This window comes from Gopherus flavomarginatus, chromosome 3 (genome assembly GCF_025201925.1).
Source record: "Gopherus flavomarginatus isolate rGopFla2 chromosome 3, rGopFla2.mat.asm, whole genome shotgun sequence".
NCBI classification, from domain to species: Eukaryota; Metazoa; Chordata; order Testudines; family Testudinidae; genus Gopherus; species Gopherus flavomarginatus.
In genome coordinates, this window is record NC_066619.1 from 263653517 (window position 1) to 263797695 (window position 144179).

Sequence of the window (144179 nt, forward strand, 5' to 3'; positions counted from 1 at the left end):
GGAAAAGAGATTCTGTCTGCTTCTTTTCACACTGAACTAGTTCTACGCAGCCTGCTGTGATCACAGCTGACCTCACTCACTCTGTCTGTCTCAGATTATGCTCAGTCACACACACATCTCATGCTCTGATGCTGAACTCCCTCATAAGCTCCATATGCTCCTTAAGCCAGTGAACCAATCTCCTACTAATGAGATAAGGACAACTGAAACTGCAGTGGAGTCCATGAAGTGACACATGTATGAGGAGAAACAGGCTGCTGGGTTTATATTTTGTTGTATCAAAGAGAAGGATGCTCATCTTGATAAATGTACAAGAAGTGCTTTAATATTAAATCACCGCCAAGGCTTGAAAGCACCCTGACCCAGATTACATCCTCCTGCAGAAAACCCCCTGGGTGGGGTCAAAGAACAGCAAACTTTGCGAGTGTCACCTGGCAGAATTTATTATGAGCATACCTGAAGAGGGAGGAGCAGAAGTGACATCAGGGGAATCAGTCCATCTATTCTTGGGGATGGAACCACCCATAATCCACAGAGATTGTAGCCCATTTTGCAGGGATGGTTGAATTTCCACTGGCTCGCTCATCCTTTCCCCTGGCAAATGGCAGCACAGCTCTTGTTGCCAAGTTCCCGCTCTCTTGCAGCAAGGCTGTTAACCTGCTTCAAACAGCACTAACTCCTGCTAGGAGAACCAAGTGTTGAATGGATGCTAGTGTCTCAGACCCCAGAAATCTCCCATATTCTCAAACAGGATCCCTACTGTGAGAGGGCATCACTAGAGAAGCCTCTGCATGGAGCACAGGTGGGGTAGGGACAGGTATATTTGTGTTCCAGGCAATAGTGTCTCACCCCTCTACTTGGGCAAAGGTATTGTCTGCATAGTAGGTCCCATCAGGCACATTAGTGAAGATGATCCTGCCCCCTGGGCAAATGGAATTTTACAGTTCTGGGAAAGGGATATAAAAGGGCTTTAATGGATGGTGCAGTCAGACCTGCAGAAACAGGTTGTCACAAAGGGAATAGTTTTAAAGTGCATTTGGTATTAGGTAGTTTTACAGACAAACACAGGAACAAGAAAATAGGAAGAGCTTGGAGATGTCATGGTTATGGGGTAGGTTGTGCTTTAGACCCCTTTATCCCCTCATGAGTGAACCTGTCAGTTGACAGCCTTAGCTTCCTCCATCTCTCTCAATGGGTGGAACCCCTTAGTTCCACGTCTCCAGGAACACTGGGTGGCAGCCCAGCTGTTACAGTGATAGTGAAACATAACTGGCCCATTTGGTACCTGTAAACTCTTTTTCCCCAGAGGCTTGTGATCAGCTGCTAATTAAGTGACTCAAGCAGCTTCTTCAAAACAAATCATGCTTTATTCATCAAAGGTACACAGCAAGCACTAAGAAAGAATAAGATGAGTTCTGGTTCTTATCTACTCTTAGGCTATGTTTATACTGACAATTGAATGACCAAACTTTTGTCTCTCGGAGGTTTTTAAAGACAAATGTTTTGCCGCGACAAATGCCAGTGTGAACAGTGAACAGTGTGTTGTTGGCAGGAGCACTCTCCTGCCGACAACGCAAATGCTGCTCATTGGGGGTGGAAGTTTTTTGTTGGCAGGAGAGCTGACAAACACCGGCTACACTGCACAACTTTTAGTGGCACAGCTGGAGTGACACAGCCAGGTTGCTAAAAGCTGTGTAGTGTAGACATAGCCTTACTGACACTTTATTCTTTCCTTCCTAGTGTTGGATAAGTTCCACTAAGCAGGGCCTGTCTTCCAGCCCCGCCATACTGCTGGTTCTCAGCCAGCGGAATGCATACCGCAGAGGGTACACAGAGGTCTTCCAGGGGATACCTCAACTCATGTAGATTTTTGCCTAGTTTTACAACAGGCTACATTAAAAAGCACTAGCAAAGTCAGTACAAACTAAAATTTCATAGACAGTGACTTGATTATACGGCTCTATATACTGTACACTGAAATGTAAGTACAATATTTATATTCCAATTGATTTATAATTATATGGTAAAATGAGAAAGGAAGCAATGCTTCAGTAAGAGGGTGCTGTGACACTTTTTTGTATTTTTATGTCTGATTTTGTAAACAAGCAGTTTGTAAGTGAGGTGAAACTTGGGGTATGCAAGACACATCAGACTCCTGAAAGGGGCACAGTAGTCTGGAAAGGTTGAAAGCCACTGCTCTGCAGCATCCTCTGTGCCAGGCTCTGTCAGATTTCCCTCCAGCTGCTGCTGCCCACTTTGCACCGTCCCCCATAGGCAGGGATCTTTAAGGTTTTAATATCACTTTTGATCCTAAATTCAAGCCTGGGAAGAATAAATCTTGCTAGCTTAGCTGGAGCCAGGCAGTTGCGTAGTCTCTCAGTTAATAGCTTCCCAACTGTTTCCTCAAAGACCATTAGTATCAGGGGTACCAGAACAGGGGGTGTCCATAGTCCCTCCATGGCTGCATGAAGGGGTGGCACGGGGCCACGGTGGGTGCCACTGGCCCCTCCCCCTTGAGGGAGTTTCTGCCATTCCTGCTTTGTAGTCGCTGTGATATTCTTATCTTTGCCATTGTTCCATTTCCTTTTGGCTTCTCTCTGCCAACAGCCTCCTTTGATTTAATGCTATGCACTCAGGGAGAATAATATAAGTGCCGCAGGGCTTGTCTACACTGCCACTTTACAGCGCTGCAACTTTCTCGCTCAGAGGTGTGAAAAAACACCCCCGAGTGCAGCAAGTTTCAGCGCTGTAACGCGCCAGTGTCGACAATGCACCAGCGCTGGGAGCTGCACCCCTCATGAAGGTGGGTTTTTTTTAGAGCACTGGGAGAGCGCTCTGTGGTGACTACACAAGCCATGTCAAAGCGCTGCCGTGGCAGTGCTTTAAAGTTGCCAGTGTAGACTAACCCTCAGTTAACTTGGCTGATATCTATAAAAAATACTAGAGAGATTTTCCTTGTTCTCCACTCAAACATTGCTTTGTTAGATGTGTTCAGCGTGAAAGTGGATAGATAGACTCCATTTCTACTGACACTTGAGGGTGGACTTTATTTTCATAAAATAAAACATGAAGACAAAGAAAGCCTTACAATGAGACATGTAGCCTGAGAACATAACAGATACAGTAGATTTTTGCAGACTTATCCACAGGTACCAAACCAAGGCAAACATGTACTATTTAATGTCTTGTAAAAGAAGCAGAATGCTTTTAGCAACATTAAATGCTGCAGTAGTAATTGAGTCTCTGCCATGTGATTTAGTACAGGATACCAAATTTCATTACATCTCTCCATGCTGCCTTTAACCTCTGTAAATTAATCTCTCACTTGACAGTTAGTTCCAGCTACTCCCAAATGTTCCCTCTAAAAGATCTCCTGAACCATTGAATATTTTTGAATCTATAAGAAGAGGACATTCCATTAATATGAAAATACAGCAACATTAAATCTAAAGAGATATCAGGCATTGCTCCATGTACTCCTACGTTAATAGTTATTAAAACACCTGCACAGAAACACTACGACCCAGATCCACAAAGGGACTTAGGCACCTGGACAATCACTGGAATCTTTAACTTTGGGTAAAGCACCTAGACTATAGGGATACAGTGCATGGGGAGAGGGAGGTGAGTGGGATTCACGAAGGCTTATGGGACATGCTGATGAAATGAGTCTTGCCTAAGTCTTGTCCCTCTTACAGAGTTGGGTCTCTATCTATGCTTGAAATCCACAGCCAGAAACCCTGCATTAGAGTCAGGGGCCTAAGCCAGTCTTGTTTGCCTAAAAGCAGCTTGTGGGGAAGAAGAGGATGAGGAGGAACCAGCTTCCCTTATAACCTCTGGCCTAGTAATAGGGAACTCCCACGAGATATGGCAGACCCAGTTCAACCCCCCCACTCCCCATCTGCCTGATGAGGAGCAGGGATTTGAACAGAGGTCTCCTGCCTCTCAGGGGAGAGCCCTAACTACGGAGCTAAAGAGTATAAGGGAACTTTTGCTGTCATTCTTGCTCCTGCTATTGTGTGTGACATTAGGTAAGTTCTGAGCATGCCTGCTGGATTGGGCCCGGAGGTGAGATATGCAGGATCATGCTGGGGCACAGGTATGAGCTAGGCATCCAGGTGCCTGCCCAAGGCAGCAGTATGCGTACCCAGCAAATAAGGCACCTAGGGGATTTTCACAGCAAAAATATAGGTGCCAAGTAAGTTTAGGTGCCTATAAGCAGAGGCTCCAGAGACAGGAGAAGGGTCATTGCCACTTCCTGCTTTAGAGAACCTGACTTGGCAGGGGCGTAAAATGCGGGAGAGGCAAGGAGCCCCTGACCAGAGTGAGGTGGTGTAAGGAACCCCTTCCCTGCTGGCATGACGGAGGGATGGTGGGGCCAAATTTGAGTGAGTGGCGTTGCAACTTGGTGCTGACCTTCCTCCTCTTTGGAGTCCTTCCGTTGCTTCTGCCTGCAGGGTTAGGCAGCAGCTGAGTGGGGTTTTGTGGATTGCAGTAGCACCTAAATCTGGGGTTTAGGCACTTTAGTATCTCTTGTGGATCTGGGACTAGGTGCCCTGATAATTAGGGCTTATCGTCATTATGGGGAAGATTGACGCCGCTGCAGTCGAGGCAGTGGGTGCTGATTTAGCAGGTCTAGTGAAGACTGGCTAAATGGATAGCAGAGCGCGCTCCGGTCGACCCCAGTACTCCACCTCTCCGAGAAGAGTAAGGGAAGTCAACCGGAGAGCGTCTCCTGTTGATACAGTGCAGTGAAGACACTGGGGTAAGTAGACCTAAACGATGTCGACTCCAGCTACGATATTCACATAGCTGGAGTAGTGTAACTTAGGTCGACTTAACCCAGTAGTGAAGACATGCCCTCACTTATGCCCAGGTCCTTAAAGATATTTAAGCACCTAACTTGCACTGAAATTAATGGGAGTTAGGTTCCTAAATACCATTGAGGATCTGGGTCTAAGCATCCACAGGCCTTTCTAACAAAATCTTATCTGTATAACACTCAGCACACCAGCGTGAGAAAACAGATCTTTTCCATCCTTTACTGTATTCAGGAACTTACCTTCAACGGTCTCCAAAAATCCCTATCAAATGAATGGCTTTTGCAACATGCTGAAAGTCATCAAATCTGGGTTATTTCAGTGCATGTTCCATAATCCCAGGGCCCTTACAAAGAGCCTCCTCTTAAGGAAGGTTCAGCTCAAATGCTTCTAATTACCCCCGCTGTGGCAGTATGTCATGGGAGGAGGGGGGAGGAGGAAGAGGTGATCACTCAAATAGGTAGATTCCACACTTCATTGGTCACATGCCCTCATGAAGGTGTTGGTTATTCCCACAGCATATGCATGTATACCTCTCGGATCACCTATCCCCAAGCACCTTTCATCTAAACCTGCTCTGCATGAATATGTGAACAAACCAAGGTTCCAGTAGATGCTCCAAACAGTGATTAGATGGGCTCTTTGTAATAACCTTAGTCCCAGATTTGGACCTTAGCGTCCAAAATATGGGGGTTAGCATGAAAACCTCCAAGCTTAGTTACCAGCTTGGACCTGGTACCTGCTGCCACCACCCAAAAAATTAGAGTGTTTTGGGGCACTCTGGTCCCTCTGAAAAACCTTCCCTGGGGACCCCAAGACCCAAATCCCTTGAGTCTCACAACAAAGGGAAATAATCCTTTTTCCCTTCCCCCCTCCAGGTGCTCCTGGAGAGATACACAGACACAAGCTCTGTGAATTCAAACAGAGTGAATCTCCCTCTCTGTTCCCAATCCTGGAAACAAAAGTACTTTCCTATTCCCCCAGAGGGAATGCAAAGTCAGGCTAGCAATCCAACACACAAATCTCCCCGATTCCTTCCTCCCACCAATTCCCTGGTGAGTACAGACTCAATTTCCCTGAAGTAAAGAAAAACTCCAACAGGTCTTAAAAGAAAGCTTTATATAAAAAGAAAGAAAAATAAGTACAAATGTTCTCTCTGTATTAGATGATACAACACAGGGTCAATTGCTTAAAAGAATATTGAATAAACAGCCTTATTCCAAAAGAATACAAATCAAAGCACTCCAGCACTTATATTCATGCAAATACCAAAGAAAAGAAAACCATAGAACTTACTATCTGATCTCTTTGTCCTTACACTTAGAAACAGAAGACTAGAAAGTAGAGCTACTTCTCCAAAGCTCAGAGAAGGCAGGCAGACGGAAAACAAAGACACAGAGACACAATTCCCTCCACCCAAAGTTGAAAAAATCCGGTTTCCTGATTGGTCCTCTGGTCAGGTGCTTCAGGTGAAAGAGACATTAACCCTTAGCTATCTGTTTATGACACGCCCCCCAAATTGCAGACAGTGGGGAAGCTCACTGGCGGCGATTTCCTTCTAGAACTTGAAAATAAACAGATTAATACAACACATACACCTTTACATATACTCCTAAGTATATAACTAACAGACTTCTACATTTTAAGAACACTTTTTAACTACTGAATTCTGGGAAACTCTCACGGGAGAGTGCATCAGCAACTTTATTAGAAGCTCCTGTGATGTGTTGAATTTCAAAATCAAAATCTTGGAGAGCTAAACTCCAACGAAGAAGTTTCTTGTTGTTCCCCTTGGCAGTATGAAGCCACTTTAGTGCAGCATGGTCAGTTTGTAGTTGGAACCGCCGTCCCCAAACATATGGGCGTAGCTTTTCCAGGGCGTACACAATGGCATAGCATTCCTTTTCACTGACTGACCAGTGACTTTCCCTCTCAGACAGTTTCTTGCTGAGAAACACGACAGGATGGAAGTTGTGATCTGTTGCTTCCTGCATGAGCACTGCTCCTATACCACGCTCAGATGCATCTGTGGTTACTAGGAATGGCTTGTCAAAATCCGGGGCCCTGAGCACAGGGTCAGACATGAGCGTTGCCTTAAGTTGGGTAAAGGCCTTTTGACACTCATCAGTCCACTTAACTGCATTTGGCTGGGTCTTTTTGGTCAGGTCGGTCAGTGGGGCAGCGATTTGGCTGTAGTGTGGTACAAATCGCCTGTAGTATCCGGCCAAGGCTAAGAAGGATTGGACCTGTTTCTTTGACCTTGGGACAGGCCACTTTTGGATAGCATCCACCTTGGCCTGTAGGGGGTTTATGGTTCCTCGACCCACCTGGTGCCCCAGGTAAGTCACTCTGTTTTGGCCTATTTGACACTTTTTGGCCTTAACAGTTAGTCCTGCCTGCCTTCTCTGAGCTTTGGAGAAGTAGCTCTACTTTCTAGTCTTCTGTTTCTAAGTGTAAGGACAATAACCTTAGTCCCAGATTTGGACCTTAGCGTCCAAAATATGGGGGTTAGCATGAAAACCTCCAAGCTTAGTTACTTGCTTGGACCTGGTACCTGCTGCCACCACCCAAAAAATTAGAGTGTTTTGGGGCACTCTGGTCCCCCTGAAAAACCTTTCCTGGGGACCCCAAGACCCAAATCCCTTGAGTCTCACAACAAAGGGAAATAATCCTTTTTCCCTTCCCCCCTCCAGGTGCTCCTGGAGAGATACACAGACACAAGCTCTGTGAATTCAAACAGAGTGAATCTCCCTCTCTGTTCCCAATCCTGGAAACAAAAGTACTTTCCTATTCCCCCAGAGGGAATGCAAAGTCAGGCTAGCAATCCAACACACAAATCTCCCCGATTCCTTCCTCCCACCAATTCCCTGGTGAGTACAGACTCAATTTCCCTGAAGTAAAGAAAAACTCCAACAGGTCTTAAAAGAAAGCTTTATATAAAAAGAAAGAAAAATAAGTACAAATGTTCTCTCTGTATTAGATGATACAACACAGGGTCAATTGCTTAAAAGAATATTGAATAAACAGCCTTATTCCAAAAGAATACAAATCAAAGCACTCCAGCACTTATATTCATGCAAATACCAAAGAAAAGAAAACCATAGAACTTACTATCTGATCTCTTTGTCCTTACACTTAGAAACAGAAGACTAGAAAGTAGAGCTACTTCTCCAAAGCTCAGAGAAGGCAGGCAGACGGAAAACAAAGACACAGAGACACAATTCCCTCCACCCAAAGTTGAAAAAATCCGGTTTCCTGATTGGTCCTCTGGTCAGGTGCTTCAGGTGAAAGAGACATTAACCCTTAGCTATCTGTTTATGACACTCTTTAAAAGCTTTTTACCTATTCTTATCCCCCTTTTATGAAATCTCTAAATGAGAGTTATTTCTCAAGCTCTTTTTGTACTATACCTTTTTCTTCCCATGAACATCAGTCTTTCAGTTTGCACACAGCCCTTCCACCCAGGTTTGAAATTTATTATTATTTTTGTCTTAGCAACATAGGTCTGGGAAGAGGGTTTGCTAGTTGACCGTGGCACCAGAGCTAGGTGGTGGAGGCCAGAATTACTGTCTGTCTCTTGCTCTTACAAAGATAGAACTATTATTTAATTAGTCTTTTTTAATTTTTTTGGCAGAATGGTGAATTTTAAAATAATAACTGTAATATGGCTAATGAAAATTTCCCCTAAGTCATATATGCACTGATGTGATATAGGAAATATTAGTTCCATGTATAAGTGTGTAAGTGTTTATAGGGTATACATCAGTGGTGCACATCTTTAGTGTTTTTTTTTTCAAAGTATTTAATGTTAAGAAGTCTGAATTTCAGAATATTTCATTTGGGGCGAGCTGATATTTAAAAGAAAAGCCAAATCTCTCAGATGACCCACAGCATCAAGTTAATGCATACACCGTAGTTAGTTTCTGTAGTTACAGATGAGTTACCCTATTTTTCCCCACTTCTTCCCTCCTGTTAGTTGTGGTTTCACATTTAATTGTAACCTCTTCAGAGCAACGACTATGTCTTCCTGTGAGTTTGTCCAGAACTTAGCATGATGGGGTCTCAGTTCTGATTGGGGTGCTACCACAATCCTAATAATAAATATATTAATAGGACCATGCACTGGGGTATTTGCGCTGTGTGCTAACTGGCCATACCTTTGACATGCCATTGTCTCCCTTTTTTCTCCTGTGGAGACCAATCACACAAGTCACATTGGAGAGAACTGATATGTACAGTTCCCTTGGTGGTCACTCAGATATTTGCTCATCAGTGTAGCAGGAACACACAGCATTGATGTAGGCTTTTGATACTAATAATGACTGGGCCTCTACTGTATATTTAAAGTTAATGTAACATTTATACCAGGGGTCCCCAACGTGGTGCCCGTGGGTGTCATGGCTCCCACGGGGGCATCTAAATGCACCCGTGTCCTGGCTGGCGGTCGAACATCTGCCAAAATGCTGCCGAATTTCTGCGGTGATGCCTCTCGATGACGCCGCTCGGCAAGCGGCGTCATCGAGAGGCGTCGCTGCCGAAATGCCGCAGAAATTCGGTGGTATTTCCGTGGATGCTCGACCGCTGCCACAAGCCTTCTTCCGGTGCCCGCCAGATGAAAAGCTTGGGGACCACTGATTTATACAAACAAAAATAGTACAATTGCAAGAGTCGCTGCCTTCTGTGTGTATGGATCGAGGCACAGTACTGCTACTTCTGCTTCCGTGGAACAGGGTTAAATTTTTGTCTATGGGATGATGCCACCTATTAGATAGTCTTAGAATTAATAAGATGAAGCAGCTCAAAGAATTCTGATATGCATGAGGAGTTTTAATAAATCTGGCCATGTTTACATCTATTTTATATAAACCAGTTGCTAGAAGAAAGTTTCTGTTCGGACATTCTGAATTTTGGTGTGAAAGGATGTTGCTAGAAAAAGCAGTTGGGAAAAGAGAGCTTGGATCCTCTGCCACACAACTGGAAAGAGAAAATGAAGAACAGAAAAAAAAGAAAAGAAAATGAGAACTCCAGGCAGAGCTTAAAATAAGAAGTTTTCACTTTGAGGGAATTTAAACTAATCTCTTGAATTGCCCTTAGCAACCTAAACTGAAACTTTAAAAGGTTTCTGCTTTGGAAAATGTACCTTGAGATTCTCAGAGAGCACACTGTTAAAAACTAAATGCCCTTTCAATGGCTTTTCCAGCAGTGAAACACCTCCTATGTTCGATCTGATTTTGGTGAAACTTTAGAAGGAGCAATATAACTACTTGATCATATGGCAAAATTTGAAAGTACCACTTTATTTTTTACTTTGATTAAATGTATTCTAGTAATATTTGAACACAAAAAACCAGCACAATAACAGTTATTTAATATTTGAGTCATAACACTATAAAGACTTACAAACGTTGGAATTCTGACATTGAAACACTTCATCAGAATCATAAGCGTAGAGCTGGAACAGAATGGTGACAATTAAAAAAAAATCCACTAAGGGCCAGAGGTTTGATTCTGCTCCCATTGAGAGTCAATTACAAAACTGCCATTGACTTTAATGGCACAAGATTAATCCTAGACACCTTCCTAACAAAAGTCCCCCTGGCCTGAACAGAACAGCTCATGTGAGTACGATGAGCAGGATTTGGTCCTAGATCAGTTCAGAGTAACAGGGAAATTATACAGTATAGAAAAGCAGGCAGTATCTTTCCAGATTTTATTTTAAAAATATAAAATATTCAGTACTTCAAAAACTTACTAGTGTCTCTTCATTTGCAAAGGAAACTACTCATTACTTGGGGAATATTTCCTAAACATATATAAACAAAGGTTCTCCTTCAGCTGCAGTAATTATCATTCTACTTTCTTGTCCTTGATTAAATGTCTGCAACATCTGGCAACAGAAATCATTTTGTTTATTTTTAACAACCCACTTCCAGATTACTGGACTAAATTTAGACCTGAAGGAAGCAGGTGCAGCTCCAACATGTGTTGACTTGCACCAATTGGTCTGTTGAGCTTAAACGCTAACACTATAGAAGGGAAAAAAACCAAACATTCTAACTACTAGTGAAGTTATACAATCATTTTACATTTGCGTTACCATAAATTAACATAACAATGACAAGTGAATGAGAAACTTTGAATTAGTTATATCTACAGTGATATAAAACTTGAGGATTAATCAAAACCTCAAACTGGAAGTCAGCTTATCACATCTCTTGCATTGAAAGAACAATCAACTATTTTAAACGTTGTGGAACAGATAGTGTAAAGCACAGTAGCTTCATGGACTTCAAAGATACTCACTTACTCAATTCCAGTGATGCTATCTTGTTTATGCCCACTGAAAATCCTACCATGTTCTAAAAACCCCTTTGCTTTGCTAAAACTTTCCCAGAAACTTGAAAAAGTAAAACTGGTCTGTCTGTTCACAGTTCAAGGCAGACTTTTTTGCATGTTTAACGTCTGTAGCATGCCAGCAATTACAAGCCTTTTAGACCCTATTTGCTGTCAGGACACTGATGAAAGTAATATTTAGTTTTATATGTACGGAAGCTGTGAAAAGCAATTAACTTTAATGAGACTTGTTTTCTTTTAATCGGCGACTGATTAACATTAGCATGATTATTTTGAACTACATGCAGATGTGTTGTACTGTTCTTGCCATTATGTCAACAGTCCTTAAGATTGGGTCATATCTGATTTCAAACTCATTCTATCTCTTGGCATCTTTTGTATGAAATCTTCTTCATTTGAAATATGTGCTCCTTCCTCTCAGTGTCTGAAATATGTTATCAATCGTTGCCCTACTGGGCCACTCTTACATTTTTAATCTACATCCTCGACCTCAGCTTTCCGACAACGGGTTTATTAACACAAAATTCTGCCCACCATGATGGTCTCTCCAGCACCTTGCTGCCTTGAAGGACTATTGTCCACAGATTTTTATACAGCTGCAAAAGAAGAAACATGTAGATTACCATAAGCAGAAAATCATTTAAATTTCACAAAAGTTTAAACAATTCAAATAAAACCAACTAAAATGGAATTGCAATTGCAACTGTATTTCTAGGAATACAGAACAAGCACAAAATAAAGTGCATAATTACATGAAAGCAAGAACAAAACAAATTTGGGATCAGATCTTCAGCTGGAGTAAACTGGACTAGCCGTGTTGACGTAGTTGAGTGAGGCTGATTTGTGCCACCTAAGGATCTGGCCTTTCAACTTTTTAACTGGTATAAAACAATCACAAAACAAAAGAAAAACAGTGAAAACTCTAAGGTTCTTGATTTCTACTTAATTTTCTTGGTGATTTTTTTTATTCCATCTTTATTTCAGTTTTCTCAACAAGCACAGTTCATAGAGGAAAAATGAAATGAAGCCGTGTTTCACTCTGTCCATGCCTCTGGAAGTTAAAGCTGAAAATACTCTGTTTTTACCCTTCTTTCTATATGTTTTTGGCAAGTTATAGAATTTTTCTCCCAGATGTGAACACTTCTGTTTGAGCATCAGAAATTCGTCTCCCATCAGCACATTGTTAATTCATCAGTCTTTCCCAAATTGTTATTTTATACAGCTCAGCTAAAAGCATTAAATGGGAAATAAATTCTGCAAAAGGCCACTTTAATAGTGTAGATCTGTTGAGCACTAGTCAGATTATGCCTTTTACTATCTGGAAATATTTGACAGTTTCACAATTAATTTAAACTTTTTAATACCATCCTAGAAAAATGGGAGGAGGTGAGGGAGATCAGATTCTCACCTGGTGTCAATCACAATAGCTTCAATGATGCTACACAAATTTACACCAGCTGAGGCTTTGGTGCTACACGTTTAAAATAAAAATTGCAAAAAATCTCCAAAATAGTAAATACATTTGAACTTTGATTTTCTGGACCATGGTTAACTGAGACACTTGGGTCCATACAAAAGTTGGTTTGACCTCAGCATGCAAAATGGTAGATTTAGTATTGAAAAGCTAATGAAAACTTTATACACTTAGGCTGAGATTTTCAAAGCTGCCTTGGATGGGAACTGGGCATCCAAGTCTTCCAGGCAGCTTAACTCTTGAATCATTCAGTCCTAAAGCTGCACAGTAAGTTCTAAAGCCTCTTTCCTGCACAGTTTAAGAACTGCAGATTCCTGACCCCACCAACTCTACCTTAATGGAACCTTGATTATCCAAATGAAATTCATTCCCCTGTTACATTCAGATGATCTGGCCTGTACAGTACTGCAATCTGTACTTTGTTTTTCCATTGCCTTTCTATTCTTCATTCTCTTTATTTTTACCTCCTGAAATACAAGCTGTCTGTAATTTATTAACCAGTGAAATCCACTATCTATTCAGAACACACGTGCTTACTTCCATCAATTTCTTCTGCTTCTTATTGGATAGTTTAACATTCACATTTACAGTCATTTGCATACTTTTCTTTCTAATTTTCTGCTTTCAGTTATTTTGTCTTTGGATTCAGACTCATAACTGTGGCCCTAATTTTACTTAAGAACCATAATTTCCCTTTCCCGCTATGTAGGTGGTTCATATTTTAGTCATTTTTTAAAATTATTCCCTCTAAACCACTTCCTCAAAAACATTAAATGGATGTTCAAAAATGCTGTTGGAAACTTAGCAGGCAATTGGTAGCCTAAGACTTATTGACAGCCCATGGGATTTAGGCTCCTAATTGCATAAGGGACAGATTTTTAAAGGTATTTAGGTGCCTAGAGATGCAGGTAGGCACTTAGTGGAATTTTCACAAAGGGATTTCGTTCCTATAAGAGTTAGGCACCAAGGTGCTTTTGAATATTCCATTTTGAATGTGGGACTTTGGCTCCTAAGTCTCAGAGACACTTGAAAATTTTATCCCTAAGCTTTAATAAAGGCAAGAATCTGTATAACTCCACCAAGTACCCTAACCTTATGGGCCACTGAAACAAGTGGCTTTACTTTAAGGATATGTATGAAAATCTAATCACCAATTTAGGTGCCCAGATAGGAATTTGAGTACATAAAAGCAGACATGCAAGTGTGAAATTTTGACCATGCAATTGCTGACACTTAGCGACAGGGTGAGTTTAGCCCTTTCCCCCCATGAATAACGCTCCCATTGATGGGGAGTCCCATCCTTCGGAGGCCATGCTCCAAAACTACCAGGTCTAGAAGAGTCTAACAAAGTCACAGGTAGACTGTTCAGTGCCATGAAAATGACCACCTCCCCCTAATTCTATGTGTCTGACTCTTTGGTAATGACTCCCCTGCAATCAAATAAGTGAATTAGAAGTTACTGCTTTTATTTTGGGTAGTTTGATTAGGAACAGGGTGGCTCTTTCATTTAGACTAGTTAATTTTTATGTTGTTGATAGTTCAAGCAGTAAACAAGGTAGTGGAACAAAAACGGTCTTCAGCATTTTAATGATGTGTCTAGAACAACATTTTAATTGGTGTCTGCACAAGATAAAGCTGAAAATGCCACTTAGGGTTCCTGGAATGCAGACATCTGTGGGACTAACAGGGCAGATGAGTCATCTTTAGTCTCTCTCGTAGAAGGAATGAAATACTTTTAAAATGAGCTTTGCTACCACATGACACAGGGCCAGATTTTGCCCGGCCCTCACCCAAGTACACAATATGGGTGACAAAGGGAAAGATGTCAATATAGTACAGCATGTTTTGGATCAGACCCAATGTTCAAAGAACATTCTTATACCTTAGCATGGCCTGCATACAGGCCAGGCAGAATTGCCATGTGTCTGCTTATGAGAGCAGAGATTGTTCCATTTGTGTTCCCAAGAAGGGGAACCAATAGTGCACTGGGGAAAGCAGCGCTTCATGAAGGGGTGGGTATTGTAGTAAGTGCTTTTTGCTAAGGGGGCATTCTGAATACTTTTCACTTTCCTTGAGGGAAAGTGCAGCTCTGCACCACCCTGTTCTGTGAGCTGTACCTATCCAGTGTATTCACTGTAGCTCTCAGAAAACAGCGCATATTGTTTTGTTCAGCCGCAGATGTAAGAGGCTAGTAAGATCCACTAAGAGAAGTTTTTAGAACAGAAATTTTACGAGAATCATCCAGCTGTACAGAAAGACACTTTCCAAAGCCTTTTACTCTTAACTGGACGGAGGAAGAAACTGACATGCACAAAGGGATATCTGCAAATGAGCAAGCACTTCCAGGACCCACGGCACAATGTATTGCTTAGATGGTGCTAGAACGGACTGAATGACACTATGATGAACGCAGACACTGAAACACTCTGGCCGAGATTTTCAAAAGTGATTTTGAGTGCCCAACATGAGACCCTTTGAAGAGGCCTGATTTCAGAAAGTGATGAGAATCTATCCCGTTCAAAATCAGGGCCTCTGAAAGGTGCCCCAAGTTGGGGACCCAAAACCACAGTCACTTTTGAAAATCTTCACCCATTTTTTTTTTAAACCAAATTCGTTTGAGGCTCAGTTAGTGTTTGTAAAATACTTTGAGATCCTCCCAATAATGGTGTAAAGCACAGTGGTGGTGGTGTTGTTATTTCTGGTCTGTCAGTGTATCTGTTACTTTGCAAGCTAAGGGCTGTCTCAATCCATCACAAGACACTTCCGGGTATCATGTTATATACTCTCATTGAATAAATGTGATTCTCTCATGACACGCTTTCTGTTAATATCATTCTTGTGGGGTATTGAAAACTGTAGAGATTACAAGCTGTCGCCTTCAAATCCTAAGGGGTTTCTTGGTCCTGTTTGCAGGCTAGGGAGCTCTGAGCATGGAGTCTGGATCCTCTGCTGTCAGTCTGCCAAGAGCCAGCCTAGAGAAAGGTGGGGTGAGTTGTGAATTTCTGCCATCTATACCACACACCAATTTCAGCATCATGTAGTGTATGTGTAGCTACATGCAGCAGTTTAAAGCAGGCTGCGGCCACACTTCAGTGTATAGCTACGTGTCAGTGAAAGGCTCTGGCAGGGAGGAGGCAGCAGGGAAAGGATGAGCGTTTTCCCTGCTGCATCCCCCACTGCCAGAGACGTTCCCTGCTGGCGTCTTTCCCTGTGGCAGGGAAGGGCTCCAGTGTCAGGGAGTTGCTGGGGCTTTTTCCTGCTGCAGAAGTCTTTGCCTACAGAGGGAAAAGGCTCCAGAAGTGGGATGCAACAAGACTCCATGCTGACAGAGGCATGGCATGAGTGAGCAGACAGCATGTAGTGTACGTACTCTGGATACATTCCTACACCTGTCCGCCATGCTTTTACTTGCTTACCTCATGTCTCACAGTCTACACTGCTATTTCTGTCTGTGCTAGGAGGGCTATGCATGTACGTACTATACGCTGCTGAAAGAATCCCCCTTAGGGAGCAGCATGCGTTGTGTGTCTGGTTTTGGTTCTTGTGTGTTAAGGTTCTGGGTTTTAAGAAATAAAGTAGTGCTAGATCTTTCTGGAAGGTTGCAATGTAATTTCTCTGTTTTTTAGGCCATGACCATAACAATTCTTAGTTGGAACACGTTTTAATTTCACTTTGCTCTCATATTAGACATTTTCATTAAAAATCGTGAAAAAAACATTCACAGATGACACTAAAATGAGGGTGTTGTGAGCACCAGTGAGGTCAGAGGAATCATTCCTAGAAAGGTTAGAAATATGGGCAAGGAATAAAAACACAAGATTCAGACTGGTAAAGTGAAAGCTATGACATCTGATGAGACAATAATTTGACATAGCAACAGAACTAAACAGAAACAACAACCTAGGATGAAAATCTAGCTCCATTACAATCAATGAGAGTTTTGCTATTGACTTCAAAGGGGCCAGAATTTTACCCTTAGGGTGATGATAGATGACAAATTAGACTATGCTGGACAAAATGACAGAGAAGTAAAAAAGACCAGTTCACTTTGGGGGTCTATGTACATAGGTACAGTATCATGGAACAAGAAGATAGTAACAGAGAACCAGACTCAGTGAGTTTGGGTATCAGAAGAGTTGGAAAAGTTAGAAGGATTTTGGAGGCCCTCCAAATATTAAAATATCTAGAAAAGAGATCTTATGGTATGAACAGTAGCTTCTTCAATCTAGAGTATGCACAGATTTCTACCAAAGCAACTGTGACTTCCCCATATACTGGAGCATATCCTCATCTTGTGCAAACTGTCATAGCTCCACTGAAGTCAAAGAAGCTATGATAATTTGTCCAGTTACAAAAATGCTGTTTTAATTATTAGCTTTGCAAACACAGGAAGGTTTCTCTTTACCTCTCCATCAGCTCTGCCAATGGGTGAGTTCAGAATGAAGTCAGGAGGTGCAATAACATCCACCAAGGCAACTGCATCATCTTTCAACTGATTAAAAACAAAAAGCATAAATTTGGCAGCTCTTCTAGATTTCTGTGGGTACCTACGAACAACAAGCAGTGCTGGAAGCCACCAGGCAATGGTACCTTAAGAAGTTACACTTTGAAAGATCCACTATCAACACACTGTCTATTCACACTATTTTTGTCTTTCTTCCAGAGCTTATTTAAAAAAAAAAAAAGACCCAACTCTGTATTTTAGAAGTTTTCCATGCTTTCCTTAAAAGCGTTAAATTTTATTTTCATCTAGGCAGTACTGTGTATGTCCATACAAACTGATTAACACACAGCTCATTCATTAACATACAATTTCCAGATTCTTCTTCTTTACAATTCATATTTTGCCTGGTCAAAATGTGTGCTAGCTTGAAAAGCTACGTGTTGAGAAAAAAATAATACACACAATATTTATGAGCAGAGATGATAATGAAATAAATAGAATGGCATTTCTGCTCTCAAATGTTATATTGGCCTCCTATTTCGTCCAATAAACACATTACTTCAAATGACAAATGAAATCCAAAGCATCTTCTTCCAAGAATTTTCCCTCAAAATATGAAATATGACTTTCTTTGAGCTCTTGTAGAATACTCAAGATTTGACCCAATGCTACTAGCCTTCCCTTTTTAAAACAGGCTATTCAACTGCAAATAGGACAGCATCCCGATAGTCTCCTGAAGTGCAAAGTAAGTGGTATGTCTTTCTTCCATTATTGGCATGGTGTGTTGCTGTCCACTCACACCAGAATGATGTTAGAGACTTACCTTGGAACAAAGCTCCAGAATAGCATGCTGTATGAATCTACCAGGCTGCTCTCCTGAAACATATCCACCTGCAAATAGATTTATAATTAAATTAAATGGTGAAGCTAGGATTATGTTGATGTATTTCTTTTATCAATGGCATGGTTTTATAAATCTCTTCAGTATTGATGACTTTCTCACTCAAGAGGCAGACTTTAATAACTCGCTGCCTTAGGCACTAGCAGCCTTTTACATGTGTAAGTAAGTCCCAAGGCTTGTCTATGGCCCCAGGGTGTGTGAATCAGAGCATGCACTAGTGTGCTGCACTGTAACTTTCATGGGTGGATGCTGTGGGGGTGAACTAAAAGGTATCTAGTTCACATTAACATAGTCCTATTTGAAAGAGAACTATGTTAATGTGAACTTTTAGTTTGCACCAGCAGTATCCACATGGGACAGTTACGGCATAGCATGCTAGTGTGCACTGCAGTTCACTCCCCCAGAGTCTGAACTGCAGGGCCATGTAGACAAAGCTGCACTTGCAGTATGGCCATAGATCACCCCTCCCCCAGGGGCTGGATCTCACAGAGGTGGATAAGTTCACTACAGCTCTTGGGATAACAGAGCTGAGGCTTTTAGGTTAGCTAATAGAGGCTGATTCTTTTAGATCCAGAGTTAAATCCCTGCTTCTGACAGCCTACCCAGTAATGTTGCATTACACAGGCAATAACTAAATGTTCTATCGTATACTCCAGTCAAGAGTGTCTCTCTCTCCTTGCCAAAGTGCAATGCACTGTACAGAAAAAATAAAGGCTACAATTAGGGCTTTTTAAAAAGTGATCCACGCTGAAGATAGATTTGATCTCACCTTGGTAGAGCACGGCCATGTGTTTACTTAAAGACCACAGTCCATACAGAGCACTAAGATGCTTTAGCACAGGCTGGAGCGTAGATGGTGTGTCGGGATCATGAGTGTATTCATGATACCTTTGTAAGACTGTTTGCTCGATGAAAGCGATGGCTAACGAACGACAATAGTATACCTTAAGAAATAGAAAAGGATTAAATAACATGTTGACAAACAAAACACAAAAGGGCCAGATCCTTAGCTGCTATATAATGGCACAGCAACATTGAAGTTAATGGAGTTATGCCGATTTACACCAGTTGACAATCCTGCTCAAGTTTTAACGAATAAACAAGACTCTCTGGGAAGTGTGCACCTAGGGAAGTGCTTTCAAATTGTGCATTTCAAATGTCTGTTTGGCTAGGGACAATTAGGTTTTTCGGAAAGGCAATGAACATATCTACCACAACTGGAAATAAGGTTCCTAATTCTCCACCATCTCCCAACTTGTACAGTCACTTCTACCTGTCCAAAGTTAGGGCAAAACTGATGTATAACATGCTACCATTCTGATCTGGCAGCATTTCACACCCACTTTGTACAGGTGTAAATGACTACAGAAGGTGGAAGACAGTTGAGAATCAGGTCCAAGGTCTTAATGCCCATTGAGCTCGAATAGAAAATGCTATAGGAATTAATATGAATGATACCAGTAGGGTTCTATAGAAATTATTCTAAAATCTATAGTACTGAATAGAGACTGCTCTCCTTTCTATAAATTGTTTTAAACCATCTTATGGAATTCTATAGCAGGGATAGAATTTTCTACTAAATTATAGGAAAAGGAAGGGTCTGATCCTATAAATATTATTGGACATAGTGCTTACTAGTCCCCATTGACTCTAATGTTGTTTGAAAGAATGACAAAACTAACCCTTTGCTCTTATCCTATTAGCAAGGTAAAAAAAAACACTACCTCTTACAATATTTTTAATACACGGGATAGAAATATAGGGACTGATTATTTGCATAGGAAGCTTTGGTAGCCTTTATATAGCCACTTGAACTGGAATACCATTTAAATTTGAAACAGGTTGTTATATGAATGAATATGTATTTGAAAGCTGAATAGGAAGATGTTTGTGTTATAACAGTTTGTTACACTGCTCTCAGTTTTTTCCTACAGGCATTAATTTCGTATTATTTCAACTTGTTGGGTTTGTTCTATGTTCAGTAAATCACGGTTGGTCAGTTTCTTTTAAATCACTGCAATAGACAGCCTATTTAAAAAAACAAAATCCTATTCCAAATAATTCCACTCTCTTTGTATAGTTCTTCAATAGCACCCTTGATCAGTGTCATTACCAGAGATAAGCTTGAAGAACAAAAACCACATCTGAGCACCCATAAAACTTTGGGAGGGGAAGAGAGATTTTTTCACCCTCAATGGTTGGACCTGAATTTAGATCAGAATTTTGTGATTAGACCAATTCTCTAGTCACAATCAAATGTCTCTCAATATCCCTGCCCTGTTCGAGCCCTGAGAATGAGTCCCCCTCTGCGACTTCTTTCTACTTTATAAACCCAGTCTTGTAGTCCTGCATTTTTCCCATTAACTTTGTGGCTGAGAATAAATGGACAGGACTCCCTTCCGAGCCTGTTAATCCTGTTCAGCCAGCATGAGACATCACAGATGAGTGATACAAAGCATTTCCTCCCCTGCTACCCTGGGCTGTCCAGTGAACTCTGAACTCACCATAGCCCAGGGATAGGCCAGGAATTTGTCCCAGGTCTCCTGCTGCATGACTGAACACTACATCATTTCTCTGCCAAGGGGTTGACAGAAAGCGCTTCTTCACGCCCTGATGTTTTAAAATCAAACCTACCAAGGTCTCCAAAGCTCCATGATGCTAATCATTTTCAGATGTATTTAATGAACATTATTTACAAGAAAAATCCTCCTCTGTGCTGCACAAGCATTGCAGGGAGGGAAGAGAGTCTAATGAATACAAGGAAGAAGTAGGGCAGGGTACCTCTATATTGCTCAGCTTCTTAACACACTTGGCTATGCACCACATTCCTAAAGGGGCGTAGTCATTGGGTAATGGGCCATACCAGATGGAATCATAGTTGTATTTATGCTGTCAGTAGTAAGTGCCAGCCAGGGGACACGTTGTTCACAATCTGATACTGACCCAGCAAAGTAGACATTTCTCTCTTATTCTAAGCTGTTGCTCGGATGAAGGCTCTGATGGTGGTTACTTCTACCATAGCTTTTGCGAAGTCCCAACCAGCAGAGCTATCCTGGGTGGTGGAAGCCTGGGTGAAGCCTGGTCTTCTCTACTTGGATACAGAGTTGAGTATTTCTTGTAAGTTTTCAATGTACTTTGCAGGTAAGGTTGGCTGCCTCCAGAGCAGCAGATCCCCCTCAGGAATAACAAATGCCAAGAATTCTGTGCTTTGGGTTCCGGCCAGTTTTGTTCACTGAGGAGAGAGATGGATGGGGAAGTGCTGCAAGCTGTGATTTGGAGCCATGCCCTCCTTGGCTGTTAAAATCTTGTTAGGGGACAGTGGATCCACTCGTCGTATGACTGTCAATGTTTTCTTGTCACTTTCCAATATTGTCAGTCTGGTATATGTCATGAGGGCTCTGCATTTGAATTATAGACATTAGAGATGGAAAAGACCTATTAGGTCATCTAGTCCATCTACCTGCCAGAACAGGATTCTTTCTTACAGTATGTATTTGGCCACAAGTGCAGAATAATAAGCAGATATAGATGTACTAATTAGGAGTGGTAGTGGATTTAATAGTAGTAGATATAATCTTCAAAAGAGGAGTTAAAAATTAAGATTAATTTGAATTTATTACACAACTATGTCTGCACGGTTCTGACGGAAACTATGTTTTGAAAGATTTTACTGATTGTAATTCTCCTCGTTTAATGCACATGGATGGGAATCATTTTTATTAGTTACTATGATTTGCTGCTTTATGAATGACAGAAGGATAAAGGAAACCAGAGCTGGCAAACTTGGAGGAAAACAGACAGTAAATAAGGTTGGACTTTGAATAAATTGTTACCTGACTGTTGTTTCTTGCTTCAAAATCACTATTCCCACTCTGTTTCTCATGGCTCAATTTCAGGGCACTTTCTCGGAGCAGGTAACAAACCAGCCATTTATATGCAGCTAATGGAACTGAAAGAGAGAAGAAATTTTCCACGTGGTAAAGAGAGGAAAACTGAAATATTGCATGTTGATGCTCCTATTGCTAGTAATCACAAACAGAACTGACTTTATTCTAAACTCATGTTATTTGGGACAGACACTGGATTCCTGTTAGAGGCTTACATAAATCAATTAAAAAAAAAGTTGTCAGGGAGCCAGTTGTGACCCTTTTCCTCTGCAACCTGACCCTAGCAATGAGGAGCTGGTCTAACTTATCCCACTGATGTAAGGTCCCTGAATGACTTATGCCAGTGGAAGGCAGGCATAGTAAAGCTCCGCTCTGCCATGACCCTTCCCTGCTTTCAGCCTTCACCACCCTTTCTCCAAGATCCTGAGGTGAGTGTGGGCAGCTTTCACAGGAGGAACTATGCCACCTCCACCAGCTTGTGACCACTGGAGAGTTGCCCTTTGCTAAGGGAATGCTCTGCTGGCAACCCACTGCCACAAAACAGCAACTTTGAAGTGCCTGACTGGGGCAAAGTTGCCAAGAGAATTCTGACCATAGTCTTTGAAATAAGAATAAACAAGGTCTTGCTCACATATATTAATTAAATATCCCATGACACTTTTCACAAGAATGGGTTGTTTCCTGTAACAGAGTCAAATTCTCAGTTTATTATTTATATTCTGCCTTCCTACTGGTTCAATCTCATAAAGTATTTTCTCTTCCTCTTCTAAAGCTCAATCCTGAAAGGTGCTGTGTATCTCCTTGCATTGAGGATAGCCAACACCTTGCGTGTTGAGCCTTTAAAAGTTGTGGCGTGACTGTATATGCCATTAAACTGTTGCCATGTTCCACCCATATGTGGCTGTATTTAAGTGGCAAGTGAAGTAACCACTGCACAGCAGCATGTTAAATTTTTTAAGCACTCTGGGATTATTAGGGAAGCAGGTATTACAGAGTACATATAGGCATGTTTAGTGTTGAGAAAAAGAAGACCGAGGGGGCACTTTATAACCATCTTCAAATATATTAAGGACTATTATAAAGAGGATGGTGATCAATTGTTCTCCATGTCCAGTGAAGATAGGACAAGAATTAATGAGCTTAATCTGTAGCAAGGGAGATTTAGATTAGGTATCGGGACACACTTTCTAACTATAAGGATAGTTAAGTACTGGAATAAGTTACCTAGGGAGGTAGTGGAATCCCTGTCATTGGAGGCTTTTAAGAACAGGTTAGAAATACACCTGTTAGGAATGGTGTAGGTACACTTGGTCCTACCTCAGTATAGGGGTGGGGGTGGAGGAGGCATGCCTAGATAACCTCTCAAGGTCCCTTCCAGTTCTACATCTCTATGATTCTTGGGCCTGGTCTACACTAGGCAGGGGGATCGACCTAAGATACACAACTTCAACTACGAGAACAGTTTAGCTGAAGTTGACATATCTTAGGACAACTTACCTCACAGCGCGGGGTTGACTGCCACTGCTCCCCCATCGACTCCGCTTCCACCTCTCACTGGGGTGGAGTACAGGAGTCGACAGAGCGATTGGGGATCGATTTATCGTGTCTACACTAGACACGATAAATCGATCCCCGATAGATGGATCACTACCCGCCAATCTGGCAGTGTAGACATACCCTTGGCTAAATCCTGGTGGCCTAAATCCTAGTCAGAGACTTAGTCCAATGCTATTAAATTACTTCTAATAGAAAATTAATACAGATGAACAGATTTAGTTTTTCTTCCAACTGTGATTTGGCTGCTTCGGTAGGTATTAACTGATGAGACAAAAATGTGCTTAGTTATTAGTTTGTGCTGTCCAGCATGTCACAAGCTTGAGTTTTACCACAAAGACAAAGCAAACAATCATTTCAGCAAGCCTTTCTTCTAAGCCTTTGCATTTTGAAGCTAGTCAGATGTTAAGTTTTTGTCATAACTATTGAGGCATTATCTCACTTGGAGCTCTGCATCATTACCGAGACTGCAGTAATCCCAGTATTTCTTCATTCAATTAGCTGAGCACTGAAGCAGTTATTTGGATTCCAGGAAACAAGCAGATTGCCTGTTAATGACATCTATAAATTAAGGTTAAATTTCTACCCACAATAAATTCTCAGTTTTATAGACTCACTTTTGTCTTAAATCCTCATATAGATCTGATTCCCTCTAATTTCCCCCTAGGGGCCAATTTGGGTAAATAGCAGCAATAAGATCGTGGGAATGGCATGTACTGTCTTTCTTAATTTGATTATAGCAGAGAAAACTAAGCCAACTGCTTAAGCTCTTTTCTCACTGTTTCTCCATTTTTTCCAACCAAACCAAAGACAATTATTACACAGTGACATACTTTGTGCATATTTTACTGTTCAAAATGTTGCCCTGCTCTACACTGTTCTAACTCACATGCACTTTCCTTATAAATCTATTTCAAGGCCCCAATCTAATTACATCAAACGGAGATCTGGCCCATATGAGAGTTCCTGGCCTTGTCTACACTACACAGTTTTGTCAACAAAAGTCAGGTTTTGTAGACAAAACAGTGGAGGTGTACACACAACAATGTTCCTCCCACTGATTTAACTCTCCTGCTACACCAACAGAATAAAACCACCTTGACAAGTGACATAGAGCTTTTTGGGACAAAGTTACAGCGACACGGTGTCAGTGTAACTTGTTTGTTACCCTAAGTGGCCTCTGGGAGGTGTCCCACAATGCCCATCATGACCACTCTGGTAAGCAGTCTCTAGTCTGCAAACGTACTCAGGCATGTGCTCCTCCCACTTTAAAGAATTTTTGAAGTTCCACTTCTTGTTTGCTCAAAGTGGACAGCTCATATCGCATCTTCCCAGTTGACCATGCTGGCTCTCCACAACAAACAGGCTCCTGCGTGGAGTAAAATGGAAGTTGCTGGATCTGTTGGGTCTGTTTGGAGAGGAGGATGTGTAGTTGTAGCTCCAATCCAGCCATAGGAACGTTGACACCTATGAGCAAATTACTCGTGGCATGGATGAAAAGGGACAAAAAAGGGACACGTAGCAGTGCCATGCTAAGATAAGGGAGCTAAGGCAGGTGTACCAGAAGGCACGGGAGGCCAACCATTGCTCTGGTGTGCTACCAAAAACATGCTGCTTCTACAAGGAGCTTCACACCATCCTCAGCAGTGACCCCCACCTCCCCTGCCAAGAGCCCTGTGGATACTTCGGGGGGGACTGGAGGCAGTAGCCAGCAGAGTCAGCCCTGAGGAGGTCGAGTTGGAGGAGGATGTGGGACAGGCGACAGGCTCGTCTGGTGGCGTGGCAAGCCAGGACCTCCTTGACTCCAGAGTGTTCTAGCCGGTCCAGCAGTCCTGCTCTGGTGTGCCTGAAGCAGGAGATGGGAGCTCTGATGAGTACTTATTTTACTTTGATACTGCATGGTTGCATAAAGTAGAGGTGTCTTTTATTTTGCTACATGGTGCATGTGGGAGAAGGGACTGAAATTAACAACACTAGGTATTGTTTGCATCTGCTTCACATTTCCCTGTGCTGCTATGCAGTGGGGGTCTTGCAAAACAGTTTGTTAATGCACACTAGGATCTCCTGGGAATCCTTCATAGAGATAAAACGGTTACTCATCTTCTTGTAACTGCTGTTCTTCGAGATGTGTTGTTCCCATCCATTCCAATCAGTTGTGTGCGCATGCCGTGTGCATGGTCATTAGAAATTTTTTCCCTTAGCAGCTCCCGTGGTTGGCTGGGGAGCTGGCTGCGGAGCCCCCTGGAGTGGCGACCCAACCCCCCTTCAGTTCTTTCTTACTGTTGGAACTCTCACTTGCCTTGCAAGTATTCCCTTAGCTTAGTTATCTAGTTCTCTTTTTTCAGAATAGTGTTACTTGGCGCTTGTAGTGAAAACCACCCAGATCCTTTGTCCCATCTTGCACGCACGCCCTTGGGTCAAACTCACCATGATTAGAGCTCTGGCTGTGCTTGCCAAGAAAAAGTGAGAAAGAGGCGTATGTAACTTTTATGCTTTTATGATTAAAGACTATGAGTGAAATCACAATACTGACTCTGTGTATTGTTTCTTTTGCTGATGCAGATGTGCCCTTGAGGGCCAGCTCCTACACACTGGCGGAGCGCCTCTGTCAGATAAGGAGGTGAATGAGGAAAAGTAAGGACAGTTCTCATTTTGTAGTCCTTGTGCTGTAGGGCGGGTATGAGCTCTGCACAGAGTTCAAGGAAGGTGGCTTTATGCATATGAAAGTTCTGCAGCCACTGCATATCATCCCATATCTGCATCACAATCTGATCCCACCACTCAGTGCTTGTTTCCCGAGTCTAGTAGCAACAATCCACCGTTTGCAGCTGTTCCGTGAATACCAACATCAATCTTGAATTGTTTCTTTCCACTTACCACTAGACTGGTGAGCAGTGCAGGATCCATGCTTTCAGGCAGAGATGGCAGGTGCAAAGTTTACAGGGGCAGTTGAAAAATGGCCTCAAATGCAGTTGGAAGACCTTGGAATTTTGGGATGGAGAAAACTCCTAGAACTCTTAGTAGGAGAAGGTGATGATTTGCACAGTGGGATAGCTATTCACAGTGCACTGCTCTCTCTGTCGGTGCAAGAAGCATTGTATAAACATGCACAAGCGATGTAATTACAGCAGTTTATGATAGACATAACTTAAGTCTACTTAACTCTGTAGTGTAGACATGGCCTTTTCTAAAAACAATACAATATTGGAGGACAACTACCAACAAATACAACTTTAGCGGAACAAGAATAACACTTTACTTGAAGAATACATGCAATCCAACATTGCATGAAACCATTTTGTCTAGCAATTTCATGCTAGAATTCAGTTTGCATGTTTTGTGCCAATGAGCCATATTAAGAAATGAAAATTTGGTCCCTAGTAAATTGCAATGTGCATCACACAACATAAATAAATAATAAAATGCAATTTGATGGAGAATATGTTATAAGAAAAGAAAAAAACACTGGATCAGGTGAGAATTCGAATGTTCAGCTGTCAGCTTATCAGATCCAGAGCTGGATGAATAATACAGAAAACTCTGTAAATTTTCGTATAGTATCTTTACATTTTTTAAAAATACCATCTCTATAATTTGGCTGAAAAACAGCAAATATTTTTGCCAAAAAAACCATCAAAAATTTGAAAATTTTAAACCAGCTCTGTCAGATTCCCTTTGCTGTCTAGAAAGGCGGCTGAAAGGACATAGCACTTCTCTCGGCCACCCAGGTCACAGGTAGCACAAGAACAGCACCTGTTTTTAGTGTGTCTGCTTTGGAATGAAACCAAAAAGTGAAGGGCTGTGCAAAAGTAGGAATAAAAACACCCAATCAATCAAGTTAATTCACATTTTAATCTGAATTAATTTACCCATCCTAGTTCTCTTGCAGTCAAGGCTCTACACATATCATAATAAATACCAGAGTAAAAACATTGCTTATTAGGGATCATAGAATCATAGGGTTAGAAAAACATAAGAATGGCCATACTGGGTAAGACCAAAGGTCCATCCAGCCCAGTATCCTGTCTACCGACCATGGCCAATGCCAGGTGCTCCAGAAGGAGTGAACCTAACGGGTAATGATCAAGTGATCTCTCTCCTGCCACCCATTTCCACCCTTTGACAAACAGAGGCTAGGGACACCAATTCCTTACCCATCCTGGCTAATAGCCATTAATGGACTTAACCTCCATGAATTTATCCAGTCCTCTTTTAAACCCTGCTATGGTCCTAGCCTTCACAACCTCCTCAGGCAAGGAGTTCCACGGGTTGACTGTGCTCTGTGTGAAAAAAAAACTTCCTTTTATTTGTTTTAAATTTGCTGCCCATTAGTTTCATTTGGTGGCCCTTAGTTCTTATATTATGGGAACAAGTAAATAACTTCCTTATTCACTTTCTCCACATCACTCATGATTTTATATACTTCTATCATATCCCCACTTAGTCTCCTCTTTTCCAAGCTGAAAAGTCCTAGTCCTAGAGCAACAAGAATGATTAAAGGTCTTGAGAACATGACCTATGAAGGAAGGCTGAAGGAATTGGGTTTGTTTAGTTTGGAAAAGAGGAGACTGAGAGGGGACATGATAGCAATTTCCAGGTATCTAAAAGGGTGTCATCAGGAGGAGGGAGAAAACTTGTTCACCTTAGCCTCCACTGATAGAACAAGCAATGGGCTTAAACTGCAGCAAGGGAGATTTAGGTTGGACATTAGGAAAAAGTTCCTAACTGTCAGGGTAGTTAAACACTGGAATAGATTGCCTAGGGAAGTTGTGGAATCTCCATCTCTGGAGATATTTAAGAGTAGGTTAGATAAATGTCTATCAGGGATGGTCTAGACAGTATTTGGTCCTGCCATGAGGGCAGGGGACTGGACTCGATGACCTCTCGAGGTCCCTTCCAGTCCTAGAGTCTATGAGTCTTTAATCTCTCCTCATATGGGACCCGTTCCAAACCCCTAATCATTTTAGTTGCCCTTCTCTGAATCTTTTCTAAGGCCAGTATATCTTTTTTGAGATGAGGAGACATCTTTACGCAGAATTCAAGATGTGGGTGTACCATGGATTTATATAAGGGCAATAAAATATTCTCCGGTTTATTCTCTATCCCTATTTTTAATCCTGTTTGCTTTTTTGACTGCTGCTGCAAACTGCGTGGATGTCCTCGGGGAACTATCCACAATGACTCCAAGATCTCTTTCTTGATTAGTTCTAGCTAAATTAGCCCCCATCATATTGTATGTATAGTTGGGGTTACTTTTTCCAATGTGCATTACTTTACATTTATCCATATTAAATTTCGTTTGCCATTTTGTTGCCCCATCACTTAGTTTCGTGAGATCTTTTTGTAGTTCTTCACAGTCTGCTTTGGTCATAACTATCTTGAGCAGTTTAGTATCATCTGCAAACTTTGCCAGCTCACTGTTTACCCCTTTCTCCAGATCATTTATGAATTAAGTTGAATAGGACTGGTCCTAAAACTGACCCTTGGGGAACACCACTAGTTACCCCTCTCCATTCTGAAAATTTACCTTTTATTCCTACTCTTTGTTCCCTTTTAACCAGTTCTCAATCCATGAAAGGATCTTCCCTCTTATCCCATGACAACTTAATTTACGTAAGAGCCTTTGGTGAGGGACCTTGTCAAAAGCTTTCTAGAAATCTAAATACACTATGTCCACTGGATCCCCCTTGTTCATGTTTGTTGACCCCTTCAAAGAACTCTAATAGATTAGTAAGACACGATTTCCCTTTACAGAAACCATGTTGACTTTTCCCAACAATTTATGTTCTTCTATGTGTCTGACAATTTTGTTCCTTACTATTGTTTCCACTAATTTGCCTGGTACTGACGTTAGACTTACCGGTCTGTAATTGCCGGGATCACCTCTAGAGCCCTTTTTAAATATTAGTATTACATTAGCTAACTTCCAGTCATTGGGTACAGAAGCTGATTTAAAGGACAGATTAGAAACCATAGTTAATAGTTCTGCAATATCACATTTGCGTTCTTTCAGAACTCTTGGGTGAATGCCATCTGGTCCTAGTGACTTGTTACTGTTAAGTTTATCAATTAATTCCAAAACCTCCTCTGGTGACACTTCAATCTGTGACAATTCCTCAGATTTGTCACCTGCAAAAGACAGCTCAGGTTTGGGAATCTCCCTACCATCCTCAGCCATGAAGACTGAAGCAAAAAATTTATTTAGTTTCTCCGCAATGACTTTATTGTCTTTGAGTGCTACTTTTGTATCTCAATCATACACGGGCCTCACTGGTTGTTTAGCAGGCTTCCTGCTTCTGATGTACTTAAAAAACATTTTGCTAATACCTTTTGAGTTTTTGGCTAGCTGTTCTTCAAACTCGTTTTTGGCTTTTCTTATTACATTTTTACACTTAATTTGGCAGTGTTTATGCCCCTTTCTATTTACTTCACTATGATTTGACTTTCACTTTTTAAAAGATGCCCTTTTATCTCTCGCGGCTTCTTTTACATGGTTGTTAAGCCATGGTGACTCTTTTTTAGTTCTTTTACTGTACATTTAAGTTGGGCCTCTAGTATGGTGTCTTTGAAAAGTGTCCATGTAGCTTACAGGGATTTCACTCTAGTCTCTGTGCCTTTTAATTTCTGTTTAACTAGCCTCCTCATTTTTGCTTAGTTCCCCTTTTGGAAATTAAATGCCACAGTGTTGGGCTGTTGAGGTGTTCTTCCACCACAGGCATGTTAAATGTTGTTATACTATGGTAACTATTTCCAAGAAGTCCTGTTATAGTTACCTCTTGGACCAGATCCTGCGCTCCACTCAGGACTAAATTGAGAGTTGCCTCTCCCCTTGTGGGTTCCTGTATCAGTTGCTCCAAGCAGCAGTCATTTAAAATATCAAGAAATTCTGTCTCTGCATTTCATCCTGAGGTGACATGTACCCAGTCAATATGGGAATAATTGAAATCCCCCAATATTACTGAGTTCTTAATTTTGATAGCCTCTCTAATCTCCCTTAGCATTTCATCGTTACTATCACTGTCCTGGTCAGGTGGTCGATAATTATAATTATAATAGATTCCTACTGTTATATTCTTATTAGAGCATGGAATTACTATCCATAGAGATTCTATGGAACAAGGGTCATCTAGTGTAACCCCCTGCCAAGATGCAGGACGTTGTGTCTAAAAGGATGTGCCATAGTCTGAGCTCTCTTGAATGCTGTGTGTTCGGAAGCATCACTCAATCTCTAATGCTTATAGGTAAGCTGTCTGCTTACAAAAGATGGTGGAAAAACACAGAATGGAGAAAGAGAGAGAAGAAAAATCAGTTGGCTGGGGGGGAAGGGACAGAGTGAAAATAACTATTTGTATTGAGAAAATAGAAAATGGCTACCTGAGGAGTCCATGCAATCTTCAACATTAGAGGCTGTGAATTTCTGGCCAAGAATATGATTGTAGTCTTCCAAAAAGTTTACTGATCCAAGAGGGGATGCAATAGAAGCTTTATCTGGAATACCAACGATGAATTGATGTGTTACAAAGTCGGTGTCAGAGTATTTTGAGGTAAAACACTATCCTAGGGCTAGGTTTACTCTTTCTTGATAGGTCAGGTGCTGAAATGCCAAAATATTTAGCTTATTACTGCCTAGTGGGGACTCAGCTGAATGAGGTGAGGTGAATAAGTGCTGAGGAGCTGACCTGGCTAGTTGCAAGCTCCCAGTGGAGCGGAGATTGTAGATTCAATACCCATAAATGTGTTTTCCGCACCTGGAAGATGTTGGCCAGAATCTGTGCCAGAAATTTGTCCCGTGATCTTTTATCCAGAAAACAACAAAATGCTATCGTTAAAATTATTCAGTTAGGCTAAACATTCTGCAACCTGTACTCTCAGTGCCTAGTACCATAGTTCCATCTGGAATGAGTGACACAGATGCAGATGCTATTTAACGCATATAAGGGTGGTAGGAGATAGATTGCCTTTATATTATTTTTCAAGGACCACAAAGCCCTGCCCTACTCGGTGCAGAAAGCTTCAAATGACTTCCAGTGGACTTGGGAGTTTGAATCCCTCGCAGATAGAGCATCAAGCCCTACATTACTTTTTATCATGTTAATTTTTCAAAACTACCTACTTACAACATGGAAAACAACTAGTTACGACGAGGTCCAGATACTGTGGAGACTGATGCAACAGAAATATAGAGAGAGGGAGATCAAGACATTTGTTTATGAAGGTACCTAGAACATTATTTATGATCTACAAATAATGATTACATAAATAAATTCTGTCAGTATGAATTATCTCCTAGTCTTGTTACCAAATCACCACTAAATCTAAAACAAGATATAGTACTGCATGCTAACCTTGGTGTTTAGCATTCACCCAGCTCAGTAAGTAGTTGCTGGTTTGCTGAAGCAGAACATTATTGTCTCCTTCATAGGTGCAGTTTGGGTCATTGTCATTTCGAATATCACCTAGACGATTCACTTTTAAAAGAAAAGTCACAAATTTTAATATGTAATGTTACTCAATCATTATACAAATATAAAAGAACTTGGAAACAATTATTATATGAGTTAAAAAGAATAAGAAATCTGAATCAGTTTTCAATACAATATAATTATTCTTATCAACAGATGATGCTGAAAAGTTACCCTTTGTTTACAAAACTAAATACATGGGGGCAAATTTTCAGAAGCAAAACATCCATTTGATGAGGGCAATCTGCATGTGCAACATCTGCATCTATATTTCTCCTCCAAATGAACTGCAATGGCACTTTGGATAGTTGTAACTGCCTCATGGCCAGTGCAAATATTACACTTTGCACCTGAAATTCATTTTGTGGGTGCAGATTTTGCATGTGCAAACTGGACCTGTGTGACACTCCGTTCCTCAAAATAGTACCCTGGAACCCCCATCTTCACCACCCTGACATGATTATGATATGTTTTGTACAGAGAATGCCTTGTGAGATATCATTTAAAAAGTTTTGACCTGTTGAACATTAACATCCTGTTGAATTATATGTGCTATCAGTGTATGTGAAGTTATGAAATACTGCTCCGTGTTACTGAAATATGTTGTGAAATGGGGAATGCCCACAGCTAGCCTTTCAGTAGCAACAAAGAAGCAACTATCTCTGGCCAGACAGGCGTTGATAGCCCATCAGGAAGAATCCACTCTTCCAGAGGCTTCTCAGAGAGGGCAGGTGTGCAATGAGGGCTACCTAACCCCCACCTCACAGCAAGTATCTTTCTGGCAGTTGGAAGGAAGTATAAAAGGGGGACAGTGACATCATCACTTGGCCTCTCTCCTTCCCCATCTCAACACCTGGGAGAGCATCTGGAAGACAAAGAGTTTGAACCGGGGAGACTGGTCTCAGGCTGGGAAGGGAATCTAGCCTGTGTATTAAGGACTGTGAGCTGCCTGTAACATGTATTAGGGTGAGAAGAGCTATTTGATTCAGATCTTACTTAGGCCATGTCTACACTTACAAACTAACAGTGACACAGTGGTACTGATATAGCTGTGCAGCTGAAAGAGCACACGTGTAGCTGCGTTATGCCGACATGAGAGAGCTCTCCTGTCGACATAATAAAACCAGCTCAATGGATGGCGGTAGCTATGTTGGTGGGAGGGGTGTCTCTCACTAATATAGCACTGTGCACACGAGCGCGTATGCCAGCAAAACGTACGTCGCTCAAGGGGATGGTTTTTTCACACCCCGACTGACAAAAATTTTGCCAACATAAGTGCTAGTGAAGACATGGCCGTAGTCTGTTAAAGTTAGAATTTAGGCTGCGTTTCTATTTTTATTTCTTATGTAACCAACTTTGATCTCTATGTCTGCTACTTATAATCATTTAAAATCTATCATTCTGTAGTTAATAAATCTGTTTTATATTTTACCTAAAACTGTGTGGTTTTGATTAAAGTGCCTGGGAAATTTCAGCTCAGGTTTAAAAGGACTGTTGCACGTCCCTTTGGTGGAGTGACAAACTAATTAATGAGCTTGCACTGTCCAAGAGAGGTTTGAGCAGTGAAAGATGGTATATTTCTGGGGTGACTGCTGGGTATGAGTCTCCACATGCTGATGGCTGAGTGATAATAGCACCAGGAGGGGTTGGTTGTTTGTCACCAGCATAGCACTGTGGGAGACAGCCCAGGCTGGAGGATTAAGGGGGCATAGCGGTCTGACAGATCCAGTTTGTACCCTGGGGACACCGTCACAATCTGTAAAAAGGAAGATTGGGCCAAAGCCCTTTTGAAAACTTACTGCCACTGATGCGTACATTTGTACACAACAAAAACTGTGATAGAAATGTGTGCAAACAATCTTTAACTGACTGTATCTGTTCAGGAGTTTGTAACTTACTGGCCAGGTAACCATGTCCTCCACAAGCTTCTCGACATTCCTGGGCTGCTTGCTGGGCAGTCCAGGAGGCCAGTGGTTTACCACCAGTAGACAAGGCATGAATCTCACGTCCAATTTCAGCCTTTGTAAAAAATAAGCTAACGGTAAATAATGTTTTTTAAACAAAATAAGTTCAAGAGTACACACAAAAAACTAAGGGTGAAATTCATCCCTGTGACTGCCACAGACTTTATCAAGACCAGGGATTGAACCAGGTATTAAAAGCCTGAATACCTCTTGAACAAAAAAGAGCCAGGCTCTCTAGCTGTGAGCTGTAAACAGACCCACATCCTCTATGGACTGGTCACAAAAGGAGGCATGCAATACACACTAACCAGAGTGCAAGGCGTATACACCATTTAACTTGACCTGCACAAAGCCCGAGGGTTTAAGTGAGACTGAAGTGATAAACAGTCACTGTGCAGACCTTGACACAGGGGTGAATTCCACCTTAAGTTATTACAAAAATAATTCTATTTACAAAAAGACAATAAAAAAACTATATAGTGCACTTATGCTGGTCAGAGTCAGGCCCTATACAGGTGCCGAGAGAGAAAAATATTTCCTTTACAGAGATTGCCAAGAAATTCATTGTACTGCTCATTTAACCCACATTTCAGAAATGTTAATATTTTACAGTTGAATTATTTTCAAATGTATTAACTTCAATTGGAAACTTGAGCCTGACTGAAAAGATACTGTTCTGGCTTATGACAGAAACTCTCTGTCGTGTATCTCATGCAGTGTCAATTTCAGTTGACCAAAACTGAATCTTCATTAAGGCAATGCAGAGAGACAAGGTGGATGAGGTAATATCTTTTATTGGACCAACTTCTGTTGGTGAAAGAGACAAGCTTTTGATCTTACACAGAGCTCTTCTTCAGGTCTGGGAAAGGTATTCTATGTGTCACAACTAAATACAAGGTGGAACAGATTGTTTAGTATAAGTAGTGCATATTGCAAGAGCCTATTGAAGGTGCAGTGAACAGTAATTACTTAGGCCCCTATTCAAGAAGAAACATCTCTGTTTTGGAAAGAACTTGCATGTATGCTTAAATCCCACTGAAGTCATCAGAACATAAACTCGTGATCAGTTAACTGCCTTCCTGGCCTTTAACACTAATGTTTCTCCCCTCTTCCCCTCATTTCTGAGCCACTTGTGTATACAGGTCCTTTGTTCAACAATTGGAAGTTTACTGCATTGAAAACCCGAGTTGCAATTAAAAGGATATGTATAAACATCTCACCTGTCTTGGACTCTTATCCTTCATCAGAAGACCTATGTGAAATTCTATGAAGTTCATGAACAAAGACTTGGCAAAATGGTCTAAGGCATATGTAGCTGCCAGATAGGGAAGCAGACGCCACTGCTGGAATGAAAATTAAATCTGTGTGAGGGAAGGTTGATATATACATATTATTAGGGGCTTTTCCAAGGATACTCAGAACCCCTATGGTATATTGTTTCAGTTTCTAAAAAACGACCATATTTCAACTTCAGTCTTTTAATTATTAAGCATCTGCTCTCCCGCCCCACAATACCCTATCCAAATACAGACTATGTTGTTTGTGGTTATGTTCAATTAGTAATTAGAGCTGGATGTGAAACAATTTGCCTGTCCCACAAAAATTAGAGATTTCCAAAAAAAAAAAAATCCCTCCGAAATCAAGACAAGTCAGCTTTTCATAAACCAAAATCCCCATCCCCTCAACAAAAATAATAATAATAATTTGGGTCAATTGAAACATTTCAATAATTTTGAAATGTTTTGATTCTGTTTTTGTTTTTTTCCTCCCACAATTAGTTTAAATGAAAAGTCATTTTCAACCAGAAGACTGGAGTTTTACATTTCAAACATAATTTTGACAATTTAAAAACTTCTTTGGATTGAGAAATTTGTTGTAATCAACCCTCTCCAGTGAACAATTATGGTTTTGACAAATTGGCATTTTTCAATGAAAAATGTTAAATTGAAAAATTCCCAACTAGCTATTTTTGTAATGGCTCTTTAAATCAGTAAAGTAAATGAACCTTCTTCACAGGGATGCTCAGGGTGATGCCATTCAAGTTCATGACAATAACACCGCGGGGCACAGACTATCCAATAAGTTCCTGGACTGCATTGCAGACAACTTTTTGTTTCAGAAAGTTGAAAAAGCTACTAGGGGGGAAGCTGTTCTAGACTTGATTTTAACAAATAGGGAGGAACTTGTTGAGAATTTGAAAGTAGAAGGAAGCTTGGGTGAAAGTGATCATGAAATCATAGAATTTGCAATTCTAAGGAAGGGTAGAAGGGAGTACAGCAGAATAGAGACAATGGATTTCAGGAAGGCGGATTTTGGTAAGCTCAGAGAGCTGATAGGCAAGGTCCCATGGGAATTAAGACTGAGCGGAAAAACAACTGAGGAAAGTTGGCAGTTTTTCAAAGGGACGCTATTAAGGGCCCAAAAGCAAGTTATTCCGATGGTTAGGAAAGATAGAAAATGTGGCAAAAGACCACCTTGGCTTACCCTTGAGATCTTGCGTGACCTACAAAATAAAAAGGCGTCATATAAAAAATGGAAACTAGGTCAGATCACGAAGGATGAATATAGGCAAATAACACAGGAATGCAGAGGCAAGATTAGAAAAGCAAAGGCACAAAATGAACTCAAACTAGCTATGGGAATAAAGGGAAACAAGAAGACTTTTTATCAATACATTAGAAGCAAGAAGAAGATTAAGGACAGGGTAGGCCCACTGCTCAATGAGGAGGGGGTAACAGTAACGGGAGACTTGGAAATGGCAGAGATGCTTAATGACTTCTTTGTTTCGGTCTTCACTGAGAAGTCTGAAGGAATGTCTAGTATAGTGAATGCTTACGGGAAGAGGGTAGCTTTAGAAGAGAAAATAAGGAAAGAGCAAGTTAAATATCACTTAGAAAAGTTAGATGCCTGCAAGTCACCAGGGCCTGATGAAATGCATCCTAGAATACTCAAGGAGTTAATAGAAGAGGTATCTGAGCCTCTAGCTATTATCTTTGGGAAATCATGGGAGACGGGGGAGATTCCAGAAGACTGGAAGGGGGCAAATATAGTGCCCATCTATAAAAAGGGAAATAAAAACAACCCAGGAAACTACAGACCAGTTAGTTTAACTTCTGTGCCAGGGAAGATAATGGAGCAGGTAATCAAAGAAATCATCTGCAAACACTTGGAAGGTGGTAAGGTGATAGGGAATAGCCAGCATGGATTTGTAAAGAACAAATCATGTCAAACTAATCTGATAACGTTCTTTGATAGGATAACGAGCCTTGTGGATAAGGGAGAAGCGGTGGATGTGATATATCTAGACTTCAGTAAGGCATTTGATACAGTCTCGCATGATATTCTTATAGATAAGCTAGGAAAGTACAATTTAGATGGGGCTACTATAAGGTGGGTGCATAACTGGCTGGATAACCGTACTCAGAGAGTAGTTGTTAATGGCTCCCAATCCTGCTGGAAAGGTATAACAAGTGGGGTTCCGCAGGGTTCTGTTTTGGGACCGGTTCTGTTCAATATCTTCATCAACGATTTAGATGTTGGCATAGAAAGTACGCTTATTAAGTTTGCGGACGATACCAAACTGGGAGGGATTGCAACTGCTTTGGAGGACAGGGTCAAAATTCAAAATGATCTGGACAAGTTGGAGAAATGGTCTGAGGTAAACAGGATGAAGTTCAATAAAGATAAATGCAAAGTGCTCCACTTAGGAAGGAACAATCAGTTTCACATATACAGAATGGGAAGAGACTGTCTAGGAAGGAGTATGGCAGAAAGAGATCTAGGGGTCGTAGTGGACCACAAGCTTAATATGAGTCAACAGTGTGATACTGTTGCAAAAAAAGCAAACGTGATTCTGGGATGCATTAACAGGTGTGTTGTAAACAAGACACGAGAAGTCATTCTTCCGCTTTACTCTGCGCTGGTTAGGCCTCAACTGGAGTATTGTGTCCAGTTCTGGGCACCGCATTTCAAGAAAGATGTGGAGAAATTGGAGAGGGTCCAGAGAAGAGCAACAAGAATGATTAAAGGTCTTGAGAACATGACCTATGAAGGAAGGCTGAAGGAATTGGGTTTGTTTAGTTTGGAAAAGAGAAGACTGAGAGGGGACATGATAGCAGTTTTCAGGTATCTAAAAGGGTGTCATCAGGAGGAGGGAGAAAACTTGTTCACCTTAGCCTCCAATGATAGAACAAGAAGCAATGGGCTTAAACTGCAGCAAGGGAGATTTAGGTTGGACATTAGGAAAAAGTTCCTAACTGTCAGGGTAGTTAAACACTGGAATAGATTGCCTAGGGAAGTTGTGGAATCTCCATCTCTGGAGATATTTAAGAGTAGGTTAGATAAATGTCTATCAGGGATGGTCTAGACAGTATTTGGTCCTGCCATGATGGCAGGGGACTGGACTCGATGACCTCTCGAGGTCCCTTCCAGTCCTAGAGTCTATGAGTCTATGATTCCTATTAATTTTTGATAACATCAGATTAAACCAGCACATTCATTCAATGAAATTCTTTGGGTGCAGAGACCATCTTTTTATCCTGTGTTTGTACAGCTTCTGACGTGGGCTACAGCAATACAAATAATTATTTCTATATTTTCAAAGGTTAATAAAGAAAAAATGCTAAAGTAATGCACACAAACATGCTAACGAACTGTGCATTGATAAAACCAATGGTAAGGTGGAGGGAATTCTTCTTATTGTTTTCTTTAATACCCACAATGTTGTAGACAATGTTTACATACAAAAACCCTACCCCAAAGAACTTTCAATTGAAGATGACAAGCCAAATCAAAAGGAGAGAAAGAGAAATATAATCAAGAGGCACAGGTGTTATATAAATTATGCACTTCTTGATTTGTTAAATAATTTACACTTCAATGGTATCTGACTGCTCCTAACTTATCTATGATTAGTTGTCTCTTGACAGCCTCAAGGAAGAAGTGGTTCTTGAGGATGATCTAGAGTACAGCCCTTATGGGTCAGATGAAGGAAGGTGCTCGATGGAGAGGGGACATCATGGAAGTAGGTGCAACACTGGCTGTAGGAGATGTGGAAAAGAGGGAGTCAGGGACTATGGAAGAAATGAAATGTGAGACCAAAGCAAATAAATAGAGAGAGGCAGAGCTGTGAGGACCTTGAAGGTCAGGATGAGAATCTTGAATTTGACGCAGTGGAGTAGTAAAAGCCAGGAGAAGGATTCAGCACATGGGGTGACACGATCAGAACAACAGGTGAGGAAGATGATCTTAGCAGCTGCATTGGGAATAGACTGGAAGATGATGTCAATGTAGGGCAGACCAACACAAAAGAAAGCATGATGAAAGTTGATATGGACCCAGAGTTTCTGAAAAGTAACAATAAGCTCCCTCAGAAATTTGCTTCTAAGAGCTCAACAATGTATTGGGGTTTCAGTATTCCAGGGTCTGATTCTTATTTACATAAAGCCAGTTTACACCTCTCTGGCAGTGAGCGGTGTGAGCTTTAAGGCCTCTTTACATTGCCAGAGTGATGTAAAGGGGCCTAAGGGCTTGTCTACATTTACAGTGCAGCAGCAGTTAGTGCTTAGTGAAGATTCAACCAGTGCTGCTGGGAGAGATTCTCCCATTGGCCTAGGTACTCCATCTCCCTGAGAGACAGTAGCTATCTCGGTGGGAGAAGCCCTCCCAATGACATAGCTCCGTCTACAGTGCGGGTTAGGTGAGTATAACTATGTGGTCAGGGGTGTGATTAGAGAAGTTGGTAGAGTAGACCATGTCTTACTGAGAATCAAACCTTCGGAAGTCTATAGGGCCAGACATTCAGCTGGTGTAAACTACTGTAACTTCATTGCTTTCAGTGCAGATGTGCATGTGCTGAGGATCTTGCTTTACATTTGAATACATTCCCTAGATTTGAATGAAATGTCACATTGTAGATTTAATTAGTACCTGCATTTGGTATTCCAGGACTGGTATTTCTTCTTCATCTGTTGGTCCAAACTGACGGCGTGTGGCTGAGAAGCGAATGGCTATTGATAGGGCAAGCTTTAAATTAACCACAGACATGCCTATGATCATAACTCTACCACTGGACAGAGCCCCAAGAGAAGCGCCAAAACGTTGCTTGAGATCCTGAGGGAATAAAAGACATGCTAAATGGGCAGGTTCAGCCATTCCATAACTTCATAATTGCACTACCTGCAACATCAGAATCCTGGTAGTTATGCCAAATGTTATACTTTCAAGGAGTTAGCACCCATTGACTTTAATGGCAAATGCATGGCTAAAACCCCATTCAGCCCCGAAAATATAAGGGAGCAGTTAATTGATTTGAAAAAAAAATACAAACAATTCTTTCGTAGTATATCTAATAGACTGGATTAATTGCGCATACAGTTAATTTCATACCTTAAATGAGCTAACGTATACTCCCTCCGCTGTGACATCTCCAGTTCTGTTCAATACGTTTTCTTTAGGTATCTTGACATTGTGAAACATAGCAAATCTGTTCAAGTACATAAATATATTAATAGTAAAACAGGCACATTCATCACAACATAGCTTGGGTATATGCCCCAACAGACTGCCATGATGAATTAATGGCTGCATGAAGATGTAATGCACATCAGTGAACTGAAAATAATATCACAACACAGGTATTTTTAGGATCAGATTCTGCCACAGAGAGGACGATGCCTGTGAGAATACAGGTCTCCACATAAAAAGGTTCTATGAAATGCAAGCTGGGTAAGTTTTCTGTTCTTTTTTTTTTTTCTTATGTTAAATTTGTTTTGGTTTTTGGAAATAAATATTATGCCTTCAGGAAAGACCCTCACCTGTATTTTCCTTGTGCTGAGTCATTCGACCTGCTCATATTTAAAATATAATGTCCTGTGATTATCTTTAAAAGAGATTTTGCAGAAAGAAAAGCAATGAGAGGAAGGACTGTCTTATGGTTAAGACACTAGAGATGGACTTATGCAAGCGATTTCACTCTGTGCCTCAGTTTCCCATCTATATACAAATGGGAACAATGAAACCTTTGTCTACCTTGTTGTACCTATTGGGTGTCTGGGAAGTGGGCGGGTGAAGCCCGCCCACTGCTAAAGGATCCTCCCCCAGCCTAAGGGGAGGAACCACAGGGCCACAGAACCCACTGAGTGCGGGGGACAACTAATAAAAGAACAGGGACAGGAGTGAGGTCAAAGGGTCAGAAGGAGAGAACCTAATGGGGACACCGAACAGAGAACCCCGGACAGCGCCCGCTGCTCCTCGAAGGCGTCAAGGGAGCCAGTGGACGCCGCCCAGAGGAACTCCGCCCGGATGCGTGATCGGACCATGGAGCGGAAGCAAGCCCCACAGTCACCGGAGTCTCCATCGGCCAACCTCTCCTCCCTGGTAGCGTGGATGGCCTTTTTCGCCAGGGCGAGGAGGAGGTTGATCAGGAGGTCCCGGGACTTCGTGGGGCCACGGATAGGGAGTGCATACAAAAGGAGGTGAGGGGAAAAGTGTAACCAGAAACGTAAGAGGATGGCTGTGAGGAGCCGGTGTAGGGGCTGCAACCTGGCGCACTCTAAGTAAACATGCGCCAGGGTCTCCCTCACGCCGCAGAAGGGGCAGGTGTCTGGGACAGGGGTAAACCGCGCCAAGTACACGCCCGTGCTCACGGCCCCATGGAGGAGCCGCCAACTGATATCCCCAGTGGGCCTTGGGACCAGGGTGGAGTAGAGGCTGGCCCACCGGGGCTCCTCACCCTCCAGAGGTGGCAAGAGGTCCTGCCACTTCGTATCAGGGCGGGACACGAGGGTGAGGAAGTGAAGGGTGTGGAGCACGAGCGTGTAGAGCTGTTTCCTCGGCGCGGTTTGGAAACGGACTGGCTGCAGGTCGTGCAGCCGGCTTGCGGAGAAGGGACGGGGGGGCCGGTCGGGCCTACGGGGCAGAGGCCCGATGAAAAGGTCCGGAGGGCTTGGGGTGGGGGGTGGGCGGGGCGTGCCCTCCTGCAGGACCCGGTCGAGGTAGGCCCGAGCAGCGGGCGGCAAAGCGGCCTCCAGCTCCTGGAGTACGCGCCGGGGAGTGCAAGGTCTGGAGAGCCCCATGCGGTGAGCGAGCGGCAGGGGATCCAGCCAGCCTCTTCGGTCGTAGTCCAGGAGGTCTCCGACCCTGGTGGCTTCCGCCAGGACCAGCCTCTGGCGCACCGCGGGGGACTCCGCCACCTGCACACGAAGCTGGGGATTGTGTAGCAGGGGCTCCGCGAGGAGGTCAGCCCCCTCGGTGGCCGCCACGGACCTGGTCGCAGAGAACAGCTTCCAGGTCCGGAGGAGGTCCTGGTAGAAGACCGGCAGCCCGGAGAGGTCTCGCGGAAGACCCCTCGGTTCGAGATAAAGGAGCTGCCGGTCGTATCGGAGCCCTCGGAAGCGGCGCAGGAAGGCGTGCGCCAGGGCTCTCCACGCCGGACTACCCGCACCATAAAGGAGCCTCTGCAGTGCCTGGAGGCGGAAGACGTGGACCTGAGTGCGCAGGCACTTCAGGCCCTGCCCTCCCTCCTCCAGGGGCAGGTGGAGTACCCCTGCAGGGACCCAGTGCAGTCCTGGCCAAAAGAACTCCAGAACCACCTTCCGGAGGTCGGCCAGGAGACCCGGGGCCGGGACCAGGGCGTTGAGCCGGTACCAGAGCATGGACAGGACCAGTTGGTTGAGCACCAGTGCCCTCCCTCGAAGGGAAAGGCACCGGAGGAGTCCTGTCCATTTCCGGAGCCGCTCTGTCACCCTGACCTGCAAACTGTGCCAGTTCTCCGGCGGAGACGGATGCGTGGCGGAAAGGTAAACGCCGAGAGAGAGCAGCGGACCCGCGCTCCACCGGATGGCCTGGAGCGCAGGTGGGAGGGAGCCTGCCTGCCACCCGTCCCCGACCACCAGGCCAGAGCTCTTGACCCAGTTGACCCGGGCGGAGGAGGCCGCCGAGTACACCGCCTGGCAAGCCTCCACCCGCGCCAAGTCGCCCGGGTCCTGGACCACGAGGAACACATCGTCGGCGTACGCCGACAGGACCAGCTGCAGCTCCGGCTCCCGAAGCACCAACCCCGTCAACCTCCTGCGGAGGAGACAGAGGAAGGGCTCGATGGCCAGAGCGTACAGCTGGCCCGAGAGGGGGCACCCCTGCCGCACTCCCCGCCCGAAGCCGACCGGTTCGGTCAGGGTCCAGCTGAGCCTGACCAGACACTCTGCGGAAGCGTACAGCACCTGGAGAAAACCCACAAACTGGGACCCGAAGCCCAACGCTCGCAGAGTGCCCAGGAGGCACCCGTGGTCCACCCTGTCGAACGCCTTCTCCTGATCCAGGGACAGGAAGGCGAACGACAGACCATCCCTGCACCCAAGCTCTAAGAGATCCCGGACCAGATAGAGGTTATTAAAGATGCTACGGCCCGGGACGGTGTCTACCTTGTTGTAGCAGGGTGGTTACCCCGCTCCTGCCCTGAAAGGGCTTAAAACAGCCCTGGGGCTAGGTTGTGGCTGGAAGCTGCTAAACTGGGATGATTCGGAAGTGGCTGCAGCTGGACCACGCCCCAATCAGGCCACAGCTGGCCTGCATAAAAAGGCTGTGAGCCAGGAGCCCAAATAGTTTCTTTCTGGTGGTAGAGGAAGCTGGGCCTGGCTGCAGGGTGTCAGAAAAAAGGTACCTGAGTGAAGCAGGGCTGGGGAAAGGCTGGAGAGCACTAGCTTGGAAAGGCCCAGGCTGTGGCCTAGCATTGGGCTAAAAGGTACTGGGGGTTGCAGAGGGCAGTCTAGGGGTAGGCAAAGGCAGCAGGTCCAAACCCAACCTTGCCAGTGATGAGTAGGCTGATACTGCAGTCTGCCCCAGGATGCAGGGGCTAGACAATGACTGGCAGTAGCTGTATACTGAGGTGAGGTGGGGATAGTGGGTGGGGTTCCCTGGGGAGGGGAGACCCTAAGAGTGGTGGTGGGGTTACTGCCGGGGGCAGCACCCTGGACAACAGGGCACTGGGTCTAGGAGGGACATGGGGGACAGAGGACAGGCAGATCACTGGCCTGCAGAGGGTGCTCAGGAGCTGGAATGAGCTACTTCCTGGAAGTCACCAGCAGAAGGCACCGCAGGGGTGAGTCTGCTCCTCTACACTTCAAATCATATGTTACTCCACAAATAATACCACTGAACGGAATGGCTCACTCATGATGTAAAATACTGCTCAATATAAATAAGGAAATCAGTCTGGTTCTAAGTTTGTACATTCTTTGGGGGCAGGGATGTCTATTACTATGTGTTTGTACAATCCCTAGCACAACAGGGCCCTGAATTTGATCAAATATCTAACATCAACAAGAACCATGTAGAATCAACCCAGTGAAAGGGAACTGGAAAAAGGCATTATTTGTACAGGAGCTCCAGCTATGATTTTTGCTTGCTGATGTGATGTAGCATCTTAAAAAGAAATGAGTAGGAGAATCTTTTCTTAAGTTCTGACACTCAATGTAATATTGATAGAAGCTGCATAAACAGGACACATTTTTCAGAGAATCCTGTACTAGTCATTTTCAGCCAAATAGAAAGTAAGGGCTGGCATGGTATCATAACACCAGCTACATTTCTGAATATCTCAGCATCTAATATTGCTTGAAAATCTGTATTAATAATCAAAGCAAATTCCTCATGCTTGCCAATACAGGCAAATATATTTAATAGCATGTGAGAGAGCCAGATCTTTCACATCAATAAATTATATAAGCTTTGCAATGCTACAGGTACTTTAAAAATATGAGTAATTTCTAAGGAAACGTATCTGCGTATTGTATTAATTCTGCTTCAGAGATACAAGGCATTTTTTGACTGAGCAATATATACACATACAAATGGTTGAAATGTGCGGTCTAACTGAGCATCAGATTCTTGAACCCTTACTCTGCATATAGTCCCACTGATTTTGGTGGGACTACTCACCGAGTAAGGTACTACTCGGTGAAGGTGGTGGAGCCTCATACAATATTTACAGAAATCCATCTTGGACAATGGTTTTGGATCCTCTATAAAAAATGTGGGTTTTGTTGTTGTGTGGTGTGTGTGTTTGTTTTTGTTTTTTTAAGATAAATCTTTTGGTTTATATGCGACCCTCTACTCTCCCCACTTCTGAAATAAAACCATCAAAGCAAAAAAACCTCCCCATCAGCCTGTCCCCACTTAATATTTGTTAGTGACAAAGTGTACAGGCTAGGTACAAGAGGAGACCCTGCTGTAGTTGTAAACACTTACTGGGGGCATGTAATGCTTATTATGACTGGGAGCTGTCCTACTGAAGTGAATAACAATACTTCCAGTAGTAATTTCAGTGGAGAAGATTGTAACCTACCTCACGCACCCACACTGGTTCTTAATACCCCTTGCTTCCCTATATGGGCTACCTGCATTCCTTGTGCGAGCACAAGAGGGAGGGCAAGTTCTAGAGGCCAACAGCTAGTTTCCACTCACAGAGGTGGGCAAGGAGTTGGCAAAGCATAAGTAAAACCATCTGAGATAGCTGAGCCAATGTCAGGGATGGACTCATCCAGTCCAGCTTCTCTTTCTCTAAAAAATATGGGGGACAGGGTGAGCAAAAGACCTATCACAGTCTGTTCTCTCTTTGTTGATTCTAGAAGAAAGCTCCATCCCTGATTAAGAGTGCTTCCGACATTACCTGTGGAGAGGTAGGAGCAGGACTAGAGGCAGCAGTTGCTACCTGGAGAGAGATGCCTCAGGCAGCAAGTGATTTAAAAAGTGATGGTCAATAAACTACTATCGCAAACCATGCTTTGAAATCAAGGATAATTTCATGTGCTTGCATCACCTCTCCATTCATAAATCTGATATACTCTGCTAAATGTCACTCTGTTAGTTCAATCTTAATTGGAAGCCTGATATGCATTCAGTCACACACACTTAAAATCCAGCCTCAATATTAAAAGTTTAGTAAACAGAGCCAATCTGATTTGTGTTAAATTAGCATATGGGTACAATTCTGCAAATACCTATGCATGCTAATAATTTTACTTATGTGAGTGGCTCCACTTATTTCAGTACGACTATACACTTGTACAAAGCTACTCATGTGAATATTCTGAGCCTTTAATACGCAACTTCAAGTCCAGTGAGTCTCTTCTGTAACACCATACTGATGATGTATAGCTATTTAATGAGAATAGAAGTTCCCCACATATTTTCACCTACTAATTCTAAGGAAGAAAAGAATTAACAAAGTAAGTTGCTTTTTGTTGTATTGAACGCTCTTAATGGCCAGCTATAAAAACAAAATGCCAGACATACAGAGTATTGTTTGATCATCTCTATACTGCATAAAAGATTATCCAGAATGACCTTGATGGAAAAAAAATCCATACTATCACATTTCTTATAACTAGTGAACCAGAAAATTAAATTACATTCGCTTAACAGTAACTAATCTTCTTGGTATTACACTTTATGGGTTACATATTTGCTGCTTTTTCCTCAGCTAATGTCTAAATAAATCCATATAGCAAATGGTAAAACCTTTAAAAAGCTTGAATAACTGGGCAGAAAGATAAGTTACAAATCCACTGACAACGACCATGAGTGAAGAAGTGAGATTTATTGTGTATGAAGATTAATGATGAAAATAAAAGCAGATGCATGTAGGACCTTGGATTTGGATGGGCTTATGAAACTATAGCCAGTTCTCCAAGAGCTTTTATGCTTTTTAAAATCTTTTTATTTTTTATAGTTAACCATACACACCAATTGGAAGGTGATGTTGGAACATACTAAAAATAAATAAGATTTCATAAAGTTATAGATCACATTTTGAATGCCTATTCTCTCAGAAAACATATTAAACAGAGACAGACCAGATCTGTCAACAAGTTTAGGGGAAAATCCATTTAAATGAATGGAAGAGCTGCTTGTGTAACTGTACAGCACACAAGAGTCTATGCAATGGGCAAGGTACATGTACCGGTGACACAGGAATCCACCTTTCCTATGGCCTCCATTGTAGAACAGTTAGTGTGATCAGGGTTTGACTCATTTTGTGTTCTGACAGATGGCTCTTATCTGTAAATATACATGGTTGGGATAATTCCATGGGGGTCTGCCTCCGGTTGTGTGTTCTTGGCCATGGATTAGTTGACAAGTTCATAGATTTTAAGACCAGAAGGGACCACTAGATTGAGTCTGACCTCCTGTATAACACAACAGGCCATCGAATGTTACCCCATTAACTGCTGTAGTGAGCTCAACTTGTTTGGCTAATGCAGATCTTCCATAAAGGCATCCCATCTTGATTTAGACTTCTGCCATTTCCCCTCGTAGTTTGTTCCTGTGGTTAATCACCCACACTGTTAAAAAATTGTGCCTTACTCCTTGCTGTATTAAACATTGGACTGCAGCCCAACAAAGTAATGAATATACTGCTCTCCAAACTTTTCACCCATCACCATTCAGCAGCCATTAACATTGCATTCTTGCATGCACAATCCTGCTTGAGAAGGGCAATCACATCCCCATAGTAGCCTCTGTGTCAGGGATCTAGGGTTAACAGTGTCCCACTGCTAATTAGTGCCCCACATACAATATTTTACAAATAATATACACAGGAAATGTTTTAAATCTAGTACTCTGAGGTTTTCTACCATCCACCTCCATTCATCACTGATGAATAACTGGGCTATGCGTATTCCTGCCTGGAACAGTGAGGCAGGGTGAAGTCACAATCCCACAGCAGCCTCTCCGTCAGGTCTCTTGCCAGTGGTGCAGAGAACATTTCAAGCAAAGTTAATCTCTTTTCCCTTAAATCATGCTATAATCATTAATCTAGAGCACAGTAACATGGATAAAAGTGAGCAGCTGGAAAAGCTGCACACTCCCTTTGCCCGTACTAAAGTAATAAGCTGTTACTTGCAGTGCAGATGGCAAGACTGTGCTTTTGGGGAATTTCAAACCCACTCAGATCTCTTTTGATGGCCTTCTGTTTTTAACTATCTTGAGAATGTTGAAGTGACAATCCCTTTAATCCTCCTACCCAGATGTAGCCAGTAGGGGGATGGGATTGGAAGCTTTGGGATCAAGTGATGGTGACAGGGCACAATGATCAAATCATGTTAGAGGCAGAGTAAAGGGATGGTGAAAAGCCTGCAGAAGACAGAAAGATCAGTCACACATTTGAGAATCTGGTAGCTCACAAAGGGATGAGGTTGAAGAGAAGGAAGGGTGCCAGGAAGCTGGGGAAAAGTTATTAAAGCAGCCTTTTAGGCCATATTGCAAGAGTCAAAAGTAGAAACTTGCATCGCTAACAGTAACAGACAGTAGCTATGTTAATATGCCCACCTCATTTTATACAGTTACAATTGTGCCGGCACTTCATGGAAGAGCCAGAAAGACAGAGACCCCCGCCTCACTATGCTTACAGTAAGGCCCAATCCTGCAGTGAGCTCTCTGTGGGTGGATGCTTGCATCTGCAGAGAGCCACACTCGTTCCGGTGAGACTCTGTGGCGAGGCTGCGGGGAGCTCACTGCAGGGCTGGGGCCTTAATTTTAGATGCGCCAAAATGAGCGGGAGTGAAAAATTGCAGAGAGGGGTGAGGAAGGATAAGGACTACGATCACAGCTTAGGCCGTGCACTCCAGGATGTTCTGTTTGAGATTTTCGTTTTTTTTTTTTTTTAATATAAAATAATTTAGAGAGAAGATGGAGAACATTAATTAGTTGCTGTGCAATGTGAATTATTAAACTTAAATGGAGACTTTACAATATACAGGACACTCACTGTGTGTGAGTCAGGGTTATTAGGAGAACTGCAGCTTTGACACTGCCTGACTTGGGCGTGTTCAAATTTGTAGAACTTCACATAGACTGTTTGTTTTTTAATTTGTTTAACATGTTAATATATTTCAATCTGTTTGCTTTATTACTGTGAGCAGCCAGTCAGAGTCAGTGCAAACTCATGATGTTTCACAAGACATCTTAGATTTAGATCCTAAGCTTTTTGGGATAGGGCCTGTCTTTTTGGTCTGTGTTTGTGCAGTGCCTAGGTCCATGATTGGGGCTCCCAAGAGCTACTGCAATACAACTAATTAATAATGTAGTTAAAAGGGGCCTATGAAAGATGTGAGCTTGTGTGACAGCTGCCATCTTGGCCGACACAGAGTTGAACGGGCGAACTCTGAAACAAAAAGCATGAGCTGCTGCAACTTAAATGGAAGAGCAAAGTCTTCCTAGCTGTGGGGGTGTAACAGATTCTCAGAGGGGAGCTATAACACACACTCACCAGGCAAAAAGCAAGACATGGTGATCCAATGTGCCAAACCCATGAAAAAAACACAGATATTGGGCTTGTTTGGGGCTTAATTGGCTTGTGAGTTGCTTGTTGGCTAGTTTTTGGCTTGTAGCTTGTTGCTTCTTTTTTTTTGATCGGCGCCCGGCAAGGGGGAGCAAGTAGAACAAGGGGGGGAAGAGAGTCAGGGATGCACAATGGGCCCACCACAGTCCCAGACTACACACTGGGCGATCTAGTCACATAGAATGTCGGGGTTCTCAGGGATTGGTTTGTTTTGGCTTTGTTTTGAAATGGGATTAGCTTGATTTTTGGCTTAGTGTGAAAGTCGGGGTGCTTATTTACCACATGAAAGTTGGCAACTGTGATGGTGACCCAACCTCCTTGGATTGTTTTGGTTTTTTTCAATTGGTAGTATCAGGAACATTGAGTCTGCCCTGCCATGATTTTTCTAGAGAACCTCCTGAATATCTCGGAGCAGGTTGTATATGAGAGTTCACACCTCAGTGAAGTGGATGTTGGCTTAGTGGATGTTGACTCATTAACATACTGTATTTTTCCGAAGTTTTAGTCTGTTATTGAAATGAAATAGGCGGTAATAACCCTCTCCTCCCCCCAAAAAAGCCAACTAAACCTATACGTTTCTGAAAGGGTACTAAACACAGTTTGCCTTGGTCACAGCTGGCCTTGGTCACAGCTGAACACAGTTGCAATCATTTGCTGATGTACATTTTCAGGAATCAGCAATTTTGCTACAGTAGAAAAAGCCAGAGCGCCTTCCAGGCAGACAAAATCTGAATTTCTAAGGTGAAAAAACAGCAGAGAAAAAAGAAATACATGTTGCCCTACTCACCACCAACTCCAAATTCTCTCCTCCCAAACCTCTCCTTTTACACCTTTTTATATATATTACAGAGAAGCAAAAAAGGTCACAAGCTATGACGATCTGGGAACCTGTCTGTACAATTTATGAATTCTGTGTGAGATTATGAACTCCATGTATCTTGACCTAACTGCAAACTCCATTTTGAAGCTTCAGCCTTTCGCCTTCTCTATGGTCTGTTTGCCTCCCTGCTGGGTTGAAATTCTAAAGGCTGGCAACAAAAGGTAACCGACTTTAAATGTTCGCCCACTGAAATGTAATAGCTTTGAACAATAGGCTCCCAACCCAACTGTAGAATTAGTCTAGCAGGAGAGAGGTTGCCTTGGCCCCAAAGTCACCTCGCAGAAGTTTTTGCTCAGGTGGAGAAGTTGGTAAGGACATCTCCTGACAGAGAGGGTTACAAGTTATAAATAGAGAGGCGTTGACCTATCTGGGGCGTTTGGCCATTTTGTCTCCGGTTGTGGAGAAAGAGAGAAGCAACCTAGCATGTAGGGGTGGCATGTAGCAGGGGACCCCCAAGGACAGGGTGAGCTAGCAAGGGGTTTAGGATGTTACGTTCTATATGCTTTGAGTTCTCCTGTGATTTATACAGGTAAGTAAACAAGAAATAATGTGTTATACTTGCAAAATGTATCTCTGTGTTAAATGCTCCACGACCAACACATTGTCCCCTGAGAGAATTAAACTGCAACCCAGGAGCTGCACATCTTTGTGGTGGAGTTCTGAGAGAGGTGTGTGTAAGTACGGGAAACTATGAAGGGTCACCATTGTCCCCACAGGCTAGGCAGCTGGACAGCAGGTTCCAGTTTTCAGAAGGGAATGCTAGATTCAAAGTCTGCAGCCTGACAGTGTACCCAGGGCCCCCAGGATGGTGGCAATTTCTGAACTTTGTTTGGGCCCTGGCAGCTTAAAGCATTCAGGGACCCAGAAGTTTGAATTCTCCCCATAGCAGTCTGGTGGGTGACCAGAAAGGAGGCACCTGACTGGATCTATATCACAAGCCCAGTTTCTTTTTTAAATTATCTCCATTTACAGAATGCAGCAAAGCAACACATCCCTACTGCTAGTAACAGACAGATACTTTATACGACTTCAAATATTAAGGCATGACTGAGGCTCTGATGCAGTTACACCCTCTGGTGGCTGCATTATGTTACTGAATGAAAAAGATGAATAACTTGAGAGGAAAGAATGTAAAGTCTGCAATGTGCAGAATGTTTTTTTAATACTACACTGTAATATGTATGCACTAAATGTTGTGTAAATGGTAGACAAGAAAAGAGATTTAAAAAAAATAGGCCTGGATTTTTTTTAATGGGTGCCTAAAGTTAGGCTCCTAGGGAGAGGTTTTCAAAAGCCATGTGCCCCTAGATTGCGAGATGTTCATATACTACAGGGATGGTGTCGATATGAGTTTGTTAGACAGAGTAGTCCATTCAATGACTTTCAATGGGACTTGTGCTCCTAGAGCCCTTAGGTGCTTTTGAAAACCCAACCCCTGACAAAAATATTAGGGTCTACATTACCAGGAAACCAAAGTTCAGCCAAGCAACCCAATCGATTTGTAGTTTTCAAAACTAGAAGGGACCATTATTTATCTAATCTGACCTCCTTAACACAGGCCATACAATTTCACCCCGTAATTTTTGCAATTTCTCCCCCCACACCAGTCCTTAATAGGTGCCTAAATATGTACAAGTATTTTGGAGCCTAAATTTAGGCATTCGTTTTTAAAAATCCTGGCATTAGCTCCTTCTATTTCAGTAGCAAAACTCAAGAGCAGAATGTAAAATTGCAACATCACTTTCCTTATGGGCCTTCTGATCTTGCTTCCGACAGTCTTACAGCAGTGTAACTCCACTGATTTCCGTGGAGGATTTACAGAAATAAGATCAGAATCAGGCCTTGTGCGGGCAGTCTTATAGCTGGCAACATCTATTAAACATACTAAAGTTTTAAGTAATTGCGTATTGGGGTGAAACGTGCCCCATTCTCATCTCCACACGCAATGGAAACTACAGCATACAAGAACTTAAGTAGTCTTTTGCTTTCTAGGGATCATATTGTGGCATATAACTATTGCCCTGAGTAGGAGGTGATGTACCACCCTAAGGGGAGTCAGGGAGGGTATATGCCTCAGGGAGGTCTTTCTCCTTATGAAGCCTGGTAAACAGGGACTGCACAGCATGCACCCGCATCACTGAGAATACTAAAGCCTGCCTGCTCTGCAAGCTAGTATAGGAAGGCCCCAGGTCACACCCTTCCCACTCCCTTTGGGGCTTCATGTGTTTCTGGGAAGCAGTTCATCCAGTCCCGACTACCCGGGCTGCATTTATGACAGACCTTTGTGCTAGCTCTGCAAGATGTGTGTGGGCAAGCAGTGGGATACTGGGGTTCTTGTGAACCCTCATGTCCCATCCCCACACATCCAAATAAAGACAGCCATTACTGATGTGACATGATTTATTCAATTTACAACATTTGGGAGCATTAGGAATACATTTACCCTTGTTGGTACCTGGGATGCACACTACAATCCCCTGCAGTAGTGGGGCAGCTTAATCTCCTGAGGAGTGTCAGCATTCACCCTTCTTTGTGGTTTCCACCTCTGGAAAGCAGTTTTAATTTATGGTTGAGACACCAAAAGAACCCATATACCAGAGGCTGCTGAGCAGATGCACTGAATCTGCTACCCTGGCCATACCTATTACCTCAGCTGAATTCTGTGTAGAGACAGCGGCTTCCAGGTTCTCCAGCAGAGTTTGATGTGCTGGTGCCTTACTCTACCATGACCTTCATCCCAGCAGCTTTTCTGTCACTGTGAGTTCACAGCTGTGGCTTATGCTGTCAGATGAATGAATGCAGGGCTGAGTATATCATCCCATTGTTTCCTTGTGCTCCTTGTCACAAGGTGGCTGGCCATTTTAGCAGGAGATGGGCCCAGCACCATCTGGGACATAGCCCGCTTTCCTACCCAGATGGAGAGAATGAGGAAGGTCTGGTGACCACCAGCCCTGGGATAGATAAGGCAGATGCTTGGAAAGAGACTGCGGGGAACTCTGAAACACTGGGAAGCTACTGCTTTGAGAGCAGGAAGACTGCTCCTCAAGGAGGAGGAGCTGTGCCCAGCTGCAGACTAGGTGAGGTTTTAAGTTTTGAGTTATTTTGTGTTTGAAGGATGTTGCTGCTTATCCAGAAAGAACTGAATTAGGGGAATATAAAGGAACCAGCTGGAAGAAGCCAGCCTGAATCTAATCACAGGCCCTGGGGAGAGGGTTGTGGGATTCCCTGAGCAGGGGAAAGGGTTTGGGCCTGAAGGGCCGACAGAAATGGTATTTAAAAACTTCATAAATCAGACGCTCCGGGAAGGGAATTGTATTTTATACCTCTGGACCGTGTGGGGTTTTTGAGGAGTCCTGAAAGAAGGGAAAACCAAGGCAGGGTCCTCAGAGCCACAAGGAGAAACTCGGGAGGCAGACAACCCCATTATACTCTCCCATTTGTCGTCTTGTATCTACCTGTTGTCTCGTTTTATATGCAAGCTCTTTGGGGCAGGGACTATCTGTTCTGTTTATACAGCACCTAGCACAATGGAGTCCTAGGCCATCACTCTGGCTCCTAGACACTGCCATTATACAAATGATACCTAATAAAAAATAACATATACCCATTAGCCTGAGAGAGGGGAAAGCAAACTGAAAGACTGGTTAGAATACCCATGACTACTTTAAATTAGCAGATATCCTAACCAACGTAGGGGACTTTCTCATGACATCTACACAGCATGTTGTGTGCTATTTCTTTTCTACAACGTACTGCATGGACTTCCAATCTAAATGTACTGTATGCATTTTATCTCAAAGTACTGGTTACTGCCCATACACTTGAAAATAAACTGTGTAATGAAAAGTCTTCTAAAATCCTGTGCCCCTACAGACAAATATCTATAACAGGGGTCAGCAACCTTTCAGGAGTGGTGTGCCGAGTCTTCATTTATTCACTATAATGTAAAGTTTCGTGTGCCAGTAATACATTAATGTTTTTAGAAGGTCTCTATCTATAAATCTGTAACATATAACTAAACTATTGTTGAATGTAAAGTAAATAAGGTTTATAAAATGTTTAAGAAGTTTTTAATTTAATTAAAACTCAGTCCCTGGACTATTGGCCAGGACCCTGGCAGTGTGAGTGCCACTGAAAATCAGCTCACGTGCCGCCTTCAGCATGCGTGCCATAGGCTGCCTACCCCTGATCTATAAAATAAACTATTGTTTCAGCAGTGATACACACACACGCCAGATTAAATCCTTTCTGTATTTGTGGATCTGTACTTAAACTATTCTGCAGTTCAAAAATAAATTTCAGTGTCACTACTCCATCTTTGCAAATGCAAAGCTCAATTACTCCATTCAGTTTTAGACCCATGCAACAATGCCACCTCCTGAATGGTAGTTTGTGGTGCATACACAGTAATACATTACATTTCAAAAATCAAGTGGAATCATTAGAAAAAAGTCTTGTGCAAAGAAAAAAGGAAAACAAAAAAGGGTTCAAAATAACTGTCTGACTTAATGCTGGTTTTGCTATTAGGGGGAAATCTACCTGAATTTCCCATTGTATTTCTTCTCCCTGTATCCACTCAAATGGTCAGCCTTATGGGACTTTCCTTGAGGGCAGTGATGCCTGGAAAGAGGTCTATTACTGAAACTGTGAGTACTGGCAAACAAGCTGGGAGAAAATGGAATCATTCATCCATAGCTGCTTAAAATTTCAGATTTTTTTGTCTGACAAGTTAGCTTGGTTGTCCAAATTTTGAGGCTGTGGCCTCATTCTCTCAAGTAACTTAAAATGAAATATTATTGGTGGTGGGATATCTGCCTGCTTCGTTTTGGACTGTTGTGCTAGTATTTCTCATCTTTATTCTCTTGTTTTTAATGAGTCTGACTCTCACTTCATTTTATATGGTTAGTTTTTTGCCCTTGCTTCAGGGCCAGATTAACTCTCCTTTGGGTCTGGAGCTATTAGATTTTGTGGGGCCCCTGTACACAAGTCTTTTTCCTAATTTTAACCAAAATTATCACAATTATGGCATTGAGGATATTAACACTATACTAAACTTGCCTTTTAATTAACCTAAAGCCGTTCTGTGGTTACATTTCAGTCTTCAAACATGTAGAATATAGTTAAGTTAATTCAAAACAGCCTACTTCTTAGAACAGTTGTTATATTCGTTTCTTTCTGGGAGGGATTTGGGTGTGGGGGGGGCTCCAGGTTGGGGCAGAGTGTTGGGTACAGGAGAGGGTAAGGGGTGCGGGCTCTGGGAGGGAGTTTGGTGCAGGAGGGGATTGTGATCTAAGGCAGGGGATTGGGGTGCAGGAGGCGGTGCGGGATGCAGGCTTCAGCCGGGAGGTGCTTACCACAGGTGACTCCTGGCTGGCAGCGCAGCAGGGCTCAGACAGGCTGCCTGCCTGCCATAGCTCCATACTGCTCCCAGAAGCGGCCGGCACGTCTCTGAGCACCCTGGAGGGAGGGGAACAGTGTGTCTCTGTGCGCTGCTCACAGCCACAAGCACTGTCCCTGCAGCTCCCATTGGCTGGTTCCTGCCTGTCGCCCCATCCCCAGGGGCTGCAGAGATGTGCCAGTAGCCAGCCGCTTCTGGGAGCAGCATGGGGCCACGGTATGCAGGCAGCCTGCCTGAGCCCTGCTGCGCTGCTGGACTTTTAGTGGCCCGGATATCATGATCGACTGACAGAGGCGCCAGGATTGACCAGTCGATCTGGTCTGAGACTATGTAGTCACTTATTTCACACCAAAATAAACATTTTCATCTCTAAATGTTGTTATGGATAGTCCCTGTAAGGTCTGAAATCTAGGTTTCAGCATTACTCTGGTCCTCCTCCACCAAAGCTGCCTGCTGTTGCTTCTGAGTGCTCAGTCAGTGTGACTGTGTCCACCAATGTGTGTGTTCCTAGTTCTCCTACCTCAACAGCCTGATGGGCTGAAAAGCATCTATCACTAGGCCACTAACTCATAACTGCTTCAAGCCCAGGAGCGTTCCTTACTGAATAGATATGCTTTGGCTTGTTTTGATTAAGTTTGCTGTGGAAAACCCACATTCTACTTCTGTAGAGCAAGCAGATAATGTCAGAAGAGCAAAGGAAGGTATCCAAAAAGGCAGGTGAGTAGGTGGCTAAAAGCTGTGTTAAAGACTATGTGCAACACTAACTGTGGGTTTTTGGTATTTAAATGTAATTTTAGGGGTTAATCATGCCTTTCCCTATTAATTCAATACCTATGTAAAGCGACACAGCAGATTGCCATAATGGGCCAATTGTTTTCTTTAATCACTAGGCCACTGAAGGAAGGAAAAGCACTAAAACAATGTGAATGGTGTTGTGCTGTAGCCTGGTGAATCTGGCTCAATGGAAGCTTCAGCATGGTGATCTGATTTTTCTCATCATCTTCTGTTCCAAATGATCTAGAAATGTTCATCCCTTCAGATTTGCCATCCCTAAGGATACGTTTTCTGATATACGGGCCATGACGGTCTTTCATTACTGCAAGTCTCTTTCTAGCTGTTATGAATAATGATTAAGTACTTCAAGAAATACAAGGAGCCCACAATTTTTCTGGTTGTCATCTGCACTTAACTCAGATCACATCAGCCCTGGCTCAGGTTTCTGCGATATGGTCTTTTTGTGGGACGTTGTGTGATAGGGTGTACTGACTCTCCGGACTATATGGAAGGATATCTATTTGGCCAACAGTCCCCTGAGTCAAGCTGATCTTTGGAAGAAAACCTTACCACCTTACCCTCTAATCAAGGGGAGTTTATCCAGGAATCTCAGAGGCTAAACAAGATGGTGAATTTGACTGGGGGGCTTGGTTAACCCTATATATTAGCTAACTATAGGCTTGCTCACCTTGCTTAGGTGTGCCCTGGGGGCTCAAACTAGCAAGACAGTTAACAAGTAAGGATTCCTCCCCAGAGAGCTGGAGAAGATAATTTGCCATTACATGTGACTGTTTTGTTTCGTTCATTATAACTGCTGCTGTGTAAGTACAGAGTATATTATTAGAACACCTGGATGTTAACAGAATATGAATGGTGCTATGTACAAAACAAATCTACTTCTATAGAAGCTAGAGAATGGAAAAGCAATGGGTATTAAAATAGAGAATACTAATATTGAAGGGTCTTCAGTTTATATTTTGTAAATAACAAAATATCTTTACAGTAAGTACTTGCCTCAACAGAAACATGGAACAGACTTAGCACTTTGGCACCATTTCTTTATAAGTAGCAATATAAGTACAGTGATTCTCTTTTTTCAAATGTTATTCACTTACCCATTATCCAAACCATTCTGCCCAAGTTTCTTTCCTATGTCACCTACCATCACCCCTGGCATAGGAAGCAGTGTTTTTGTATCTCGAATCTATGTGGAAATTAAATGAAACAAAATTTTAGTCATAAGAAAACTAAAGCTCTTTGTGGACTCCTTTCAAACATTGAAAAGTACTCCCAATCTATTTTGTTATTAGCATTTTAAAAAAAAAACTCACTATTTTTCCAAAAACATGTATAGTTTCTGTTTAACGCACTCTTCCATCCATGATACTATAAATTCAGTAATGAAAGCAACTTGGAAATCTTTCACTTTTTGATAACATGCTACTAATTACACTATCATGCTCCAAATGTGCATCTATATAGGAGAATCTTCTAATCACAATTAGCATGAAAACCTTCTCTTGGTCTATGTGGACAGAAACAGGAATCAACAAAACTGATTAACTTTATGTACTAATTGTGTTCTGCCTTTCTCAGGGATTTGACTTGTTCCATCTGGTCAGCAACCCAGTTCAGTTAAATACGTGTAGCTTTGCCATTGCTTCTGCAAGTTTTCTACTGAAAATGGCTCCAATCCTGCAAGCTGATCTCTGTGGTTGAAACCCTGCTTCCATGCAGATTGGCTTGAGGATTTAGGACAAATACTGATAACCAAAAGAGAGGGTTTGAAAAGTTGTCGCACCCATTTCAAGGAGGAAGCTTTCCCAGGAGACCGTGATCAATTTCTGCAGAGTCCATGCTTTCATTTAAAAATAAAATTTGGTAGCCCTTAAGACTACACGGGTAACTCTCCAAATGTGCCCAGTGTGTGAGCTAATGCAGTGCCCATAGGTTTAGGCCATTCATTTGTATTTATTTTGTTTTTCCAATCAACCTTCTTTACACATTAAAAAAACCCAGTAAACATATAAAAATCCTAATTTCTTCACGTTTTAATGCCCAGAAGTTCCTTTACATTGACTTTTCTATGACTAACCCCCAGAAGGTCCACCCCCACCCCTGAGTATCATCATTTCCTGGTTTAGGCTTGCTCATCTCTCTTCCCTCTGTGGTCACACAAGGACCAAAAGGCACTACCAGCTACAGTAGGCTTGCGCTACAAGATGACATTCATGGCTAGCCAACAGGAAACATCCCACGATGAATGTTAGAATCATAGAACTGGAAGGGACCTTGAGAGGTCATCTAATCCAGTCCTCTGCACTCAAGGCAGGACTAAGTGTTATCTAGACCATCCCTGACAGGTGTTTGTCCAACTTGCTCTTAAAAATCCCCAATAATGGATATTCCACAACCTCACGAGGCAATTTATTCCAGTGCTCACCACCCTGACAGTTAGAAAGTTTTTCCTAATGTCCAACCAAAACCGCCCTTGCTGCAATTTAAGCCCATTGCTTCTTGTCCTATCCTCAGAGGTTAATAACAATTTTTCTCCCTCCTCCTTGTAACAACCTTTTTTGTACTTGAAAACTGTTATCATGTCCCCTCTCTTCTCCAGACTAAACAAACCCAATTTTTTCAATCTTCCCTCAGAGGTCATGTTTTCTAGATCTTTAATCACTTTTGCTGCTCTTCTCTGGACTTTCTCCAATTTGTTCACATCTTTCCTGAAATATGGTGCCCAGAACTGGACACAACACTCCAGATGAGGCCTAATCAGCGTGGAGTAGAATGGAAGAATTACTTCTCGTGTCTTGCTTACAACACTCCTGCTAACACATCCCAGAAAGATGTTTGCTTTTTTTTGCAACAGCGTTACATTGACTTATATTTCGCTTGTGATCCACTATGACCCCCAGATCCCTTTCCGCAGTACTCCTTCGTAAGCAGTCATTTCCCATTTTGTATGTGTGCAACTGATTGTTCCTTCCTAAGTGGAATACTTTGCATTTGTTCTTATTGAATTTCATCATATTTACTTCAGACCATTTCTCCAGTTTGTCCAGATCATTCTGAATTTTAATCCTATCCTCCAAAGCATTTGCAACCCCTTCCAGTTTACTGTCGTCCACAAACTTTATAAGCTTACTCTCTCTGCCGTTATCCAAATTGATGACGATACTGAACAGAACCGGACCCAGAACCGATCCCTGCAGGACCCCACTCATTATGCCCTTCCGGCATGACTGTGAACCACTGATAAGTAGTCTGGGAACGATTTTCCAACCAGTTATGCACCCATCTTATAGTAGCTCCATCTATTGTTGCAAGACAATGTTTTCCAAAATATCATGTTTCACAAATAGGTGAAAGGACACATGACCTTTCTGTTTTCAATCATGTTTACTGTCACCCTTGCATTTGGAATGTAAGCACTAGGTAACTCACTGGTCAGTATGTGCTAGGCAACCCTTTCTGTGCCCAAATCACAGATAATGCGAGTTTGATACAGCCCCCAGTTACAGAGCCTGATTCTTTAGCGCAAGCTGTAGAAAACTCGCTCTCTGAGCTTTGTAGGTCCCTGATTCAATCCCACTGTCGTCCAAGATGACACAAGCAGCTGGGATTTCAGCAGTTTATGGCATCCTGCATGCACACTTCAGTTGGCATTATATGCTCAGGTTCTACCTTGCCATAAACTAGCAGGGGCCTGGCACCGTCTAGTAGTACGTCACAGTTGGAAAGCCAGTATTTGCCTTTCGTTTCACTTGCAATACATGCTGCCACTTGAAATGGCACAACTCCATCCATAAATTCTGTTTTTTGCTTCATACATGTAATATTCAAAAACTCTATACCCACTTCATTCATCCCAGAAATCTGACATTTCAAAAATTTAGAATTAACTACCATGTTTTTGGCCCTTTTGGGAGATCCACAAAGTCAATGCAGATGCAGTGTGCAAGTGATGAGGATCCTCATTAGAAAATAGGTCCTGATCTAATGTTCACTGAAAACAATGGGAATGTTTCCACTGTTTGGCTTTGGACATGCATTACATCCAACATATGCTCTCAGTTATTCTCATTGTATTTATTATTATTATTTTTTTTGTCCAGTTTGGGTTAGGCACTTTTCAAACACTTAAGGACACCTTTCTGCTCTGAGGAGCTCCTGATCTGAAGTATTTCATACTTTGTAGGCTATTTCAAACTGCACGTGTGATGCACTAATATGGAGGTTCATCTGTATTTTCTAGTTACAGCAATTTGCTACTATTAATTTGACTGTATTCTTGCCTCAAAAGCACAGTGATCAAATAAATACTGAAGTTTGGTACAAAATGTTAGACATTTTTACAGAAATTGCTTAGCAGACATAATACAGTGACATAAAAAAAACCAAAGCAGTACTTTTTTCCCACCTGCACAACAAAGGAATGTAATCCGTGACACTGCCCATCTGGAGTGTACAGCTGGGCGTAGACGACAGCATGAGTGGCATTTTTCCCCATGTTGCCAACCCAAAACTTGGCAGCTTCAAAATCAGGAGTGTTGATGATAAATTTCTACAGTCAAAAAGGGGAAAGTCTTAAATCATACGAATCAATGTACATCCATCACTTTTTTGTTTGCTGTCATTGTAACACTTTGAAAATTGCCAGCATTTCATACTGTACTTTGATCCAAATGCTCACAACAATGAAAGTGGATTTGACAGGAATCTATAGGGCTAAGCTTTATTCTAGAACATGTGTCTAGGGAAAAGTCAGGGCAGAACATGAGCATGATTCTCAACCTGAGGCCTAAAATTCAGCCTCTCAGCTTTCTTATAACATGATGAGGGGAGGGAGTGCCATGGAGACACACAATGGTCTCCGGGTTTTTGTAGTAAATGCAAAATGCTCCTGATTTTATCAGAGACTGAATAACTTGCTGGACAGCTTCTGAGCAACCTCCCTGGAGGCTGCCATAGAGCCAGCTACTTCAGGTGCTGGAAGCAGAAATTAAAAAACAAAACAAAACTGATTTTGGTTTTTCCAACAGAGGATTTTTTTGAAAATATCCCTCCTAGGGAAAATTTCACATATCTGACTTTTTGTTCCAATTCAGAATGAATTTTTTTTAAAAAGTAAAATTTTTTTTGTGAGATGGAAATTCCAGTTCCCGCTCAGCTTTATTTCTACTAAAAAGTGCTTGACACAAGCGAAGTATTAATTGTTGTTAATCACAGAATCATTTTGGCTTGATATCTTTATAACAGAACGTAAACAAAAATGTACCAAATGTCACTTCCATAGGTTACAGACTGACCTGTGTGCTGGGGTCGTATCTGGCAGTTGTCCGTATGCCCTTGGTATTGCTGCCATGGCTGACTTCAGTCAGAGCAAAGCATCCAAAAATCTAAACCATGAAGCAGCAGGTGCAAATCAACTCAATGTTATCATGGACTCAAACATTTTCAAATCAAGAATGTTACTCAATATCGTATAATAAAAATAAAAATCCAACTGCTTAGTAGGAGGTTGCATTGGGCCAAATTCATCCCTTGTGTAAGCTGGCACAACTCCTGCAATAGGGTGGCAGTGTGTTTCCACTGAGCCATCTTCCTGGCAGGTGTCATAACCCTGCAGGGAGCTGCTGACTCATAACGGCAGGTGCAGATTATTAATTACACCCAGCATATAGGAAAAGTGGGACTGGTTCTTTGAGTAGAAGGAACTGTTGCCTACACGAGAGAGGAATGGTGGGTTGGTCTCTCTGTAGGGAAGCCATAGGAACAGAGAGTGCTTAATTTATGCCAGGGCTGAGCACAGGCACCTTTAGGCTTGGCAGTTCATAGCCCTGGCACTTCTGAGCTTCCTGTGTCAGTTATGAATATAAAAAAATTGCTTGAACCTCAGCACCTTATTGCTTGAGCTCTGGGTATCTCTTTCATTACAAATTAAGCACTGGGAACAGCCTAGTTTGGAAAAAGAATAGGCTGTCTATGTTTTATTGAAAAATTGCAAACACTTGGACAGCGTAAACTCGGATTAAATCCAGAGTGCGTAAATTCTTTTCTTAGCAGGGTGCGAAGTCCACCTGCTCGCAGTTCTACTGCAGTCAATGAATTCCATTCCCTTACACTAGGGCTAAATTTGGCCTGTTATCTTTACTCTTGTACATCCTAAAAAGGCAGGGTAGTACGATTGGATTGGGGTGCGATTGGGAAGCAAGCTCACACCACACTCACTCCACAGTAGCAGCTCGGCTACTGTCCCATGAAGCTGGGCCCAGCTTCCCGCTCCAAGCATTGTGACCTACAGAACCTCTCAGGGTCACAGAACCTCTCAGGTTTGACCCAGCTGCTCTTCTATCATGATGGAGGGGCCACTGGACCAAATTTCAGTGAGTGACACTGCAACCCTGTGTGCCAGGTCATAACGCCACTCAGTTTGGGAGTCCTCTCAAAAAGGTGAAAAGATTAAACTGAAACCTAAGGTAAAACTATTGCAACACATACAGAATGCTACGCTCTTCCTGATGCTAAGGATCTTTAATTGTATCACTAACTGGATTCATATTGATTTTTACGGTGAGCTCATCTACATAATCAACTACTTGCTACATAACATGAGCTGATCAATAAATAAGCATTTTTTAAAAAAGGACTGAAAGAAAAAGATCACAAAGTAGTTCAAGTTAGCGGCAGTATAATTTTGCCAGTATCGCTTTCATTATGGTAGTTATCCTAAGGGGAAAAAAATTAAATAAAATGCCTCTGACAAACGGGGGGTGCTCTTTCACAATAATTAATACTATATCTAGATCTGGCACTAGTGTGATGTTTCTGGACTATGGAATGGAATGGATAATTCACCCTAGGGCTCTGACTGGGTGGCAGAGCCTGCTCATGTAGAGAAAGGTGAATATTAGAGAAGGCCTCCTCTCTCTAATAGCTTACACTTAAGTTTCAGGAACTGAAGTGAACCAACTCACATTCTGTGTCCTAGCGAACCCAGATCCGCCTTAGCGTCTGGTTCTGTTAATCTGTCTGACCCATCCTGTTCATGCTGTGGTGAACTGGCTTGGATGCTCCTCAAGGAGGGGCTGGAGCCATTAACGCTACTTGCTCTGGCATTGTCCCTTAAGGAGACTTAAGAGGAAAGCTTAACTTATAGTGAAGTGTAAGAATAGATGAGAGTAAATATACATGTTGGCTGTCTTAAAATCTTTTTCTCTAATGCTTTGTTCTATTAAGGGCCCAAAAGCAAGCTATTCCGCTAGGTAGGAAAGATAGAAAATGGTGGCAAAAGTCCACCTTGGCTTAACCATGAGATCTTGCATGATCTAAAAAATAAAAAGGAGTCATATAAAAAATGGAAACTAGGATAAATGACAAAGGATGAATATAGGCAAACAGCACAGGAATGCAGGGGCAAGATTAGAAAGGCAAAGGCACAAAATGAGCTCAAACTAGCTATGGGAATAAAGGGAAACAAGAAGACTTTTTATCAATACATTAGAAGCAAGAGGAAGACCAAAGACAGGGTAGGCCCACTGCTCAGTGAGGAGGGCGAAACAGTAACAGGAAACTTGGAAATGGCAGAGATGCTTAATGATGTCTTTGTATCAGTCTTCACCGAGAAGTCTGAAGGAATGCCTAACATAGCGAATGCTAATGGGAAGCGGGTAGGTTTGGAAGAGAAAATAAAAAAAGAACAAGTTAAAAATCTCTTAGAAAAGTTAGATGCCTGCAAGTCACCAGGCCCTGATGAAATGCATCCTAGAAAACTCAAGGAGCTAACAAAGGAGGTATCTGAGCCTCTAGCTAATTATCTTTGGAAAATCATGGGAAGCAGGAGAGATTTCAGAAGACTGGAAAAGGGCAAACATAGTGCCCATCTATGAAAAGGGAAATAAAAACAACCCAGGAAACTATAGACCAGTTAGTTTAACTTCTGTTCCAGGGAAGATAATGGAGCAAGTAATTAAGGAAATCTGCAAACACTTGGAAGGTGGTAAAGTGATAGGGAATGTATCCAGTATGGATTTGTAAAGAACAAATCATGTCAAACTAATCTGATAGCTTTCTTTGATAGGATAACGAGACTTGTGGATAAGGGAGAAGCAGTGGATGTGGCATACCTAGACTTTAGTAAGGCATTTGATATGGTCTCGCATGATATTCTTATTGAGAAACTAGGCAAATACAACTTAGATGGGGCTACTATAAGGTGGGTGCATAACTGGCTGGATAACCATAATCAGAGAGTAGTTATTAATGGTTCCCAATCCTGCTGGAAAGGTATAATGAGTGGGGATCTGCAGGGGGTCTGTTTTGGGACCGGCTCTGTTCAATATCTTCATCAATGACTTAGATATTGTCATAGAAAGTATGCTTATTAAGTTTGCAGATGATGCCAAACTGGGAGGGATTGCAACTGCTTTGGAGGATAGGGTCGAAATTCAAAATGATCTGGACGAATTAGAGAAATGGTCTGAGGTAAACAGGATGAAGTTTAATAAAGACAAATGCAAAGTGCTCCACTTAGGAAGGAACAATCAGTTTCACACATACAGAATGGGAAGAGACTGTCTAGGAAGTAGTACAGCAGAAAGGGATATAGAGGTTATAGTGGACCACAAGCTAAATATGAATCAACAGTGTGATGCTGTTGCAAAAAAAAAAAGCAAACGTGATTCGAGGATGCATTAACAGGTGTGTTGTGAGCAAGACACAAAGTCATTCTTCCGCTCTACTCTGTGCTGGTCAGGCCTCAGCTGGAGTACTGTGTCCAGTTCTGGGCACCGCATTTCAAAAAAGATGTGGAGAAATTGGAGAGGGTCCAGAGAAGAGCAACAAGAATGATTAAAGGTCTTGAGAACATGACCTATGAAGGAAGACTGAAAGAATTGGATTTGTTTAGTTTGGAAAAGAGAAGACAGAGGGGACATAGCAGCAGTTTTCAGGTATGTAAAAGGGTGCCATAGGGAAGTGGGAGAAAACTTGTTCACCTTAGCCTCTAAGGATAGAACAAGAAGCAATGGGCTTAAACTGCAGCAAGGGATGTTTAGGTTGGACATTAGGAAAAAGTTCCTAACTGTCATGGTGGTTAAACACTGGAATAAACTGCCTAGAGAGGTTTTGGAATCTCCATCTCTGGAGATATTTAAGAGTAGGTTAGATAAATGTCTATCAGGGATGGTCTAGACAGTATTTGATCCTGCTATAAGGGCAGGGGACTGGACTTGATGACCTCTCGAGGCCCCTTCCAGTCCTAGAGTCTACGAATCTACAATGCAGGGGTCTCAAACTCCTGGCCTGTGGGCCATCTGCGGCCCGAGAACCTCCCCGCTGCAGCCTGTGGAGGAGAGACGCAGGCAGATAGTTGCCGGCAATGTCCGCTGTAGGTGCCACTCCACGTAGCTCCCATTGGCTGGGGGAGAGGGACAGAGATATCATCATGAGTTGCCGGGCAGAGTCAGCCATAGAGGTAGCATCACTTTTTTCCACAATGAATATAAACAAGTCAAAATACTCAACAGAACTATCTGATGCACACCTTGCTGCAATCCTGAAGGTTTCAACTGCTCAGTCACAGAGGCCAAACATCAACAAACTGACAGAACTCAAGCATTGGCAGGTGTCTGGTAAACACTAAAAACTCTCTGGCAAGCAAAGAATTGTATAAAGTTGTATGACAGCTTTATTATTTCTAAGCAATTCAAACTAAAAAACCACAATATAAATGTTTTCTTTTCTGAACACCATCTTCAGTGACATTATTGGGAGGATTTGAGGACTGGCACTGGCCCTAAGGCAAACTGAGTTTGAGACCCCTGTTCTAATGGCTAAATAAAAATACTTTGCTTTAAGAAGGCTGTTGGTCAATAGCCCGAGTCACAGGTTCTGGCAGGGTGGAAATGCAGATGCCTGAGATCAAGTCAGACCTGCAGGGTAATAGGTGGTTTGTATACACAGAGTGGTGTAGCCGGGCCCCAGTTTAATAGTATGCCTAGACTCCAATCATGGCATTTGATTGCAGCTCAAGCAAATATATCTGACCTACTTTTAACCTCACCAGCTCAAGGCTAGCACCATGAGTAAATTACCCAGAGTTCTGGGTGGGATTGTGTCACACTACCGTAGTTTCACTGCTCTGGCACTCAAGCTAGGTGGCTACTCAAGCTGCAATCATACCCTGTTATTGCAGACTAGACAGACCCAACCGTGGAAGAACTACAAAATTCCACCCTGAGTCAGGTAATGGTGAAGGGCTGAATACCTGCACTCAGAGATCAGAAAGGGCCCAGAGGTGCAGCTAGCCCCTTAACCATGACAGTACCCAACCCTGAAGAGTTACCCCAAAATTACCTCCATGTTACTGGTTTGCTTCACAAATTCCTGATGCCTTTCAGAGCCAGTATTCTCAATTGCACCACCGAACACCTGAAAACACAAAATGAGAGAGATGACTGTGAAATCCCTGTCAAAATGCTTGGAAGAGTGCTTGAATAAACACAACAATCACTAAGCACAACAGTCATCCTTAGTAGGGGGCCAAAAGAGCTGTCCAACACTTACTTCTCACTTAAACACTCTTTTGAGGGCTTAAAGTTGTGATCTGGCTTTGTGCTAGCTCCTGTGCACTGGACTGAATGTCACACAAAGTCAGAACACACTTTGCATTATACAGAAGAGAGGCCAAGGATGGAATGGGTCATGGAGACGTTGCTCCTCACGACAAGCCCACCTTTTGGCAGCTGTAAGGGAACACTCAGTGGGTTCACTTTCCACTTGTGCCTGTAGTTACAAGTGCAAAACCACAGTTTAGGGATGCAAAACCTTTGAAAACGTACTAGCTCATTACACAGAGGTCTGTTTTAAATGACTTGGGGTTTGAATCTGAAGTTGGCCAGCAAATCCATCCCAGATCAGCAGTAACTGAAAGCTTTTACCATCTCATGCTGTTCTAATTACAAAACAGTTCGTGGTCTCAGTTTAGTTCCTGCTGGACAGCTATCTACGTCACAAAATCACAGCCACAGCTGGTACTAAGTAGTGGAGCTGGCCATATAGCAGAAGAAATCATTAATAAAAAAATCATTTAATGGAAATAGAAATAGTCATTAAATAATGCATTCAGCCAATGTGTTATTGGAAGATTCAACTGAAGGACAAAGGATTGAGGGACAGATCCAAGGCCCATTGAAATCAGTGGGAATCTTTCCACTAGCTGCAGTGATTTTGGGAACATGCCCTGAATGAACAAGGCCAATTTCTCCTCTGACACAAAAAAGGGGTGGCCCCTCCAAGATGGAGGTGAGGCTCATGTAGGAAAGTATGCAATACTAACACCTCTGATGCACCTGTTCTGTTATCCAAGAGTGAAGTCCTGGCACCACTAAAGTCAACGGCAAAGTGGGTCCCATTGATTTCAAACCAAGCCTAACCAATCCGGCACTTTTAAACAGATTAACTCACTTTTCTTATTTAAAAAGAGAAAAGTAGTTGTGGTGAGATACTGCTTTTAGAAAATGTTCCTCAAAGAGAAAAAAAAAAAACTATGAAAATACAGTGCAACAGGGTAACCAGACTTTTCTCTGAGTTGTACTTACCTGAGCATTTAACAAATATTTGGTACCCAGAGACCAATCATACATCCCTAGGCAGTTTATAAGAACCATAATTTTTAATGGCTTCTCCATGATATCTTCCAGTTTAAGAAACTCATATTCAAAGAGCCTTTTACAGCGCAGGAATGTCAGCTCACGATACTTCTCAAGGGTCACATCTTCTCCGGGGTAACGAGCAAAGACAGGATCATTTTCAAAAGCAGAGAAGATTCTATTCTTGAGGGGAGAAGTTGGCAACAGAAATTTAATACCAAAAAGTTGGAAGAAGTTAAGTATTAAAGAATCAAGTTAATTTTCCTCCCTGGCTGAATTGGGCTTTCTAGCACAGTAGCTGCTTGTTCAGCCAAAATAAAGAAATAAATATCCAAATAAAATTAAAAAACACAAAAGGCTGAATTAAAACTGATGTATGCAAGACAAAAATATATTAAAATGTGATTTTACAGATAATGTGAGTGCCAGATACATCTTTCAAAGTGAGGCAGCCACACATTTGAAACTGCATGAGTCAGAAGCTCCTGTAAACTGCCATTTCTTAAAATTAAATCTCCACGGCACTAGATGAGTCAACATCCTGGGAACAATGTTAGGCCATTGTTGACTCACATGGTTGCATTTTAGCTGCATTATTATTTGATTATTGGCAGGAGTCTAATATTGTTTTAGTGCTAGTCCCGCTCTGAGCATCAGTGTAGAGCTCTGAGGGTCATATTCAGGCTCTTCGTCAACTAGCAGTGGCTGTGTAATGCCATTTCAGCCATTATGTGGCCACCTATGATTGCTCTCTTCCCAGAAGGGAGCAGATGCATAGTCCATCTAGTCCAATTGCCAACTATTACCATTAGGGCTGAGTCCTAGGAGACAGGCTGTGCACCTTCAAATGGTCTAATTTGGAGCAGTTCCCTTCCTGTCTGACCGACTGTTATTCTGCCCAGGACAATTTTTAAAGGGAGTTTGTATTTGTGATGATGTCTCTGTATTCTTAGGCAAATAGCTTCATTCATATAATCTAAGGAGAAACACACGGAGCTTTGGGCTGAAAATGTGCCTTTCCTTGCTCTTTAGAAAGAAGGTGGCGGGGGCAGGGGGGCGGGAGGGGAGAGAGAGGGAATATCTATCTCTCCCCCGTGAAGACTGTTGTATTAATTTTGATGAAATAAATGGGCCCAAAGAGTTAAAGATGTTAACATAGCCCTCAAACTGTCCAACATTAAGCTGTTTAAACAAGGTTTGGGGGTCGGTATGCAGAGATCTTTTACTTTGTCAAAGATCTCTGTATACTGAACCCCAAACCTTGTTTAAACAACATAAAAGAGTGGACAGGAATGGACTTCATGGAGACTCAAGCACTGACACTCAATCGTCGGGGTGGAGACAATTGGTTGATTGCTCATCAATGATGGTGCCCCAATGACCAATGTGGTTATGGGAGTGGTGGAGATCTCAGCCTGAAGTAGCCTTTTCACCTTTTATCATAACCCAGCTCATAACAATATGCATTCTTGGCTGGCTAAGCCAGATTCTTATTAGACAGAAAGAGAAAGGAGAGAAATAGGAAAGAGAAGAAATGAAGAAGAGAAGGAAAAGGACTGAGCAAGAGATAGACAGTGTGTGAATCTGTCCGTCAAAGTGTCACTTCCTAAATGGGTGTTTGGAATTCAGCCAGAGCTAGTGGAGATGATGTCATCATCTCAGTCCCTCTCTTGGCCCGGTCTGGTCAGGACACCTCTCAGTAAATGGCAAAGGTGCAATGGTATTACAGCAAAGAATCCTGTGGCACCTTATAGACTAACAGACGTTTTGGAGCATGAGCTTTCGTGGGTGAATACCCACTTCCTCAGATGCATGTATTACAGGGCATCCAAGCAGATAGTGGGGGTGGCAGCCATGATGGTAAAGCTTGCTGCAGCAGTTGCTGGCAGACAGCTGCTTCTTGTGCGTAATTTTCCCACCCCCTAGTGTGTGTTTTTTTTTAAGACCCCAAAAGGGAGTGATGGGCTGAATAACCCATCCTCTCATTATTTTCTTTACTAATTAGACCAAATTTTTGACACATCAGTTTTGGTCAGAGTGGATAAAAATCAAAACTTTAAAATAAAATAAAAAAACCTGGATTTTTTTCATTTAAATTAAATATAGGTTATTTTTTAAAAAATAAACCTAGTTAAAATTACATTTGAAACTGACAATCTGTTAAGGCCTATACTTAATATCTATTAAAATAATTTAAATTAAATACAAAAAAATATAAATTAGTATGTAATTTTTGCCTAGTTTTAATGAAGGTCAAACCATTGAACTGGTGGAAGTCACTTACTAAGCACCTGGAACTAGATTTTGTTGAAGTGCTACACCAGCTTTTGACAACAGTAGTCTTTTCTGCAGGTGCAGAACGAATATTTTCTTCATTACAGTTTATTCAACTAGTTCAGTTCAATTACTAGATCATTCAAATTTAGGAAACCAAAGGGAAGTTGAAAAAGCAGAAAGCACTTGTTTTCTTCTTCCAATCTATGAATGGAAGTGTGTGTGAGAAGATGAGATCTACTAGTTCTAAAATATCGAAAGACATGGTGACCGGAAACAATCAGCTCAATTCACTAACTACAGATAATGCTTCCTCTGTTTCATAAATCAGCTACTTTTAAATACAAATCCTGTTTTGATTAACTTTTTATGTATTCAGCATATTAAAGCTAGTTTTATTTAATAAAAAAATTAAAGTACTATTGTGCATTTTTAATTGAATATTCCATCCAAATAGTTTCACAAATCAGATTTAAAAAAAACAACCTTTTTATAAATAAGAAATGCATCATTTAACATTTTCTAATAAAATATGTAAACACTAACCATCTGAATAAAGGTTAACTTAAGCTTCATAATTGCTTAAATGTACATAGATATTGTGTATCCTCCCGATTAGTGAAAAGGAGCACCAAATTTAGTGTAAAGATTATATTTAGTTGCAAATCAGCATGTTTTAATGGTTAATGGCCAATGAGAATAAACCTCTCTCTAGGAAAATAACTAAAGTACAAATGTAAAACATGATTAAAATCAATTATTTAAATCAAGATTTCCTGCATGCTTATTTAAAATCATGATTAAAATCAGTCATTTATGTCACTGATTTAAAATCAGTCCACCCTGATTTTGGTCCACTGATTTCTAGTTTCGTTTTTATGTTTTCCAGGCATGATCTTAACACACTTCTTTAATTTGGTAGTAGGTCTTTTTGTTTAGACTAATTTTGTTATGTTTTGTTTCCCCTTTGCAGTTCTCTCATTTATTGGGACATTTGATAAACTTTCAATTAATTTTTATAGTTGAGCTTACAATTAGGGTAAATTTATAGTCCCACTTATTACAACAACTGCCTATGCAACTCTGCTACTCTCTGGTACAAAAGGATATTTTTGTCCTTTAGCTTTTCAGTAGGTCAACCAGATGCAGAGCCAGGTATTTATGATCTCTCTGTTCTTTTAAGGTTCGTGTGTCTGGGGTCCAAAGATACTTTTGTGTGATGCTAGCAGACCAGGTGCCAGCTCAAGCCAAAGTCCCCACATCTCAAGTGAACACTGGCAAATACGTAGCTAGTATCAGTCTAGCTTGCCTGTATGTTAGTATTGTTAAAATAGATTCTAAGAAAGTGTTTAGTGTTTAGACTTCATTGAATTCTTGTGATTTGATTTGCTTCATGTATTAATCTCACTGTTCCCATATTGTATGGTAATATTTGAGTGGTTGTATTGTGAGCCTCTGTGACTGTGTAACTCACCAAACAGGAGAGAGACATTAACTAGGGTGAAGTGCTGATCTTCAACAGAAGATGTTACGGCCTGTCCAACAGGAAAGGTCTGTCAGTACCAGACAGACTACTGTGGGACATTAAAGAGAACAAAAGCCATTTGTTGTTCTGCCTTTCTCCATGTGAAGATGAGTCATGCAAGTGGATTCCTCCCATTGGGGCAACTTGCAGCTCCGGGCACACAGCAAGAGGGGATAAAAACTCCTAACCATCCCTGCTTGGACTCTGGGGATGTGGGGGAGGCAAGGGTTTTCTAGGCCCTAAGCAACAGACCTCCAGATGTTTAGTCTGAGTTAGCCCTAAAGGACGTATACAACTTTTTTATTGTAGCGGTTTCTATTATCTTTTGAAACTTAAAATTGTAAATCTTTTGTGTATATATGTTTACCTGTTTCAACCTCATAAATAGTCTTTTGTTTTCTTTTCCTATTTAATACATATTTATTAGAGTTTACTAGAGGATTGGCTACAAGCGCTGTCTTTGGTGTGAGATCTAAAGTGCAACTGACTTGCAGTAAGTGACATGGGTGTAACCTTAATATTGTTGTGATTCTTGGTGTAAGGGATAATCTATCTCAAAAATATGAACACCTGGGGGCAGAGGAAAGGGAGGTGAGATAGATCAGAGTACACAAAGGGACTGTCTGACTCTATGTTAAGGCTTTTTATAGTGTCTGAGGAGTATCCACTTGATAACAGGTTGGTGAAATCTAAGGGCAGGTCTACAGTTAAAATGCTGCATCAGCACAGCTGCACCAATGCAACTGCACTACTGTAGTGCTTAAGTAAAGATTCTCCTACACCGATGGGAGAAGTTCTCCTGTCGGCGTAGTTAATCTACCTCCCTGAGACGTGATAGCTGTGTTGACAGAAGAAGCTCCCCTGTCAATGCAGTACTGTCTACAGGGCAGGTTAGTCAGTATAACTATGTCAGTCAGGGGTGTATATAGTGTAGACCTAGCCAAAGTACAGAACTCACAATTTGGGATCTGTGCCCTGTCTCCTAACAGTCTGCCCTGAGGTTGGTACTCTTGCTTTTGAGTCACTGCAAGCAGCATTACAATGTATGCAAATATAGTAGGTCACTGCTTTGTTAATTGAAAATGGAGACTTTAATTTAGTGTCTGCTGTAATTTAGTATTGCTTCCCAATATTCATCATTAGTAGTGAAATAAAAATGTTATATTTGATCAGTGCAGTGAAAGAAGTATTGTTTAGAAGTCAGTTCTGCTCTAAAAAGTGACTACATAAAAATGGTAAACCACTTGAGTGCTGATAGTCCTCCAGTGCCTCCCTCCCCAACATTGGCCCATCATTTATTACTTCAGCTTATGCCCTTCCCTTCAAAAATACCCTCAATTTCCCCAGACAACATAGCAATCCTTGGGAAAAAAAACCCAACTTACCTTGAATTGGATGAGATCTTCTTCATCTATAAACACTGCCATCTCCTTCCAGCTGAAGGAAGCCCTCTTACGGTACTCACAAAGTGGCCCCTCAGGGAAATCTGGTAGCAAGATGTCCCAAGAATGTTGGTTGCAAGTGGCTTCTTTCAGATCACTAGTCGATGCCATCTTGAAGTTAAACACTTCTGCATCCAACAAGAACATATGTCCAATGAGCTAAAACACTGAAAATGTCTAATTTTTTTTCACAAGTACTTTTATCAGTGGATAAAAAAGGGAATTGAAGAGTGTGGCACAGTGTACTTCATCCTTTGAGGCCCCAGGGCCCTATTACACCCTGCCACAAAAGAAGAGCAGCAACGGTGGGTCCTCAGCTCTTCTTAGAGAGACCTCATCTGAAGTAGCCAATCAGACCCCAGTAGGCTCAGTTAAAAGGAGCTGCAGGGGCTTAGCACCTCAATTCCTGGCTGGGACCAGAGGGGCACAGAACAGTGCTCTGCTCTGGTCAAAGGGAGCTTGATAGGCTGCATTAGCTAAACCTGGGAGTGAAAGGATCTGAGAGCTCTAGCCCTAAAGTAATAGGCAAATGTTAAAAAGTTTTGGTGCAGGAGCAACTAAGTAAAGGAAGCAGCACATGGCTTTTATTTATAGGGTCTCTGGGTTGGGACCTGGTGTAGCGGGTAGGCTCAAATACCCCCATCAGCTGCAGAGGAAGTGGCACAAGCCCTGAGAAGGGGATAAGGCTCATTTAGAAGCCCAAACAAAGGGCTGGAATTTAAAGGCTCAGGGACAGGGCTGAAAGACTGTCTGTTTGGTGGACTCTTGGTTACTCCGCCCCCCCCAAAACAAAACAAAACCAACCCCCCCCCAAAAGACAAAAACCACCCTTGAGATGAGTTGGGGCAGAGATAACTGGTGAAGACAAAAAGCAACAAAGAGTCTTGTGGCATCTTTATAGACTAACAGACGTATTGGAGCATAAGTTTTCGTGGGTGAATACCCACTTCGTCAGAGGCTCCAGGGAGAAAGCCCTGCTCTCTAACAGGGCAGAGAAGGATTTACAGTTAGCCCAGAAGGGGCTGAGAACTGAGCCCAGAAACTGGGCTGAAGACACTAACAAGGGTGCAGCAATAGTTCTCGTTGGACCTTTGTTACCCTGGAAGGGGTTCATTCATGCCTATTGACTGTGTGTGACTTGGCTGGAGGGGCTGAGCCACTGAATATCTGCCTAGTGAGGTTGGCTGCCCACAGGGGGCATCTGAAAAAAAAGAAGATGGCAGCACCACACCCACCTCGCAGAAGTCACTCATGAGAGTTGAGTGCACCCCATCACAAACAGTTCTTCAATCAATCCATACATAACCATTCCAAAGGGACAGGGACTGCAGACTCAACTGTTAAGACTGGCCTTGTCTTTTTCTAACAACTGATTTAGTACAAGTTAAATAACTATCTCTGATCAGACATAAATAGCTTATACACTTTTATTAAAATGTGAACTGATCAATGTGAAAAAGAAATATATAATTTATGCATACTAATAAAACTAGATAAAAGAAAGATTTAGATAAAAGGACCAGAAGAAGAAAGTGCTGTAATTTAAACATCAGTAAAGAAGATTAGTCTCGCTCCCAAATGAAACACTGTGTAATAAAATATCAAAGCATCCACACATGCAGAAAAAACAAAGCATAAAATGCAGGAGATGAAAGCATTTATTTTCTTCCCTGTCTCGCCAGTTAATGTTCAAACGAACTATTCCAAATGGCATTTGTCGGTCAGTACACAAACAAACGTTTTGTTCTTTTCGTATCACCAAAGGGACCAATGAGTGCCAGGAAGCCAAGGATCACGCTGAAGCCGAACTAGACAGAAGTGATGTTGGCAGGAAGAGAGAACTTTGAGGAACTGGCAGGAGCTCTGACCTCCTGTTCCACTGAGGTCATCTGCCCTTGTGTAGCCCCATACACCTATGCAAAGTGCACGTAAAAATGACTGTAAAATGCTAATCCACATGGTATCACTCTATACCTGCAGTACACAGGTATAAATGGGAAGGGCGGAATCACTGAGGCAGTAGAGAATCCGGCCCCTTGCATCCACAGGATATTTAGGGTATGTTTTCACTGCAGAGTTAACTCATGCTCTTATTTGAGTGTTGCTCCTATGGTCCCTTGCATCCATACACAAAAAATCTCTCTCACAATCCAGACTAGCTGAATAGAACTTTCACTCCAGGTAGTAACCCACTCACTTTGCGGTGAAACCACAAGCTAAACCACTTGAGTGCTGATAGTCCTCCAATGCCTTCCTCCCACAATGCAACAGGAAAGTCATAGAGCGTCTCCTCTTACTGCATCACAAAGAAGCATCGGATATGCCCCTAGAAATCCTACCAACACATGCTGGAGAGTGCAGTACCAGTGAGGACACAGTAACTTGGATAGGGCTTTGTGGTGTGGATGTTTACACTGAAGGCAGGCTAACCTGGGTGCCGATCACCCAAGCTAACTCTGCAGTGAAGACATACCCTCTGTAAAAAAAAAACCCAACAAACCATCTGCAACCATTGTATCAAGACACAGTTGCTTTGAGAATAGACTAGATTAAGCCCTCCGTGGAAAGGTTACCCTTGTGACAGCAGGGATGGCCACTGCTTTCTAAACTTGTATTTTCAGCCACTTAAAACTTTCCCCAAAATACTGACTTTTTAGGCTGCAATGACTTTGAAGCCTAACTCCTTTTTGTAATTTCTGAAGACCACTCCCCACCCTAGGACTAAAATTAATGTGGTCTAACATTGCCCTGTATCCAGCAAACTGTGGGTAGAGGTCTCAATAAATAACTACAAATACAAATTGTTCATCTCATAGGATCCAGACAGTTGCATAAAAATGTTACTTTCTCACCTAAATCATTGTTTTCAGTATTTCCATGCAAAACCCTTCTTTTCCACCTGCTCGTAACTTTTCTCAAATATTTTCCTTTAGGCTGAATCATCACATGCATTAAACAAGCTACTTGGAAGAGGAGAAACCAGGAAAGCTCCCCCGTTCTCCTCTCTAAATTGTCTATTTCCTGGTTCTTATTACACACTGAATAACTTTCTAGACAAAGAACATACCTCTTCCCCTGCACACTTTTTTTTTTGGTAGTTTGTATTACCATTTTCTAGATATATTTCAACGTACTAATGTGTTCAGACTGGCAGTGTAACCTTTGGCTGAGCACAGAGGTTCTGTTACCACGTCTTTCATTTGACAGACTAATATACGTATTCATGTTATTTTAATTGCACCTAGATGTGGAGGCAACAGCTGGCGCTGTAAATCCTTAAATAAACAAATCTCTCTCTCCATGGTTTTCAGGTCTTTACTGACTTCTGTTCCCCAGCTAGGAATTTCACAAATATATCACTTCAAAGGTATTCAATATTTATCATTTTGTAAGCAAACATGGAATTCACCCTCCCTCTGACCTTAAGCTATGCCCAGTGTCCAGATATAAATTACTCACTGGAGACACTTATTGACAAAATAGAATTTAAACTCAGCTTTTGTTTAAAATAACACCGTCTGGTCAATGCGATTGAAAGAGTTTGTTTTAAAAGGAATAATATTTATACTGCGACATTTGGAACCCCTCCCAAATATTGTGGAATCCTGCTAATACAGGCCTCCATTCTACAGCTGGACCTGTACAGGCAGAGATCTGTGCCTGTACTGAGTACCACTGAATTTAACAGGACTGCATGGAGTGTGAAGATTTAATTGCAGGATCAGGGCCATACAGCGCAATTATGCCCTACAGATATACCATGGGCTGCACTGTAGAATCTCTGGAAGCACGCACAGGGAGCGCATCCATTGTTACATCTTTTCATAGGGTGCAGCAGGACACTCTCCCTGCAACCCACCAGCTGCATCTTATTGTCCACCCCTTTTGAGATAGCTTGTGCCACTAGACCTACACAGTCCTGCTGCTGCAGTTGTACCCAGTGGCATGCCTAACTGCACACACAATGGCTGGGGGGAGGAAAGGAGGCCACCTTCCTTATAAACTTTAGTCCAGTTGTTAGGATAGTTCCCTGGGATGGGGGAGATCCCAGTTCAGTTCCTCCTCTCTCTAATGAGAAGGGATTTGAACAGGTTTCCCCACCACTCAGATAAGTGCCCCAGCAGGGTCTGAGCTATTGCCTGGTGATGCAACACCTAAGTCTCTGCTGATTTAGGCCCAAGTGCGCTTTCATCCCACTGTATATCCACACAGAGAGGGGACAGATCCTCAGCTGGTGTAGACTGTCATAGCTTCATTGAAGGGAATAGAGCTAATTGTCACCAGCTAAGGATCTGCTTCAGGGACTCGACATAATCAGGTTTATATGAATTTGAATCCTCTGCCCTGATCTAAACAAACTCAGAGACCCATGGCCAATTTGTTTATTAACTTGATCTTGGATTAACTCCTTTTGGATTAACATAAAGCAATCTTAAATTACTGTTGCAATGAAAGTTTGAGTTAATCAAACTGCTGTTAGGTCAACTGTTTAAAAACAAAAGTTACGCCCCCACACGTCAATTTTGGTCTTTGTTCCCCATCTTATGATCTCACCTTTCCTCCTCATCCACCAGACTACAGGCTGCTGAGGATCTTGTTCTTGCAATCAGCTCTTTTATATTGTGTTTCAAACTTGAACAGGGAGGGAGGACTCTCCCAATGTAATCCCAGATATGAGTCGAAGGAGGGGGGAATTTGAGCCATGCTGACTGCAGGAAAGAGATCGATGGGAAAGGCATAAAGATGAGCTTGCAGTGGGTCATAAAAATGCCAGAAATTAATCCACATGCAAAAATTGGCAGAAACTATTGGGTGAAAATCTGAAAAGCCTGATTTCCACTAAAATCAGGCCCATGGAGTGCCCACTTGGTGATGTAGATGTAGGAAGTTCTCTGCTACCTACTCAGGACACAGATAGCAGCTTACCAGAGGGTTGCATCCAACTGGAGACCTGGAGGTGGGGGGACTGGTTGGAGTGGTGTCAGGGCCGGCGCTACCATTTAGGCGACCTAGGCAATGGCCTAGGGCACCAGAATTTTTTTTTTGGGGGGGCGCTATTTTGCTGGGAGGGGGCGGCACGTGGGTCCGGTGGACGTACCGTAGTCATGCTGGTGGACGGTCTGCTGCTGGAAAGGCTCCGGTGGAGCTGCCGCAGTGATGCCAGCGGACGGTGCGCTGGTCTAAAGGCTCTGGCAGACCTACCGCAGTCATGCCTGTGGCAGGTCCACTGGAGCCTTTAGACCAGCGGACTGCCCGCTGGCATCACTGTGGCAGCTCCACCGGAGCCTTTCCAGCAGCGGACTGTCCGCCGGCATGACTGCGGTAGGTCCACTGGACCCGCGGGGGGCAGCGAAATGGCCGTCCGCCTAGGGCGTCAGAAACCCTAGCGCCGCTCCTGAGTGGAGTGTGGGACCCAGCTGAGAGGGAAGGAGGCAAGGGGCCTGGCTGGGTGTATAGCCTGGCCTACGTAAACAATGAAGAAGCATGTGAACCTTTGATTTACCAATACTGGTTTCACTCTTCTCCTTTCCCACTTCTCTTTCTGCTCCATTTTTAACTCCTTAGCCTCTCTTTCTCCACAACTTGATCCTCTTAGAATAAGGTCACAGCTTTTCAGTTGTGGGTGATGAGAATGTTTTGGAAGAGGATTTGGCGGTAGAATTTCTGGGTGCCATCCTTCAGACACACAGGAGAGTTAGCGGCAGTGAAGGTGCTGAGTAGCTGGCTTTAGGAGAAACAGAAAGTAATAGACAATGGAAAAGGGCGTGAGCTGAAGCAGAAAAATAAAACTAATTTTCTGACAGGCAATAAAATAATGGCAAGTCATTCAGCTGGTAAACTGGACAGAAAGTCAGAGCCTCAAACCAAAGCATACAGGTTAGATTGATCGGAAGCAAGGAGGTAAACAAGATTAAAATCCTGCAATGAATGATGCAACTCTGTAACTTCATTACGTGGTAGCTCCATAGAGCTCAATGGGACTATGCATTTGAGTAAATTTATGCTCATATGTAAGCATTTGGAAAACTCAGGCTTTTTGTGTTTTTTAAAAATTCATGACTTTACATCTTGGGTTTTGTGTGTGGATGTGACTGTAAACAACTGGACCTGTTTCACTGACAGCTGCCAAGTTAAAAACTGGGTACATGGGGGAACCCTTGTTAATAGCAAAAATTCATAATTGCATAATAATAGCTGCTGATACATCCACACAGAACCATTTGCAATGTACTGCTGAGAAATAACAAGGCACAAATTATGCAGCCCAGACACTCATGAGCATCAGAGTTCAGGGAATGGCATAAAGTAAAAGACCTGTCACTTATCAATACCATACAGCAGCCCAGCACTCTCCTTGGGAAATTCCACTGCAGTATAATGCACAACCACCAGAGTGAACTAATTAAAAACGGGGTACAGAAATGACCCGCAGACCAGTCTACTGTCCGACCAGGAAGAAATGCAACAACAAAGAGGGAAGAGTAAACTACACATTTAACAACCTGTCAGGGTTTTATTCGAGAACCCTTTAGATATATGGATGACAACCCATGAGGGACCCTTTCAACAGGGAATGACTATCCCACTTCACAGCCTCGAGGCCACTATCTGGCCTATCTCCCTCCCCAGCTGTGGGTGAGGAGAAGGGTACCATGAACGGGACCCTGGCTGGTACAGCGGGGAGGGGAGAGCTCGCTATGGCTCTATACGGGATCAGTTGCTTCTGCTGTTGCCTTTGGCTTCTCCCCTTCGCTGGCTCTGGTGTGAACCCCCAGGACGCAGCCAGGGGGAAGGGAGCAGCCAGCGACACTCCCACCAGGGCGGAGAGTCACTCACTTACCTGCAGCTGCTGCCGCTGCTGCCCCAGCCTGCTCCGCTGCAGGAACTGACGGTACAACTGCGCCTCGCCCGCCTCCTCCTCGCCGCCGGAGACACGCTCACTCCGCGACTCCGGCCGGGCTGGGGCTGCAGCGGGGCGCATGGGGCTGGCGGGGGCGATCGCGCTGCGGGACGGCGCCTCGGTGCTGCCCCGGGGCTTCTGGGCCGCCGTCAGCGTGTGGCTGGAGAAACCGCAGGTGGTGAACAAGAGACTGAGCGGCTCCCGCATCGAGGCGGAGAGGAGAGTGTCTGCCCCGGCGGGGGCCGGGCACAGGGCCGAGCCGGGCAGGGGAGTGACCGGGGGCGCGGGCGAGGGGACAGGGGCAGCGGAGCGGAGGACTGGGGATGGGGAGAGGGGGACAGGGGCACAGGAGGGGAGGGGGAGGACTGGGGATGGGGAGAGGGGGACAGGGGCACAGGAGGGGAGGGGGAGGACTGGGGATGGGGAGAGGGGGACAGGGGCACAGGAGGGGAGGGGGAGGACTGGGGATGGGGAGAAGGGGACAGGGGCACAGGAGGGGAGGGGAAGGGATAGGGAGAGGGGGACAGGGGCACAGGAAGGGAGGGGGAGGACTGGGTCGGAGGAGAAGGGGATGACTGGGGATGGGGGGGAGGGAACAGGGGCAGAGGAGGGGAGGGAAATAGCTGGGGACTGGGGGCAGGGCAGGGAGGAGGAGAGGCAAGTGATTGCTGGGGATGGGGCTATCCCTCCCCTCACAATGCTGGAAGCTGTCTGGAGTGATTTCTCTGGCATGATTGCTCAGGAGGATTGTGAAATGCCAGCCTTCATTAAAGAACTTGGGAAAGAAAACCAGCCTGAGACACGTGCTCTCAGCCTCAATGCGGTCCTCAGAACTCTGTTCCCTAAAAGTCACCCTCACTGTTCCACTGCACCGAGAAAAGAAATGGTCATAAAAGGTAACTTAACAAAGGGGATGAATGACAGCACAGAGCCAGAGTTGTGGAAACTAGCTGGGCTTTCATATTTGCAAATTCCAGCTGCCTCTTGGACCCATAGCAAGAGGGGATGATAGCAAAGGAATTAAGTCAGCCTGTAAATTCCTGTGATTGTACCAAGGTCAACAGTGGCTGTTACTTTGTAGTGAAAGGTATTTCCCACTGGTGCTAGCGGATTGCGTCTGATTGTTTTGTCTTTAAAGATATGAGTAAAATACTCAGACACTTACCTTTTTGGGGGGAGGGCTTATACCCCAGTACGACTGTTAGTCTATAAGGTGCCACAGGACTCTGTGGCTTTTTAAAGCACTATGTAAGTGCTAAGGATCTGATTTTCAAAAACACTTAACAGAGGCAGGCACTCAATTCACATGGAAAATCAATTGGAGATTTTGAAAATTCCACCCTAAATATTTATGATTCAGTTTAGTATATCTGTTATCATGATATTGGATCGAAGTGCTCTTTTAAAGGACACTGACAGCCTCAAACTAGAATCCACCCTTTAAAATACTGTATATTTTCAGCTGCTCTTCTAATCTTGAAAAACCTATTATCACCCAAAATGAAGCACTGAGAAAATTCCAGGGTCTACTAGGTTCTTCACAGCGTCATGCTTTATACTGTTGCTAAATTTAGCTTGTCTGTTCCATTCTTGTGAACAAGGAGGATATTGAAACAATGCTTATCTATTTTAAGAAGAAAGTGGAAGTATAGTGGGGGGGACTGGTTGGAGCTCCTACAGAAATAGACCAAACAAAAACACAGCTGGCAGTGTAGGTGTAATTGTAGATTTACAAAGCTTGACAATAGCCTTTGAAAGTACAGAACTTAAAAGGACATCTGGAGCTGTAGAATGTGACGTGGCTTGTAAGATTTTTTTCAGAGCAACTTGGGTGTCTCTGTCTCTTTCACACTATCCTTGTTGCTTAATAATCCTGGCATTTAGGGTTGCCAATCATCCAGGCTTGTCCGGGAGTCTCCAGGAATTAAAGATTAATCTTTAAAGATTGTCATATGATGAAACCTCCAGAAATAGGTACAAACAAAATTGGCAACCCTACCTGGCATGGAATTTTAAGCTTTCCTGAACAGACGCATATAGTAATGTATTCTATTCACAGAGAATCTTACTTTTCATTACCCTAATCCCTCAGTGTATCCATTCAGAGTGGATCTTTACGCCAGTGTGGAATCCCATTGAAGAAATATACAAGGTATAGATTGAATTCTAATACAGGTCCTTGGGAAGGAACCTAAATCCAAAAGCGAGTAAAGTAACTGATCTAAGGCACCAGCACCGATAGCTGCTTTGAAATACTCAAATATCTTGAAATTCTTACTCAATACCTTTTCTGAAACATTTACAGTGTGTATTGTACTTCTGAATAATTTTTTGAGACTGGAAAAAAACCCACTTATTTCGTGTTTTTATTAGTCAACAGCCCTGTGTCTGGTAGTTTTAAAACTCCCCCCAGGGGATTCTACATATGGAATAGCTTGGTAGACATGTTACAAAAAAAAAAAAAAAAAAAAAAAAAAAAAAAGAGTTTGAAACATTCAGGTTAAAATGGGCTTATATAGCTTCACATCAGACAGGGAACTGGGTAAAGATGGATTAAGTTTATTAAGGTCATGCTTACCAAATCCAGTGCTGTACAAAAGTGCAATGCTATCTAAATGTGTCCACACTAGTCACATCCTTTTCTTAATCCTCCATTCCTTGCTGTTGAAATCAGTGGGAATTTTGATTGCCTAAGGAATGTAAGCGCAGGCCCTGACTGCCTGTTAGGTGCCCTGTGACTATGTTGTTGTGTTGGAATGCAGGCACCGATGAAAATAAATAGAAAAGGACAAACAAACATTGACTTATTTTGTATTTCTGCCATCTGAAGGGTATTGGAGAAATTAAACTGCAAAATGTTTGCTACAGGATACTCTTGTGGTTACTTTTATAAATTAATAATACCAATGTAGACCAATAACGGCAGTTATAATTCTTTTTTAGCAATGTCATATGGCACATATTAAGCAATTTAGGGTTATTTTATAGGAGGCCATATGGATATATTGAAGATGTGGGAGGGAAAATCAATAACATGTGAGGACTAGTTTATATCATGCTATTTATGGTTTGCTTCCCTCCTCTTTGTTTTTCCTTGATAGGAAGTTTAAATGAAATGCTGTTTTAAGTTATGTAGGAGTTAACCATGAGGTATGCACACGTTTCATTTTAGAGAATGAGACTTGATAGCTAGATGGTGCGGGCATTTCAGGGCCCGATCTGTAGCTAGTGTAAGTCAGCATAGCTCCATTGACTCTGTTTTGGGCCCATATTCTGACATCATATGGAGATTATAAATGTCATTGGACCAGTAAGTTGGTGTTTGGATTTTATTCAGTTTCCTTTTGATTCAGAAAATAACACTAAGGAACTTGCTTTCTGCTATCTGAAGTCATCCAGAAGTGTCGTCTGGCTATTTGTGTGCTGTCTGCTTGTACTCAGAAGGTTGTGTTAAGAGCAAGGAGTGAGGTTTAAGAATACTGGGACATACCATTTGACTACAAAAAAGGGAAGTTAATTAAAGCCAGACTTGTACAGTATATGTTAACAAGATTTCAATCAACAGCCAGATTATTTGACATCTCCCATTCTTGCATTAACAAGGAAAAATGATGTGTGAAAGTTTTGTCCAGCGTCACCCATAAAAAGTACAGTTTGAGAGCTGTGTGGTTATGCTTCCTCAGTGCTGTGTGTGTAATTAAGTGTCCAACTGCTGCATTGTGCCTTTCAGAGGTTTTCTTGGACACTGAGCTGAGTACTTATCTATCCCAAGTACAACTGCTGCCACTGATTCATTTTACTGGTGAGGTTTTGACTACCTACCTTGCAAAGAATCCCAAAGATAGGTGTTTGCAATTAAACACAAGGAGGCAGTTGTGATTGCTACAGATGCAGAATACGGCAGCCCATTATGCTGCACTTCGTCAGAAGGAAGTTATCTTTTGAGTGAAAGAAGAAATGCTAACTTACCAAAAACCAGACAAGACTCCTGCACCTGAAATGTATGGTGCTGTTTGGGATTGTATTGGAGGGGCAGATGGGAATAGCTGGCTATTACTTTCATATTTTATGATCACAAAATACAAACAACAAGTTACATATAAAATTATATGTGATATCTATCCTTCCCCTTCCATTTATATGGCACCTATCTTCTTAGACCCATATCCTTCAGACACTTGTCACATACATAAGCATACATAATACACATGGATACTCAATAAGAGCCAATAGGACTGGTCAGCTGTGTCAGTATTTGTAAGATCAGGGCATTAGGTCAGAGGCTAAAAAGTAGATTGAAATGAGAGGGGAGAGCTCTCACTGCACTAACTCAAGGGGAGCGGGAGTGTGGGGGACCATTGCTCACTGAAGCTGGAGAGAAGAGAGAGTGCTCCTCTCTGATTCTGGTCCCTGCCTCTTACTTTAACCCTTGCCTTGCTCCACAGTCCTGCAAACACAACATCGGCTGAAACCCTGCACAAGACCAGCTTGGAGATCCAGCGGGTTCCCTTTGGGGCAGGGCCTTGTCTTTATGTGTTTGTACAGCACCTAGCCCGGTTGGGGGATCTGGATATTACTACAGTTGAAATATAATAGTAGTATTTTTTCCAGTTTTGAACAGGTTAGTTCACAAAGTTGTTGATAGGTGTCTTCCTGCTCTTTTGCATTACAACAGCTATGTACTGCCCTGGGTAGTTGTATCTCCATTATTTTGGAATTTACTTTCCAGGCTTCCAGTTTTAAAGAGACAGTGAGTAGCAATGTTATGGTGGTAAATGACTTTCAGCAATAGATATCTGGCCACATATTTATTATAGCACATGGTCCCTTAGAAATCAACTAACATGTTTTATAGTTAAGCACACATGTAAATCTCTGCAGGGTCAGGGCCGACTTGCAATAATATGCACAGTATTGCAAACTGTATAAGGAATCAGCAGTTTTAGATGGCAGAGCTGTTCCTTACACTACACCTCTCCTGAGCATTAGGGAGCATTAGGCTCCTATCTCTGCATTTAAATACAGCTTCTCTAAATGGTGCTATGGTATAAATAGCAAAATACTGGCGTCTTATTTTGCGTGGCTTAGAATTACCCAAGTTTCTAAACAACGTAATAGTTTGAGCCAATAATATTCCACAGTTTACAAATCTTTTCAGATACCTTTAATGGGACTGTGACCTTTCTACCATTGGAGGAAAATGATGAAGGAAAATATCAGGTTAAGAAGTGCAACATTTATCAAATTCGACTTAGACACACTAAAGATGATGAATGGTGAGTGCTGGGGAGAGAAAGGAGAAGCAAACCTCTGCACTGGCCTAAGATGACATCATCCTCTTCTATAATGTGTCTGGATGGTTTGATTTGTGTTATATAGGGCCTGATTCATGTACTAGAGTCCCCTGCTCCTTATATAAGCTATGATCATCCTATGGCAGTATGTGCACAGCTGAGTCCATTCACTTGATCTAAAATTCTTCATTCACTGTTCTCAGTGACCTGAACTGAGTGCATTCTTCTTAGTTAGGCTTGATCCTGCTCCTTTGAAGGCAATGGGAATTTCACATTGACTTTAGTGGGGGAAGGATCAGTCCCTCAGATCCTTATTGAATGAATCATACTGTGGATCACAGTGTCATCCTGCCGTAATAGAAAAGTAACCTTTTCATTTAATCTAGTCTGCTTTCTTTTTATAATTGCTAGATATTAAATGTTTCTCAGTTAATTGAAAAATCCCAAATTTGTATCTGTACAACTAAGCCTGTTCCAATTTTGCATGATAGGATTATGAATCGTGCCATCTGACTTCCTTAAAAATGTTTATAATCTGGTCACAAAGTCGCTTCTGAAGTGTACTCAGCATAAAGTTAAGCATTTGTGTGTGTGCAGTATCAGGGTCAAAGTGTGAGATTTCTCCAAGCTGGGATATGGCACTCTAAAATCATGAAAATTAAAATTGCGGAATGCCTGATTGATCACCCAAGGCATAGTCCTGCAAGGTGCTGAGCGCTCTAGTCCTGATGCCACAAAGCCACTTTGCATTTAAACGTGTGAGTAGTCCCATTGACTACTCACATGCTTACAGTAAGCATGTGTTTAAGTGCTTTGCTGTATCAGGGCCAGAGAGCTGAGCTGTCTTGCAGTGTCATGTCCCTAGTATACTCCTCAGCCAATGCTGCAGTGTTACATAAAGTACACGCATGTGTAATGTCTGGTTTAGTTTTAAATGCCTTAAACCAGTGGTTCCGAAACTTTTCAGCATCCCACTCCCTTTTTAATTTTTGTCCCCCCACCTCTCCTTTACCATCATCCAACCTTCCCTGATTCTTGTCCCCCATCATCCCCTCCCAGGACCCCCTATCCCTAACTGCCTCCCCGGGACCTCACTTCCTATCCAACACCCCCTGCTCCTTGTCCCCTCACTGCCACCTCCTGGGACCCCACCCCCTATCCAGCACCTCTGCCCTTTGTCCCCTAATTGCCCCCTCCCAGGACTCCCTGAAACCTCACCCCCTATCTAACCTCCCCCTGCTCCTTGTCCCCTGACTGCCCCCTCCCCGACCCCACCTCCTATCCAATCTCCCCTGCACCCCTGTCTCCTGACTGCCCCAACCCCTATCCACACCCCTACCCCCTGACAGGCCCCCCAGGACTCCCATGGCTATCCAACCTCCCACTCCCTGTCTCCTGACCGCCCCCGCCCAAAACCACCGCCCCATCCAATCACTCCTGTCTCCTGACTGCCCCTCGGGACCTCCTGCCCCTTATCCAACCTGCCCACTCCCTTACCAAGCCACTCAAAGCGGCAGGACTGACTTATTGGAAAGCCTGGGAAGTGGGCAGGTGGGCTCAAGCTGCACTGTCTGCGCTGCAGTGTGGCTGTGGGGCAGGGGGGACAGGAGGGGAGGGGCAGGGGGCTAGCCTCCTCGGCCAGGAGCTCAAGGGCCAGGCAGCCTCCTGCCCCTCTTGGAATTTCTTCACTCCCCCCCCCACCAGGTGGGCACACACCCCCATTTTGGGAACCAATGCCTTAAACAATAGGAATTCTCCCACATCTTCTGGGAGACTCTTCTACTGCCAAACAGAATTCATTGCTAAGATGTTTTCTCTTTTACTCACTCTGTTTTCTGTTGTTTTCATGTAATACCTAGTTGTTTCTTGTTCTATCCCTTGGACCTTCCTGAATATCTCATTTTCCTCTTGGATCTTTATACCCTTCACATAATTTTATAATGTTATCAAATCTCCTGCATCGGCCCCAACCCCACAAACAGTTATGTGATTAACATGGTGCACATGAATAGTCCTGTTGAAGCCAATGGGGCAACTGAAGTGAGCAAAGTTTTGTGTGTGCTTAAGTGTTTGCAGGATTGGCGCCCTAGTCTCCAGATAGCCAAGCTATAAATACCAATTCTTCTGAGCTTTCCTGGTATGTCAATTCCTTTCTTCAATACACAGAGTGGAATTTTCAAAAGCACTCAGCATTGGGAGCCACTAACTACAATGGGAGCAGTTAGGCCAATGCTGAATGCTTTTGAAAATCCTTCCCTATGATGTATGCAAAAGATAAATGTAATAAAGCTTGTGTTTAAAGTGGCTTCTGCTGATTTTTTTTCTCTTGTATGAGCCTTTAGTTTAATCATTGACATACACTGTATTTATTCAGATTTCTTTTATTTTTAAAGGTCTGTGTCTATTTTAACTTCATCTCCAGAAAACTGGGTCACAGATGGAATAGTATACCCCAAAAGAACGTGGCTTGGAAAGGAACTATTGTCCAAACTGGCTAAATGGTCCACTGAGGAAAAGCAGAGTGAGTTTAAAAGTACACTCTCGCTCATTTCTGTGGCTAAATACAGCAGGGTTTATCAGGAGCTAAAAAAAAAATACAAAGAAATGGTAAAGGTAAGTGTGGCAATAAAATCTAGATTCCCATTCTCTCATAGAGTTTTCTGCTTCCTAGTGAGACTGTGGTCTTAGTTAAAAGAGGAGAAATCTATTTGAAAATCATTAAATTAAAATTGGTTCTTGATTTTAAAGTTCCCTGTGTATGTGAAGAGAGTTCAGTGTTATTTCTTAGTGTTGGTGGTGGTTATGAGTCAAATTGAAATCTGCACTTGTGATTCGTAACTAGGAGAAAATGACGAGCAAGGTAGCATCTGAGGTGCAGAGCCTTGATGTGCTTCTGATAACATTTTCAAAAGCAAGGCTGACTGACTTAGGAGCCTACGTCCAGATTTCCAAAAGTGAATTATGCACGTAGGAGTCTAAATCTCACTGAAAGTCATTGTTGCCTTAGGTGCTTAAATACCTCTGACAGCCTGGCTCTAAGTGACTTGGGAAAATGAGATTTAGGATCTTAAGTTACTTCGGCACTTTTGAAAGTTTTACCCTCTGTGGCTTGCTTTAGGCCTCTGCTGCTGATGTTTTACCATCAAATTTCCTAACAGTTTCCACCCTAGACTGTGATAAATCCTGTGTGCATTCACATGTGTGGGAGTGTTTGCTTTCCAAGCATTTGCTCTTCAAGAATTATTTTTTGAGCTTCAGGGAGCCTTCATCTGTATTGAGGGTGAATTTCACCAGAGCCAGGGAAACCATCTCAACTGTCCCTTCAATCTGGGGGTGGCATTTTAACAAGGCTTTCCTTTCTGACTCGGCCCATTGCTGTGGTGGGTGCATAGTATATATGTAGCCGCCCACTTTATGCTCCTTCCAAGGGAGCTTCAGCCAATCCAGTCATGCTAGATAGGTTGTCAAGAAGGCTTGACATTGTGTACTGCCATCTCAGTATCCTAGACCATCGGTTCCTCACTGATTCCCTTGAAGTCAATGTGGTGAGAATTAACAGGGGCTTGAAGGACACTGCCCCTGGGCGACAGCTCTGAAATGGACCTGTGACTGGGACCTGATGGGTCAGAGAGAGGCTCTTATGGCAATCCATTTCCCATCTCATTCTCTTGAATGATATGTTTTGTTCTATCCCAAATCCTTTGCTTCCAGAGCCTTTCTCTTCCTTCACATAGTTCTGCTCAGGTGTTAGTGCAGTCCTCGCAGTCAGGATACAGGTACAGTAGGGCTGTGATTCACTTTACTTCCTGGCTCCCCAAGTAGCTCTTCTTTGGTGATCGACAGGGCAGACCTATTTCCCTCTTCTCGTTCACTTAGGGTCTGATCCAAAGCCCGTTGAAGTCAATGAGAGTCTTTCCATTGACTTCAGTAGACTTTTAATCAGGCTTTAGGCACAGGAGTCTGATTCGTGATGTGCGGAATGCCAGGTTGGTCACTACACTGCCAGAGATTAAACAAATCCTTTTATGAGAAAGTAGTCTAAAATTTTTACTGGGATATTGTCTTCCTCATGGAAGAAATATCAGTATAAATAAGACAGAGACTGGTCTTGTGGCCAAGGCCTCTGACTCATGAGATCTGGGTTTAGTTCACAGCTTTGCAATAAGCAAATCACTTAGTCTTTCTGGGGCATAATACTTATTTTCTCCTCCCCTTTGTCTTTTTTATTTAGACTGTAAGCTCTTCAAGATTCCATTATGCTAGGTTCATCCCTTCTGTGACCTATAGGCACCTAAGATCCCTCTAAGCTGCGTGGCTGTACAGCAGGCTATCAAGGGCCATGCATCTCTCCCCCAGCCCCGGGCTGCTGTGGCAATAGAGGGTTGGGGAGGAGTCCTCTGCCCCTGCTGCAGCCCCAGGGCAGCCTGTACCCCAACCCCCTCATCCTGGCCCCACCCCAGAGCCCACACCTCCAGCTGGAGCCCTCACCCTCCTGCACCCCAATGCTCTGCTCCAGCTCTGATCCCCCTCCCTCACTCTAGAGCCCTCACCCCCAGCTGGAGCTCCCAACCCTCTGCCCCAGCCCCGAGCCTCCTCCTGGACCCCAAACCCCTCATACCTGGCCCCACCCCAGAGCCTGAACTCCCAGCCAGAGTTCTCACCCCACCACACCTCAACCCTCTCCCCTAGCCCTGAGCTCCCCTCCTGCACCCCAGACCCTTCATCCCCGGCCCCACAGCCAGTGCCCACACTTCCCCACACCCCAACCCTGAGCCACCTCCTACACTCTGAACCCCTTGGCCCCACCCCCACCACCAATCACCTCTATATTGGTGCACATAACAAAATTAATTCCGCACATGGATGTAAAATATTAGGGGGAACATTGATAGGCACTGCTGTAATACAAATAATAATCTTTCCAGTGTGAGACATAGCCATACCAATAGATGTGAATTTTCCTGAGTCACATAAAAAGCAGACCAGCGCACCTGCAGTGTACTAGAGAACATGTGGTGGGCTTTGTTCAGTGTGATTTGCACATATGGAACCATAACTGGTCCTGAAACTTACCTTGACTGAATGACTGCAGATGTTCTCTATCCTAGTGTGCATATACCAGTTAGTTTATTGCGTGACTCACCAAAATTTATGCAGTCTCATATTCCTTATCATGGAGTAAGATTTTTTTTTTTTTTTTCAATTAATGGAAAGGTTAGAATTTCATAATGTTCAGTGATAGGTTAAAGATGGGGTGACTATCAAGGCCAATCTAGTTGAGCATGTTCTTTAAAGAGAGATGTGGTTAAAATGACAAAGCAATTGGTAATTTTACTTCTGCTTATCTGAAGGTGTGGCCTGAAGTAACAGATCCTGAAAAATTTGTATATGAAGATGTTGCCATTGCTACTTATCTGCTGGTAAGTGACTGCTCAGCCTAAGGCCATTGCAGAGAAACTAAATGAATTCTTTGCATCGGTCTTCACGGCTGAGGATGTGAGGAGAGTTCCCAGACCTGAGCCATTCTTTTTAGGTGACAAATCTGAGGAACTGTCGCAGATTGAGGTGTCATTAGAGGAAGTTTTAGGAACAAATTGATAAACTAAATAGTAATAAATCACCTGGACTAAATGGTATTTACCCAAGACTTCTGAAGGAACTCAAATGTGAAATTGCAGAACTACTATCATTTAAATCAGCTTCTGTACCTGGAAGATAGCTAATGTGATGCCAATTTTTAAAAATGGCTCCAGAGGTGATCTCATCAATTACAGGCTGGTAAGTCTGATGTCAGTACCAAGCAAACTGGTTGAAACTATAGTAAAGAACAAAATTGTCAGACACCTACTTGAACATAATTTGTTGGGGAAGAGTCAAGATGGTTTTGTAAAGGGAAATCATGCTTCACCAATCTACTAGATTTTTTTTGAGGGGGTCGACAAGCATATGGACAAGGGGGATCCAGTGGATATAGTGTACTGAGATTTTTAAAAAACTCTTAACAAGGTCCCTCACCAAAGTCTCGTAAGCAAAGTAAGCTGTGAAGGGATAAGAGGGAAGGTACTCTCCTGGATTGGTAACTGGTTAAAAGATAGGAATCAAATGGTAGGAAGACATGGTCATTTTTCAGAATGGAGAGGTAAATAGTTGTCCCCCAGGGGTCTGTACCGGGATCATCCTATGCAACATATTCATAAATGATCTGGAAAGGGGGTAAACAGTGAGGTGGCAAAATGTGCAGATGATACGAAACTACTCAAAATAGTTAAGTCCCAGGCAGACTGCGAAGAGCTATCAAAGGATCTCTCAAAACTCGGCAACTGGGCAACAAAATGGCAGATGAAATTCAACATTGATAAATGCAAAGTAATGTACATTGGAAAACATAATCCTACCCATATATATAAAATGATGGGGTCTAAATTAGCTGTTAACACTCAAAAAAGAGATCTTGGAGTCATTGTGGATAGTTCTCTGAAAATATCCACTCAGTTTGCAGTGGCAGTCAAAAAAGCAAACGGAATGTTGGGAATTGTTAAGAAAGGGATAGATAACAAGACAGAAAATATCATATTGCCTCTATATAAATCCATGGTATGCCCACATCTTGAATACTGTGTGCAGATGTGGTTACCCCATCTCAAAGAAGATATATTGGAGTTGGAAAAAGTTCAGAAAAGGGCAACAAAAATTATTAGGGTACGAAACGGTTTCCATATCAAGAATGATAAATAAGACTAGGACTTTTCAGCCTGGAAAAGAGACGACTGAAGGGGGATACGATAGAGGTGTATAAAATCATGACTGGTGTGGAGAAAGTAAATTTGGAAGTGTTATTGTTTTTTCCTTGTCATAACACAAGAACTTGGGGTCATCATATGAAATGAATAGGCAGCAAGTTTAAAACAAAAGGAAGTATTTCTTCACACAACCTGTGGAACTCCTTCCCAGAGGATGTTGTGAAGGCCAAGACTATAACGGTTCAAAAAAGAGCTACAGTAACTTCTCACTTAAAGTCACATTTCTCAGGAACATAACTACAATGTTAAGTGAAACAATGTTAAGCGGGGAGTTGCTGTAGATAAGTTCATGGAGGATAGGTCCATTAATGGCTATTAGTCAGGATGTGCAGGGATGGTGTCCCTAGCCTCTGTTTGCCAGAAGCTGGGGATGGATGACGGGATGTATCACTTGAAGAGTACCTGTTCTCTTTATTCCTTCTGGGGCACCTGGCTTTGGCCACTGTCAGAAGACAGGATACTGGGCTAGATGAACCTTTGGTTTGACCCAATATGGCCGTTATGGTGTTCTTACGTTCTAATCAGAGGGGTAGCCGTGTTAGTCTGGATCTGTAAAAGCAGCAAAGAATCCTGTGGCACCTTATAGACTAACAGACGTTTTGGAGCATGAGCTTTCGTGGGTGAATACCCACTTCTTCAGATGCATGTGGTGGAAATATCCAGGGGCAGGTATATATATGCTAGCAAGCAAGCTAGAGATAACGAGGTCAGTTCAATCAGGGAGGATGAGGCCCTGTTCTAGCAGTTGAGGTGTGAAAACCAAGAGAGGAGAAACTGGTTCTGTAGTTGGCAAGCCATTCACAGTCTTTGTTCAATCCTGAGCTGATGGTGTCAAATTTGCAGATGAACTGAAGCTCAGCAGTTTCTCTTTGAAGTCTGGTCCTGAAGTTTTTTTGCTGCAGGATGGCCACCTTAAGGTCTGCTATAGTGTGGCCAGGGAGGTTGAAGTGCTCTCCTACAGGTTTTTGTATATTGCCATTCCTAATGTCTGATTTGTGTCCATTTATCCTTTTCCGTAGAGACTGTCCAGTTTGGCCGATGTACATAGCAGAGGGGCATATGATGGCGTATATTACATTGGTGGATGTGCAGGTGAATGAACCAGTGATATTGTGGCTGATCTGGTTAGGTCCTGTGATGGTGTCGCTGGTGTAGATATGTGGGCAGAGTTGGCATTGAGGTTTGTTGCATGGATTGGTTCCTGAGCTAGAGTTATTATGGTGCGGTGTGCGGTTACTGGTGAGAATATGTTTCAGGTTGGCAGGTTGTCTGTGGGCAAGGACTGGCCTGCCACCCAAGGCCTGTGAAAGTGTGGGATCATTGTCCAGGATGGGTTGTAGATCCTTGATGATGCATTGGAGGGGTTTTAGCTGGGGGCTGTATGTGATGGCCAATGGAGTCCTGTTGGTTTCTTTCTTGGGTTTGTCTTGCAGTAGGAGGCTTCTGGGTACACGTCTGGCTCTGTTGATCTGTTTCCTTATTTCCTCGTGCGGGTATTGTAGTTTTGAGAATGCTTGGTGGAGATTTTGTAGGTGTTGGTCTCTGTCTGAGGGGTTAGAGCAGATGCGGTTGTACCTCAGTGCTTGGCTGTAGACAATGGATCGTGTGATGTGCCCGGGATGGAAGCTGGAGGCATGAAGGTAGGCATAGCGGTCGGTAGGTTTTCGATATAGGGTGGTGTTAATGTGACCATCACTTATTTGCACCGTGGTGTCAAGAAAGTGGACCTCCCGTGTAGATTGGTGCAGGCTGAGGTTGATGGTGGGGTGGAAGCTGTTGAAATCATGGTGGAATTTTTCCAGAGTCTCCTTCCCATGGGTCCAGATGATGAAGATGTCATCAATGTAGCGTAGGTAGAGAAGGGGCGTGAGTGGACGAGAGCTGAGGAAGCGTTGTTCCAGGTCGGCCATAAAGATATTGGCATATTGTGGGGCCATGCGGGTGCCCATAGCAGTGCCACTGATCTGGAGATATATATTGTCATCAAATTTGAAATAGTTGTGTGTAAGTATAAAGGCACAGAGCTCAGCAGCCAGTTGTGCTGTGGCATCATCAGGGATAGTGTTCCTGACCGCTTGTATTCCATCTGTGTGTGGGATGTTTGTGTAGAGAGCCTCTACATCCATGGTGGCTAGGATGGTGTTTTCTGGGAGGTGACCAATGCATTGTAGTTTCCTCAGGAAATCAGTGGTGTCACGGAGATAGCTGGGAGTGCTGGTGGCATAGGGTCTGAGTAGAGAGTCCATATATCCAGACAGTCCTTCAGTGAGAGTGCCAATGCCCGAGATGATGGGGCGTCCAGGATTTCCGGGTTTGTGGATCTTGGGTAGTAGTGTGTGGTCAGCACTAGCTATTCCCTGTTACAGGAGATCATTGAATTAAATAGACTCGCAGGATTTTAGAAAAGACTAGATTAGAAGATCTGGGGTAGCAAAAATGGAATAGTAATTAGAGCAGTAGACTTGAGAGTAGAAATCTAGTGTATGTCTACACTACGGGATTATTCCGATTTTACAGAAACCGGTTTTTTAAAACAGATTGTATAAAGTCGAGTGCCCGCGGCCACGCTAAGCACATTAATTCGGCGGTATGCGTCCATGTATCGAGGCTAGCATCGATTTTCGGAGCGTTGCACTGTGGGTAGCTATCTCATAGTTCCCACCATCTCCCCCGCCCATTGGAATTCTGGGTTGAGATCCGAATGCATGATGGGGCCAAAACAGTGTCGTGTGTGATTCTGGGTAAATGTCGTCACTCAGTCCTTCCTCCATGAAAGCAATGGCAGAGGATCATTTCGCGCCCTTTTTCCCTGGATTGCCCTGGCAGACGCCATAGCACGGCAACCATGAAGCCTATTTTGCCTTTTGTCACTGTCACCATATGACAGTGACGTGGTACTGCAGCGCTACACAGCAGCATTCATTTGCCTTTGCAAGGTAGCAGAGACGGTTACCAGCCCTATATCATCATCTGCAATTTGAAATTGACAATGATGGTTCTCAATCTTTTTGTATCGTCTGCAATTGGAAATTGGCGATGACGGTTATCAATCCTTTTGTACCATCTGCTGCTGTCATGGGTGCTCCTGGCTGGCCTCGCTGAGGTCGACCGGGGGTGCATGGACAAAAATGGGAATGACTCCACGGGTCTTTCCCTTGTCTAAAAATAGTCAGTCCTGCCTAGAATATGGGGCTAGTCTACTAGAGGACCAGAGAGCACAGCCTCTCCAGGTCAGAGCCCCAGATATCCCGCAGAAATGATGAGCTGCATGCCATTCTAGGGAGTGCCCCTGCAGCAACCCCACCCATTGCTTCCCTCCTCCCACACCCCTCCTGGGCTACCGTGGCAGTGTCCCCCCATTTGTGTGATGAAGTAATAAAGAATGCAGGAATAAGAAACACTGACTTTTTAGTGAGATAAAATGAGGGGGAAGCAGCCTCCCGCTGCTATGATAGTCCAGGCAGTACAGAATCTTCATTAGACATGAGGGGAGGGGGGTGAGGAGCTCAGCCCCCAGTTGCTATGATGAGGATGGTTTTCAGTCCTTTTGCACTGTCTGCCGGGAATGACCAGGAGTCATTCCCACTGTTGCCCAGGTGCCCCCAGCCGACCTCACCGAGGCCAGCCAGGAGCACTCACGGGATGATGACGGTTTTCCACCATTTTGTACCGTCTGCCATCAGGAAAGGAAGGGGAGGGGATGCTGCTGTTTAGCGCTGCAGCACCGCGTCTACCAGCAGCGTGCGGTAGACGTACGGTGGCATTGAAAAAAGGCAAGAAATGATTTTTTTCCCTTTTCTTTCACGGGCGGAGGGAGAGGGAGTAAATTGACGACATATACCCTGAACCATCCAGGACAATGTTTTTGACCCTTCAGGCATTGGAAGCTCAGCCAAGAATGCAAATGCTTTTCGGGGACTGGGATAGCTGGAGTCCTCAGTCCCCCCTCCCTCCCTCCATGAGCGTCCATTTGATTCTTTGGCTTTCCGTTATGCTTGTCACACAGCACTGTGTTGAGTCCCTGCTGTGGCCTCTGTCTGGAGATTTTTTTCAAATGCTTTGACATTTCGTCTTCTGGAACGGAGCTCTGATAGAACAAATTTGTCTCTCCATGAAACAGTCAGATCCAGTATCTCCCGTATGGTCCGTGCTGATCAGCGCTCCACGCTGGGCAAACAGGAAATGAAATTCAAAAGTTCGCAGGACTTTTCCTGTCTACCTGGCCAGTGCATCCGACTCCAGATTGCTGTCCAGAGCGGTCACAATGGTGCACTATGGGATAGCTCCCAGAGGCCAATACCGTCGAATTGCAGCCACACTAACCCTATTCCAAATTGGCAATACCGATTTGAGCGCTACTCCCCTCGTCGGGGAGGAGTACAGATATCGATATTAAGAGCCCTTTATATAGATGTAAAGGGCTTCGTTGTGTGGACAGGTGCAAGGTTAATTCGGTTTAACGCTGCTCAATTCGGTATAAACCCGTAGTGTAGACCAGGCCTGGATTATATTCCCAGGTCTGACACTGACTTCCTATCTAATCTGATGTGAATTACTTCAGATGAGATTTCCAAAGTAGTCTAGGAGAAGATATAGGTGCTTTTGAAAATTTCACCCTTAAGTCCCATTTTCAAAAGAAATTCAGGGCCACATTTTCAAAGGTATTTAGGCATCTAAAAATGTAAATTTGGTGCCTACTTGGATTTATCTGGATCTTTAAGCACCTCAATACCTTTGAAAATCTAGCCTTAAATTATTTAGGCTCCTAAATCACTGAGGCATTTTAACATTTTCTGAGGAAGTCTAAATGCCCTAGACCGCTCTGAAAATCTCAGTCATAACCTCTGTGATTCGACTTCTTCATCTGTAAAATAAAATATTAGTGAAGATACTCCCGTATGGACAGTGCTTTATAATGCAATACTATTGCTTACAATTTTATTTTCAAAGATAACATTTGTAGATGGATACCAATATTAGGGGAATACAGTCACATTCTTTAGGGGTAAGATCATCACATCTTGCGGAATATTGTCTAAGAATTTTTTGTTTTTTGTTTTTAAAATACTTTGTGACAGTGACTGTAAGTTTAACCTATTGTGTTCCTTGAGATAATGTATGTCCTATGAAGTGACAGTAATTCTTTTAATATCAGTTGTTAAAATGATTCAGTTATTGGTTACAAAAGCTACTGTGACATTACCCAGGGTACAATTTGGACTGTGTACAGCTGTGTCCCCTCAATTCTCCAACCTGGGGTGCCTTTTACACTGGTTTGCTGTGAGAGCAACCACTCCTGGTCTGCTCACAGACAGCTTCCAGCATGCAAATTATTCCCAGCTGTATAGTGGTTATAGCCAGCCACTCCTAAATTATACTGCAGAGCAACACCAGCAAATTCCTAGTCCCAAACTTGTCCCCAGAAATGTGCATGTTTTACTGCCCAGATCTTTCCTTTTGGACAATATAAGCTCATAGAAAGTCCATCACTTTATTAATAGAAAATGATATTCACAAATCTTGTTATCTCAAATGGAGTCTCCCAAACATTTCAATTCAAATACACTGTTATGGATAAAACAATGAAACATGTTTATTAATTACAGAAAGAAAGATTTTAAATGATTACAAGTAATGAGGCATAAAAGTCAGAATTGGGGTTACAAAGAAGCAAGGTAAAATGCAATAATACCTAGCTTAACAAGCTAAGTGAATACAAAACAAAAGGTCTCTCTCAGCACAAGCTTTAGCAGTCTTGCTGGCTGGAATCCTTTCAGCCAGGATCCCTTCCCCAGTTCAGAGCTGTTTCTTTTCTTCAGGTATTGTGACTGCTGTGGACAGAGAGAGAGGGAGGAAAAATGTTGGGGCAGTTATTCCCCTTTCTTACAGTTCTCTTTTCCCTTTGAAAATCACTTCCAGCTGAGGGTCAGGACACAAAATCTAGGATGTCAGCAAATATTCCTTTGCCAACATGTAAATTTCTCACTCATGCCCTATTTCCTGCCAAAGAATGCCCACATAACCGGATGATTGATAGTCCATTTTGTTGTCATCTGGGCAAGTTGTCAGTTTGCCTTTTGTTTCCGAGAAATTGATTTGTGTCTGCTTTTCTAAACTTGGAACATATCTCAGTAATGTCATACAGTAGAATCTTATAACTTTACAGTGTTGCCACATATATTTTACTGGGACAATAATGATCAGCAAATTATGAGTTTTCAAATGATACCTTACAAAGCATACTTTGTACAAAATTTATCATAGTCTCGTAAAAGGGATGAACAAAAGGATGCAAAATGTCACTGCTACTCATTAACATATTATTAAGCAATATATCTATCCATCCTTCTTGCAGAATTTTAAAATATCAGAATTATGGTGTACACTACTGAGCCATTTGTAAATAGGCTAAAGAGATGTTATTAAAAGAATATTGTCAACCTTTATCTCTTTTCATGGACTTTGCCTTCCACTGGCAACCAAACTGAAGGGAAACCCATAGAACTTTTTGCTCTGGGGTCACATTGAGTTGACATGCTCTCTAGGCACATTTGGTACGTGTTGTGAAATGGATTGATGCACATGGGAGGGGTTAGATCTGTGTAGGAGATGATTGGCACCTCACAGGAACTGTGCTGCACTGCCAACATGCTTAATATCATGATCTGTAAAGTGGAAAATGTAAACACAAGCTGGTATTTTGATGGAAAGCACCAAAATCACAACTTGTGGGAGGGAATGAAGTGAATATCCATGAAACTAATAATTTAGCAACAATCAAAGGCACAGACATCAATTCTGTGTTCAAAGGGTTCCTGATATTTTTGTTTCTTCTAAGCAAAAACAGTCCTACTCAGTTGATTGTGCCTGTTGTAACATCTGAGGCCTGGTCTACACTACGCGTTTAAACCGATTTTAGCAGCGTTAAACTGATTTAACGCTGTACCTGTCCACACTATGAGGCCCTTTATATCGATATAAAGGGCTCTTTAAATCGGTTCCTGTACTCCTCCCCAATGAGAGGAGTAGCGCTAAAATCGGTATTACCATATCGGATTAGGGTTAGCGTGGCCGCAAATCGACGGTATTGGCCTCCGGGCGGTATCCCACAGTGCACCACTGTGACCGCTCTGGACAGCAATCTCAACTAGGATGCAGTGACCAGGTAAACAGGAAAAGCCCCGCGAAATTTTGATTTTCATTTCCTGTTTGGCCAGCGTGGAGCTCTGATCAGCACAGGTGGCAATGCAGTCCCAAATCCAAAAAGAGCTCCCGCTTGGACCGTACGGGAGATACTGGATCTGATCGCTGTATGGGGAAACAAATCTGTTCTATCAGAACTCCGTTACAGAAGATGAAATGCCAAAGCGTTTGAAAAAAAAAATCTCCAAGCTACACAGTGCTGCGTGACAAGCGTAACAGGAAGCCAGAGACTCAAATGGACTCTCATGGAGGGAGGGAGGGGGTACTGAGGACTCCAGCTATCCCACAGTCCCCAGCAGTCTCCGAAAAGTATTTGCATATTTGCATTCTTGGCTGAGCTCCCAATTCCTGTAGGTTCAAACACATTGTCCGGCGTGGTTCAGGGAATAGCTCGTCAATTTACTCTCCCCCCCCACCCAACGTGAAAGAAAAGGGAAAGATCGTTTCTTGACTTCTTTCAATGTCACCCTATGTCTACTGAATGCTGCTGGTAGACGCGATGCTGCAGCAGTGAAGAGCAGTGTCCGCTCCTCTCCCCTCCCTGGTGGCAGACGGTATATGCTTGATAACTGCTGAATATCCCTGGCTGACCTCAGGGGCGCCTGGGTAAAAACAGGAATGACTCCCGGTCATTCCCAGTAGATGGTACAGAACGGCTGGTAACCGTCTTCATCATAGCCACTGGGGGCTGAGCTCCATCAGCCCCCTCCCTTTCTAGTGCAAAGAAAAGATTCTGTACTGCCTGGACTATCATAGCAGCGAGTTGCTGGGCTCCTCTCCCCCGCACCGCTTAATGTCCTGCCTGGACTGTCATAGCATGGGGAGGCTGCCTCCCCCTCATTTTATCTCACTAACAAGTCACTGTTTCTTATTCCTGCATTCTTTATAACGTCATGACACAAATGGGGGGGACACTGCCACGGTAGCCCAGGAAGGTTGGGGGAGGAGAGAAGCAACGGGTGGGGTTGTTGCAGGGGCACCCCCCGTGAATGGCATGTAGCTCATCATTTCTGTGGGATCTGACATGGAACAGCTGTGCTCTGATACACTGCTTCTCTAGTACACTTGCCCCAAATTCTAGAAACCATAAAGGAGGGATTGACTCAGGGAGTCATTCCCAGTTTTGCTTTTGCGCCCCTGGCCGACCTCAGCCGGGGCACCCATGATAGCAGCAGACAGCACAGAAGGACAGATAACCGTCATTTCATTGCCAAATTACACTGGCAGTAGATGGTACAGAACGACTGATAACCGTCTCTGCTATCATGCAAAAGCAAATGAATGCTGCTGTGTAGCGCTGGAGTATCGCCTCTGTCCATGGCATCCAGTACACATATGGTGACTGTTTAAAAAAACAAACAAACAAAAAAAAACTGAATGGGCTCCATGGTTGCCATGCTATGGCGTCTGCCAGGACAATCCAGGGAAAAAAGGCGCGAAATGATTGTCTGCCGTTGCTTTCCCGGAGGAAGGAATGACTGACGACATTTACCCAGAACCACCCACGACAATGATTTTTGCCCCATCAGCCACTGGGCTCTCAACCCAGAATTCCAAGGGGCAGGAGAGACTGCGGGAACTATGGGATAGCTACGGAATAGCTACTCACAGTGCAATGCTCTGGAAATCGACTCTAGCCTCGGACCATGGACACAGCGCCAAATTAATGTGCTTAGTGTGGCTGTGTGCACTCGACTTTATACAATCTGTTTTATAAAACCGGTTCATGTAAAATCGGAATTATCCCATAGTGTAGACGTACCCTGATTAATAGAGACAGTTTGTCTGGTACTTAAAGTCATAGAATAGGCGCCTATAACAAAATCCATGTCCTGTATTCAACAAACAATTATCAGAAGAATTGCCTGTGCAGCTGGGACTAGAGTCGTGATCCTTTGACTCAGTCAACTCAGGCCTCTTACACTTGAGCTAAAAGAGTTATTTTGTAGCTGTCCATCAAGTAAAGAGCAGCATCACATGCAGATGCACAAAGCCAATGTATTATGCAGAGTCTAGGATCGTAGTTTCCAGCTCTGCCACTGGTTCTCTGTGACCACCTTTAAAACAGGTATTGATACTTACCTATTGCTTCTCTCCGGCTTTAACCACTCAGTTCCTACTTAAGCTTGCAAAGTATAGGCACATCTCATGTTAATGGTCCCTTGAGGTCCGATCCTGGGTGGTGCTGAGTACTCTCAACTTCTGTTGGCTTAGATGTGAATATGGAGGGTGCTCAGAACTTCATGGGAAGCGCTAGGTGCTTTGTAAGATCGTGACCTTTCTCTCTTTCTCCCATGAGAATCTTTATGCCTTTGTTCTGCTATTCTTCCCCTCCACCCCCACCCCCGTGACTGGAAGAGCCTCATTAACCTTGTTTGCCACATGACCTTGCTCTCCTCCTTCACCACTTGCTTCACTCTCCTGATCTGTCACTCTCCTTGTAACCCTTGTCCTCCTTGAGCCACTTTTATCATCCCTAGTCCTGTTATATCTCATTTAGGTAGTTAAGCGAATTGGGGCGGGACATGTCATTACTACATTGGCCCAAAAAGAAACATTTATTCTTAAGGCATTAGACAAGAAGTCATTTATGTTTATAAATTAATTGCTCTGAGATCATCCAATGAAAAGTGCTTTCTAAGTAAGATCCTGTGTGCTTTATGGCGAATAAAGACCTGTGTTATGGGACAAGGCCAGCCCTGACTTATGTAGCTGAGCTGCACCGAGTGCTGCAGCAAACTCAGTATCCTGCAGCAATGCTAGTAGACTAGGAACTCTTGACATTTTTCATTTGATGTTATCAAATAATCCTAGCAATGTCCCCACTGTATGAAAATATACAATCAGTGCATATGATCTATTTGCATTATGGCAGGATTCCACTTCTGTGAGGCTTAGGAGCTGCCCAGCAGACTGCACGATTGGCAGAGGTGTGCGGTTGCATGAGGGACAGAACAAGTCAAAGTGTGGTTTATGTTAAGGAAAGTAGGTAGAGCAGGGGTAGGCAACCTATGGCATGCGTGCCGAAGGTGGCACGCAAGCTGATTTTCAGTGGCACTCACGCTGCCCGGGTCCTGGCCACCAGTCCAGAGGGCTCTGCATTTTAATTTAATTTTAAGTGAAGCTTCTTAAACATTTTAAAAACCTTATTTATTTTACATACAACAACAGTTTAATTATGTACTATAGACTTATAGAAAGAGACCTTCTAAAAACATTAAAATGTATTACTGGCATGCGAAACCTTAAATCAGAGTGAATAATTAAAGACTTGGCACACCACTTCTGAAAGGTTGCCGAACCCTGAGGTAAAGACTTAGAGGGGAAGAGGTTTCCCATTCTCTCTCCTAAGCTGTGCGTCACTCCATTAGCATAGGGCTTGTGAGTGCCTCATTGTAGCCACTCTCCTCAACCACACAACTTAGAAGATGCACAGAATTCCCCTGTCAAGGTAGTCCTCCATTGAAGGCAGCATGGCCCAGTGGGTAAGGCACCGTTTGGGAATCACTGGATTTTACCCCTAGCACTGCCATTGGACTGCTGTGTGACTGTGACCAAGTTATTTTGCCTGCTTGTACCTTGGTCTCCACACTCATGAAAGGTAGCATCTTAGAAATCTATGGGGAAAAGCACTAAAGTAACGTCTAAGTAGTAATATTATCATTCAGACTTTTTTGCCTCGCATCTGTGGGGAAAATGGATCAGTAGGGCAGATTGCTTCTGAATCATAAATTATCTGCTTTCACTACTTCCCATCGCGTGCTTTGAAGGGCATCGGGAAAGACACACAAAAAATACCCTTGTGGAAAAGGGAGGCAAAATGGTAGATGGACTAGCTGAAGGGTTGGAAAATGGCCGTTTTTGTTGATTTATGTGGCACAAATCAAGATTCCTGATCACCTGTTGTGTGATCCTACAATTGTGTTATTTCTGTCTGAAGTATTTACATCAGCCCCCTGGCCATAGTATCTCAGCGCCTCACAGTCTTTAATGTATTTATGCTCGCAACAGCCCTGTGAGGTAGGCACGTGCTGTTATCCGCATTTTACAGATGAGGAAATGAAACACTAAGTGACTTGTCCAACGTTACACAGGAAGTCAGTGGATGAGCAGGGCATTAAACCCAGATCTAGTGCTAGTGCCTTAATCACTTAAAACCATTCTTCCTCTCCATCAGTGCACCTGGGCATTAACTTTTATTGTTAGCTTATGCAACCTCTCATTTAAACTTTTTTCTTGAAAATGTATTATGCGCTCCCACTTGCAAACCCTTATTTATGTGAGTAGTCCTTACTCACAGGAGAAGATCCGTTGAAGTCCATATCTCTACTCATGTGAATAAGAGTTGCAGGAATGGGCCACAAATATTTTAGTCATTGAGAAAGTGCTCTGAGAGATTAAAACTTGTTTTAATTTTTGTCTTTGCTTAGATCCTTTGGGAAGAAGAGAGAGCAGAAAAAGGGTTGTCTAAGAAACAGTCTTTTGTAGACCTAGGATGCGGAAACGGTCTGCTGGTTCATATTCTGAGCAACGAAGGGGTAAAAATAATCATTTTTTAAAAAAAAAAGTGGAGGTGTTTATTATTCTCATTCTCTCTTTTCCTTTATCTGGCATGTTTGATAGCTGGAATGCACTTCATTAATGTCACTAAAGCATGGTTTTGAATCTCTGCAATTATCAGGGGGAAAAAAGAACTAATTAAAAGCTTTTTGTTAGTATAAGTGGTTCTCCATTAAATGAACTTGTTTCCTTCTCAAGTCTAATATATAGGAAAAGGAACAAAATGTTATTATGCGGCCTAACCATGCTATGGGTATAGAAAGATGAGAAATCAGCAAGAACTTCAGGGTCCTGAAATGAAATCTTTTTTGTAATCTGTTAATTATCAAAGCCACAGTGGGCTGGGGCTTTAAAATGGAGTTTGTTTGATTGCATCAAAAAAGGAAACTAGGTAATATAGCTTGTACTAAATGTATCGGAAACTGTACTTTATGGCACAGTCTGTGGGTTTAGTTGTTGCCTGTACTGCCTTTTTGGATTCAGGGGGAACACTTCTGGACTGACAGCTCTCCACACCAACTTGATCCTTGGAAAGAAAACTAACTAGTTCACTGCAGGATTTATTCCTTAACAGTAGTGATTAAGCTGATTTCCTTGGCAGCTGGCCTTGTTACCCTGCCATTTAACCCAGCAGGAAGTATATAACAGCTGACATTTACTGGTAGTCAGAAGATTAAATGAGCCAGGGAACCCATGCTCTGGATTTAATTTTGCTACGGTAATTTGTATCTCAGAAGAAGGGAAGTTAGTATTGAAGTCAAAGTCTAACAATTCCGCAAAACTACAAGATATTTTTCCGTATCACTACAAATGGTCCTGTAATTAATTGTGAAAAAGACTGGCAGTACATGGTGCTTGTGTGCATGGAGCATAACAAAGTGTAGGTCCTTGAGGCTGATTTTTATCAAATGTTTGATGCAGACAAAAATTTGAAAGAAGAGTTCTGTGTGATACAACAAAATCCCATGAATTTCAGTGTCTAGCTGTTTCATCTCAGCACATTTTCTTCATCGTTTTTAAGAAATATTCAAAAAGGAACTTAATGCTTATTAAAAAATATTTATAGGACTTTAGGCATTTCATGAAAAACATTTTTAAATTTCATGAAAATGTTTATTTCATTGATCAGGTGTAACATGAGACTCTCAAACTGAAAGTCAAATTGATAATTTATTCCTTGTTTCTTAGCTTAGCATGCAGCCATAGCACCTCGTGGGGAGATCCTGTCAGATACATGCTAAACAAGTTTGGTCAGAGTCAGTACTTGGATGGCAAAGGAACAGTTTTGTGCTGTAGGAAGTGGTGTTTGGGAATGATTCAATGGATGAGTCAGAGATGAAATGGCTATCCAAGAGTCTGACTATTTATGCTCAGACAGAGAACAAGGACATTTCCCAAACAGGCGTCAACCATCATGTCCAGGTCCAGTTCCAAATTGGGTAATTATATTCAGACTACCTACGTTTCCCCTGCTCTTTCCATTTGATATCATATTCTGGTTCTAACCCCACCTGTTGCGCAGTCCTGCTGTGTTTCACAGAGGTGGCTGCATGACAGTGTGGATCAAGTTATCCCTGTATTTAGTTTATCTTGATTTGGGGCAAGTTTGTATGAAGTTTTGGGATGAAAGACGTGCTTATAAATACAAGATGATATGTTTTATTTCTTAACCAATTATTAATCCAAATATTTCAGTACCCAGGTAGGGGAATTGATGTCAGAAGAAGAAAAATATGGAACATGTATGGACCACAAACACATTTAGAGGTATTGTAAAAATCAGACCTGCAGTAACTTTTTATTTTTATTTATTCATCATTCATTGCTTCAAATTATTTAATTTAGCATGAATATACGAGTATTGTTCTGTCAGCTGCAGTGTGATGGTTCAACATAGTTAGGTTTGGAGGTTGTTGGCAAGGAAGTTTGGGGTTAGGATGGCTGTTTCATATTGTATCCATGCATATGCTCTATTTCCCTCCAGTGGTCAGTTATAAGAACCAGCATAGGTAACTTCCCCACCACACACACAAAATAAATACAATCTTTGATCTTGAAAGATCAGAGCTTATATAGTGGTGGCGCAGCAACACCACATAGAGCTGTCCTCAAGGAAATTGGAATTCAAAAGCTTTTGGCTTGTTCTTGAGACATTCATAATAGAATCACTGTGGAAATGTTTCCAGCCACAATCCTCTTGCAGTGCTGTGTGCCATTTTGGAGCAGCATTATTGTTCAGTCTTAAAAGGAACAATCATCTCCTATACTTATTTTATAATAAGCCATCACAGTAATAGCCTGCAGCAAACTGGACAGGAAAATGGGTCTGAAAGGGATTATCTTTCAAATTCCACATTAGCATTTTTATGAGAACAGAAACAACTAGAACACAGGAACATTCACTTTCAATCCAACTGTGCATAGTCTTCTATGTGTCAGATCTTCATGTTGATAGATAGTTGCCTTGTTCCTAAGTTTCCTTGTTTTCTTTTCACTAAACTCCTGAAATTGACTTTCCCTGTTTCCACTCTCTTAAAAGTACTTTAAGGTTTCCCTAGATTCAGCTGCTTAAAAAACCCAAACTCTCTATACAGTTGTGTTCTAGTTGAGGCTGTTGATTAACATATGTCAATAGTTCAGTATAACTTTTCCCCACACAGTTTAAAAAAACAGGAGTTTCAGTGTCAAGGGTTGATATTAGCTTCAGTCAGGCCAGCAGAGTTTATACAAGTCATTGAAGATCAAGGTGCTAATTTTTTACACGCAACTCTGCTAATTCACTTCAGTGCTGGCATGCATCATCCCTGCTTTTCCAGTCCCCATCCTTGAGTACAGAGACCGCCAGTTGTATCAAACTGTTTAGTGGCTCTCAAGTGTGGACAAATAGAGACTGAATGTGACTCTCACAGGTGTTTTTCTATGCAATCCGGAGCCAGAATTTAAGCCAAGGGTTTGGGAAGTAAAAGTCTAGAGCGCAAGACAATGTACTATTTCAACTCCCATATATTACATCTAGTCACTTCTGAACTAATTAGTCATGTTCTGTTCTCTCCTGTTACATATTAATTCATTTAGGCCCTGCCCCATGGAAGTCATTGGAAGTTTTTTCCCATTCACTTTTTTGGGCTCAGGATCAGTCCATAAGGGCACCATCTTGTGCAGTGCAGAGCATCCTGAACTCTCATGAGCTTTTTTAGGAGCTGAGAGAACTCAACACAGTGCTTTGCAGCATTGGACCCTTAATTGTATAGTGAGGGGACAAGAAGGAAAAGTACCTTTTCCTTTTGTCCTTTCATTTTTATTAATCTTGTACATTTTTTTTTTAAATGTGCAAGTAATTATGTTACAGTCTTGGTTAAATGAACATGAAACGGTTACAAATATGAACATAAGCTATGGCAAGTATATATAAACATTTGAAATAAATGCCTTATTAAAATTGTTTGGTGGAGGAGAAGATTGCAAAACCTTATTTCATCACATGCATTTGTGGCTAAGGGAATTTTAAATTACAGGGTTTGTAAAAGAAACCACCTGTTCATAGCATCTTTGTATTACCCTCAGAGGTTATTTAATTTAGCTTGATTTTTTTTTAAAGCACAACTTGTAGTATGAATATTGCAATCTGTGGCATGCAGTGCCAATACTAAAATTATTCATGAATGTAACAGGTGGAGTATCGCAGCACCAATCTGCTGTCAGACATGATGAATAAAAATCTGATTATGGATAATTATTTAAATGCAGAATACAGCACTGCTAATCCATACTGTTTCAAAAACGAACAATCAAAATTAAAATAGAGTATGGGTGGTAATTTGTTTATCAGAACATAAAGGCATTTACCAAACATTTTGGTTTAGTATATTTGGATGAGCTCACGTGGAGCATTTGCAGGAACATGTGTGTGCGTGCAGCACGTGTGTCTGTAATGTGTGTACATACATGTGCACACACTGTATATTAAATGAAGGCACTGATAGTGACTCCAGAGTTAAGGTTGTATAGAGATTTTCATTTAAAGAAGGATTAAAATTTTTCTGTGTTCAGTTTCGATCTCTGACCCAGTTACTCTTCAGAGGACTGTTAATTTTTCCATGGAAATTTTAAGAAAAAATATACTAACTTTTTTATAAAGAAACATTTTAAAAAATGCCTCCTTTTTAAAATGTATCTCTCTTCCTTCTTGGTCTTTGGATTCCTCTTGTGAAATAGCCACAAATTCCAATTTTCTCCTTCTCACATGTGCTGACAGCATCTTGGGCATTGGCCACTCTCTTGAATTTTTAAATTAAACCAATAACAGTTCCTGCTCTTGTTCAGGATACCTTATGGAGTGTCTCCAACATTAGTTATTGCACATTCTCAATGGCAGTAACATGGAAGAAAGGTGTCAGGTGCTGATGCCTCAGTGCAGACATGCTGAATGCCCACACAGCCCTACTCTCCCTAATTAAAGCTCTCCTCCTCCCCACCTCAGAATCCTTTTCCCCAGCTCCCACTCACATCTTAGCAACCCCCTGACTTTGTGTGTGCCAGGGGGCAGCTCTATGAAACGTTGAAGGGGGAAAAGAATAGTGGTTGTGTAGAGGTGTGATAGAGTGTACACAGATGACATCAGGGTGAATAGCCATGGGGGAAGAGAGGAGCAGAAGGAGTGTAGCGGCGAAAAATCGGATTTCATTTGAGGTGGACTTGGGGAGTGGAAGCAGACTAGAGAAGCTGAATTCTGATGAATCACATGCTGATCTAAGGCCTGGATCCTGCAAATTGAAGTCACCGGGGCTCTCTGTGGACAAAGGAGTCTGTCCAAGCAGATTGCAAGATTGTGGTCAAAGAGGACAAGTGGCACAAGAAGAGTGATGGGAGAGGGATACAATCAAATATATATAATTTTATAATTATGTTTATGCATGTTTTTGTTGTTGTTATAGCCTCCTCTCTGACTAGCTTTACGTCTGACTTGTTTTATGTGTTTCTACTATTGTCTTATTTATGCTTTGCACCAATAAGACATCATTGCATGGCAAAAGTATTTGCTCTTGGTTCAGATCAGAAAAATACTGGCAGTTCACATTCGCTGTTGCTGTTCCCCTCAAATCTATTTTAGCGTTTATACTGCTGCCCTCAATGTGTCAAATACATTTCGTTCCCAAATATTTTAGAATTACTGTATTTTATTTTTTTAAGGAATGTGCAATCAGACCAGATGACAGTTATCTCTTTCCAAATGTTGACTGGCTAATAGGAAACCATTCAGATGAGCTAACGCCATGGATACCTGTAATTGCAGCTAGGTATGGAAAAAAGTTTCTGCTAATCTCTATGATATGCACGCACTGGAAGAACTGTATACTTTTGCTTCCAGTGTTCATAAAACGATGTGGTGGTCTGTGATCTCATTGCAGGACTGGATGGGATTGGTGTTTAACAGAGCAGTTGCTACTCACAAAACACTTATCTCTGTAGGTATCCCATTAGGAATTATGAGAATAGGGTTCCTGTGCAGAAGCATTTCTCCGTCACAGAAAGCTGCAATAGCATAGCATCTCTCCAGTTTTTGTGGCATGAGAAATCTAACTAGATTTTATTCTTAGATTTAAGTCCTAATCCTGCAAGCACTTACTATCAAGTCTAGTGCTTACTACCTTGAACTGTCCCACTCACTACATCCAGCAGCAAGAGTTTGCAAGCCTTGGTTCTGCCTTGGTCCTTTAGTATTAAATTTAACTGGGATGATAAATCTCTAGAGCAAACACTCAAAATAACCAGTGACTATTTCATTCAGAGGAGCACTGAAGGAGGAACATACACCTCTGCGTCGATATAACATGACCCAATATACCACGAATTTGGATATAATGCGGTAAAGCAGTGTTGGGGGGGGGGGGGGGACTGCGCACTCCAGTGGTTCAAAGCAAGTTCAATATAATGCAGTTTCACCTATAATGCGGTAAGATTTTTTGGCTCCCGAGGGCAGCATTATATCGAGGTAGAGGTATATTTATACTGCTTGATCTAGAAGCTCTGTCACTCCATTAAAATGATTATTTGTTGCTTGTATCTGAAGATGTGTTGACTGTTTCATACAGCCACTTAATAAAATTAGCTGTCTATAACTATTATTCAGTAAACAATAATCTGTTTTGCAGGTCTTCCTATTCTTGTTGCTACTTTGTACTGCCTTGTTGCTTCTTTGATTTCCATGGAAAATATAACCGAAGGCAAAGCCAGAAGACACAGTACAGAGAATATCTTGATTTTGTTACAGAAGTAGGGTTGGAATGTGGCTTCAGTGTGGAAGAAGATTGCCTTAGAATTCCCTCAACGAAGAGGGTAATTTCTAATGATATTTTAAAATGCTGCCAGCTATTTATGACACACATATGTTTGTTCATTATGCCTGTGTTGGAGAGGCAGGCCACAACAGATTAGTACATAACTGCAGACAATATTTTCCGTACAAAGGCTAAAATCATTCATCTGTCTCCTGCATGGTCTGTCACATCCCACTTAGTGTCACAAAAAGGGGCCTACAGGAAGCAAAAGGGGCTGTATTATTTTATAGTGCTACATAATCGTATGCATATTAGTGGAATGCAAATCTTATTGTATATCTGCTTTTCCCATATAGTCTCCTCCTGCCTTTGTTTGTCCCATAGCATTTAGGTTGTTTGTCCCTTGCTGCATCCCATAAAATTCACATTGTAAGAGCCTTAAAATAGGAACCCATTTTTAGTCCTGATTCTGCAAATAGTCTTTTGGGTAGCGACGGTAAAGATGCTATAAGGCATCATGAACACCTTTGGTTCAGTATAAATAGTAATTTTATTTATTTTTGTTAATATAGGTATGCCTCATTGGGAAGTCCAGAACATATCCACCTCTGCAAGAGTATCAAATCGATAAACAGAGAACACAGTATATTAACCGTCAGTCCTGCACTGGGGTCACATCAGACAAAACGGTTGGATCTAATCAGTGTGAGAACCATCATGTTGTAAACTGTGTCGTTGACCAAGCAGTAGAGTTGGAGTGTGCTGCAAATGAGACAAAGACAGATGGTGACAGGGTCTGGTTGTCTGGATTTCAACCCAGAGAAAAAGTAGAACAAGTCAGGAACTGTGCTGCTCTCCCTCGGGATTTTGTAGATGATGTGGTTTTGACCGTGGCAAGTTTACTGTTAAATGCAACCCAAGAGAAACCATGGGATCATACACTTGACGTACGTGTGAACACCTGGAATAAAGGAGGTAAGATTGTTCTTAACATGTAATGTACATTTCATACAATAATGCTTGCTATTAAAATTTACAGTTTTGCCACTGCCAGTACATAGCATTACAGTACTTTTCATGGTAAATATGGCAAATATACAGAATATTTTTAGGAAACTCTTTACTGCTGTAATCCCTGTAATTGGTACACTAATCTTAATTAGTTGCAAAGTCATTTGCAAAAATTTCTCTGCTGACCTCCTTAGATGCCATACCATTTAGATTTTTATAATATCTATTCATATCCTTTTTTAAAATCATTTGCTAGATTTTTTTTCAATTTAAATACTGAGTGATGAGTTAATTTTTTAAAAGTAAAAATATAGACTAATTTATATTTCATTGGTGACAATTTTAAGGCTACTTTTTGAAAGCCTGTCTGCAAATGCTTATATCTATTCTTGATTTTAGTAAGGTTTTTTTGACACAGTCCACATGACATTCTCATACACAAACTAGGGAAATGTGGTTGAGATTAAATTACTATAAAGTAGGTGCAAAACTGGTTGAAAGACTCAAAGACTAATTATCAATGGTTCACTGTCAAACTGTGGGGAATGTATCTAATGGGGTCCCGCAGGGTTTGTCCTGGGCCTGGTACTATTCAATATTTTCATTAATGACTTGGATAGTGGAGTGGAGAGTGTTCTTATAAAATATGTGGATGAAACCAAGGTGGGAGGAGTTAGCCCTCGGGATGACAGGATTAGAATTCAAACCCACCTTGACACATTGGAGAATTGGTCTGAAATCAACAAGATGCAATTCAATACAGTACTACACCTACAAAGGAAAAATCAAATGCACGATTACAAAAGGGGGACTAACTGGCTGGCTAGGTGGTATACTGCTGAAAAGGCCCTGGTGGTTATAATAGATAAACCAGCAAAACATTTCTGCTGCTCCAGGGAGAAACCATACAAAATAACTCCAAAAATATCCTGTAGCTTCCTCTAACTGCAATGCTGAGATACCATGCTGCAGTGTATAGATTCTGCTTGTAATTATGCTGGTCTGGTGAGCTGACATTCCTTTTTTAATGGCTATATTATTGTTCACTGCAGAAAGTCTTTCCTTGAGGGAAGTAGCAGAACATTTAGACAAAGAGACTTTAAAGAGATTAAAGAATGAATATGGAGGCCTGCAGACATTGCTCAGGAACAATCATCAGGTGTTTGAAGGTAAAGAAGAGAGAGATTTTCATTGATCATCTCTCATTTATATTTTTCTGACTTGATTTACATATAATTGAAAGATTACTGGATTAGATCTTCAAAATACTGAGTACACTTCCTTGATGAGCAGAATTTTCCTTATATTTACTTCTATTATATTTCCTAAAACTTCATTTGTAGATCTTTCCTTTGACGGATAGGGCAGAATGAGATTGCCTTGCTAATCAGTCAGCTGGTAGTGGATGAGCTGTGCATCTGGCATGCTTCCCTATACAGACCTTTTCCCCCTTATTCACCTGTTACTGTAGCAGGAATTCTCAGCAGGATGCCACACTTCCACTAGATTGAAGAAAACTCTCTCCCTCTCGCACACAGTGGTGACAGTGTTGAAGGAAATCAAGTGAAAATTAAGAAAGTTTTCTGGAGCATCTCATTAAGACTTAGTCTGGACTTAACAAGCACTGCAGAGAAAAATGCCAACACAAAAGACAACTGGTCTAGACTAGAGCCTCTAATTACGTGAGGTTGACAGATTTATACAGGCTGCAATAGCCTGGCAGAATAGAAAGCTAACAAGAAAATATATATATTTTTTAATGTTCTGTTGATTTTCTTCAGTTTTCTTTTTGCTGCTGTCATTGTAGGATTTTTGTGGCATTGATGCCTAGCTGCTGAATAATACTCAAAACTAGCACTTTTTCAAACTTCGGTGCATAGGTTTGTATAAAGTTAATTTATAAAGAGTTTTCAGTTCTTGGATCCAGTAGTCCCATGTTAGCAGAAATATGGGAGTCAGCTGACCCATGACAATTATCCAGAGTGTCACCAGGTACAAGTGGATTAACTGGTAGGTTGCCAGAAAATGTGTATTCTTCTTATTTTATTGAGAGAAAGTAGGTGGAAGCTTACTGGTAGTTCCAGACTATAGCAGTCCAGAGGAATAATCTGAAACCCCAGACAATGTTACATCTACACGAGGACTTTCTATGGTATTAGTCTTAGCTCTGGGAAGGGTTGGATACCACAGAGGTTATAAACATGTGCTCTCTGTTGCTACCACCAGTGGAACTTTGTACCATCATTGGGAAAAGTGCTGGTGTTGACAAGGTTGGAGATGGATCAGAGTTAACACCCACTGAGAAGAGGCAGTTCACACTTGTCCTACGGGTTAATTCCGCCCTTTCCATGGATGATCATCTTGTGTGGTGAAACTAGTCAAGTTCCACTACAAAGCAAGGTGGCACAGGATTTGGGACACCCAGCAGGAGGTGAGTTCTCCTGTTTGCCTTATGCCAAGCCCCTTGGAGGCTGTCTGCATGCTACCTGAGGAGACGAGATTTGGATATGGGGCCAGTGGAATAAGTGGGACAGGGAGAATGCTGCACCGCTCCTTGGGAAGGGGATGTGGGTGCTCTCTCCTTTTACACCAGTGTGCTCTGCGATGAAGTGTCCTTCACACTGCTCCCAACACCAGTGCACAATCAAGGCCATTAGCAACATTGCTTGAAACAGCATTCACAGAGTTTGTGACGCAAGACTGAGTGATAGTTAGGGACATCTGGTGGCTCAATTTCTTTTTCTGACAAAGAAGATCCGAAACAGCAGAGATGCAAAAAGAATAAGTAGACAGGAGCTTAAAATTACAAATCTGTGCTGGCATTTTATAGTTACATATTTGGTCCAGTTTGGGACTAGCATCTTGGAATGATTGAACCTGATCTTACATACTAACATACCTCTGTTCAATTCTCTTTGAGTTTTGAGAGAGATGGTAAAGTTTAAACTGATTTTAATTTCAAGAACTGGAATAAAATGCGTTCATATATATTAGCTTATCACAAGGCCAAAAAGATGCAGGAGCAGCCCCTAATTACATGGGCTAAGTGGCATAAAGACAATAGCTCCTGGAAACTTGCCAATTAATGTTTTTATCTCCTCTTCCTTCCTACTTCTTTCTTTCCTCTCTTTTCTTCTTCCTCTCTTGTGTATTAACTTGCTTTCTATCCTTTTTTTCCCCTTATACATTATAAAATTCAGTATACCGTCACAGATATGTATGTACAGTTTCTGGCCCTGATCCTGCTAGTGCAGCAGTTCTCAAACGTGGGTCCTGAAGCCCAAATCCCACCACCCAGGGCCACAGTTGCCCAAGGGCTTCAGCTGTGAGCATTGGGGTTCAGGTTATAGGCCCCCTGCCTTGGGCTGCAGCCCTGGGCTTTGGCTTTGCCCTTCCTCCCCCCTCCCCCCCCCAGGGCAGCGGGGCTTAGGCTTTGGTCTCTCCTCCTGGGGTCATGCAGTAGTTTTTGTTGTCAGAAGGGGGTCACGGTGCAATGAGGTTTGAAAACCCCTGTGCTAGTGGATATGGCCAAGGCCCTTTGTGCCTGATGCAAAACTCCATTAATTTCAGTGGAACTCCATGCAGACACAAAGATACTCACATGATCCAATTGGAGGATCAGGCTCTAAATCTCTTCATTGTAGCATGCTTTGGTGCACCATTCTCATTGCTGAAGATTCTCATTTACAGATTGAGAAATTAGCTTTTTATTGCTAATTAGTTTTTAAAATGTGGAATAATGCAGTATCAAAAGAAAGAGAACATGTGCAGGATTACCATCTATAGTGTTCAGCTTGTGGCAAAAAGAAGGTTTAAGTTGCAGAAAAATGTTTAGGATAAGGCATTGGTAAAGAGGATTACTTGCAAATACCAGGTTTCTCTGTTACTTATACTCGCTGTATGTATTATAGCACCTTTTTTACTTGGAGATCTCAAAACACGGTACAAACCCTAAATTATCCTTGAGATGCCCTGGTGAGGTGGATACGTGACATATACTTTGCAGGTAGATGGTTGAACTGGGGCACAGAAATTTAAATGATGCTTAGTCCATAAAGCAAAAGATTAGTATATTTGTAGAGCCCTGCAAATCTGCAGATGTCCGCAGATATCTGCAGACCATATTTGTGGATCGCGGATCAGATGCAGATACAAATTTTGTACCCGTACAGGGCTCTATATATTTGTTCTGACGTTGATAGTATTGTATTTATTTATTTAAATGTCTCACATTGTGTGTGCATGCATGCACACACTTCCACATGCTTTTGTATGATTTATTTATAAAAATCAAAATTATATGTAAAAAGATGTTAAATGACTTCCCTGAAATTACATGGTATTAAGGGAGAGTGGTGGAAGAATTAACTCCTCATTTCTAGTTTTCTCCTTTTTTTCCACGGACACTTCCTTCTCTGCAGTGGCCTTGATCCAAAACTCAGGGAAGTCAATTGGAGTCTTTCCACTGATAACAGTGGACTTTGAATCAGGCCCCGAAAGGTTAACCTATTTGTCTGAAAATTGCCCTATGAATAAACAAAGTTGTTTTCCTTTTATAAATAGGTGCCCAGTGTTTCAAGCCAAGACTTTTTTCATTACAGGGCTAACTCCACCTCTTGTTTGAGTTGGGCTTTCCCAACATTTATGTATTATTTATGCCATTTAAAGAGAGGGATGTTACTTTCCAGTATCTGCATCTCTTCGAGGGGTACCTCTGTATTTCTACACACAGGGTTTTATTATTTACATACTTATTTATTTGCTATACTCTGTAGGATAGTTTAGATCCTAATCCTAACCACTGTCTACAAATGAGTCAGCTCAGCCCAGACTGCATCAAGTGCCCTAAAACTGTTCTATATAACAATGACAGGTTTCAAAGTGGTAGCCGTGTTAGTCTGTATCAACAGAAACAACAAGGGGTCCTTGTGGCATTTTAGAGACTAACAAATGTATTTGAGCATAAGCTTTTGTGGGCTAGAACCCACTTCATCAGATGTAGGTTTCATTATTTATTTATTCATTAGCCCACGAAAGCTTATGCCCAAATAAATTGGTTAGTCTAAGGTGCTACATGGACTCCTTGTTGTTTTTGCTATATAACAATGACATCTCCTGTAAGTGGGAATATAGTCTCCAAAGAAGATTTAATATACACTCTCAATTTGTTATGCATTTATTTCTACTCCTGTGCAAGTACCTATACAGTGCACTTTGATTGTGCATGAATAGCCCATTTATAGTACATATTTGTATTCACAGATGACCAGTGTAATCCCCATAACCTGTAGTAATGGCTTGTATGCTTACCTTTTTTTTTTTTTTTTAAACCCTCAGTTCTAAATGGAAGAGTTCATATTCGTGATTGGAGAGAACAGAAGCCCTCAAAGAGAACCAAGCCAGAAGTGAAACGAAGATTTTCTGCTGAAGCTTTTAAAACACGTCTCTGCTGGTTTTTCATCCACCATCCTGATGGCTGTTCTCTAACTTCTGAATCTTGTCCATATGCTCATGGAACTGAGGAGCTGAGGCAGTCTCAGATTATGAAAAAGAAAAAGCACCCATAATAATAAAGTACTGTTGGTTACTCTTAATAAGTACAAATAAGTGGATTTCTGATTAATTTAATGGACTGCTAAATGCATGAAGAATGTATAAGGTTAAGTCTCTCTTTATTTATGTGTTCATTGTATTTATCCAGTTTCTAATAAGTCCTTTTCTAATTTTAAGTGATTTTTTTTCTTTTTTAGGGATTTTTAAGGACAACTGTGAAAATGTTGAAATCTAGATGAAAATGTCCATGATTTATTTTTTTTTAATTTTATTTTTGGTAATTTTATTTTTGGTAACATCCTTAAAGTATAGGATTTTGCATTTTAAAAACAGTTGTGGTCTGACTGCTTAATGGTTATTATGTTTTGTTCAAACAGAAAAGTAAAACCAACTTTTAAAATCTCAGCACAGTCTTCAAGATCTTTGGCTGATTATCTGTACAATGATGTATCAGCCTCCCCAGCAAGTCAGCCATTTCGTCATACAATCTTTGCTTGAGGCTGTCTTTTTGTGATAAGATGCCTCAGTGTCTTCCAGCTCAGAAATAGCTCACAGGTAAAAAATAAATAAATAAATAAATAAAAGGGCATCAGGGAGTGAGGAACATGGGCTTTTCCTCTGCAAAAAGCTAAGGGAGAGCGCCCCCTCCTCTCTTTGAGTTGGGAGAGCAGCCCCTTTTCTGCTTGCTGGTGCAGTGAGAGTCCCCCTCCTCCATTTCAATCTATGATAACCATTGTGGGTTTTTTTCTTTTAAAGGAGGGGTGGGCAAACTTTTTGGCCCGAAGGTTGTAAACATTGGGGTTGCAAAACTATGGAGGGCCAGGTAGGGAAGGCTGTGTCTCTTCAAACAGCCTGGTATCCACCCCCTCCCACTTCCCATCACCTGACTGCCCCCCTGAGAATCCCTGACCCATCCAGCCCCCCTTGCTCCTTTTTCCCTGACTTCCCCCTCCTGGAACCTCCCCCTAACCACCTTCCCCCGGGACTCCACCCCCGTCCAATCTTGTCCTGACTGCCCTGACCCCTATCCATACCACTGCCCCCTGACAGGCTCCCCGGCTCCTCCACGCCTATCCAACTCCCCCATTCTCCATCCCCTGACTGCCCTCTCTCCCCCAGAACCTCCGCCCCATCCAACTGCTCCCTGTCCCCTGACTGCCCCCCAGGACCTCCCACCCTTTATCCAACACCCCGGTCCCTTTACTGTGCTGCTGAGAGCAGCATGTCTGGCAGCCGCGCCACCTGGACGGAGCTAGACATGCTGCTGTTCTGCTTGGCAGGAGTGTGCCGCTCCGCTGCTCGGCGTGGCTGCGGGGGAGAGGCCAGGGGCTAGCCTCCCGGGCTGGGAGCTCAAGTGCTGGGTGGGATGGTCCCATGGGCCGTCATTTGCCCACCTCTGTTTTAAAGTGTAAAAGGAGAGTCTTTGGGCCATGTGCGGGGACCAATATAGAGGACTCCAAAACATTTGGTTTTGGACCCTCTAAGTCATGGCTGGCCTTCACTGTTCATTACAGGTTCATTAAAATTGATCAAGTCAGCACAAAATGTATTTAATGATAACCTTTCTCAGATGGATAAGACTTACGGTCGTCATACAACAATGGCATGTCTTGTCATCTCCAGTTGGTTAAGCTCGTCCCTGCTGAACACGTCATTTTCTTTAAAGGGCAAAAGTCTCTGTAATAATTGATGTAATTGTCTGTTAAGTGATCTTAGAGTTGAAGGGTCACTACTGAGTCTCCAGTATAAGGAGTCATTTCAGTCTTGGCCTGACAGCATTGTCCCATCCAGGATGTGTTGAGGCACAGACCCTTACATTGTGGAACCATTTGGGAGGAAGCTTACTGTGACAGGATTTTGTACGTAACTCCACTGCTAGTCGGAGCAGCAGCATAAAGCAATGGCTGGAGAATGAAGAGAAGAAATGTGTAGCCAGGTGAGCTAAATGGATGGTGAAAGCATTGAGGTAAAGCTTCGTTGCAGGAATGGAGGCAGAATCCAGGAATGTGTGTGTGGCTGTAGAAAGGGGAGTGGAAGGTACAGCAAAACTGAGTGCTGGCAGCAGGGCCGAGGAAGTGAGAGTTTGAGAAGGAATGAAGCATGGTGAAGATGGAAGAGAGAATGGAGGAGCAATACAAGTGGTGACAATTTTTTGCAAACTGCTTTGAAACCGCTCCCAGCTTTGCTTTAATAGTCATGGCCATTGTATGCAGAGAGAAGAAGCAAGGCAGCAAGGACTGGTTCCTCTGCCTCCCTGGCAGAGACGAGCTAGCCTCCAGTAACCTTTCCCTTGCTAACTTCTGTTTCCAGGGAATGTGAGTGTCACTTAGGATGACCAGACATCCTGATATTATCGGGACAGTCCCAATTTTAGGGGATTTGTCCCACGTCTCGACCTTACCTTAATTGGGACGCACTTTGTCCCGATATCAGGGGGACTGCGGCAAGCCGGCGCTGTTGGCACCACTCACCTCTCCTCCTGGGGGACCCTGGGGCAGTGCAGCTGAGCTCCTGGCACGGTGGCGCCAGCCCGCTGGCCAGCAGGACTCTGCAGAGTGCAACCCTGCCCCAGGCACACAGAGGGGGCAGGAGGTCTCCGCTCCGCTACGTGCTGCAGCGGGGCAGGGCTTGTAGACGCAGGGAGTGGGCGCCAGCGGGAAAGAGCCCTCGCACCCCGCCTTCAACCCAACCCATGTGACCCTAGGAGCCAGAGGGACCTGTGCTTCCTGGGAGTCGCTCCAGGTAAGCACTGCTGGGACTCACCTGCCTGGCCCCCTCTGGCAGATCCCTCTGGGGGGGCTCCTGGCCAAGCAGGTGTGAAACCCAGTGGCCAAAGGGAGGGACTCCCGGGGTGGAGAAGGGAGCGGGGCGGGCTTGGGGAGAGGAGGGGCAGGGAGACTAGCACACCAAGCCATGTGCCTTTCTCCGTGTCTGCAACAGATTTGTGTTTATCTTTATATTAGGTAGCGAGTCACACTGGGTCCAACTCAGTCTGCAGTGAGCACAACTCCTGAGTAAGAGCATGAAAAAATTTATATCATCACTTCTTGGAGTAGTACTATGCTATGAAGTTTTACTGTGCCCTTATGAATATGTCTATTTGAATCTGTCTCTTGAACTGAAATATCGCACTACTGTGTATGCTACATTTCTGAGCTTGAAATAAAACCATGATAAATTTTCCCTTTTAAAGGAAAACTAGAGTGATTAGTTCCAACACCTTGGATAGCTACATAAATATTTATTAGACAAGAATATATTGAAATTACTTTTCTTCAGAAATAACTACCATTCTTTCCTTGGCTTTATAGCTCTGATGTTAATGACACCTAAAAAGATTGAATAAAACTTTTCTTCCTGACTGGTTTTGAAGAATTCTGAATGCAAATTGTTGGTCACTTTGCGGCTAGGTGGATTCTTCCAGGTTTCAGGAATCCTCTCAAATACCCCATGGCCAAAAAAGTCACCCCAAGTAGTAGCATGTTGATGCAGTCTCTGGATTCTAGCAATATTTTTGTTTCACCTCAGAAATAAAGTACAGAAATACATCAGATTTTTACAGTAAACGTTTTGTAAAAGATTTCACAGATTTTTTTTTAATTTGTATAAAAAGTTAAGTGGCATAAAATTCATCAAATTGCATTTAAGTATTTTTAAGATCACTTAACCGTCTTGGTGCAATACTTACCATTTTGGCTTTCCTAGGTTGAGAATCTCCCTTCACATACATAGTTAGCTTTATAAATATATTTAAAAACACTTGGATTATAAGAGAGAGAGTAAAATCCCTCACCCAGTGCTCTTTGATTAAACCTTAATCTCCAAAATATTTCACTTATGTATTGGAACAGTAATAATGGTTTGCATCACTATATGTCCAGACAGTTACATCACACTCATCACTATATCTTTAAATGTGTATAGCATTTTTCTTCAAAGAATCTCAAAACATTTTACAAGGTTTATATCCTCACAATACACCTGAGAAGTAGCTAAGCATTATTAGATCCAGTATTCCAAGCACAAAGGGGCTAGTTAGAGAGACTGTATTATTGCTGTATTACAAAGAATAAATCATAATTATATAGATGGGGAAAGGTAAAATAATTTCTCCAAGGCCACATAATAAATCAGTGGCAGAGCCAGAAATGGATTTGAGAAGCCCTGATTCAAATTTCCCTTTTCTAACCACAACAGCCACTATTGGGGGTGAAGGTTTGCTTTATGCTTTCACTTAGAGCTTGTGAAAACAAAATGAACCAATTATTAAGGAAAGGAGGTACCTACCTCTGCACACGCAGATTCTACACCGGGCAGACTGGGACTGAGCACTGCTAGGCTGCTGCCCTGTTCACTTAGCCACATTAGCAAGCAGGGATTGCACCTGGCAGCGTACATCTGCTTAATGTCCTGATATTCAGGTAAAATTTTGCATTTGGTAGTGAAACAGAAAATTAGTTGATTGGGAATGTCCCATTAAACTCGACTGTGATAGATTATCTACTGGCATTTTTGTTCAGTTTTTTTTCCCGGTGTAATGCAAATTTATGGTAGTTTACAGTTCTGAACCACAGTTCATACCATAGGACAGACTACAGTGGGGACGTAATAACACGTAAGAAGCACAGAGACTGCATAGTTGTTTTCAGTGACTAGCTATCTAGCTAACAGTCTTCAGCTGAAAACCCCATCTGAAATGGCAATGGCAAGGGAGGAGTCAACTACCAAAAAATAAAATTTACCATTTGCCATGGCGGTGAGTCTGATGTTAAGCATCATGCTGAATCAAAAAATCATAGACAAAACACCCAGACTCACAAGAGCAATACCCTGGTCTCACATTTTTTCAGCAAGCCAGACGGATCCTTCAATAACAAAGTTATAGCTACTGAGCTAACTCAAGTTTACCACACAGTAGTCCATCAACACTCCTATCGCTCATGTGACTGTGAACTTAAGCTGGCACCTACCTTGTATCCAGATTCAACAATTGCAAAGCACGTCAGCTGTGCCCAGACTAAAGCAGAGGCATCGATCAAAAATGTGCTGTCACCACTCTCAATTGAATTTTTAAAAGACCTCAGCAAGCCAGATGTCCCTATTTCTCAGTTGCCACAGATGCATCTAACAAGGACAATGTGAAAACTTTCCCCTTATCACTGAGATACTGGACACCTGAACATGGGGTCCAAGATAAACTGTTAGACTTCTATGAGCAAAGCGAAGAGACCGCAGAGGCAATAAGAAACACGTTACTTGAAAAACTTGCAACACACAAACTAGACCTAAACAAAATGTCTTCCTACTGTGCTAATAATGCAAATGTGAATTATGGAAAGTGACAATCAGTGTACCAGAATTTTAAAAAACAAAATAAAAATATCTTGCCAGCAAACTGCCCTGCCCATGTTGGGCACAATGCCATCAGACATGGTAGCAATACACTACAAATTGACATTGAGACTCTGGTGATTAAGATGTTCAATCATTTCAGCAGTTCTGCTAAGAGAGTAGCAGCACTGAAGGATATGTTTGACTTTGTGGATATGGAGTATGTCACTTCACTGCACCATGTTCCGACGCGCTGAATGAGTCTTTTCCCAGCTGTAAACAGGCTTGTAAATGTGTGGCAGGATGTTAAGTTCTACTTTATTTCTCTGGGCAGTGAGAAGTGTCCAACATTTCTATGGATGCTGTTCTCAGACAGGGAAAACGGTGAACAAGGTGAGGGGCCTAGCAAAGTTGAGGTTCATCTGTTTTTCCTCCAGAATGTCCTGAAAATCTTCAATGATACTGTGTTCTGTTTGGAAAATGAGAGTGACAGCATGTGAAGTGTATGCCATAATTAATATTCTGAGAATTAAACTTCAGCAACGGAAAAATGACCTATTCTTTGGTGCCAAAGTTGAAAGTGCATTAACTGAGATGCTGCCTGTCACTGCTGCATGTCTCCAGAAAGATTTCATGACATTTTACGATGTGTCGATCCTGTATTTGGAGAAATGGTTTGATTTTTCAACAGCTGGCTACTTGTTCAATATCCAGTGCCTGAACATCAGAGTTAATAGGGTATTCGAATTCAAGGATCTGTCTGCAGCCGTGACAGCTGTAAACCTTCAGAAAACAGTGGATCTTGATCAGCTCTATGATGAGAACTGTATCATCAAAGACATCAACTCCAAGTTGGAGCCTGGAAACTGTTCAGTTGGGGAACTCTGGTCTCAAGTGCTGAGAAATAAGGACAGTAGCACTGAATTCCTGAACATGGCAAAGCTGGTGTCATACATGCTCAGTATACCCGTAAGCAATGCATACTCAGAACGTGTATTTTCAATCATGAAAGGTGCATGGACTGATGTCCGGAATCAAAGCAGCATAGACTTGATGCGGCTTGAAACCCTTGTCAAAATGAATTTCCGGATGAGTTGCAAGGACTTCTACAGTTTTGTGATTGCCCAGAAGCAAGTTATGACTATGGCAAAGTCAGCCAAAAAGTACTAGGGTTCTGGCATATCTGAGAGAGATGCAAATTGGGAAGTTGATTTATTGACTGAATAAAAAATCCAGTCTTTTACCCCTGTTGTTTGTTTAGTGTACAAATAAATCTATATGTTTAAATATGTATTACGACTAAGTCTATAATTTAGACTCATTGATTCCAGACCTCTGTGATGTAGTTTTGCTTCAGCTGTCAGTGGCTGAAGCTGGGGCTGAAGGCAGTACTGGGGACCTCCCTCTGTGACTGCAGCTGGAGCCAGAGCTAGAACCAGGACCCTTCACTCCCCTGCCCTGCAATTGAATTTGACTTTGCAACCAGAATCCTGCGTCCCTGTCCTGCAGCTTCAACTGGGGGCTGGAGTTGGGACCATGAGTCCTTGCCCCTGTGGCTTGTGGTGTGGGCTGCAGCAGGGGCCGTACAGTCCCTCTTGCAGCTTCCTAAGGCCCCCTCTCATGGCTCTGTGCACCTGTGTCATCGTTGTCTCTCTCCCCCCATCCTACCCAGCTTGCCCAATGTGTCCTGGTATTTCACTCTTGCGATCTGGTCACCCTAGTGTCACTGGCCATCCCCCTCTGTGAAATATGCTACCGTGTGCGCCTTGGTCATTTTATACTAATGTTTAGCCTTGGCTACGTACATGCAGAGCAAAAAGGAAATATTAAAGACCTGTGCTTGGGCTCCGCAACCTGCACTTCTCCCGCACATTGGGGATAGGGTTTGATGGAGAAGGGAATCCTCTAAAGTAATGCTTTCATTGCAAGAAAATCCACAGGATATGATGGTGCAAAGAGTATCTCTCCCTGGTGTGACATTGACATCTCCCCCACAGTGGCACCACTTCAGGAAAGGATTTAACTTTAAGTGTGTGCTTAAGCCCCTGTACACAGAGACCTAAAATATGGAATTCATGTAGTGTAGGGTCAGAGAGGAAGGTTAGAATGCCAATTTTCTGCTCTTTTATTTCCTCTCTAGAAAAATAGATAGGACATGATGAGACCTCATCAGCTGGTCTAGTCATGTATATATTTATATCCTCGACCAATCTGAGCTATTTTTAAACATACCCTTTTCTCCATCTATTGTGGAGTTTTCTTATAATTGGTGTGCTGCACAGAATGACTTCCTCTATATAATTCTATTTTTTGTATTTCCCCACATACCATTCCAGGACCCTGTGTCATCAAGAATGCATGATTGCTTTCCCCCTCCCCACCTGCCATCACTGTGGGCAACAAATGGGTCAACAGCGCTCATTCAATTAAAGAAACTTCCCTGTTGACTTGAAAAGGAGTGGAAGAAATATCGTCCCTTCTCATGCTCTTTCATCAAAATGTTAGCTTCATAAATAATTTCTAGATGTAGATGTGGGATTAGATATGGAGGAAGGTTACAGTATCTATCCTGTCTGTCTATGGTCTGCTATCTCAGAATGACATTTATACAATACAACTTCAACAAGTGAAGAGGCTGTTCAGGGAGAAGTAATCCCACTTCTAAAGATTAAAGGCAACTGAAAAAAATGAAGGGATACAAAGCCCCATAAACTGATGGGGTATTTTTCCATTGTACTTCCTGGTTTTCGAGCATCACCGCTTGCTTTGATAACATGACCTTATTTGACTTTTATCATTACAGACGAAAGAACATTTTAAAATAGTTGCACACATCCCTCCCCCGAACAGCGCACGATGATGGATGTCTTGACAGATTTCTAGCCATAGAAAAGTGCTAGATGATTGCTCCTGTTTCCAGGCATGCTATGGGTTGAAGGTGCCTGGTAAATAGTTTCCTTTTGTCAAATTTTACAAATGTGCATATAAAGTTGGTATTGTAGGTACAAATGTTGTGTAAAAACTGATGCCAGTGATTTCTCTTTTAGGATTCAATTCTGACTGCACTGGGGTTGATCCCAGCTCTGGATCCGGCCCATAAACCAGAGACGAGCAATAACAAGTGGGGTTCCGCAGGGGTCTGTTTTGGGACCGGCTCTGTTCAATATCTTCATCAACGATTTAGATATTGGCATAGAAAGTACGCTTATTAAGTTTGCGGACGATACCAAACTGGGAGGGATTGCAACTGCTTTGGAGGACAGGGTCAAAATTCAAAATGATCTGGACAAATTGGAGAAATGGTCTGAGGTAAACAGGATGAAGTTCAATAGAGATAACTGCAAAGTGCTCCACTTAGGAAGGAACAATCAGTTTCACACATACAGAATGGGAAGAGACTGTCTAGGAAGGAGTATGGTAGAAAGAGATCTAGGGGTCATAGTGGACCACAAGCTTAATATGAGTCAACAGTGTGATACTGTTGCAAAAAAAAGCAAACGTGATTCTGGGATGCATTAACAGATGTGTTGTAAACAAGACACGAGAAGTCATTCTTCCGCTTTACTCTGCGCTGGTCAGGCCTCAGCTGGAGTATTGTGTCCAGTTCTGGGCACCGCATTTCAAGAAAGATGTGGAGAAATTGGAGAGGCTCCAGAGAAGAGCAACAAGAATGATTAAAAGTCTTGAGAACATGACCTATGAAGGAAGGATGAAGGAATTGGGTTTGTTTAGTTTGGAAAAGAGAAGACTGAGAGGGGACATGATAGCAGTTTTCAGGTATCTAAAAGGGTGTCATCAGGAGGAGGGAGGAAACTTGTTCACCTTAGCCTCCAATGATAGAACAAGAAGCAATGGGCTTAAACTGCAGCAAGGGAGATTTAGGTTGGACATTAGGAAAAAGTTTCTAACTGTCAGGGTAGTTAAACACTGGAATAGATTACCTAGGGAAGTTGTGGAATCTCCATCTCTGGAGATATTTAAGAGTAGGTTAGATAAATGTCTATTAGGGATGGTCTAGACAATATTTGGTCCTGCCATGAGGGCAGGGGACTGGACTCGATGACCTCTCGAGGTCCCTTCCAGTCCTAGAGTCTATGAATCTATGAATAAATGGCTGTTTATAGGCATCCTGTGAGTAGCCTACTTAATGAAACATGTTCCAAATCAATGAAAGCTGTGTCATTTTGAAGACCTATGTTTATATCATTACTTTCAGCCGATCATTTACTGAATGATGTGATACATTATTAGGTACACCAGATTTAGAGGCTGTTGAATGATTACAGCCAATTTGGCAGCAATCACTGGCTTCAAGGTAGGTTGAACAATGAAAAAATGCCACTCTGATAGACTGTGTTTTGGATCAAACCTCACCTCCTTTCTCCCCCAGCCAAAAACTGTAACTGGATTTAAGTCCAGATCATTAGTGATCTTTGAACCATGATTTTGTGGGCTGAATATCATTAAAATGCAACACGGTGGATGAATAACAATTCCAACAAGGACCTTATAAAAGGAAGTATTTCACAATCAACAGAAATTCAGGATAAAAAGAAATCTGTCCCACTAAGTAAAGGGTTATCAGCACATATGACTCTAATCTAGCCAAAGTTGGATATCTGCCTCCTGTAGCAGGCAATGGTTCCTAATAGGTGGTAGTAATTTACTGTAAGCATGATTTGAGGTATTTTCACAAACAACTGCAGTTTTTGTATGAATGCCTCAAACAATTCTGTCAGCTCATTAAAACCTGCACATCTCATGATTCTCTATGTATGCTATTCTAGTGTACAGGAACTGGGTAGTGCTCTTCAAATAATTTGTGAACCCTCTAGTGGTGCTCACTGTGCTCTGTGTTTGAGAGAGCAGCAGTGTGTGTATATATGTAACTAGGCCTTGTATACCGTGAACAATTTTAGTGAACAGTCTTATTTGGACACCCCCGTGTGTGTGGTTGCTTTATATTATGCTTATTAAGAGCAAAATATACCATGGCTATAGTGTTCAGTTACCATCTTCCCGTAACCATCACTTAGAAATAACTCAAACTGACTTATACAAGCAACAAAGAGTCCTGTGACACCTTATAGACTAACAGATGTATTGGAGCATAAGCTTTCGTGGGTGAATACCCACTTCAGACGATGCATACATGCATCTGACGGAGTGGGTATTCACCCACGAAAGCTCATGCTCCAATACGTCTGTTAGTCTACAGGTGGTACAGGACTCTTTCTTGGTTTTTACAGATCCAGACTAACACAGCTACCTCTCTGATACTTGACTTATATAAATACACTACAGGATGAAACATGGTAGATAATGGCAGCCTAGATTCACTCCTCCAACCCCCAAGCTTTATTGTAACTGGTTTCAACAACTTTAAATAGATGAGGCCTAGTTTCAGGAGTTTTTTTTTAAGGTGTGTAGCAATATTCTAAAGACTTCATGAATGGATGGACATAATGCATGGTGCCAGTTGTTCAGGAATGAATGGATCCAGGTTATCTACATTGTAGTTACTTAATGTTCCATACTATGGATTGGGACAGAGCAGCGTACTGGCTCCAGGAACCAGCCATCTCAATGCATGCTGTAGGGCTGAGTTGTGGTCAGCTGTATCTGGCTACAGTCTGGCACACTTTTTAAGCAAACCCTCATTCAGCTCCTGTTGAATATGGCTGCCTAACAACTAGCTAGATAACCAGAATTTTGAGGACTCAGAGTGCATTTCTGTTTGAACTGGAAACCTTTCTAACTGCTAACTTGTGTCTCCTGAAGCATGGGCAGAAAGACACCACTCTAACCCCAAGAACCACTGTGAGGTGACAGCCTGACTGCACCCACACTGCACGCTTCAAAATGTTGTTGCTCAATGAGCAAACAGGAACCTAGGTAGGGACATTTGCTTGTTCTTTTTCCAGGGGCCAAACAACAATTCACAAGGTTTTAATGTTGTCTATTAACACACAAATATGCTTCTATTCTTTTGAACTTGTGACTCTCCCTATCACAGTCTATCTCACTGAAACCAGGAGAGAGAGACTGACACCAACAGCAGCAGTCTGAGAAATCCCCTTATTTCTAACAGTGTGATTGAAACGCTTATGGAATAGCTTGGGTGTGATCATTTTGGTTCTGAGCTTTAATTTTTAAGTATAGTTTAGAATGTTGGCTCTTGCCAGGACCTCAGATGCTTAAAAAAATACCTTGTTTTGAACATCCTAAATCTTAAAATGAACATACAATTTTTAGCATAATTTTATTAGATGGTTTCCCACTCTTCATCCCAAAATTCTTGCAACATCTTGTATTTACATTAAAAAGTAACAGATTATTTTCAGCAAGATGGCTTTTCTATTTTCTGAAATACTTTATGCATCAAAAGTGTGCATCCTTGCTCTGTGGTGTTTTGTCTAGATCTGTTGGGACCAATTCTGATCTCAATCACTCTGGTGAAAATCTAGAGTAAGTCCACTAAAGTCAATAAAATTACAGTGGTGTGACAGAAGAAACGTTTATCCCTTTCTCTGAAGAGGCATTTTCATGCTGATGCTGTGCTATTTTCCAGCATGACCAGCAGGTGGTGCAAGCTAAGAAGATAGTGTAATGGGCCTGCCTCATTAGTTGAGCTGTAGGTGGATATGGTTTGAGGGATCGGGAGGGGAGGTAGGAACAGATATGATAGTTCTGGTTATGTTACAGTTTGTTGGATTTTAGGTAATGTGGTCTCTCTTCATTCTTTTAGATACTCCTGATTCTAGAGTATTTTGTATCTGTAAAATCTACTGTAGCACTTTTTGTTTTCTGACCTCCCCTTCCTGCCTAAACTACCCCCAACCCTTTTAAATATATATTTTCAGTGTGTTCTGCTAAGTAGTATTTCTGGTCACTGGTGTAATTAGCTGCTTTTAGTGTTTTCTGTGCACTGGTGATCAGATCTGGGTGAAATGTAAACTGGTAGCATGCAGCTTGGCATGTGAAATAATGATACAAGGTGGCACTTTTTTTCTCTGAAATGTTGTACAGACTCATAATAGGATACACTCAGATGGCCAATACAGCCCACAGTGAACATCACATTGACTTAGATTAGTCTCCATGTGAAGAGGAGAGCATGTCTCAGTGGCAAAGGTGGATTAAGGTCTCCTGGAGCCCTGGGCCAGAGCAAGTCGGGCTGTGTGCGTGTGCCAGAATTGTGGCCTCGTCTCTTCTGCCTGCAGCCCCACCTTATTCTGCCCCTCCCCCCCACTGCAGCCAATCCGCCGTTTGCTCCTTACTGCAGTCCCAAGACTGGAGAAGCTCTGTCCCCCTGACTATAGCCCCTGGGCTGCAGCTGGGAGTGAGAGCTCCTCCAGTTCTGGGGTCACAGCCAGAGTCCGGATGCTGGGGCTTCACCTGCCCGCCTGGCACTTAAATCATAGATCATAGAATATCAGGGTTGGAAGGGACCTCAGGAGGTCATCTAGTCCAACCCCCCTGCTCAAAGCAGGACCAATCCCCAGACAGATTTTTGCCCCAGATCCCTAACTGGCCCCCTCAAGGATTGAACTCACAGCCCTGGGTTTAGCAGGCTACTGCTCAAACTACTGAGCTATCCCTCCCTACTTCTGCTGGGGACCAGGGATGGGGCACTGGGGCTTTGCCCACCCTGATTGCCCCCACGCTTCTGCCAGGACAGGGTGCTGGGGCTTCACCCATGATGCCCACCTGGTGCTTCTGCCACTCTGCAGTGGATTTCTGCTGAGGGATCCATTTTTTGGGGGGGCCTCAATTGGCCAGAGCCCCTGGGCACAGGCTCTATGGGCTCATTGGGTAATCCACCGCTGCTTAGTGGAATAATAGAAGCTCCCTCACCTATTCCTTATTACTCCTCCATCTCTTCCTCCTTCCATGCAACATCTGAGGGTAAAATGGGTGTTTGGGTGGGATTGAGGGAAATTGGCTCAGATAAAGTAAAACCCAATTTAAACCACAGCAAAACTTAAATGCAGATTTTTGAGAATTGTTCTTTTTTTAATAACTTTTTTTTCTATGATTTTAGCGTTCTTGGAAAGTGCTGAACTGAAAGCCCTGGCATCTGAAATTCTTTATTTTCCACCAAACAGGAACAGTTTGGGTAGCTTCCCTATGCTGCCCCCTGCGATATGCCCCATCCCTGACTGGAGGGACTACTTACAGGGCTGAGAACCTCTGAGGCCTTGGGGTAATTAGACTATAATGCAAAGCAAACGAAAGGGATGCGGCTGGTGGAAAACACAATATTCCAGTGAGCAACTTCATTTGAACAGCATATTGTTCAATGACGAAAACAAGCCAAATTTCTATATTTTTGACCAGAACTGTTCTCCCTTCTATGTCCAATTCTCTTTCTCTTTCCACCTTCTTGTTCCTCTGTACATCTCTCCCCATGTCGTCTCCTCTGTTTTCATGCTCTAGTCTTTCCTCTTTTGCTTTCTGTCAGTGGAGAAGAAAATCAACCAAGGCTCTTCTAAAGCATTCTAGGCCTGATCCAGCTCCCACTGAGTCAATGGGAATCTTTCCACTGATTGAGGTGGGAGTTGGAATGGGCCCCACCTCTATCTTTCCCCCATATTGAAGGCAGCCAGAAGAAAAGGACTGGATAAGACTGCAGTTTCATCTAGACTATTTGAGAGCACGTATGGGGCAGGAGCATGGCACTAGTCCGTCTCATATTCAGCTTCTTCTCTTTCAGTAAAAGCACCAAAAGGGACAGTGGACCTGCAAATTTCATTAAGGATGGGACACAGATGTTTGGCTACTGTGCATCCACAGTCACCCTGATTAGGTGTGTCCCTGGCATGAAATTACCCATTTCTAAACATAAGGGATAGGAGAGTTTCTTTCTTGCACTTTCCCAAAGGATATTTAACAGTGTTCTGCACCAGATATCACTTGCAAAGCTGTTTTGCACGGTGACTCAAGTCATTGAAACATCCCTCTCTGTTTAAACATTGCAGCTTATTTACAGTAAATATATATTATTTGGATTTATATTAAAAATGCTTCCTCTGTTTCTGTATCTAAAGATTCATAAGTGCAGGCTGATTCATGTTACATTGCTCTCAAGGTTTATAGCCCTACGAAAGATAAATTAGAAGTCACCTTTATGCTGAGAGAGAGAGAGAACTGGCTATAGAAATGAAAAAGATGGACTTCAAACTGGCTACAGTTGGAAAGGCTAACAAAGTGGTAATTCTTGATCTCAGGGAAAGAGAGTCTAGAACATTTGGTGGTAGATGGGCAGGGACAGCACAGCAGGTTAGACTGGAGCACTACAGATATACATACAAATCTCTGTAACAAGGTCAGCCCCTCCTGGAGAGGGAGAATTTTGCTTTAATGGATAGCGTTTCCTTCATTCAGTATAGGTGACATTGAAGGACTTCAAAGAGCTCCACTCCGTCTGCCTCATGCAGAATGGCTGGAGCATATGGCAGGTAGTGACAATAGGGCCCAAGAGCCAGATAGTAATCTCTTACATCACTGTAAAATGAGATTTACATCTATAGAGTTACACTGGATTCATATGGGTGTAACCAAGATCAGAATCTGACCTTCAGGCTTTACTCTGGCTGCTAAGCAGAAATAAATTGGTGACCATACAGCAACCCTCTCATTAAGGACATGATTCTTCATCATTGAAGTCAATAGGAGCTTTGCTTGTTCAATAGATGCATGATTGAGCCCCAGTGTAGGAGTGGGCTCTGTAGCTCTTTTCCTCCAGTATTCATACATATGCAGCACTCCACATACTCGCTTTGTAAAACAGTGCCCCTTCTCTACTAAAGCAGGCAATCACATTTGTTTGGAAAGGTTTGCCCTTCATAAACATGTGCTGCAGGTGGGAAAACACCTTTCCATGCTGTCGCTCATGACCATGAGTACGAACCTCAGGGCAGACACCCAAAACTGGTTATATGTTCTATAGTAAGATTTCACCAACCCAGTAACAAGTGTGAACCCCTAAGGCATGATAGCAGTCTTACCATGGAGTCATAGGCAGCCACCTTGGGCAGTTCAGAGTATCCTGCCACCCAGGCAAGCTAGACTTAGCACTAGCTGGTTGCTATGCATCAAAGATCACAAAATATTCAGGTTGCTCCCAATCCCAAGAAACCAGTCACTTACCCAGGTCAATTTGTACCTTAGACCTCACACCAAAGACCATGCTTATAGCCAGTTCTATAGTAAACTGTCTAAAGATTTGTTAATTAAGAAAATAAATGAGAAAGTTCTTACAAGACAAGCATATATACACAAATGAGTTAGTCTGTGGTTTCAAAAGATGAGAGAGATGTTGCACTTGGTCAGCTCTGACTGTCTTTTTAGGGCTGACCCAGGTTGACCGTGGGGACCTCTTCTTTTGTTCGTACCTCCAGCCCTGTGAGAGTCCAAACAGCAAAAGATGAAAAATTTTCTTGTCTGCTACTTTTATTTCCCTCTTCCAGAGGATAAGCTTATGGGATGAGCCTGTGTGGGTGGCACCCATGGTGCCACCTGGAACTGGTGATCACTTAGCCCTCTGAATCACCACCTGGGCTCCCTCTCAACACTGTGCTATAGACCGCTCCCCCATACTACACTTCCATCAGCATTCACACAGGCAGGGACACACCTGACCAGCCACTGCATGAACCAATAATAGAAAGGCTACAGCCAAAATAACCCCCAGGCCTCCAGCCTGGGATCCCAGAGCTGTACTGTCCTGCCCTGATCGAAACCCTGACCAGTATGAATTTATTACCCAGTTCGCCTCTCCCTCAATGTGGAGAGGAATATGTACAATATGCTTGTGTTAAACCAAGCTGATATTTTCCCCAGACACTTCAGTCAAAGGCACACTGCTGTAGATTAAAACATAAGACAAGTTTCTTAACTACAAAAAGACAGATTTTAACTGATAGTAAACAGATCAAAGCAGATTACCTAGTAAATAAACAACACCACAAACTAAGCCTAAAATACTAGAAAGATTGGATATGAATTAACAATTTCTCACCCTGACTGATGATACAAGTGGGTTTGCAGATTCTCAAGGCACAAGCTACTCTTGCTTTGCAGCTTGGGATCTCCACCCCCATTCCAAGTTCTTTTCTTTTAGAACTTTTCTCAGGTGTGGAATTGTAGGGGGAGTGCAGAACAGATGATGTCACTCCCTGCCTTATACAGATTTAGCATATGGTGGGAATCCTTTGTTCCAAAAACGGTTCCCAGATGAGTATGTGGAAAAATGCAGATACCCAAAATGGAATCCAGAGTCATGTGGTCTGGTCACATGTCCTTGCAGAGTCATAGCAGCCATTACTTAAATGCTGGCTGGAGCATTCTCTAGGGCCTTTTGTTTTTCCTAATGGCCCATTACTCTGAATAGGCCCTTCACAACCAGCTGTCTAGGCTGGAAGCATTTTGCTTAGTGTGTGTCACCCACGTGTAACCACATCTGAAACACAGATACATAGTCAATATTCATAACTTAGATACAAAAATGATACATGCATACAAATAGGATAATCATATTATCAGCAAATCATAACTTTTCCAATGACACCTTCTATGACTCATCGAGTACATATGCATTACAGTTATGCCATAATCATTCATAATAACATCAGGATGAATATGGGGTGTAGTGTCACAGTACCATTTTGCATGTAGCCTCCTCATGGGCATAAGGGAACAATAACAAAGTCTTTGTATATTGATGACCCATACTGGCCCATTTAGTTTTGATAGGCCTTCTTGATGGCCAGGAGATGATCCCTCCCACTTCACAGTTTCAGAGCAAACATTTTTTTACAATTACAAAGCAAAACTTAAATATTACTTCACAGCAAGGGATAAAGATGTTATAAGTGAGATTAATGTATGCAGCAATTTATAAGTATTGCATAAAATTGAAACACGTTGCTGTACCTCCAAAACCTATCTTGACCATACTAACACATGGGGAACAGACTGGTTTCCAGTAATGAATGCCTAAAGCCTTGGCAGGACCTTGCACCTGGTCTGCCAGTATCACATCTCCACCACACTAATACTGATTGTCTACATTTACTAAGTTCAATTGGACTTGAGGCTTCACGCCATTTGGATAAAGGGGAGATAGATTCCTTTAACGGAAGGGGAATACTGTGTTACAACTAGTTCTTTGAAGCACTTTCCCCTGATGACCAGCACCAGTGAAGTCTTAACTAGCCGCTCTTCACCCAGGAGCTGATTTCTTGTGGATGTTGTGACATGTTTGTGATGGCAATGGTTGCATCTGTGGAGAATGAGATATGTAGTCAGGAGGCACTGGCATATTGTTGATAACAGAGTCCATGGGAGGTCACTACCTCTCCAAATGATCTCATGTAGATGTTGAAGAGGAAGGGAGATCAGAAGGATATAAGTCAGAGAATTGTAATGTGGTCTTTTTGGGATAAGGGAAGTGATTATCCATTAATACTGCCTGGGTCTCATTGGAAGGAAATGACTAGAGGCCTCTCCCGCACAAAAAGTAGCGCTAACAATCCTATTCCAGCTTTCATTCTGGCTAGGGATGGTTAGAAAACCCACTTTCCCCCCTCCATTTGAAATTTTGCCTAAAACTCATAGCACTTTATAAAGACAATGAAGTTGAAACTCTGTCATGCGAAAAAACATCTTTGTGCAAATAAAAGCTTTTGTAGATAAGAACCTGGAGTGACTGCAGACTTCTTTGTGTTCAGTGCAGACATCTACAGCGTGGGATTACTGTACCTACACTCACTTGCAAAGGGTCTTACACCTCAGCTTAAGGAAATTACTTCCTACAGCGGGCAATATGGAAATCTTTCCCTACTAAAATCTAGCAGGGGGGTAAAAATAGAATAGTGTTCCTTTAAACTGCCCTTGCGGAAAAAAACAGAAAAGAAGGGAAAATCACAATGATTGATTTTTATTTTTATTTTTTTCCTAGGGGTATAAATTTAGTTTTATGACTCATAATCTGACATTTTCAAAAATGGTCCTGACCCATAAAATGCTAACTCTTGTTAATATCTGTAACGAAGGTTAACAGTTGCATTTTTAGAACCATTCACCAGTAATTGTGCAATTTAGGCAGTGAAGTGTGTCCATAGGCATAATCCTGATTGCAGGCAGAACATAGAAAAATGAAATGTTGTACTCTTCATTACTGAATATATCAACTCCATCTCCATTTTTTCCCTGACAGAAGTAAGGTGTGCTGGCACACATGAAGGCCATGTGTGCTTGCATGCTTCTTTGCTAGATTTTTCTGAGCATAAGGTCAGCATTTGTCTTGGACAATTCCTTTCTATTCATTGAAATACCTGAAGCAAAGATTGATTGGAGATCTAAAGCTGAGGTTATTGTATTTAAATAAATAAATAGTGTTGCAATACAGGCTTTCCCCATTTCACACATAAATCCATTTTTACACACAAGTAGGCCCTGAACTGGTTATTATTGCTCTATGCACTCTTTTTTTTTTAGCCATGTTGGTCCCAGGATATTAGAGACAAGGTGGGTGATAATATCTTTTATTGGACCAATTTCCATTGGTGAGAGACAGAAGCTTTCAAGGTTACATGGAGCTCTTCAGGTCTGAGACATTTCAGTTATTCTACACTACTAATTTGGTATAATTTACATCACTCAGGGGTATAAATAATCCACATTCCTGAGTGGCATAAATTATACTGACCTAAATGCCTGTGTGGACATCACTATGTCAGCATGGCAAGCTTCCTCCACCTCCATAGGTACCACCTCTCATGAAGGCAGGAGGTATTAAAATGCTGGGAGAGCAGCTGTGGGGTTATAGAATGTTGTAATAAACCATCAGTCCAGGGTCTCTCTCCAGTCCATGATTTGTAGTGTCTAGCAAAGTGATGAATTTAAGCTCCCAGGCTCATCTTTTGAAAGTGTTGCACAAGTTTCCTTTGGGGATGAGAACTGAGAGGTCATTGTGATGGGATGTCCACCCCACATGAGGCTTGAAGGGGTAAATTAGGCCAATTAACATGTAGACTGCACCTGGAGGAAAACCAGCGCCTGCTAAGGCCTAATTATTAATGAAGTCCAGCTGGGACAGGAACAGGCAAGGCTTCTATAAAATCTAGGAGTTGAGGCTGAAGGGTGATGTGGTGAGTAAATAGATAGTTTTTGATACAAGAAGGTGTGGTAAAATCTGAAGGGGAGGAACATGAACTGTTAGTTTGAGGGTCTCTGGATTGGACTGTGGTGTAGTGGGTGGACCTGAGTTCCCCTGCCAGCTGCTGTGGGAATGGTACAGTCAGCACAGAAGTAGAGGTGGAGACTGCCTGAGATTCTAGAAGTGGGAGGACAACTGTGACTTGGCTAAAGAATTAAGTGATGAAGGAGAGGCACTGTGGTTCCTGACCCATGAGAGAGGGACTGCAGGGCAGGTGACTGAGTCAATGGACTGAGTGACAAGGTGTGGACAGCAATAAGCTAATTCCCCAGATGTGCCCCAAGGAGGTGCTGCTGAGCTGTGAGTAGGTAGACCCTGTGACAGCTAAGGATCAGTCTCAAAATATTTAGTCTTTCAATTTTGAATCTAACACTAACAGTGGTAATTTGTGTTTACTTTCAATATCAACAAATTTGCCCTGAAGGGTACTGGATCAAAAATATTAGAATGTCCTGATTTAACTCTCTTCAAGTTAAACTCAAATATCTCTCAAATTATTAATTCTCTTGCTTTTATATTTTAAGATTCATTTTAAATTGAATAACTTGATACCTGATAAAATTACACAAGGAATAATTAACCTGTGAAATCCATTGTAACAAGATATGATTTAAGCCAAAAAGCTTAATAGAGGGTAAGATGTTTATATGGATAACGAACATCCACAGTTATATGAGAGGATGAAAATGTATAATGGCTATAAACCTTTATGCTCCAGGGCATAAGCTAACTATTGAGCCTGGGCATAGGAAACCAATTCCTTTATGGACACGTTGTCCTATAATTGTTCTTAATAGACTTTCTTTAATCTTCCTTTGAAGCATCTGGCAATGGCCAGTGTCAGATCGAAGACGCTGGATCAGGGCTGCCTCTAGGTTTTTTTGCTGCCCTGAGCAAAAAAAGAAATAAAAATAAATAAACAACCTCTGAGAGCACTGCAACTGCCAAAGCGCATGCAACCCCACCCCCCAAAATAAAGAAAAAAAACCACCTATAATGCTGTTCCTGGAATTCTGCTGTCTCAAGCATGTGCTTGGTATGCTGGTGTCTATAGACCATTATCTGACCCAATATGGCAGTGTCTTTGCTCCTAATTTAAATCCTGTGCAAAATCCTATGTTACTGCTGCTCACCTCTTTGTGATACATAAAGATGACTTCAAATGGTTATTTTACAAAAATGTCTAAGATTTCTATTATGCCCATCACCATGTTTGTGAATGCCTTATTTTTACATTAAAAAGATCAGGTTTGAAATTATGAGGTGGTGTGTCCCAGAATGTAGATGGCTTTTCTGCCACCACCCTCTCCTGGACACTCCAGTGTGGATGTAGAGAAGCATTGGGAGGCAGATCCTAAGCTGCAATAAATTGTCAGCCCCTGTGATGTCAATGAGGCTATGAGAGTTTACACCACTGAGAGTCTTCCCCATGGATTTTAAACTGAATAAGTGCTAACCTCTGGCTACCCTAGCCAGGCCTATTTCCCAACCACCAACACTCACTTTTGGAGGAGGGCTGGCTTTCCTCTGTGCTCATAGGGCACTGTCTGCCACCAGGGACTCTACACTGGGATCTGCATAAATTTCCACTGGTGCCCACACAGACACCGGACAGGGTGGTATTAATACTGTAATGTTCCATTTCTTGTGCTTACATATTTCTCTTCGGATCTGTCAATGAGTCACCTCCAATAGCCAAATGCTGCTGGAGTTATGGTGTCCTGGAAACCTGGGGAAGAGAGGCATGAGCCTAATGTATTTTTCTTAGCATGGGCTAAACTGAACAGTTTCTGTCTCTTGAAAGAGATCAGAATTTCACCCTACCTGGCTCTTCATAACAATCCTAAAGCTTAGCAAAGCCAACAGATTTAACATAATGATTGGTCAGCACAAGCTGAAATGCAGGGAAATAATAATGCTTTCCTGCTGCTGTTGTGACTCCTCACAGGAGTAAGATGTGCCCCCAGCATGAAGGGAGTGTTTATTTAGTGAGTTGGAATGTTTCATAGAATTAATTTAGTTAGCTTTTAAAAACCTTTCTAAGTTCTTTAAAATTGTTTGCCAGGGAAGCTTCTCTTTCTGAACAGTGGCAGGCAAGGCTTTTCAGCAGCTTACAACTCTTTGATTAAAGGACTCTATTCTGGAGGTTGACATGAAAATTTTGTCCAATAATCCTGATTTTTGGGCGGGGCACTGTGCATCTTTTTCAGTGCTCCAAATTGTCCATTTAAATCCATGACCATACAGTAATTCTCACCAGCTGAGGACCTGGCCCAATTCATCTTTCTAGCACTCAGAAGACAATGTTCTGTCTCTGTTATGGTGCATAAACCCCATACTGGTTAACCATGGGTTAACAGGCCGCTGGGTGGCACCTGGAGTTGTGTTAGGTAGAACTGGTGGTCAAACCCAGCTTGGGCTTCATAAGGGAAGGAGCACAGGGAAGGGCGGAAGACCAGGGAGTGAGACCCAGGTGAGAGATGAGGATTTTTCTCCTTTGGGCTAAAGGCTGAGAGAAACTTGGGAGACTTGAGCCTGAACCAGGAGGAAGCCTAGGAGCCATGATCTGAAGTAAAAGCAAGAAAGAACTTTGCAGGGTATTGGACTGGGATCTAGCAAACAGCTTTACAGAAGAAGGGGAGGGATAGCTCAGTGGTTTGAGCATTGGCTTGCTAAACCCAGGGCTGTGAGTTCAATCCTTGAGGGGGCCATTTAGGGATTGGGGCAAAAATCTGTCTGGGGATTGGCCCTGCTTTGAGCAGGGGATTGGACTAGATGACCTCCTGAGGTCCCTTCCAACTCTGAGATTCTATGATTCTAAGGCCATGGGACCTGGAGAGGAAGCTTGGGAAGCTGAGGGTGTCAGGGAATGTCTCTAGAGGCAGCACACACCATAGGTACAGATAGTGAAAAGGTGTTGGCTATAGGAGCCAGGAGCACCCCCAGAAGTTCTTCACATACTATACACACAAATCCCTTGAACCTGCTGCCCTTCTCCCTGCTGGTTCCCCTGTGTGAGCACTCACCACAGCTCTCCTGCCTGTACTTGCAGCAGGCCTTGAGGCTGTTGCTGAGCGAGTCCTGTGGGCAGGGCAGAGTAGAGGTCCATGGACTGTTGGAAGTGGGGTGAGGTAGAGCAGGTCCCCCAGGGAAGCCCTGGTATGGGAGCTGGCCCAATGGCAGTGTCTAGGAGAAGCATTGCTGGCCACTCCACTGCTCACTCAGGTGTGGCCTCCTGGCCGTCTGTCATGAGGAGAAGGGGTGGCAGGGCCAAAACTGAGTGTCATTGTGATCTGGCACTTGGGGATCACAGAACTGCTCAGTTTGGCCCCTTTAGCATGATGGGGTGACTGTGGAATGCAAATGAACTATAACAGAGAAGTGCTAATCTCAAAGCAAGCAGTCTGTGTGTGCGTGATGATCAGTGGTTCAAGACTCAAAATGCATTCCTCAGTCTCCATTATTAAAGGAAAAGCCCACATGGGTAGTGATGCTGTCAGCTTCTTTTCTGTGAGAAGGAGCAATAAGTACAGATTCAAGGACAGATCTTGGATCTCTGGACTATTTGGACTCCTAAGGGGAAGGGTACCAGATGCAAAGCGAAGATCCTCAGGAAACAATCTGGGGATCCTGACAAGACTTTTGGGGAACTGGCACTTTATTAAATTACTGCCACTACTTGGAATTACAAACTGGGACTCACTTATGCATATGTTTTACCTGTTATAAACTCTCAATAGTTCTTGCTTCCTTTTCTTTGCTAATAAACCTTTAGTTCACTTACTACAGAATTGGCTACCAGCCTTGTCTTTGGTGTAAGATCTCAGATCAACTGGTACTCTAGATAAGTGATTGGCCTCTTGGGACTAGAAACCACCTGCTGAGGTGTGATATATAATTTTTTTTGTTAAAGTGATCTTTATCACAGAATCTAGTTGTCTTGGTACACGACAGTCCCCTTAGATTCTCCAGGCTGTGCCTACCTTGGAAAAAGGCTCTTTCAAATTCTTTCTAAAGTTTCTGGAATTTTGTAAACCAGTCTTGTTCTCCCCTAGTCCTTCTTACCAAGAGAAAAACCCAGATTGGCATCAAGCCACATGTGTGGAAGATCTTCAGAAGAGGTTCCCCACCTCCTTTGATGTTTCGTAATACAGAGGTATCTCTTAGGAGCCAGAATTCCTTCTTTTCCTTTTTTTTTAACTGTACCTATGCCTTTCTAAAACAGCAAGATGTGATTCGCTATGAGAGAGGTGCTGAGGCACAGGAATCAGGGCCCATAGGAAGACCTCTACTCCATTTTTATATCTGGCAGGAAGGGTTAATGACAATGTACAAGAATGTCTGCTGAAATGTGTAGGTACAGATAGAAATTGGACTTTACAACATCTGAAAATGCAGCAGTTTAACTATACATATAGGTAATAAGAAAGAATGGAGAAAGATGTATTCTCAATATTGCTTCGCGTTCACAACAGACAACCCAGTTAAGAGCAACAGGGCCCAAAATGGATCAGGAGGAGATGTCCTTCCCCCCCCCTTCACCCCCCCCCCCCCCCCCGGTATCTTCACTGAGGCCTTGATTCAACATCGATTGAAGTCAGCGGGAGCCTTTCCATTGACTTCAGTGGCTTTGGAGCTGGCCTTACATTAATCTGTTTGATTAGCAATTTCAGTGAGTTTAGCACCCAAGATCTCTTTGAGTCATTAAACTACACAAACAGTATTTTATCCTATTCATTAGTCTACATAACTTGATTGCATACAGCACCCCGTTTCAGCACTGATATGTACATGCATCTTCAAAGTACGGCATCTATGTCAACTCAGCAGAGTTGCTAGGACAACATCAGGAATCTTATGAGTTCTTCAGCCCAAGAAAGAGTGCCTCTTGGGGTATTGCATTAATTATATTACTCTATATTTATCACAGGTAGAGAGAAAAGTGACAGTTAAGCTATGACACTTCTCCAGATAACTGGCATTTAACTTACAAACAGAGCAAGAGCAATGAAGGAGAAGGGGGCGCAGATAGAAACCCTGCCCTCTTTGATACCTATAACATAATAGAGATTTTTCTATGACCTCCATTTTATCAATTAATGTAGCAATTTTTTTGCTAACAGAAGAAACCTGTTTTCACAGCATGACATGTCATAGCTGCTGTCTCGGCTGACACAGAGGTTGAATCAGGGATCTCTGTAGGTAAAAAGCATAAGCAGACTTGCATTCTCTGCAGATCAGGCACAGCGAGGGACTTGTAATAATCCACTGCTGACTGTATGTAGCTAAAGCATCTGGGGAGGGAGCATTCCCTGGCCAGCAAGGCTGAGCGATTGTGTAGGGTTTAAGCTAGCACACGGCTACTCTTCCCTGGGAGCTGGGAGAAGCGGCAAGAGCATTCTGCCACAATGGTGCCTCCGAAGCTCAGTGCCTTCCATGGCTACTGGTGTAGTTTATGAGCACAGGCTGTGCCTACAGGTGCAAGCTAGCCCTTTGTTTGCAAGCAGTACAGGAAATCACTGCTAAATACCTCCAGGGATATTTCTGAATGTAAGCCATCCATTCAATGAAACTGAGTTCAGTCCCATTTGATAGCCTGTAATAGGAACAACTGTAAAAGTAACAAAGTGAAATTGCTGATCTCTCAGCCTCAGATCATGTACCCTCAAAGGGTAAAGACATCCAGGAAAGGGGAGGGGCAACAAGGTCTGGGACAAAATGATATCTCGTATCCTAATCTAATCCTATCCATTTTAGACCAGAGAACATCCCAGATATCCCATTATTGTGGCATTCATGTGCACAAGTTCTATTGTAATGAGTGGTTTGATCCTAAATCTTAGAAGAATACAATTTCAATTTCATTATGAATTCCCAGTCACTGGACTGACAGTGTGGAAACACCTCAGTTATGTTCTGTTGTGAGTAAAGTATGAATAAACTGTCTCTGAATTGCAGTGGGAAATGAGGTTTTTCTTTTCTTTTCTTTTTTTTCCCCTCCACTTCCTGTCTCTTCAGGCTGCACTAATTAAACCAAACTGTAAAACAGAATATTTGAAGCCTGGTCTACACCAAACAGTTAGGTTGACTCAACTACATTGCTCAGAGCTGGGAAAAATCCATACCTATGAGCACTATAGTTAAGCTGTCCTAACCGCTGGTGTACACAGCACTAGGCTGATGGAAGAAGTCTTTTTTTTGACCTAGCTACCACCTTCAGAGGTGGATTATCTTTGCCGATGGGATAACTCCTCCTGTTGGTGTAGGTAGTGTTTACTCTGAAGCGCTACAGTTCTGCAGCTGTCACATTTCAGGTGTGGACAAGCTGAAAGAGCAGCAAAGTCTGTTAATCATCAAACTAAAATGCATCTGCTAATTTGGTCTCAGCTGTTTTAGGTTACCTAAAGGCAGTGGTTGGTTTTTGTTCTCAGTTTCAGGCTAACAATATGCAATGCAAACCAAAAGGCTTCTAAAGCGTGTCTCAGAACAAATGTGACCTTTGCTGCATATTTTGGTGTCTGGAAATTATAAACTTTGAAAGAGAACATAGCTACGAGAAATGAGACTGGATCCACTAAATAAATATGCTTTCAATATTTACAAAATGTTGGCCCCAAACTCTTTGAACATATGTGCTGATAAATTATTATGCTGCTGTTTAGAAGCTTTGAATATCCTTATTTTGTGAAATAATTTCAACAGATGGTTAATATGACCCAAAAATTTAAGAGTGTCAACCAAAGCTTTGATGTACTAGGCTAAACTGATCCATGGTGTCATTTCGGCTTTAGTGGAATTTTACCAGGGAAGATTGTGGCCTATACAAGCTATGTGATTTTATTGCTCTACCGTTCATATCTACAACTTATGTGCACTTACTTTTTTTAGAATATTGTATAGAAAAACTAATATGACATTCACTGCACATGTATTCTATCCACTTTGAAATAAAAAATGTTCTATGAATACATTTGTAATAAATATAAAAACCATAGTATTAGGGAAGCAACTAAGGAGAGAAATAATTCAATGGGAAACAGAAAATAAGAGGAGATTTGATGTAGAAAAATAGATACAGTTGTGGAAAAGTAAATAATCCAAAGTATAGATAATTCAGGGTCAGGGAGAAGCTTAAGAAACAGTGCAAAAACAGATTTATTTTATTCATAGGCTTTTCTACAGTACCTTTTGTATTAGTATCTGTGCACCTCAGAGGTGTTAGTGAATATATTCTTGTAACACATGCTGCTAAAGCAGGATAATGGCATTATTGCACTCATTTTACAGATGGGGAAACTGAGGCACTTTTAAACGAAAGCTTCAATCTTGCAAAGAGTTGAGCCTTCTCAAGAAGAGTAATTTGCTGGTCTAAACCTCCTGAGAATTCCTGAAGTAATGTGACATCTTACAGCGTGGCACACTCCTGCCAGGCACTGAAGGTTCCTTAGCACAGGAACAAGAATATAAAGATACTGGAGAGAAAAGCCAGGAAAAGAACCCAGATTTCCTGCCTCTCGCTCTAGGACCTTAACCATAAAATCATCCTTCTCTTCTAGGAGAGGGCAGACAACAAATTATGATCTCTATTCTTCAACCCTTCAAGTCTGTCCAATGGGTTGATTCTTGGTGTAAGGGTCACTTATGTGAATGAGGTTTGCAGGACTGGACTCTATGTGCAGAGCAGTAAGGCAACGTAAAGGCTAATATGATTCAGGGCTGATTACATGGAGCCATTAAAACACAGATCATGGAGATATTCCTTTCATTGGGGCAAGGATGCTGCAGTCAGTTCTGGGTGCCTTAATATCACAGAAAGGTAGATAATTGTTCTGTAGTCCAAGAAAAGTAACAATACTGAGGGAGCTAATTAGGAGAAA

At 42.5% G+C, this 144179-nt stretch overlaps 2 protein-coding genes and 1 long non-coding RNA gene across 10 annotated transcripts; 1 reads left to right on the forward strand and 2 right to left on the reverse strand.

Moving 5' to 3' along the window:
- Positions 1-10097: 10097 nt before the first annotated feature.
- Positions 10098-80071, reverse strand: ACOX3 (acyl-CoA oxidase 3, pristanoyl). Of its 6 annotated transcripts, none has more exons than XM_050947601.1 (18): positions 79989-80071; positions 73091-73275; positions 67856-68089; positions 66612-66686; positions 61565-61654; positions 60676-60819; positions 57368-57456; positions 40248-40344; positions 39789-39971; positions 35081-35200; positions 33795-33915; positions 31780-31902; positions 30809-30922; positions 21827-21942; positions 18763-18937; positions 17916-17983; positions 17054-17140; positions 10098-11770 (listed from the first exon to the last, which is right to left on the reverse strand). In XM_050947601.1, the coding sequence occupies exons 2-18, from the start codon at positions 73256-73258 to the stop codon at positions 11651-11653; spliced, it is 2124 nt and encodes a 707-aa protein (XP_050803558.1). In that variant the 5' UTR covers positions 73259-73275; positions 79989-80071; the 3' UTR covers positions 10098-11650. The 6 variants fall into 6 exon arrangements, with proteins under 6 accessions (XP_050803558.1, XP_050803557.1, XP_050803559.1 ...); XM_050947600.1 differs by having other exon boundaries at positions 35081-35203; XM_050947602.1 differs by lacking the exon at positions 30809-30922 and having other exon boundaries at positions 35081-35203.
- Positions 40505-43369, reverse strand: LOC127048412 (uncharacterized). Its single transcript, XR_007773658.1, has 2 exons — positions 43280-43369; positions 40505-40889 (listed from the first exon to the last, which is right to left on the reverse strand). It is a non-coding gene; the product is annotated as an uncharacterized LOC127048412 (long non-coding RNA).
- Positions 80072-80612: 541 nt separating the features above from the next.
- TRMT44 (tRNA methyltransferase 44 homolog) lies at positions 80613-117152 on the forward strand. 3 transcript variants are annotated; one of them, XM_050947652.1, is made up of 11 exons: positions 80613-80944; positions 85207-85324; positions 87736-87955; positions 90694-90762; positions 103776-103883; positions 105601-105672; positions 109096-109202; positions 110058-110241; positions 110756-111158; positions 112247-112363; positions 116532-117152. In XM_050947652.1, the coding sequence occupies exons 1-11, from the start codon at positions 80620-80622 to the stop codon at positions 116759-116761; spliced, it is 1953 nt and encodes a 650-aa protein (XP_050803609.1). In that variant the 5' UTR covers positions 80613-80619; the 3' UTR covers positions 116762-117152. The 3 variants fall into 3 exon arrangements, with proteins under 3 accessions (XP_050803609.1, XP_050803610.1, XP_050803611.1); XM_050947653.1 differs by lacking the exon at positions 105601-105672; XM_050947654.1 differs by lacking the exons at positions 103776-103883; positions 105601-105672.
- Positions 117153-144179: the final 27027 nt, after the last annotated feature.

Excerpts from the sequence above, each read along its gene's own strand:
- ACOX3 (XM_050947599.1), bottom strand. The coding sequence starts at position 73,294 with ATGTTCTTGTTGGATGCAGAAGTGTTTAACTTCAAGATGGCATCGACT. Across the intron at positions 68,090-73,090 it reads AAGATCTCATCCAATTCAAG|AATAGAATCTTCTCTGCTTT; the intron begins GTAAGTTGGGTT and ends TCTCCCCTCAAG. Across the intron at positions 40,345-57,367 it reads CAGAATGGTTTGGATAATGG|ATTTGCTATGTTTCACAATG; the intron begins GTAAGTGAATAA and ends GTACTTGAACAG.
- TRMT44 (XM_050947652.1), top strand. The coding sequence starts at position 80,620 with ATGACTGGGGATGGGGGGGAGGGAACAGGGGCAGAGGAGGGGAGGGAA. Across the intron at positions 87,956-90,693 it reads AATACAAAGAAATGGTAAAG|GTGTGGCCTGAAGTAACAGA; the intron begins GTAAGTGTGGCA and ends GCTTATCTGAAG. Across the intron at positions 111,159-112,246 it reads GAACACCTGGAATAAAGGAG|AAAGTCTTTCCTTGAGGGAA; the intron begins GTAAGATTGTTC and ends TGTTCACTGCAG.